Source organism: Gymnodraco acuticeps, unplaced genomic scaffold, assembly GCF_902827175.1.
Source record: "Gymnodraco acuticeps unplaced genomic scaffold, fGymAcu1.1, whole genome shotgun sequence".
NCBI classification, from domain to species: Eukaryota; Metazoa; Chordata; class Actinopteri; order Perciformes; family Bathydraconidae; genus Gymnodraco; species Gymnodraco acuticeps.
The window spans coordinates 10,411-154,589 of NW_022990110.1; the positions used below are offsets into that span (position 1 = coordinate 10,411).

A 144,179-nucleotide genomic window follows, 5' to 3' on the forward strand; every position below is an offset into this window, starting at 1 on the left:
TAACTAACAGTAACTGGACTTAGTGAATAACTAACAGTAACTGGACTTAGTGAATAACAAACAGTAACTGGACTTAGTGAATAACAAACAGTAACTGGACTTAGTGAATAACAAACAGTAACTGGACTTAGTAAATAACAAACAGTAACTGGACTTAGTAAATAACTAACAGTAACTGGACTTAGTGAATAACTAACAGTAACTGGACTTAGTGAATAACTAACAGTAACTGGACTTAGTGAATAACTAACAGTAACTGGACTTAGTGAATAACTAACAGTAACTGGACTTAGTGAATAACAAACAGTAACTGGACTTAGTAAATAACAAACAGTAACTGGACTTAGTGAATAACAAACAGTAACTGGACTTAGTGAATAACAAACAGTAACTGGATTTAGTAAATAACTAACAGTAACTGGACTTAGTGAATAACTAACAGTAACTGGACTTAGTGAATAACTAACAGTAACTGGACTTAGTGAATAACTAACAGTAACTGGACTTAGTGAATAACTAACAGTAACTGGACTAAGTGAATAACTAACAGTAACTGGACTTAGTGAATAACAAACAGTAACTGGACTTAGTGAATAACAAACAGTAACTGGACTTAGTGAATAACTAACAGTAACTGGACTTAGTGAATAACTAACAGTAACTGGACTTAGTGAATAACAAACAGTAACTGGACTTAGTGAATAACTAACAGTAACTGGACTTAGTGAATAACTAACAGTAACTGGACTTAGTGAATAACTAACAGTAACTGGACTTAGTGAATAACTAACAGTAACTGGACTTAGTGAATAACTAACAGTAACTGGACTAAGTGAATAACTAACAGTAACTGGACTTAGTGAATAACAAACAGTAACTGGACTTAGTGAATAACAAACAGTAACTGGACTTAGTGAATAACTAACAGTAACTGGACTTAGTGAATAACAAACAGTAACTGGACTTAGTGAATAACTAACAGTAACTGGACTTAGTGAATAACAAACAGTAACTGGACTTAGTGAATAACTAACAGTAACTGGACTTAGTGAATAACAAACAGTAACTGGACTTAGTAAATAACAAACAGTAACTGGACTTAGTGAATAACAAACAGTAACTGGACTTAGTGAATAACTAACAGTAACTGGACTTAGTGAATAACTAACAGTAACTGGACTTAGTGAATAACTAACAGTAACTGGACTTAGTGAATAACTAACAGTAACTGGACTTAGTGAATAACTAACAGTAACTGGACTTAGTGAATAACTAACAGTAACTGGACTTAGTGAATAACAAACAGTAACTGGACTTAGTGAATAACTAACAGTAACTGGACTTAGTAAATAACAAACAGTAACTGGACTTAGTAAATAACAACAGTACTGGACTTAGTGAATAACAAACAGTTAACTGGACTTAGTGAATAACTAACAGTAACTGGACTTAGTGAATAACTAACAGTAACTGGACTTAGTGAATAACTAACAGTAACTGGACTTAGTGAATAACTAACAGTAACTGGACTTAGTGAATAACTAACAGTAACTGGACTTAGTGAATAACTAACAGTAACTGGACTTAGTGAATAACTAACAGTAACTGGACTTAGTGAATAACAGTAACTGGACTTAGTGAATAACTAACAGTAACTGGACTTAGTGAATAACTAACAGTAACTGGACTTAGTGAATAACTAACAGTAACTGGACTTAGTGAATAACTAACAGTAACTGGACTTAGTGAATAACTAACAGTAACTGGACTTAGTGAATAACTAACAGTAACTGGACTTAGTAAATAACAAACAGTAACTGGACTCACAAAAATAGACAGCAAAAAACTCTGTTTACTGAAATGCCACGTAAATCCAGTGCGCAACAGCGCATTGCGCAACACTTTACTTGCTGTCCTCCACGATAACGTCCACCTTTCCAGATTTTTGGTTTGCGTTGAACGCATCGACATGTGAGGGAAGGAGGCTTGACCGCTTTCGGGTGACAGTGTTGCCTGCCAGGGAAAAAACCCTCTCACTCGGGGTGCCTGTGGCTGGAATAGCCAGGTAGCTCCTCGAAAGCTTGGCTAAACGGGGGACGCGGTGCACGTTTTCTGCCCACCACTCCAATAGGGCTGTGCATCTTCACTGGTCTCACGATTCGATTCGATTACGATTATCCTGTCTTCGATTCAATTCAATATCCTGATGCATCACGATTCATACCAATGCGTTGCATCCTCAATTTTCTATATTACTGCACATGGCTTATTTTTCATCAATGCATACATGCAGTAAATACATATGAACTCTCTTTTTATTATTTAGAAAGTGCTTCAGAAATCAATAACATAAATGTCTTGACATTAATTTATGAACCAAAATAAATGAATTGTAGGTCTAGCCTCCCTATATCTGTGTGTGAAGTTGTTCCATCCTCAAAAACAAAAAAATAATGCTTCTGCAGTCGAGCTGCAGCTTCTAGCAACGGCCTTCTGTTAAAGAAAGGACACTGAATGTCCTGAATGTGGCATCACACACAGGACATGAGTCTGAACACAGCAGACAACAGGAGTATTTACAACAGCATATAAACTAAAATACTGCATGTGGGTGCACACTCACATTCTCTGTCTTACTGTTACATAAATCCCATGAATGTATGAGATTAAGTTAGCTTCATTATATCTCAGTGATTAAGTGAATAATAAAGGTTCTATCGGGTCACTATCAGCCTGTCACTCATTATTTTCAGGGAGGGGGCGGGGCTTAGAAGAACAGAGGAGACGGTGATCGCGGAAGCTTTTTTCCTCCTGCCTTCACAAACTTTACACACGTATATATCGTCTGGAAATTGCTAGAGGACATTCATACTCTGCAATCCAAGACTTCATTAAATCCACCAAAAACCTGACATGATTGTAACGCGATTATCTTTGAAAAACATAAATCCCTGTGTCTCTGAACCGCAGCGACACGGAGTGATTCAGAGCGGGTCCTTCTGCTGTTGGTTCTGGACTGGTGTTCTTGTGTTGGTGGAGAAAGCAGACTGCTCCGTGTTTGGTGTTGCTGTGCCGCTGTCACGTCTGTTCCCTGATCTCTGCGTCACCGACCGATTTGATATTAAAGTGACAGAAAACATTTTTTTATAGTAAAGCTGCGGCCGGAAAATCAGGAAGCAACGTTAGGCCTACTACGCTATAATCGATTATCTTCCGTCACTGCATCGAGACCGAATCGTCCACGTCCGCATCGCAATGCATCGTAGAAACTAGAGATGCACGATAATTATCGGTCCGATATTAGGAATTATGACATCATCCCGATAAACCCGATACCAGTATTAATAGCCCCGATAATATACAATATATTTTTTGGGTAAAAAAAAAAGAAAAAGATACTGCGGTGTGGGTGGATTGGGATGAGGGGCGCTTGTTTTTCACTCGGCTCCTCCCGTTTTGCCAGTACTGTGGTATTAGTGGTTTAGGAAGAGGGGAGTTCTTCACAAATCCTGCGCTCCCTATCCGCCTCCACATTTGGCCCGGCCCCCTGAACAATATATATATATTTTTTTTTTTCAGTCTGGCCACGCGAATCCTAGACTAGCCCCTGTCAAAATGTTGTGACCTGCTCTATCTAAATCAGTCGCATTGACCCGAAGACACCTTTTGAGTTGTATACACTGTTGGAAAGAGGATATTCCTAGCTTTCTAATGATATCAGGATTGTTTTTGTACTTCAAATATTAAGCGAAATATGTCACATTATATAATGACTGTCACCGAGTCATCATTTTGAGAAAAAGGCCTTCAAAGTTGTCTCTTCTCTGGAATCCATCGATCTGATTGATTATTAGCAAATGATCAAAATACTACCGAGGGAAGATATTTTTGTTTGGAGGGGAAGCTCGCGAGTGTGTGTGTATACCATAAGTGTATACGTGTGTGTGTGAGTGTGTGTGCTTGTGTAATTTTGCGTTTGTGTGTATTGTGTTTGTTTCCCGGGGAAAACACTCACGAGAAACACCGGCTGTTGTTATGCCTGCTGTGACGTCAAGTTACTCCGTTCTCCGTTGGAATTATGCCGAAGCTTCAAAGTTGTATTTATCATCTGAATTTGCCGAAACAAGTTTAATATTCTGAAAGCCAAGACTTTGTTTAATTGAAATCAGATGAAAACAAACTGTAACGGACCCTGCCGTGTTATCTATGATTACTATACTCTTACATTCATAATTTCAGCGGAGTGAGGGGGGCGGCGCTGCGGAAGAGCAGATTGCGAGTGAGAAATAAATAAATTGGAAATAAAAGTTTCATATTCTGAAAGCCAAGACTTTGTTTGTTTAAAATCAAACAAAACACCCGAACCCCGAAAAAATAGTTTTTTTTACGTAAATCCACGTTTATTTTGAGAGATTCTGCTCTGACTACTAAGCTAAACTTTTACCTGTTAAGATTGTGCACGGCACAACAGAAAGTTACAGTAATTTTCAATGGACTTTTTTTCTGTGAAGAACCCAGAGAGGGTTATTTGGTTATTATTTATTTCATAAATAGTGTTATTTATTTCATTAATAGTGTTATTATTTATTTCCTGACTTTTTTTCTGTGAAGATCCCGGAAAGGGTTATTAATATTTGGTTATGTGTGGCTTTCTAGAAAACAATAAATGTTTACGTTTAGACACCCATGCGATCGTCACACTTTTTCTGTTACAAACTGACCCGGCCCCATCAGAGAAGGGAAAAGTTATGTGGCCCTCACAGGAAAAAGTTTGGGGACCCCTGATGTAAAGTCTCTCGCTCGCTCGGGCCACACATACACACACCCTCCCGGTCCTCCAGATGGCCAGTCGGTGCCTGCCGGTGAGCGTGGAAGTGTGGTCTGCAGCAAGCGGGCGGCAGGAGCGGGGCTGTCAGCATCAGCTTGTGGATGGTATTTTAAACTCGATGCGCTCTGAAACTACGGGGCGGCCGAGGAAAAAACATACACATGCGTTAATCGCGTTAAAATAATTAGTGGCGTAATTTTTTTTTTATTATCGGTCTTGAGAAGCAGGAAGTTATCGGTATCGGATTCAAAAAACCAATATCGTGCATCCCTAGTAGAAACGATTATTTTCAACACCCCTACACTCCAGTGGGTTATCCATTGTGGGGATATGCAGTGTCCGCTGGCAGTAAACCCTAGCTGTAGACCCATTTTTTCTTGCTGCTCGTCTGCCTCTGTCCTGTGCTGACGCGGTCCGTTGCTCACTGGTGCTAGCATTACTGCTAGTGCTAGCTGTCGGCAGCGGGAGTCTCATCTTCAGATGGTTGCGCATAGCAGATGTATTTTTGTTGTACTTCGGTACAGCTGTACACAACTGACACTTCACTGTGGAGTTGGTTACATCTTTGTTGAAGTACTGCCATACATAAGAACGTTGGACGTGTTTTGAAGCATTTTGCAGCACCTCGTTTACCTCCATTTTTTTCACGACTAGTTGACTAGGGCCTACAGCGCCGACTAGTGGTAAAGGTAGTCGACTAGTCGGTGAAACCCCTAGTACCCACACATTTTTTTTAATTACCGGCTGTACCGTTTATTTTCTTTTTTCTGCTTTTGTATATATCGACATTTTTGCCTGCCCCACAATAAAATGCAACAGTTCCCACTTCCCTGCATTCTGTTTCTTGTAGCCAGCACCAAAAATAAAAGCAGTCTCTGTAAAAACCTCCCCACAGTTTTGAAAAGAGGCTTCAGTCTGTGAGTCCAGGTAGCAGTGTGTGATTGTCTCTGTCGGTGCAGAACGGACATTCGGAGGATGACCAGGATTGGTTAGGGTTTGTTGGTTGACCAGCACCCTGCCTCTGTAGGACATGAGGGGAAGCAACCAGCGCCACTTGTTAAGCTTCCCCTCCACCTTTTCTAAAACTCCTTCCCAGTTTTTCCCCAGTGTGACCTCATCTCCAAGATGGACTCCCAAATATTTTAGACCACCCCTCTTCCATGTCAACCCACCTGGGAGCTGAGGGAGGCCACCAGGCCACTCCCCCACTGCTAGGGCCTCACTTTTGGCCCAGTTGACCTTTGCAGAGGAGATATTTTTGAAAGTATCCACTACCTGCCCCAGCTTTAAAACATCCTGTTGATTTTTTATATCGTTTCTTGTAGCATTGCTACATTTGCTTTTTTTTATTTTTAAAAGCTCATAAATACAAGCCCTCTTCCTCACATCCCTAGCTCCATGACATTTAAAGTGCACACTTTAAAATCACTCATTCAAAAGGATGTGAGGAGAGACACACCGCTTACGGATATAAGAAGTAGATGTTTCTACAACCAGAGTGGAGGAGAGCTCTGCTGTCAGACTGAGAGAGAAACAGCTCAGGTGAGGTTAGGGACTCTGAGGGTTTAGATAGAAGTCATCTCAGTGGCTCTCAAACAAATATGTGTTTACAAATGATGTAAACACATATTTCCAAGGCACTCCTTTATAATTATTAGGATAAATAAAAACAGGTTTGAAATCATTCCAATGTCTACTATAGTACAGTAAACCAAAAATATCGTTTAAAGTTGGAGAGATACACAAATATTCATAAATAAATGTTAAGGTAAAATAAGATATGAATGAACAACAACAATAAAATAAGTTGCATGTATTTGTTATTGGCTATGGAAGGTTATTGGTTGTGTTCACATACTTATTTAATTATTAAAATGTAAACTGATCTTTTTCATATGGGTGTTTAGAGTTCCCCTAGATCAGGTCTCTAGTCCTTGTGTGCTCAAAGTGCACCAGATTGAAGCATTTTACTTTCAAATGTTCACAAAAATCAATAAGTTTCTGTTTTTGCCATTTATTCTTTATATATAAAATCTCGCCTAGAGCAGCAACTTGTCTGGAACCGGCCTGGTACTGGGCCTCGAGAGCCTTTCTTGTGCTCCGCGCTCACATTGTGCTGGGCCAACGTGCCTTAGCACCGCTGCTGTGACTCCATCCGGGGAAACACTGGCATGTACGAATAATGTTATTTGATGAAAAACATATTAAGAGTACATACTTTCATAGGGGGAAAGTAGAAGGTCAATGACAGAAATATAGAATATAAAAAATCAAGAAGATACTCTAAGTGATCTCTACAATAAAACAGTTTAGTGCAGGATGTACAAAGATATTAATATGAGGAGGTGCAAAACAGACAAACTAATTAACCTTTATTTAAACATTAAACAATACTTTAGGTTAAGGTCTTCTTTTAAATAAGAAAAAAACTTTGGGGGTATCTATCTACAGATAAATATTAAGCCTGACAAAGTACTTAACGTTTAATATATTGCTTTCCTGCAATGTTAACTATGTTGAAGCACTTATTTTAACTGATATTATACACATTAATTATACTCTTATGTAGATAGAATAAGAAATGTGCAGAATATGACAGTTTAATGGTGGAGGTACACACATATTGATAGATGTCTTGTAATGCACTGTTGAGGAACCTGTGACCCAAGTTTTTCATTCATTGCATAACTACACCGTAGTTGTGTATATATGTCAATAAACCTTAGAACATCTTGAAAGGGATGTGCAAAATAGCCATTACAGATGTAGTACCTCATTTCAGACTCCAGCTTACGACCTGCCTCAGACCAGCATCTGGGAATGTTAAGCCCTCCCACTATTTTCCAAGAGGGCGTTGCCAGATTTTCAATTTCAGGTTTTAACCAGGAGATGGCGCTTCATTCACAAATACAGAAAGACAACTTTCATGGACTTTCAGTTGTGTTTTGAAGAGCATTTAAACACATCAATATTTTAGATCAACTAAAGTATATCTAATCTTGTAATTCAATAATATATAGTCTTTATATAATAAATAATCATAATAATGTAAATGTTTACATTACACTACTTTATTTGTTATGCTCATACTTTTACCTTTACAATCGTTTGCAGTATATTGTTGTGTTTGCTTCCTCCTGCTCCCTTTCGGACACATACTGTATGATGTATTATTATTATTAATATGAAGATATTATTAAGATGTTACTTTATTGATTGAACATTTTAGTTTAGAACGTGCTGTCCCGGTAACTCAGAAGGCTCACAGGTCACATTCCGACCATCATTTAAAACAATAGGTGCTTTCACACCGTCTACAGTGTGATTTGTATAGAGGGAGCTCTGTGGCTGAATGGCCAGCGATTAGGTGTGGCGCATTTATCATAGGTGATCAGAGCTAACTGCCTGCCGTCAGGTTTCATTTATAAACAGATCTGATTTTAAGACTTTCTGCGCTCATAAAGAATGATAAGAATAAGAATAATGCGTATTGAAATGGTTTCATTCATTAGTGAGTTTATTTAACACTAGAACCGCCAATCGGGTCAATTTGTGTGATGTGTGTGTGCAATGTCACTTTTTTCAATAAAATATTAAAGTCTCTTACAGTTACTTTCGTAAACCTGAAGTGAATACATTTTGGATTACTTATTGGAATTATTGGTGGAAAGATTTCCTCACAACATTTAATATTCATTACTAAAGGAACAGCCGAATCATCACAGCGCACAAAACCTATTACCGCGCAGATGGACCAAAAAAGGGAGCGTTTGAAAAAAATGTGCGGGTCCGCTCAGTGGAACGATAACAACGAAACATGGAGGAACAAAAGTCTGCGTTTAAACCTACAGTTAATTTAGCTGCTGGAGAAGAAAGATCAGGGGGGAGAGAGCTGTGGTTGATGGGCCATTAGTTGTGTAAATACACAGCTGAGAGCTGCCGTTTCATTCAGACTGTTTAAAACACGGTAACAACGGACTATTTTTCTTAGCGGATGCATGTCAATTTAAATCAATACAACTATTTTCTAAATCCATAAAAGCATTTCAATTAATATTGGGAGTCATGTCGTTACTTTGTTGAGAATGTGCCCATGTAATAAGCGGGATAATTGGCAGCGACTTGATCCTTATGGGGAAAATAACACCCTTCAGCTGATCAAGATCCCTCCGCTACGCGTTGGGATCCTGATCTGCCGACGAGGCTCCATTCAAATATACATATGTTTAGTGAATTACTGAGTTTAGGCACGATAATAACGTTTTAATGAAGTTGAATACAGTATATTCATATGTGTCAGTGATTTCATGTCAATTCGGCGAACATAAACATAAATGATCGTTGTGAAGATGATGATTCAATTAGGATTAAAAATCGAGAGCCGAGCTGCATTTCCTCCCGTTCGTTTTTTTCGACTAAGCAACATTATTTTGTTAAATAACAACATGGTGATGTTTCGTGCAAATGATGATACAAGCATCAAATTTGGCACACTTGTTCTCCAAGTGGTACTAATCAAATCTGCCTGATAAACCAATTGAAAATCCAAGATGGCGGCCATTTTCCAAGATGGCCGCCAGATTAGCCGCCCGAAAACCGTAATAAATCGGCACATAAAGGGTTAATCAAATTTTAAAGGTCATAAATGGATGCGATAATTTAAGACCTTTAATTTGATACCTATTTTATGGGTCTACGACCACAGGAAATACTTTAACCCATTGGGAACCATTGTCGACTTTTGTCACCATGAGTATTAGTCTCTAGGGGATTGCAGAAAAATATATAACTAACAGTTCCACAGTTACTTGAATGTCACTGTAGTTACTTAAGTATATTATAGTATATTGAAACGCCCTGGTGGCGAAATTCGGTACTGCGCCTTTAAGGCACCATTTTGCGCGACATGTGTGTTTTGAGTAGACACAAAATGCAGAGAGCACATGGTGGCAGCCAGTTCTATCAGCCACACATCGTTTTGGTTTAATCCGGAGTAGATATCTGTGACTGTGAGTACTTACAAACTGACTTGTGTGTGCCAAGTGATGTGTTTCAAAATTGTGGTTAATTGTGTGTTATTTCAATGTGTAAGCTAAGCTAAGCTAACTATGCTATCGGAAATTAGCTAATTCATTCAATTACTTTTTACACTATCATACAGGAAAGTGTCTATTATACACGTACAGGGTGGTAAAAGGATAAACCCTCAACCCTGAACGTCATACTGACCATGGACACAAGTGCTACTGTAAAATCGTGGAACACTGACTGGACCAAGTGTTGCCTATGTCAGGAGGTTAAGAAAGAAGATCTAAAGTCCCCCCAGGGCAATCCTGCCAGAAGAGGCGATGATGGATATATGAACTTGGCAACGAATATTCCTCTGTTTCACTCACTCAATGCACTACCAATCAAGCTAGACCCTGCAAGACTTGACGAAGGTGGTGGGATAAATGAAACCTTAAGACAAAAGAAGGCAAAATATCATGAGAGTTGTAGGCTTCTATTTAACAACACAAAGTTACACAGAGCTGAAAAAAGATCAACCCCTACAGGTACTAGTGATGAGGGCGGTAGAAGTAAGATCCCACGAAAGGTCCAAGAAGCTAAAACACAAGAATGTTTCTTTTGCGAAAAAGGAGGGGAGCTTAGAGAAGCAATGACAATGCAAGTGAATAACAGAATAAACGAATGTGCAAAAACACTCAGTGATAGAAAACTCCTTGCCAAACTAAGTGTAGGAGATGTCATAGCACAAGAACTGAAATATCACCCTGCTTGTTTGGTGGCATTGTATAACTGAGAACGAGCCTACCTAAAGGTGCAGGAGCAAGAGAAAGCACAGGAGCACTGGAAGGAAGCATATCCAATTGCTTTCTCCGAATTAGTCACCTACATTAGTGAGATGAAAAATGCCAGTGATAGTAGTGATCCACTCATATTGAAGCTTGCTAATTTGACCATGCTTTACAAGCAGAGGCTGGAGCAGCTTGGTGTTGAATCGCCTGATGTTCATCCTACTCGACTCAAGGACCAGCTGCTTTTTCACATTCCCAAGCTGCAAGCTCATCACCAAGGACGAGATGTTATGCTGGCTTTTGAAAATGATGTAAGCTCAATCCTCTCACAAGCATCCAAGTACGGTGAAGCGATCCACCAAGCAAAAGCTGCTGGGATAATAAGACGAGATATGCTACATCAAAAGTCAAATTTCAGCAGCACCTTTAACGACACAGACCTAGAACAGGCTGTACCACCATCACTGCTGCAATTTGTATGTATGATCGAACATGGTGCTGACATCAAGTCCCAACTCGTGCATGGAGCATCGAAATCTGACCTTTCTATATCGCAACTCCTACAGTACAACTGCTTTGCGAAATATAAGGAAGGAACGGATGTCCACAGGCATTCCAATGACCGTGAGCCACCTTTTGCAGTCTACATGGGCCTGTATGTGTTTGCCAAGACGAGGAAGAGACAAATCATTGAAATGCTCCATGAGAATGGGCTCAGCATATCATACGACAGAGTCCTAGAAATCTCAGCACAGTTAGGAGAAGCAGTTGTTGCACAGTATGTGCAAGATGGAGTAATCTGTCCCCCAGTCTTGAGAAAGCAGTTGTTCACAACTGCAGCAGTGGACAACATAGATCATAATCCGACTGCGACCACAGCTCAAACATCATTCCATGGTACAAGTGTGTCCATTTTCCAACATCCAAGCACTGAAAATGCTGGCGATGAACGTGAGCCGCTCAAACTAGAGTCAGAAATGAAGGTTAAGAAAGTACCAGAGCTTCCAGAAGCATACACCAATATTCGACCAGCATACATCACGAAAAAACCCAATCCTCCTCCAGTAGCAAACCAATCTTTACCAGCACCCGAGTCGATCTGGTTACACTTGAAGGAAGAATATTCTTGGTTGGAGGAAGTCTTCCTCACTGAGGATGTGGCTGATGCAGTAAGCATCACATGGTCAGCCCACCATGCAACGCAGAAAAGGAGCCATCCATTTGAAGTGAGTATTTCAGCGATGATGCCTCTGTGGCGAGATCAGGCTCACTCTGTTGCAACGATCAAGCATGCCATGGCGAAGGTCCGTGATACAGTGGCTTTTCTGAACCCAGGGCAGACACCTGTCATTGCTGCTGATCAACCGTTATATGCTCTGGCAAAACAAATACAATGGAAGTGGCCCGAATATGGAGAGGACAAGTTTGTGATCATGTTCGGTGGACTTCATATAGAAATGGCTGCACTGAGATCGATAGGAACATTACTACGGGAGAGTGGCTGGACCAGTGCCATTGTGGAAGCAGAGGTGGCCTCATCTGGTACAGCAGAGTCTTACCTGTCTGCATCCAGTGTCACCAGGACAAGACAAGCACACCAGATCACTGCATGCAGCTTGTACAAACTGATGAAGAAGGCATACCATGATTACCGCTCTGAAGAGTCTTGCATATCAGATATAACCATTGAGGATTGGTGTGAACAACGGAGGAAAGAGAGTCCGCAGTTCCAGTTCTGGAGTCTGGTGCTGAACATGGAGCTCACCATATTCACCCTGATCCGCTCATTCAGAGAAGGAGACTTCAACTTGTACCGTGAAGCACTTTCAGAACTGGTGCCTTACTTCTTTGCAAATAACAATGTCAACTATGCGCGGTGGATCCCAATTCACCTCCGAGATATGATGTCACTTGAGCAACAACATCCAGATGTGGCCAGAGAGTTTCACAAAGGGAACTTTGCCATCCACAAGTCAAGAAGAGAATACTCTGGCCTGGCGATCGACCAAGCACACGAGCAAAATAATGCAGTGATCAAAGGTGACGGAGGAGCAATTGGGTTGACAGAAGACGCGTCAGCACTTCGTAGGTGGATGGTCGCTGGACCCGAAGTTAGTCGTCTAGTAGCTGGATACGAGGCCATGTCTGGTATGAAAGATGCCACATATAGCAGCAGACACCACGAACAGACAAGGAGTGCCCAGAAATCTTTCTTTGCAAAGGTGAAATCACTCTCTGCAGTGATGCAGGAGATGGGCAACCCATTCCAAGAAGAATCAGCCGACCTGCTGGTGCTAGACACGAAGAACATTGCAGACCCAACTCTAGCTGAAATGGTAGCAACACATCACCGACGGGGCAAAGAGCAGTTCCAATCATTCATGGAGGGGCTAGAGGATGAAGGTGAAAGTGCTTTTTATAATCCGATAAAGAAAAACCTTGCTTCTTTCTTCAAACAAGAGCAGGCTAAGGACATTTCTAAGGAGAAAGTCCTGAAAGACGACTGTCAGTTATTCTCGCGACTGTTCATCTCGTGCCAGAACAGGCAGTGTAACTTGCAAGAATTCTTCAAGCACGAAAATCAGTCGCACCCTGCATCTCTCAGTGATAGCGGCAAGCTTCATACGTGTCAGAAGTCACAGCTGGTTGAAATTCTTGAAGCGCAAGTGAACATCCCAGACACAGAACCAAATGGAGATGCAATCATCATTGATGGCTCAGCACTTATCAATGCCTTACCTCCACGTACTTCAAAGACATTTGATGACTATGCTAAAGAAGACATAATCCCAAAGGTTGAATCCTATGGTGCCAGGTACAAGCGGGTGGACGTAGTCTTTGATGTGTACAAGAAGTCAAGTCTGAAATCCGAGACAAGGTCGAAAAGAGGGCAAGGAATCAGAAGAAGAGTGACAGGGCGCCAGCAACAAGACTGAGCTGTTTCACTTCCTTGCGGAAAAGATGTGTGAAGCAGAGACGACAAGCACAGTAATTGTCACAAAAGGAGAAGAAGCCATTAGCAACACAGGGAAGTTGCTGGATGCTGTGTCCCCATGTTCTCATGAAGAAGCTGACAGTCGAATATTTGTGCACGCCAGGGATGCAACGACTGATGGGAGCAAGTCTATTATCATTAAGGCTAATGACACGGCCGTGCTAGTCATAGCAATATCTGTACTGCCATCCTTACAGGAACTAGGTCTTGAGAAAATGTGGATTGCCTTTGGCCAAGGAGCCAAGATGCGATGGATTCCAGTCCATGAGGTAGTTTCTGCAATAGGGCTTGAGAAAGCTAGAGGGATCCCATACTTTCATGCGTTCACTGGATGTGATGTCGTGTCTGCCTTCCGTGGGAAAGGGAAGAAATCTGCATGGCAGACTTGGAACGTATTCGATGATGTTTCTGAAACATTCACTAATCTCAGCCAGCATCCAACATTGATTTGTGATCTTGACCTGCAGAAGCTGGAGAGATTCGTTGTCCTCATGTACGACAGATCAAGCGCAACCACTGGTGTGGATGAAGCAAGACTAGATCTCTTTGCCCGCAAGCAGAGGCCGTACAACTCAATTCCACCAACACAGGCAGCGCTCAGAGAACATGCAAAGCGTGTGGCTTATCAGGCTGGGATCATCTGGGGCCAGGCAACCATCTCCAATCCAGACACGAGCAGTCCCGCTGAATGGGGATGGACACAGAAAGGAGAGACATGGCAGATATGTTGGACAACACTACCCCCTATTGCAGCGAGCTGTCGGGAACTGACGAAGTGTTCCTGTAAGAAAGGTTGCACAGGAAGATGCAAATGCTTTCAGTCAGAGCTCCCCTGCACATCACTCTGCAGATGTGAACAGTAGCAGCTGGAGGACCAGTGGCATGGTATAAATAACTTTGAACATTTGCTAGCCGGGGTAAAGCTTACGTAATAAAAAACGGGCAATCTGGTGGCCATCTTGAAAAATGTGTCAGTGTGCTTTATTAAAACCCTTTGAGACCCAAAGTGCACTCATGATGACAAAAGTCGACAATGGTTCCCAATGGGTTAAAGTATTTCCTGTGGTCGTAGACCCATAAATTAGGTATCAAATTAAAGGTCTTAAATTATCGCATCCATTTATGACCTTTAAAATTTGATTAACCCTTTCTGTGCCGAATTATTACGGTTTTAGGGCGGCTAATCTGGCGGCCATCTTGGAAAATGGCCGCCATCTTGGATTTTCAATTGGCCAATCAGGCAGATTTGATTAGTACCACTTGGAGAACAAGTGTGCCAAATGTGATGCTTGTATCATAATTTGCACGATTTTTCTGCAATCCCCTAGACTACGTTGTCAGCCGGTAACCAGCTGCCCAGACATTTCGAGGGGAAAAAGGATGGAAACGGGGCGTTCGGGTGCCGTGGGAAGAACCTCCGTTTATTCACGTTCTTCAAGCTATATTGACACTGTATTCCATACAGACTAGATACTATTCATTTTCTGACCACTTTCGTCTCTCTCTCCATAACTCCGCACTTCGCCTTAGCCATCACATTTCACACACACACAGACTCCAAAACCCACAACCCCTTGCGGCTGCTACTCTTAAAGTGACAGGCCAAGCCTGTAACACTACCCCCACTCTGGATGATGATAAAACAACCTTTAACATCACTTCAGCATATAAACATTATAAAAGGAAAGCATGAAACATTAATGGCAACACATTTCCCACAGTCCTTGAAGGCGTCTTCCTTGCTGTGGAAACAGCTTGAATCATGAGGCAATGTCCTTAACAATATCCACGAAGCATACTGCATAGATCCTTTTTTTTAACGTTTCAAAGGTGTATAAACACACATACTGATGTACATAACATACCGTGATGTAGTTAATCAACCCGGGTTAAATTAAACACTGTGTGACTTCACTCTATATGATGTGGCTCTTTGGCATTACAATTATCAAACAACAACAAGCAATCTTACCATCTGTTTGGTTTCTCTAACCAATTACATCAAGTGTCAAAGCAGTAAAACAGTATCCACATTACTCATTACCACAGGCAACTAAATGAAATAGAACCACAAACTGTGGATGTATAACAATATAATTAAATAACTTTAGCTTAAGAGCATAGAATTACTCTGGAACTCTTTTTTTTTTCTTTTTCTTTTACTGAGTTAGGAACTAACCTGCTGACACCCTGACTCAGGTTAAACTTTACCAAACCCTAGTGACTGACCCAGTCACCTAACATGTCAGGAGCTCTGCAGAGTCGTTGGGGTCTCTGTAGAGGGGTGGAAATCCGTAGGGGACCACTGGCCGGGGTCCTGGAAGGGCGCTGAGTCAGAGGAAGTCTGTCATGAAGCCAGCTGCTGCTCGGCGTAACTGGCGGTGAAGAACCTGGGTCCTGGAGGGTCTCCACAGCTGGATCCTCTGCGTCTGATGGGGGGTCCCACAGGTGGAGAGGCCCGATGACTGTGTCAGATGAGTTGAGGTCTGGCTGAGGGAGCGGCACCTCGACAGGCGCCCAGGCTTCTGTGTCTTTGAACACCCAGCTGTTGTCTAATGGGGTCCTGGAATAATAAGGCTTGAGCTTGTCATGGTGGACAACTTTGACTTTGGCTCTGGAGCTCTTTTTGAGTCTATAGATCAGGTCATCCAACATGCCTACAATGAAGTAAGGGTCCTTGTAGGATGGCAGAAACATTCGTACCTTGTTTTTAACCCTTTTGGTGCCTTTAATCAGGTGCCAGACTGCATCTCCCACTTTGTGTTGGGTTAGACAAATGTTTTTGTCATACTGTCTTTTAGCTCGCTCAACATATTTCCCAAGAGCTTCTCGTGCCAGCTGGTGAGACAGCTCCAGACGTTCTCTCAGTTTCATGACATATTGAGGGGGGGTGTTAGTGTCGATATTGTCATTGTCAGGTGGCAAACCAGCGACCAGGTCGACTGGCTCAGTGACTTCTTTTCCAAAAAGCATCATATTTGGTGTCAATCCGGTGGAGCTGTGTCGAGTTGCTCTATAAGCCATGAGTGCATAAGGCATCATGAGATCCCAGTGACATCTGTCTGCAGTGGTAGCCAGGATTTTCTGCAGAGTGGCATTAAAGCGCTCTACCTGTCCATCAGACTGTGGGTGAAATGGGGTAGTTCGAGTCTTGTCAATCCCCAGCAACTCGCACATCCCCTGGAAAACAGCTGACTCGAAATGTGTGCCCTGGTCACTGTGCAAGCACTGGGGAGCTCCGTACCTACACACCCACTCAGAGGCGATCTTTTCTGCCACTGTGGATGCTTGCTGGTCTGGGATTGGATAGGCTTCTACCCACTTACTGAAGTAGTCTTGCACTACTAGTATGTAGCTATTGTGTCTCTCTGTTTGATTTAAAGGGCCCATCACATCAACTGCAATCCTCTCCATGGGGGCACCGACTCGCACCGTGCCCATAGCCGCTCGAGGAGTTTTCTTCGGGCGAGCTTTAGCAGCACAGCTGGGGCAGGTGCGGCACCAGAGTGTGACATAGTCTTTAATGTTATACCAGAAATATCTGGTTTGCAGGCGTGTGAGAGTTCTTTCTACTCCAAAATGGCCTCCCACAGGACCATCATGCATCTGCTCTATCACTGAACTGCGGTACATATGAGGCAGCACAATCTGGGGGTAAAACGTTGTTCCTTCAGTGCTATAATATTTCCTCATTAGCACTCCATCTTTCTGGTAAAGTCTATTCCACTGTGCCCAGTATGATTTGGTAGCGGGGCTGAAGTGTGCTATGTCTGCATATGGCAGCCGGCCTCTCCCTTCATCCATCAACTTTTTTACTGGTGCAATGTCAGGGTCAGATTCCTGAGCCATTCTCAGCTGTTCTTGAGTCCAACCAGAGAATAAGCTGGTGTTGGTAATATCACTCACCCAGTTGATGCTTGGATTTAGCAGGTCATAGTTGTTATTGTTGTCACTGCAGGCATCCTCTACCCCCACTGGAGGAAACTCTGGCTCAGCTACCCCCACTAGAGGTTGCTCTGTGTGAGTATATATGGCAACGTCAGCTGTACTGTCTGTCAGGTCACACTGGACCCCCTTATGCTGGTGTCGCTCGCTGTCATGCTCTGGCACTGTGCAGGGGCACGACTCCCTGCAGGGCCTCCTGGAAAGTGCGTCTGCATTTTGGTGGTGTCTCCCCGGTCGATGAACCACCTGAAAATCATACTCTGCCAGCTTCTCTAGCCAGCGGGCCAGCTGTCCCTCTGGTTCTTTTAACCTGGTTAACCAGCGCAGGCTGCTGTGATCAGTCCGGAGAGTGAATGGTCTGCCAAGCAGGTATTGTCTGAAGTGACAGGCAAACTCCACGCCTGCCAGAAGTTTGCGTCTGGTGGTGCAATAGTTTTGTTCTGTGGTTGACAACCTCCTGTTTCCATAGGCTAGCACCCTCTCCTCACCCCCCTGGATTTGGGAGAGGACTGCTCCGATTCCCCAGTCACTAGCATCAGTGTCGAGAAGCATCTCGCCGCTGTCAAGGGGGTAGCCTAGGACAGGAGCTGTTGACAGTCGTCCTTTCAGCTCTGTGAATGCCTCCTGGCATTCCTCTGTCCAATTAAATAGTGCATACTTTTTGGTCAGCCCGTGAAGAGGTTTAGCTATTGTAGCAAAGTTTTCCACAAAGCGTCTGTAATATGATGCCAGGCCCACAAACTGACGTACCTCAGAGATGTTACGAGGCGTAGGCCACTCTGCCACTTTCTTCACCTTCTCTGGATCAGTAGACACACCCTGGGCTGAGACAATGTGGCCAAGGTAACCCACCTTCTCCCGGAAAAGGCAGCACTTTGACGGTTTCAGCTTCAGGTTAGCTCCTCATAGCCTGGCGAACACTTCATTGAGCCGGCTTAGCATTTCGGAACCATCCCGCCCCAGGACAATGATGTCATCGAGATACACCAAGCAGGTCTCCCACTGCAATCCCGCTAATACTCTGTCCATTAGCCTCTGAAACGTGGCCGGTGCATTGCACAGTCCAAAGGGCATGACGTTCCATTCAAATAGCCCCTTGCGAGTGCAGAAAGCTGCGGCTTTGCGGGCTCTTGGTGTCAATTCCACCTGCCAGTAGCCTGAAGTCAAGTCTAGTGTACTGAAGTACCTGGCAGTGGACAGTGTGTCCAGAGTCCTGAATACGTGGCAGGGGATAGGCATCTTTAATAGTCCCTTCGTGAAGGGGTCTGTAATCCACACATAATCGCGGGCTTTGGTCTTTCTTCCTCACCATGACGATAGGTGCAGCCCAGCTGCTGTTGCTGGGACGAGCTACACCAGACTCCAGGCTCTGCTGTACCTGCAGATCTGCAGCAATCTGTTTGTCTCTGGCCATTCTGCGTGGCGGCTGCTTCACAGGCTGCCCAGGAGTAGTCTGTATGTCGTGCTGCACTAAGCTGGTGCGGCCAAGGTCAGTGGGCCCGGTGGAGAAGACATCACCGAACCTCCGTAGCACGTGAGCTAGCCCGGCTCTGTCCTCCTCAGACAGGTGAGCACAGCTCTCTGCATACATGTCCTGTAGATGACTGGGCACAGATATAACAGGAAAGTCATTGGGGTCTGATGTTACTGGGGACTTGGTCAGATGGAGATCCACTTCTCCCAACACCTCAGCTGGCTGAAGAACTCCGACCACCACCCCTCTCTTCAGAGTAACAGATGCAGGACCAGGATTGTAAATCCGCATGGGAATGTTGGAGGAATGCCGGGTGTGTACAACAACGCGGGCTGCCAGGACGTGTTGTCTCTCAATGAAGCCTTTAGTGGGGGTCAGCATCATATCTTTATTAACAGCAGAGCGAAGGCGGGCAGTACCAGGCACCACATACTCACACCCCGACTCCAATACTGTTGTGCGGGATACCCTGACGAGGTGCACTTCAGCCTGTCTGCTGGGTTTTGAGCGAGGCACTCTCTCACCGAAGAGGGTGATTTCCCTGCGACCATAGTCCAAGTGAGCATGTGACTGCAGAAGAAAAGGGTGCCCCAGGATAACCTCTGTATTTTCAGCTGTGTCTGCCATAATAAAGTTCACATTGGTTACCTTGCTTCCGGCTTGAACTGGCAGGTTGACTTCCCCTCGGACAGCGATGCCCTCAGGACCGATGCCGTGTAACACTTGTACGATGGATGGCTGGATTTGAGGCCTCGATTCAACAGGAATGGCGTTGAAGTGGCGGAGGGGGAGTATATTCCTCCGGGCGCCAGAGTCGAGCAGAGCACACAGTTCATGTCCCTGTATCAGTATCCGGATACTAGGGGTGTAACGGTACACGTACCCGTACCGAAATTATTCGGTACGGGCCCTTCGGTTCGGTACAGGTGTGTACCGAAGTGTACCGAACGAATATAACGTTAAACGTAAAAAATTGAGAACGTGATTAACTTTTTGGAAGAAATCTCAGGTGCTGCGTCGCAGCATTCAGAGTAATTTGCTCACATGGGGTTCAACGCGTCATAGAGCGAGCAAGTCATTTAATTGGATGAGAGGCATACTATGAGAGCTGGTCAGAGGGATGCGTTCAAATGTAGTCAGTAATTTGAGGAACTGTCAAAAATTAATGGCGAACGCAGATAAAGTTGAGCTCGAAAATCCTCCAGCATCATTGAAGTCTCCGGTTTGGGAACATTTTGGTTTCGCAGTTACGTACAAGGATGACGGACAAAGACAGGTGGACCGAACCAAAGCTGTTTGTCGGCATTGTTCAACTAACATTGGTTACGCGGCTGGCAATACATCAAACTTGCACACTCTTGAAAAGGCATCACCCGAACGTGAATATCACCGGTACCAAAAGAAAAAAGACTGAAGTGCAAAGTAAACCCAACTCCCACTAGCATGTTAGCCTCCACCACTCGCAGAGAGTTCAGACCGAGCCAAAGCTATTACAAACACCAAATATCCTTATGTTGCCATGTTAGCAAAGCGCTACCTGGCTGTATCTGCTACCTCTGTCCCTAGCGAGAGGGTTTTCTCCACATCAGGAGACATTGTTAGTGCCAGCAGATCTGCCCTTTCGGCAAGCAATGTGGACAAGTTCATTTTTCTTTAAAAAAACATGAAAATACAATGACAAGCAAGTCCTAATGTCAAGCTGGCTGCTTAGGTGCTAGTACAGTACACTGTAAAAAAAAAAACTCGTAAAAAAACGGTCAAAGTACTGGCAGCAGCGGCTGCCAAACAAAAACCCTTAAATTAAAGTAAAATACTTTAACTGAAATAAAGTGAATAAGCCATTAATTTACGGGAATTGTCCTTAAAGATTTTACAGGAAAACACTGTAATTTTACAGATTTATACTCTCTTTTTACAGTCAATAACCTTAAATAAAAGTACATCACTCATACTTCTACAGGCAAATACTCTAATTTTACAGATGTATCCTCTCTTTTTACAGTCAATAACATTTAATAAAAGTACAGCACTAATATTTTAACGTGCAAACACTGTAATTTTACAGATTTATCCTCTCTTATTACAGTCAATAACATTTAATAAAAGTACAGCACTAAAACTTCTACGGGCAAAAAACCCGTAAAAAAACGGTCAAATGACTGGCAGCAGCGGCTGCCAAACAAAAAACATTAAATTAAAGTAAAAATACATTAACTGAAATAAAGTGCAAAAGCAATTAGTATACAGAAATTGTCCTTAAAGATTTTAGAGGAAACTTTCCTCTCTTTTCAAAATCCATTGTCTTAAAATATTACATTAAAATACCTTAAATAAAGTTCTGATGAGAAAAACAGTTTACATTTTTTTTATTAGATTTGTATGATCAAACACTAAAATAAATACAGAACCTAAAGTTCTACAGCTAGAATACTGTTATCTTACAGCTTTTTTCTAACATTTTCCAATCAAACAGGTTCAACAAAATGACATCACAAAATGTTCTGTAGGAAACAATTACTCTGAAAACTTAAAATGAGTGCTGTCAAAATTATCGCGTTAACGGCGGTAATCAATTTTTTGAATTAATTGCGTTAAAATATTTAACATATTTAACGCATGTGCAGAATGGCATGTGCAGAATGGCCCGCCCCATACGTGCCACCAGTGGCAGCGCCAGGGTATGGCTGGGGTAGGCTACACCCATACCAAGAAATGGCTTAGCCCCACCATGAAAAATGATGTTAAAGTAAGCAAAATAAAGTCTGCCAACTCGCGGAGTAAATTGCACAGACAGCAGTTAGTCAGATTGATTTCAGTAGCCACGGTTTTGAAAACTTTTGTCACGTAGTGATCGTCTTCTCAATAGAACATCTTTGATAACGGCGTGGTGTTGTTGCAGGAAGTCCCGACGGAGAATACTTTTGCTGAAGTACAGGGGTGCACATAACTGGTACGCAGGTTATGTGCGTAATCTGAAATGCGCACCGTCACTTGTGTCACAAAGCGCATTTGCGTACCGACGTACTTGTGAAACTTTTCCAGAAGGCGGTTAGATCACCGGACGACAGAGTCGAGTCGGTCTCCGTGTGCACAGACAGGGCTGCTGTTAACGTCGGTCTGTAGGGGGGGGGGGTGCCTTGTTGAGGTGGCGAGAGGTTTTGGTCCTGATGGAGAGAGGTGTTGGTCCTGATGGAGAGAGGTGTTGGTCCTGATGGAGAGAGGTGTTGGTCCTGATGGAGAGAGGTTTTGGTCCTGATGGAGAGAGGTTTTGGTCCTGATGGAGATGTTTTGGTCCTGATGGAGAGAGGTTCTGGTCCTGATGGAGAGAGGTTCTGGTCCTGATGGAGAGAGGTTCTGGTCCTGATGGAGAGAGGTTCTGGTCCTGATGGAGAGAGGTGTTGGTCCTGATGGAGAGAGGTTTTGGTCCTGATGGAGAGAGGTTTTGGTCCTGATGGAGATGTTTTGGTCCTGATGGAGAGAGGTTCTGGTCCTGATGGAGAGAGGTTTGGTCCTGATGGAGAGAGGTGTTGGTCCTGATGGAGAGAGGTGTTGGTCCTGATGGAGAGAGGTGTTGGTCCTGATGGAGAGAGGTGTTGTCCTGATGGAGAGAGGTTTTGGTCCTGATGGAGAGAGGTTTTGGTCCTGATGAAGATGTTTTGGTCCTGATGGAGAGAGGTTCTGGTCCTGATGGAGAGAGGTTCTGGTCCTGATGGAGAGAGGTGTTGGTCCTGATGGAGAGAGGTGTTGGTCCTGATGGAGCGCAGCCTCCAGCCAGAGTGTTGTGTTGAAGGCAGAGCTGAAGTCCACAAACAGGATCCTGGCATAGGTTCCTGCTGTGTCCAGATGCTGGAGGAGGAAGTGAAGTGATAACTATTAGTAAACCATAATGATGGATGTTATTATCAGCAGCTGCCAATAGATCCCCTACATCTTGTATGATGGACCTTTGAAGCACAAGCGCACGCACGCACTATTGTGGGAACAATCAAACGCACCCTCCCAGGCACTGCGTGTTAGCGAAGTACAACTGGGATTTCGAAGAGGAAGATATGCTTGGTCAATTCTTAATAAAAAAGAAAAACCAACAAATTGAGCACTTGAGTTTTCATTAGCAGCGCCTAGCTACAGCTGCGGAGCTTTGGTCAATACCACTAACAGTCTATTTCCTTAAAATGGTACATATCGCTGAATCTATATTTTTATCTTCAGGTGATGAAATCTGCATAATGTCCCTGTACAATAAGATTCGAGCATTTTGTAATCCAGTGAGGAAATTCAAGACCAGTAAATATTGATTGATTAAACAACACTAAATAAAATGTTAGTGTTTTCTTCAAACTCAGACTCTCTGCTGCGGCTGTACCTCAAAGACAAAACAATTGTCTGATGATCTTTGTTGAACAAGGTCTGATTGTCCTGTACATGTACAATGTGGGGTATTTTTTAAATACTTTACTAAACCACATTCAATATTATGTTAGACACAAGTTAGTTATTACTCACATATCAAAGTATTTCCATCTGCATGATGGAAGAATAGCTGGGTGCTGCCTGGAGAGACTGATGAGGGACACAGGCTGCCATCAGCAGCTTTCCACACAAAGCAATCACATCATCTCTTCCATAGTCCTCACTGTCCACTGGTGCTCTGTCAAAAGAGTGAACATCACAGCCGTCATGTTAACCCTTTGTTACACAACATACAACCAACATGTGTCAAAAGTGACCCAAATTAGTTTTAATTGTAAATATCTTTGCAATAAATTACTTCAACCATTCAGGATCCCAGGTATTCCTCAATTAGCCTGTTTTGGATCAACACCAATTCTAATTTTTATTTTTCCCTTACTTACTTTTTGAATAAAAATCATGTTTGTATCACTACACTTCTAAGGCACAACATGGGTCAAACATTACCCGTATTCTTTTGCTATGTTATTTCATGCATGGCTGAGTGTTTCTTTACTATACATTTTCAAAAATAATTAATTTTAGCAGTGATTTGGACCAAGCATGTATGATGTAGTAATACAACACGTATTTTAGTTCACACAGTGTGACATTAGCTAGTCATGTTAGCGTGTAATATATAGAGCAGAGCTAACTAGCAAGTTAGCGGTTAGCTGTTTATGCTATGCTAGCTGTTGTACTGAACATTAACAAACTAGATTCCGCTGTAAGAAAGCTGTGAAACTTTACATTAAACTTGGCGACAACACTGTGACACCCCGCTGCATGTTTAGGTGTAATTCTCCCGTGTTGCAGACGAGAGGGTGGGGGGGGCAGCACTGCAATAAACTGTAAGCTAACGTTAGCAGCCGCATGTTAAGCCGGGTTTCCCGGGCGCAACATCTTGCAAGAAACAGCATCTCAGGGCTTCTTAACATTTAACAACCTATTAATTATGCATACCAACTTAACCGGAAGAAACTCAGCTAACTAGAAGAAGAAACGTAACCTTAAATAACAAATAAAACATTCACAAACTAAGTAAGGATTATCTAAATACATGTTTAACTCCATTACAGTTGCAGGACTCACCAGATCTCAAGTCTTCTGTTATTTGTTGACGTCCCGATGCTCATATTTAACGTGTAGATGTAAAACGATCCCGATATGAATCCATAAACTCCTGTAGCAGACACACAGACAGCTGTAGCTCGCAGGAGGAGACCCGCTGAAACTGACTTGGATGTTTCAAATGTGAACGACAGGCACGGACAGTTCTCATTGGCAGGTTTCTTCGATGATGTTTATATTAACCAATCAGGAGTGTTGTGGACTCATTCCAAACATGCCTGACTTGTCTGCCGTGTTTTGGCTGAATTCTATTTCAAGTGCCGTAGCTCTGGCTCGGAAAACCATACATTATACTGTAAAACTAAGGTTTATTACTGTAAATTGACCAATGGAAAAAAAACACAGCAACATAAATAAAACAAGGATAACTGTGACTTATTGTTGAGTAAATAACAGTGTGTGTTTTAAACCTTGGTCCTCCCTGCAGAGATTTCTCCACTTTCTATGATTTTTTTTTTTAATGATATTGTCAACTGTAGATGTTTACAATATAGTAAGTTAGGAATTTCATGAAAACATATTTATTTACTTTTGTTTCAACATTGGATATTTTGTGTTTTTGTTGGATTCAATCGAATATTGAGAAAATGATTATGTAAAAATGTTTTACTTACATTTTACGTTTTTTTTATTTTACGCTTTTCTTACAGTTTTATGTTTACCTTAAAATTACAAAGAACATCTTAAAGTCTTATAATAGTAATACACTTTTATATTACGAGTTACATATTTAATTACAGATAAAAACATTTTATTTTACGTACATCTGCATGTATTTTCTGAAAGTGCAAAAATACTGTAAATATTATATAGTACATTTACAGTAAAAAAAAAAGGAAATAAACGTTATTTGTTGTTATTGTCAAAATACTTCAAATAATGTTTTGGGTTGTTAATTTATAGTTAATATCTGTCATTTTACAGGATTTTGCAAGTTATTTAAAAAAACATGATAATTACTATACAAATTTACAGTTATTTCCTGTAAAATTACGATCTTTTTTTACAGTGTACCGTTCAAATACAGATTATTTCAGTTCATCGAAATGCTGCACCTTAATGTTTATTTTATTATATTTTGTATTTATTTGAGTGAATACATTATTCACAGTTTAATAATAATAATAAAAAAATATATATATATGGTTTGTTTTGTGAAAAAAAATTCTGCTGTACCGAAAACGTACCGAACCGAACCGTGACCAAAAAACCGAGGTACGTACCGAACCGAAATGTTTGTGAACCGTTACACCCCTACCGGATACTCATGTCATCATCAGAGCCTTTATTGCATGAGACCACCGTACCTGAGTCAGGAGCTGGAGTGTTATTAGGTGCGTGCTGTTTGCGTTTTCGGGAAGAAGGACAGTTCCTTTGTACCAGAGCAGTTGTGGCAGATGACTTCTCTAGAGTTCATTTGTACAGGTTTAGCTCTGTTAGGCGACCACTGCTGGTTAAACCTCTGTGCTTTACTCTGGGTGCTAGCGGGCTCCGCAGCCCACTCTTCAGCCACCCCGAAAGCCTCCATACAGGCGGAAACATTAGCATTTTCGTGCACCATAGCTGCCCTGGGTCTCCGCTCTGCAGCATTGCGATAACCAGACTGCATTAGCTGTGTGACGGCTCTGGCAGCCCGTCTGGTGGCTTCATACCTGTGGGCTATCTCGTAGGCTCTAGCCAAGGTGCGCGGCTTATCCTCCAGTAGTCTTTGGATCACTTCTGCATCGGCAAGGGCGTTGGTGAAAATCTCCACACTGATGACGTCCTGCTCCGACTCATTATGGTCAGTATACACAATTGAAACTTTTTCATAGATGTCATCTCTTAACAGGTGCAGGGCCTCCCCCGGTCCTCTGACTCTCTGTCTCAGTTCAATGCCTATGGCAGCAGCATGCTCTGAACACGGTCCGTAGGCCGCCTCAATCTCACTCACCATCCGCTGATAACTCCAGCGAGCAGATCTGGGGTTCTTGTGGATGATGGCAGCCGCGGGTCCAGTCAAGCTGAATCTGAGATGCACAGCCATAGTCCTCTCTGACCAGTGGTTAGCCTCAGCACATCCTTCAAAATGGAAGAGGAAGCCTCTCCATGAGCCAGCCCCATCAAACTGGCTTGGGCGTAATGTTGGTATTCTCTCTCTGTGTCCACGGTGTTCATCTTCATCACTTGTGTCCATATAGTCCTCTCTGTGTGCTGCACGAGCTGCAGAGCTGCGTGGTTCAGACCAAGCTCTCCTCATGTTAGGCTGATCACACTCACACTGGCCAGGTGCGGTCCCACAGTGCACAGCTGAGCATGTGTGAGCTTGTACTTTACAAGGCAGTGTGGCAGGCTGCTGCATACAGGGTGTTAATGGTGACACTGGCGGCTGAAGGCACTGTGAATGAGCTTAGTAACTTGGGATGGTTGGCATAGAGTGGCTATAGTCCATGGAGGTGAAAGGATGAGCTGGTTTAGCTGAAGTTGATGCCATGCTCATTAAACGGTCACATTTTGGTGGAAAGGGGGTTAGAAACTCACTATTTGGCTGTACTTGCTCCTTTGTCGGCATGATGAAAGGGTTCCCTTACGAAAAAACACTATAGTATTACTATTGAGAATTACTATAGAAATACCACAAAAAACTGCTATAGTATTTCTATGTTGTTTTGGGACACACTATAGAGAATTACTTTAGTAATACTATAGAGTTGGCTATGGTGATTGTTAGGGAAATAATTGTCCTAGACTCCTAGATATGACGTACAGGACCAACCCTGACGTCTGTTTACCTCCTTTAAGGACACAGGCTGTTTCAGCCAATAATGTTATTGTTCCCATTCTGTGACCGGTCAATACTGGGTCACAGATGGTCTGTATTGTGGGTACACTGGGACACTTCCTTCTCTGTTGTCTGAGGACTCCAGGGCATGACATATGCAAGGCCATAAGTGGCGGAAGCTGGTAACTTAGTGTGCCCAAACTATCTAAAGCTATCTTATCAAAACATGTTGATGACTCTCTGTGGAACCAGTTAAATGGGCTGGCAAGAGAGAGGCTCTCCAGAATTGACGTGGCAACTCTACCGTGAAGTCAGAACCTCTGGCTCTTGGACTTGTGATGTGAATCCTCTGGCCGTAACTCCAAATAAACCATCAGTGTTTGACATCAAAGCTATACTGCTCCTACCGTGTCTCCTTCCTGAGTCGGTGACTCCCACTGCATAGCTACACAGAAGTTTCCTCTACAGTGATCTTATAGTGAAGTTAGTTATACTATAGTGTTTCCTGTAGTATTTCTATGGTTTTTTGGCCACTATAGGAAATTACTATAGCTACTATTGAGTTTTATGTAGTATCACTATAGTGCTTTATATATTATTTCTATGGTTTTTTGGAACACACTACAGAAAATTACTATAGTCAGGGGTGCACATCACTTTTTTGCCCTGGTTCTCAAAGGAGCACCTGGAGATGTTGCTTGGTGCTCATCCTTAAAATGAAATAAACCGTAACTTTTGAGGGGGTCTTTATTTGCCAGACACACGGCACTGAACACACATGCAGAGGTGAACACAGAACACACATGCAGAGGTGAACACAAGACAACATTAGCACGACCAGTAATCCTACAAGCTGTCATCACTACCCTCCTGACTGTTCTCCTCACTGTCTTCCTCTCTGTCAGACATGGTAGCTGATGATGTAGGCCTACTTCTTTCTCTCTGGTTGAGTCTGTGATTAGCTGCTTGCATCCACAAGTCAACAGCTGGGTTTGGGTCGAAAGTCTCTGTTGTCATCTTAGACAAGTGGATGTAATCAAATAAGTATGTGAACATAACCAATAACCTACCATAGCCAATAACAAATGAATGTAACTTATTTTATTTGTGTTGTTCATTCATATCTTATTTTACCTTAAAAAAAAAAAATGTATCTCTCCAGTTTTAAAGGATATTTTTGGTTACTGTCTTATAGTACACATTAGAATGATTTCAAACCTGTTTATCCCAATAATTATAAAGGAGTGCCTTGGAAATATGTGTTTACATAAATTGTGACCAAATCGTTTGAACTTAGACTAAAGTTAACTATCTAAACACTCAAGATTACTTTACCTCACTGAGCTGTATTATCAGCCTCTCAGTCTGACTGGGAGGACTCTCTCTCCACATTATTCTAGAAACATCTTCTTCTTATATCTGTTAAAGCAGCTAGCACCAGATTGAGCTGCGGTTGCCAGATAAGCCAACATCCCCCATTTTCATCACTTACAGCGCCCATCGTACAGGGCAAATGAAACGTGTAACCGGGGTGAAAAGGGTGTACATTTACTTAATTGTGAATATCGTTACATCAAGGCCGAAAATTAGGATCAGCCCCAACGGTCAAAAAAATGTTTTTCCCTCCCAAAACTGCCAGCGCAGCGCCTCCACAGATCTGGCGCCCTAGGTATTACGCCAGTGCCCCGGGCCGGCCCTGAGTTCATATGCAACTCGCAAATATCTTTCTCTCTTCTCTCTCCTCTCTCTCTCCTCTCTCCTCTCTTCTCTCCTCTCTTCTCTCTCTCCTCCCTTCTCTCTCCCCCTCTTCTCCCTCTCCTCTCTCTCTCTCAATGTTGGTGCGCAAATGCGCCTTTTTTCAAATGACCCGGTGCTCTTTTTTTAGCGGAGGTGCGCACCTGCGCACCAGTTATGTGCAGCCCTGACTATAGTAATACTATAGAGTTGGCTATGGTGATCTTATAGTGAATCTATAGTTAATTAGCTTTAATAATGATGTATTCATCCCTATAGTAAGTATCAACAAATACAAGTTAGCAAGCAGAGCAGTTTCAATTTGAAAGATAGGGACTTTATTAACAAAATAAAATACATTGTTCACAGAATATGAATACGAATAACTTAAATGTAAAACATGTACAAGAACAATTTCAGGCCCGAAACAGAAATGGTTGGGCAATGAAATTAAGGGAAAAAGTGTCCCAACCCCTATATATAAACACATTTCACATTCATATACTTACAACCCATGCCTCTCCACCAAGTCAGAGATGCAAACTTTGACAAGTTTGAGGCTGGTCTTCTCGGTAAGAATGGCATTAGTTTGCAGTTCATCAAATACTTCTGGAATTTTCTTCTTAAGTAGATCAGTTAGGCCGTTCAGAAGAACTGGTTCTTGGCTGAACAAAACAATAAGAGCAAGCACAGCACAAAGTAAAGTTCTGGCCTGTGTGATTTTTTGAAACACAATTTAACAAGCATGGTACATGTATACCTGAGTTTGACAGACTTCTCTTAGGACAGGCTGAAGATCCGGTGCTTCAGAAAAGTGCACTTGGAATCTGTCAAAGTTACTGATGTTCTCACTTCTATCAACATCTATAAACTCTTTGAAGTCTGTGTTGTATTTTAAAATCCTATCCAGGACAAATCCAAATTCACCTATTACTTCCAGGAGATGGTTTGTGCTTTGGACACTGTAGATTCTTCTTTTAATTTCCTTTTTGCTAGGACTTTAACAGATTCCTGCTGCTCATTCCCGCTTCCTGTAATTATAAGAAAAAGACAAATTCATCCTGATGTTGACTAATCATATTATGCCAGATTAAATTAAATGCCATCATCTATCATCTTCTAGTTAAACCCATTAATACACACCTTATATAAATTATAAGCAGTATGGTAATTTTAAGTTAATTAACTTCACCCATAAAGACAACTTCTAGAGAAGCACAGGGGATATTCTGCTCAGCCTCCAGTGGCGTTTTCTCCTGGAGGCTGGGTATTTCTTCATATTTTTTATTTGTATTAAAAAACATCTCTCCGCTGTTGTCAGTGAGTATTTTACAAAGACTGAAACAGCGCCCCTCTAAATTAATGTGTGGTGAAACACAGTATAGCTTGGTTTCACGTGACGTCACACCGTTGCGTTCCTTTGGCGCGAAATTCCATTGGAGGTCAGGAAGTAATTTTCTACAGAGGATCTAGCTGCTGTTACCATTGTGAAAATGCCGGTGTGTTGTGTAGTTTACGGTTGTTCCAATCGATCCGGCCGAGAGAAAAACAAGAGGTTTTACCGAGTGCCGAAGGTTGTCATCCATAAAGCTGAGCAATTTAAGAGGCTAACCGAAGAACGCCGGAAAAAATGGCTTTCAAACCTACATCTGCGGTCGGGAGGAGCAGAGTCGTCTAATGCACGGGTCTGCAGCGACCACTTCATCAGAGGTATTAGCTAACTTGGTTTTTGTGGCTTTGTTTAGGTATTATTGGTTTGTGGTTAAATGCGTATTTACTTAGTAATACTGATCATGTTTAAGTTACCTGTAGTCTAATATGGACTTTGTTGGGACTTTTTAGGGTGCCCTAGCGCTTTGGGTGACGTTGAGTCGGTAGACTGGGCTCCCACTGTTAGCCTCGGTTACCACACAACAAGTAAGCCCAGATCAGAGGCATCTCTTCGACGAGAGCAGAGGATGGAGCTCAAGGAAGACCAACAAAGACAATCAGAATGTGCAGAGGCTTTGTTGGATCTCCTGCAGACAACCGAGAGCCCAGAACCGACGCAGCCCCCGTCTGACAGCCCACAGCCAGAGGACACCAGTGGGATATTAAATGACCAACAAGGTAAATTAACCACCAGCATTATTATTAAATATTACAAATGTGATTGTCCGAAAATCAATGCAAACTTTGAATTAGGTTTAGAAAATAGAGTACTAACTTGAGAATCTGCAATAATTGGAACAGAGAACTTGCATGTCTGTAAAAAGGTTGTCAAAAAGATAACTTCACAAAAATTCACATTCATATTTGACTATTTTAAATAACTAATTATGCTTGCTACTGCTATATTGTATGCAGATGCAGGATGCCAGACTGATTTAACGATGTAGGACATCGAGAGGATGGAAGATGTTCTGAGACAGAACACAACAGAGCTGGGAGATCTTCGGACAAAGGCACTGGACACAAAGTTCAACCAGGAGTCCTTTGAGAACAACGAAGAGAAAACAAAGTTTTACACCGGGCTCCCCAACTTCTTAGTTTTACTTCAGGTTTTTCAACTGTGCGAGCCCTACATCACCTGTGGCCCTATGTCTGTGCTCTCCACATTTGAACAGTTCATTTTAGTTTGGCTGAGGCTGAGACTAAATCTCCCTCTGAAAGATTTGGCTTTCAGGTTCAACATCTCTCTCTCCACTGCTTCTAGAATTTGGCATAAGTTAATTGACATACTTCACGAGAGTACAGAATTTATAATTGAGTGGCCAGAGCGACATGTACTTCAAGCTACAATGCCAATGGGATTCAGACAGGCATTTGGATGTAGAGTTGCTGTGATTGTTGACTGTTTTGAAGTTTTTATTGAGAGGCCCTCTAATTTACTAGCTAGAGCACAAACATGGTCAAACTACAAGCATCACCATACTGTTAAATTTCTGATTGGTGTTGCTCCCCAAGGCTATGTCACTTACATATCTTGTGCCTGGGGAGGAAGAGTTAGTGATAAACAGATCACAATACAGAGTGGGCTCCTAAAAAACCTGTTACCTGGAGATATTGTCCTAGCAGACCGTGGGTTCGATATTGCCGATAGTGTGGGATTTTACTGTGCTTCACTAAAGATGCCTGCATTCACCAGGGGGAAAAGTCAGCTGTCAGCATACGAGGTGGAAGAGACAAGAAAAATAGCTAATGTGCGTATTCATGTTGAAAGAGTCATAGGATTAGTCAGAAGAAAATATCAGATTCTGCAAAGCAGGGCTGTGCCCATAGAGCACATGCTAACAAAACCAGGTGAGGCACTAGCATTAATTGACAAGATTGGGGTTATTTGCTGTGCCTTGTCTAATCTGTCAGTGTCTGTCGTCCCATTGGAGTAAAGTCATGGAGCTGTAGTCTTGTAAATAAGAAACCATGTATTATTCAGTCTTAGTATCATTTAATCTTTTCAGTAAACATCTTTTTTACAATAGCAATATATCACACAGCCCTACTTCCTCTAGTGAGTGTGGTCAGTGAATATGAAGGTGCTGTAATGCAGGTTAAAGAGCTGCCACTGTGCAAATGTTACGTTCCCTTGTAAATATAGGGGTACAAAGGGAAGTAGCGACACACAACATAACCGGCCGAGAGAAAAAGGAGAGGAAACTGATCTCTGACGCCATAAAGTGGTCTTTTAATTAACACAACGAAAAAGGGCTCACCAGCCAACTTGTCAAACAAAGCTTAAGATAAGGGGAGAGCGACTGCAACCTTCCTCATGTCCTATATGGAGGCGCTGATTGGAGATTGGGAGCACCTGGGGAGATCAGAGGGAGAGAGAAAAAGACACCCACACACACCCAAACACCAGCACCCACTACGGCACGTAATAATAATGCAACAAGGAGAGAACCACAACTTCCGGGACCAGGACAGACCACAGGTGCTGGTAATCACGCCTTCTCTCCCTCCTGATCATCTTGCAACTGAAACTGAAAAATGGAACAGCAGACAGGGAGAGGAGGCTTTTAGTCACCTGATAGTTATGCACTATCATGTTCTTGTGGAAAAAAATGAGCACATCAACTCTTTATGACTTTTACCTTTCCCCTTGTAAGTTGCTGTCCCAACACTTCAGGGAGAACACATAGTCTGAAGAAACACTCAACTCTGGGAATGATGTTGTCCCACAGGTCCACATCACGCACAATTCTCTCTACAAAGAGGTCATTTTTAGTCCAGACAACAAAGTCGCAGTAATCAACATCAACGAGGTGGAGCTGAGCCTGTATTTGATGGTAGTAGGCATGTCTCCTGTCCAGCTTCACAGTACCCCCATCGTTGACGAGACAGAAGCCCTGTTCTCCAGCACACAGGCGAAGATTGGCCTCCTCTTGTTTGCTGTGTGGGCACTAAAAGTTCAATGAAAAGAAAAGTAATATATTGTACTGAAAATAAGTGTCTGCAGCTCAAAATGTATTGGGAGAGGATCCCCAGACTCAGGATCACGTCACAATCCTATACTTACCCGCTTTACTGTAGCACAATACTGAACAAACCTTACCTTTATCTCACAGATACCAGTTCCATGGCAGGTGCACGTGACACCTCCATCTGGCGACGCTCCCATGTATGGCCATTGAGGGTTCAGCCAAAGACACACAAAGACACACACACACACACACACACACACACACACACACACACACACACACACACACACACACACACACACACACACACACACACACACACACACACACACACACACACACACACACACACACACACACACACACACATTCTGTATTTTTATGCATTGAATATTTTGTGAATCATGTTTTGTAATGATAATGAATTTAGTTATAAGTTACTTGTACTGTAACTTACTGATATACGTGATATAATCAGCGTATACCACGGGTAGAATTGTACGTTACTTTTCACAACAAGTCGGTATCCCTCCGCGTCTGCGAAAAACTGTATACAGTTTGCTTTTCTGATTGGCTCCCTAATCCCTAATAAATACCTTGTTGCAGCTGTAGAGAACTTGTGTGCCTCTGGGTAGCATATGGACTTGATCAAGGACTTTGATGGCTGTGCAAGACTAGTCTGTAGAACCTGCTTCAGTCTTGAGGCTGTGATCCTTCCTGCTCTTTGGCTAAACCATATTGCTGATAAGCTCTGGTTTCTGGTCTCCTCCTCTACTGCCTGGACCTGTGGCTGTGTCAGCTCTTCCTGTCTGAAGTCCTGGCATGCATTCTGCAACTCTGTTGGGGATAGCTGTAGCATCTCTGGTGTCCTATACTGAGGTAGTGGTTTAGGTAGCTTGCTCACAGATTTAGGGACACATTCTCTGTAATATGGTTCCCTGGACATCAGTGCAGCACTTCTTGGGGAATTTCTGCTCAAAGTCTTGAAAAACTGCATATACCTCTCTGATCCTCGCTCCAATTTTGAACCCTGGACTGTGGGACGCTGAAATGTGTGCTTCTCACCTGTCCTTCCAGCAATGGCATCATCCAGTTTTTGCTTTTTGGATTTTGCGGATGAAAAGTCTATCATCGCAACTGGAGCAGCAGGAATCTGCACATGTGAGAGACAGACCAACATGTATGTGAACATACATGTAGGTGCAGTGTAACAATGAGACAGGCAAGGACGGCATGAACAGCTGACTGACCACTGGGGTCTGAATACCTTTTTGACATGTGATGGCATTAGCCACTTGCACTTCTCAGTGGTGCAGGATGCAGTCTCTCTCATCTTCACACCTGCTTCGATTGCAAACAGAACTGCTCCAACATGTGAGCAGGATTCTGACAAACTGTATAGACAGAGACATACTAGAATAACTAGATTGATCGTAAAAGCTAGTAATGGTAGAACATGAATATTATAGCAGGCATTATTTTGTCTGAGCTTAAGTGTTGTGTCAAATATGCTTTGGGTTGGGATATTTATGTTATGACTTACCCAGCCATACAATTACAGTGTGCTGTAACAACCTCTCCATCTTCTTTAGCTACAATCCACGTTTTTAATGGTGTTTCTCCAGACCTCTGGGAATGGTTGACCTACACAATTGAAGCTCCAGTTCACAACTTGCGAATTGGTAACATACATTTAACAACATCACAAGCAACACATAACCAGATGGTCTTGGTAAAGAGGTTGTTTTTAATATTAACCTCAACATAGAGTGATATAAACAACGTGCAGGCTGTTCAAAGGCTCTGAGCTGTCTATACACACAACACAATATATCCTAAGCTAAACACATACACATAACAAACATATACATATATACACACACAACACACTCACAGGCCAGTTAATGCTGAAGGCAAGGCGACAGCCGTAACACTGCCTTACATGAGTCCATGTAGCTAAAGTTAGCTAGCTAGATGTCTCCTAATAATGCTACTTAGAGGTAAGAAGGTATAGGTAGTTAACACTCACCCGGGCAAAAACAAGGCGACATTTGTTTAATGCCTCTTTGGTGCCGAGGTCATTCACCCATCCACACACGAAGTAGTTGAAAGCTTCCAGGCTTTTATACGCTTTCATCTGGCTAGCCGTGTAGTAGGAGGTATGAAGGACGAGGTAGCTGGTGATATCCATCGCCTGGACAGCGGGAAAATCGGATAAATCACGAGAAAAGTCGTTTTTTTTTCAGCTGATACGGATCGTATCCGATGTGTGCTGTGATTTTTTCACGATATCTGCGGCGTGCAGGTTCATTTCATTGTTTGACATAGTCGGTGTCCTCCATGATTCCTGCGTTGATGAATGATTGCGTTTTCACTTCCTGACCTCCACTTGAATTTCGCGCGTCATAGAAGTCACGTGACTGAAACCAAGCTATTGCACGCTACACTCACTCTATACTACACCCGCAGTCCGCTGTGTCAGGGACATGTCAAGGAAAGCCCGCCGGCCTTCCCTCCCAACGATTTGATTGGTCGGAAGGAAAGCCCGCCGGCCCTTCCCTTCCGACCAATCAAATAATCGGAAGGGAAGGCCTAACGTGCCGTGCGTGACGCTGCATCTCACATACACAAGTTGCCTTAGCGACAAGAGGCAGATATGAAATATCCCTTCTACACAATATAATATTTGCAAGTATAGAGTAGTGGCTGATGTTTTAGTGAGAAACAGGTAAACTGTAGTGTACACGTACTACTAATAACTTTAGTGCGAGTAAGTTACGTATTTGCACTGTAAGAGACTGTATATCAACGCAGCCTCTGTCGGTCTTCTCACTCGCACTTTCTCGCCACATCTGGCCGAACAATGAAACCTAGCCAAAGTAGCTAGATAGCATTAAACATATAGCTGCTAATGCTATCAATATAATGCCGATTGAAGAATGATGGTCACAGAAAAGAGTGTAAGCTACATTAAGTTAAGATACAATAAATATAATAAAAAAGAAGAACGGCTTAAAGGAAAATAATTGTCATCCAGGCAGCTAAACTCAAACAATAGTTAGCTCTTCAACATTGGCAAAACATATTTATTTAAGTTTAAAAATATGTATTTAGACCCCTAGCTTGCTCACATTATGACAATATATCTGCTCACTTTGTTAAAAACGTTTTGTTTCTGTAACTTACCTAGAGTTAGACTCTCCTCCGCTGACATCCATCCTCCACAGCAGCCAGAGGTGAAATGGCAGTTGGGACATTTGAAATAACTCAACCGTGATTGGGCAGGACAGTGCCCAATGACAGTGCCCAATGTTAGCCCAGTGTTAGTCAAAACCATATATACAGTCTATGGTCAAAACTAATGTGTTGACTATGTGCATTTTTATTTTTTCTACGTACACACATGTGTGTAAAATAGTTCAGAAATGACACTGAATGTGTTGAATTGCCTTTGACACAGCAGTGTGTTAAAAAAAAATGACATTAATTCTAGGAGTGTAATACTTTTACAAACACTATGGTAATAATATGCATTCATTATGACAATATCATATTACTATAGGAGTGGTCTATAGTGTGTTAAAAAAACAACTACAGAAACACTATATATTATACTATAGTTATAATATTTAAAATACTATAGGAATACTACAAAGATCTAGATACATAGTATTACTATTGAAATATTATAGGGCTACTATAGCTAGTAAAATGGCACTACAGAAAAGACTATAGTAATACGATAGCTGGTAAAAAATACTATAGAACTCTACAAACTTACTATAGGATACTATACAACTCTTATAGTAAACTATAGTAATACTATAGTTCATTTTCGTAAGGGTTAGTTGGCGCCAGTGATGGTTCCGGCGGCGTGGCGTAGCTTGCGGCTCCGGCTAGCGTTAGCCCCATGCTAGTCAGAAAGGGGTTGGTGCAGTCCCCATATCCAGTATAATCCATAATTGTCTGGTCAAACATGTCCACCTTACTTTGACCAGCCTCATCAATATTCACCAAGAATGGATTAGAGCTTTTCCGTGGGCTTTTTCCGTTAGCTCCATCAACTTGTCTCAGTCTGTGATTAGCATTAGCGTTAGCTCCGAACGCTGCCATTAAATCCATTCCACTCTTCTCCCCCATAGAAAAAAAAATCTCGGACGTGCCCCCAATGTTACCTTTTTACTATTAACGGTATCTCGGCACCGAAACCGTAGTTTCGAATACACACCGGTGGTTTCTGACTTGGCTCGTTGTCAGCCGGTAACCAGCTGCCCAGACATTTCGAGGGGAAAAAGGATGGAAACGGGGCGTTCGGGTGCCGTGGGAAGAACCTCCGTTTATTCACGTTCTTCAAGCTATATTGACACTGTATTCCATACAGACTAGATACTATTCATTTTCTGACCACTTTCTCTATACTTTTGTCTCTCTCTCCATAACTCCGCACTTCGCCTTAGCCATCACATTTCACACACACACAGACTCCAAAACCCACAACCCCTTGCGGCTGCTACTCTTAAAGTGACAGGCCAAGCCTGTAACACATGTCTCTTATTTAGCACAGAGTATGGTATCCGTGACATATGGATCTGAACAAAGTTCCGCTGTACATTCAACGTACTGTATCTGACTTTATTTCACATGAGCTCCAGTGTGGAACCCCACTGCACCCCCTGGTGGATCAATGATCCATTGCAGCTGGCTTCATTATAATTACATTTATTTATCACGGGGGAGGACTCAAGTGAAACTGGAGGTTTTCCCTTGAGCGAGGGCAGATCACGTACCAATCACGGCCCTCGCGTTTCAAACTGTCCGAAATTAGGTGCTACATCTGTATATACAGTCTTTAATTAACTATTAGTAGAGAATAACGACTCGAGTAATGAATATACTTTATTACTCGTTTCCATTCATGTCAATTGCAGATACATGTTTAGTCTTCTCAAGCACTAACTATCAAATATCTCTTCTGATTGTTGGCACTTGACAATCACCTTCCCTGAATTTTACTCAGGTGTAACTAAAGTCTGATTTAAGGGTAGTTTATATTTCACATCATTAATCAGAATCTGCAAAGTAACTCAAATAAATGTAGTGGAGTAAAAATACCGGGTTAACCTCTGAATTGTAGTGGAGTAGAATTACAAAGTAACAATGAGCTGTCATGTGGTATTAATGCTGCGCATTATGGACACAAGCGATTTTCACCCATTTATTAATTATATGTTTTACATTTGATAGCATTTAATACTGGCAACTTCTAATTGTGGGAAAAACGAAAACGTTCAGTAGAGACGTCCCATAGAACATTTTGCGAAACACAATAGCCAGCATGTGTAGTTCTGGGGGGGGCGTTGGATTCCAGTTTTGGAGTCTGCCGTGGTTTCGTTCCATTTCAAACAGCTGTTTGACACTCGTAACCTTGGTGCACTGCCACTCCAACATCCAATCCCAGAGCTTGAAGATTAATCACGGGGACTGTAGTCCTAAACGATAGCTGGGGATTATGGGTAGTGTAGTGTCTTCGGCCATCCTAAACTCCTAGAGGCCTACGTCTGTTTCCGGTTATTTTTATTTTGAAATTCAGTTCCTGACGGACGCCAAAAAAGCCAGAGATTATGGAATTAAACCAATAAATAAAAGCAAGGATAATTGTGTGTTATTGGTGAGTAAATAACAGTGTGTTATTTTGAAAAGAATAACAAATTAGAAGGAAAAAAAGATTTTAAAAATACAGATTTCAGTATTCTGAGGCTCTGAGCCGTTTATTTTCCTCACAGACGGCAACAAAAGTCCGACATTATACGATTTAAAATATAAGCAATAATTGTGGCTTGATATTGAGTAAGAACATGTTTTTATGAACCCCACAGCTTCAGGTCTTCCTCGACCCAGAAAAAGACGTGCTGCAGGCACGAAACACATTACCAGTAGAAATACATTGCTTTTAAAATCGTGTTGGTGAACACGAAATGCCATGAGACTGGGTTGGATATACACCTGAACATCAGCAGGAGAGGACTCTTTAAAGTAGAGACACTATATACTGATATACACCTGAACATCAGCAGGAGAGGACTCTTTAAAGTAGAGACACTACATACTGATATACACCTGAACATCAGCAGGAGAGGACTCTTTAAAGTAGAGACACTATACTGATATACACTCGAACATCAGCAGGAGAGGACTCTTTAAAGTAGAGACACTACATACTGATATACACCTGAACATCAGCAGGAGAGGACTCTTTAAAGTAGAGACACTACATACTGATATACACATGAACATCAGCAGGAGAGGACTCTTTAAAGTAGAGACACTACATACTGATATACACCTGAACATCAGCAGGAGAGAACTCTTTAAAGTAGAGACACTACATACTGATATACACCTGAACATCAGCAGGAGAGGACTCTTTAAAGTAGAGACACTACATACTGATATACACCTGAACATCAGCAGGAGAGGACTCTTTAAAGTAGAGACACTACATACTGATATACACCTGAACATCAGCAGGAGAGGACTCTTTAAAGTAGAGACTCTACATACTGATATACACCTGAACTGAACATCAGCAGGAGAGGACTCTTTAAAGTAGAGACACTACATACTGATATACACCTGAACATCAGCAGGAGAGCACTCTTTAAAGTAGAGACACTACATACTGATATACACCTGAACATCAGCAGGAGAGGACTCTTTAAAGTAGAGACACTACATACTGATATACACCTGAACATCAGCAGGAGAACACTCTTTAAAGTAGAGACACTACATACTGATATACACCTGAACATCAGCAGGAGAGGACTCTTTAAAGTAGAGACACTACATACTGATATACACCTGAACATCAGCAGGAGAGGACTCTTTAAAGTAGAGACACTACATACTGATATACACCTGAACATCAGCAGGAGATGACTCTTTAAAGTAGAGACTCTACATACTGATATACACCTGAACATCAGCAGGAGAGGACTCTTTAAAGTTAGAAGTAATGTGACACCGGTTTCCTCTCAGCTAAACACACACAGACCCGCCCATCTAGACTGTGATTGGTTGCAGGTTTGGCGGCAACATTCTGCCACCATTGCAGCAGAACAACCGCAGGAAGATCTCGGAGCAACACACTCTTATTGGTCGGTTAAAACTATGGTTGTATTCGTAAAAACTCAAAAGTGTAGTCGTTGAATCTTTAAAAAACGTGTTCTCCCTCCGCCTCGGATTATTTCTCCAGTTATTTTTATTTTTCTTGCTGCACAAACCGAAAATAACAGCTCCACAATCACCCAGAAAACCCGGACGGGAAGGACTGACTACCGTGAGTAAGAGGATAGATTAGATAAAGATAAACTTTATTGATCCCTATTTGGGACATGTTATCGTCTCAGCAGCATAGATAAGACATTACACATGAATTATAGGTAAATAAAATACAATTTAAGATTGAAGATATCAATATATGGCCCCACGCAAAGTTATGTGATGAGCGTCGACAGGGGGGGATTCCAATTCATACTATAGGACAGTAAAACAAGAATACCATTTAATGGGGGAGTGATTAGTAAAATATGCATAAAGAAAAAATGATATCTGTTGACATTTCTGTCTCACATGGGTGTTGTTGAGAGATGTATCCATAGATCTGTATCCATAGTCCTTAATTTTGCCCTCAAAGTGCACCAGATTAATGCATTTAACTTCCAAATGAAAAAATCACTCTAGCTTTCAACCAGCTCTGATTTGGGGATTCAAGGCGCTCCCATATGGGCTCAGAACAGTCTCATAATACACACATGCACCGCCTCGGACTATCTTTCCAGTTATTTTTCTTTTTCTTGCTGCACAAACAGAAAGTAACAGCTCCACAATCACCCAGAAAACCCGGACTGGATCAACAGAAAACCCGGACTGGAAGGACTGACTACCGTGAGTAAGAGGATAGATTAGATAAAGATAAACTTTATTGATCCCTATTTTGGACATGTTATCGTCTCAGCGGCATAGATAAGACATTTCTACATGAATTATAGGTAAATAAAATACAATTTAAGATTCAGAATCAGTGCATTACCAGGTGGCATCCTTACCGGCTTTACTATCCTTACCATCCTTACCTTCCTTACCATCCTCACTATCCTTACCACCCTTACCAGGTGGCATCCTTACCAGGTGGCATCCTTACTATCCTTACCATCCTTACCAAGTGGCATCCTTACCAGGTGCATCCTTACTAGGTGGCATCCTTACTAAGTTGCATCCTTACTAAGTGGCATCCTTACTAAGTGGCATCCTTACCAGGTGGCATCCTTACCATCCTTACCTTCCTTACCATCCTTACCATCCTCACTATCCTTACCATCCTTACCAGGTGGCATCCTTACCAGGTGGCATCCTTACCTTCCTTACCATCCTCACTATCCTTACCATCCTTACCAGTTGGCATCCTTACCAGGTGCATCCTTACCAGGTGGCATCCTTACCATTCTTACCAGGTGGCATCCTTACCAGGTGGCATCCTCACCAGGTGGCATCCTCACCAGGTGGCATCCTTACCGGCTTTATCCTTACCAGGTGGCATCCTTACCATCCTTACCTTCCTTACCATCCTTACCATCCGGACTATCCTTACCATCCTTACCAGGTGGCATCCTTACCATCCTTACCAGATGGCATCCTTACCAGATGCATCCTTACCAGGTGGCATCCTTACCAGGTGGCATCCTTACCATCCTTACCAGATGGCATCCTTACCAGATGCATCCTTACCAGGTGGCATCCTTACCAGATGCATCCTTACCAGGTGGCATCCTTACCAGGTGGCATCCTTACCAGGTGGCATCCTTACCAGGTGGCATCCTTACCAGGTGGCATCCTTACCAGGTGGCATCCTTACCAGGTGGCATCCTTACCAGGTGGCATCCTTACCAGGTGGCATCCTTACTAGGTGGCATCCTTACCAGGTGCATCCTTACACAGTACACAGTACTTGAGTAAATGTACTTAGTTACTTTACACCTCTTTTTTTTGGACTGTTTGTTAATTCAATATTCTGAAAGAAAGCCGAAGCGGTCTTTGAGATGGATTTTGAGGGAGATTCCAAAATTTACCTTTTTGATTTTCTTTTATACAGATATTGGTTGTGTGGTTATCTTCTTATCTTTGCATTGAAAGTGGTTCAATGTGTTGGGACTTACTTTACCTTTGACTTAACATATACACAACAATATCCAAATCGCAGGACATTTGTTGAAGGCAGAATATCCGTTAACATCTCGGAGTGGAGCTGCAGAAAACCAGCACAAACCGTTTCCTTTCTCTGGTGTTTCAGATGTCGAAAATCTCAGAGGAAGATTGGAAGAGAGATCTGACCATCATCCTGGAGGATCTGTCTTCAGCACAGTTCATAAAAATGAAGGAATGTTTGAGGGGTTTCCCTCAGGTTCTGAAGGACAGCCGGTCCAGAGAAGAGATGCCTGGGAAGATCATTGAGTTCTACGGGAAAGAAAAGTCGATCCTCGAGATGGAGAGAGTGATGGAAGAGATACCGAAGAGAAATGATTTGGTTCAGAATCTGCTGAAACCCTACGTTCAGAAAGTGAGGAGCAAACCGGAGAAACAGCAGCATGGTGAGGAAATCCACTAACAGAATTCATCCCACGCCTATGTTCAGTTAAGCATGCTCAATAACACTTTACTCAAGTGTGGGATTATACTTCAAAGATGTGTTTCAAAGCCAAGTTCTTAAAAAAGCTACTACCATGATGTTGTGACTTTGGATTGGATATAGAGAGCACAAGATGAACATGATTAACTCTACTGTCAACCAATCCAAATGATCCAGAGTCCAACACATCTTCCAAATGGAGCAAACCTGTATCAGAATCAGTCCAGAGATATGGCCGCTTTCTACAATCTGACGTATTTGTAATCTGCCATTTTTTAGATATTGTCTGCATATGCTAGTAAATGCAACTTGTGCTAATTGTGTAACTTCTGCAGGTTAGCATCCGGCAGTTTGTATGTGGACCCTACTCTACATTTCTAACATAAGACTTTGGGGTCTCAACATGTCCGGGTTCACAACAGGACTCTATGAGCTGCTGCATAATAAACATAGGTGTAGAACAATCATGTTCTGCTGAGTAAATCATGTTTTAAATGTTCCAGAGAAGAAGAGGAGACGTGAGGAGGAGCCGGAGGAAGGAACCAGTCCTGCAGCAGGTAGGTGAAGTGTTGGTAGATTGGGGCCAATCACATCAAGTGCATCGTCCGTTGTTTAAAACATTAGGTTCAGTTCTGTTAGGTGGGCTGGTTGTCTTAACGAGACGTATTTTAAGCTGAAAGTCTGATTGATCACGAGACCCTGAGTGATGTTTGTTTCTCCTGTTAAAGATCAGCTGGAGGGAAGCCAACCTGTCAAGGTAAGAGTTGGAGAGGAAGAGGCTTGAGACGTTGTGGCACCTGTCGGCCACCGCAGTTACCCAACTCACAACATTCATCATTAAAGAGTCACGGCCGTAAACCTTTGTGTGATATAAAGTAAACATATTTCTTCCTGCCCTGTTAGAAACCGAAGACTCGTGACTCCCAGGATGGAAAAGCTCCATGGGTAAATCTTATTTCTTATTTATCACTTGCAGCTTTGAGACATTTACTTTCTCCAAGCTGAGTTCATGGAGAGGCTTTTCTTTGTGTGCAGAGGAAATCCATCTTTGATCTAAAATCCAGTGGGATTCTTGAGACGGAAGAGATTGTTGGGAAAGTTGTTAAAAAATCCGAGCTGCTCACATCCACGATAAAGACCTTTTATTTTTTTCTGGGCGTCGCCGACGAGACGGCCAGCGTCAAACTGATGGTGTGCGGAAAAGATCACCATCGACAAATCAAAGAGGGGAGCTCCTACATCTTCAGGAATCTAACACAAGATGGAATATATGTGAAGGTCAACGCATCGAGCAAAGTGTCAGAAACAAAACCTGTCATCGTCCCGGAGGAGTTCGAGAGAGAAGCTGAGAGACTGGTTTATCCTGAGAGTCCGCTTACCTCCATTAAAGACATCAAATCATCTCGTCCCCAGACACACGTGAGCGTCAAAGGAACCGTCACCGAGGTGAGTTCAAACTGCAGACCTACTTTACTCTCAAAGAGCCTGGTTACGATGATAATGCTTCAAAATGATCCGCTTCGCCTCGGGCCGAACCACGCCCCTTAGCTGTGATATAATGAGCATATACCACGGCCTGTCGTGAGCTATTGCTTAAATATATATATACAGTGGGGCAAAAAAGTATTTAGTCAGCCACTAATTGTGCAAGTTCTCCCACTTAAAAAGATGAGAGGCCTGTAATGTTCATCCTAGCTACACCTCAACTATGAGAGACAGGATGGGGGGAAGAATCCAGGAAATCACATTGTCTGATTTTATATATATATATATAAATATTTATATATATTTATAAGGCAGTTTGTTTTGAAATGTTGTGAAATAGAAATCATTGTTGTTTCTCTGCTGCTTTTTCCAGATCTATCCCGTCAACAAAGTGAAGGTGAAACACAAGGAGAAGAAGACGAATCAGCGAAGCTTCAAACTGAGTCAGGAAGATGAGGAAATCAGCGTCACCATGTGGGACGAGGCCACCAAGCTGATTAAATACCTTTCAGTCGGACACGTCTTTCTTCTTGAATACATGAAGCCCAATGAGTACCGTGAGAAAGTGTCTCTCAACTCATCTAAGTTCACCAAAATCACCAAGGTACCTGCAGCCTCCAGTCGGACATGTTGTCTCTGTGATGACAGCTTTCCTCAACATTTCTAATTCTGACTTTTTCCTCAAAATTCTGATTTTTTCAGACTAATAATGATTCAAACTCAAACTAAAAGGTGATGTTGCTGAAACAAGGCCAACCTGAAAAGTAGTTTAAACTGATGTTTCCTGGCGGCTTGTTCCACAGAAGACATCATATGGAAGCTAAATAGCCCCCAAAGCAAAATGCTCCTCACCTTAATCTGAAGACTTTATCTGATGTTTTCTCACGTCCTGAACATTGACCGTTAACGTGTCTTCATGCAGGTTCAAAGTGTCGGCATCCGGAAAGTGACTCGAGATTAGAGGGATCAAGGAAGCCACGCTGAAGGAGACTCACCTGGAGGTGGAATTAGACGCAAAGCTGCTCACGCTCATCGTGGCGTCTCGACTTCTGGCGAAAACGCTCGACTTCCAGCTGAAGACAGGCTTTGGTGATGATCTCCTTGAAAGAATACCGCTCTCAGTGGAGGCTGAAATACAAGGAAACAGAATCATCAACATGGCAGACCCTGAGAACATCTGAAGGGGAGTTCTGCAAATTAATGAAAAGCTCGAAATGTTGAACTTTTTCAAAAAATTCTGACTTTTTTCTCAAAATCTCAAAATTCTGACTTTTAAAAAAACTCAATCTTAATTTAATAATTGATCTCCCTGTTTTTTATAGCTTGTGTTTGAAGTTATTAGTTTAATAAACTTCACATTAATAAAGAACCTGGTGTTATTGTTGTGTTTATGAATCGGTCAACGTTCAGCGATCCAGAATCAGAAAAACAACGTAAACTAACAATAATTATCATGTATTTGAAATGTATTTTTACATGTATTTTTCATTTAACTATTTTTTCAAATGTATTATAACTAGGGCCGGGACTCGATTAAAAAAATTAATCTAATTAATTAGAGGCTTTGTAATTAATTAATCGAAATTAATCGCATTTTTAATCACATATAAATATTTGACCTGAGAACAGTGAGAAGCAATTTTTTTCACATGGATTTTAGTATACCATTAGGCGCATTCACACCGCAGTACTTTTCCCACAAAGGTTCATGAGAATTTAGTTCATGAGAACTCTTTGAACCTGGGGGTGGATTAGGCAAATGAAGCCGCTGACGTCACTTCTTCTTCTTCTGCTTTGGGTTTACTGGCAGGCCGCAAACCACTTCACGGCGTATACTGCCGCCCAAAGTCCCCTGAGTTGGGGACTGGCTTCAGTAGAAGCTGCTGGGAGTCCCAGCAGCCTTCCGAGTAAATCGCCAGAACGCCGACACCTTCTCATCTCCACCGCTCCCATGTTTTATTTTGTGTTGCCATAAGTTAGTCTCTCTGTGTTTCTGCGCTGGGCTAATGCTAATAATGCTAATGCGAGGATAATAAAATGGCGGCTTCACAAAACTTTTTGGGAGTTTTACGGGGCGTGGTTTGCAATCCGCCCAGCCAATCAGAAATATAGCTCTTTTCTCACAAGAGAGCCGTACGAAAGTCCCTGCTCTCTAGCAGCTCTCTGCTCTCTAGCAGGGACTTTCGTGGGGGTAAAAAGGTTCTCATGAACTAATTTTAGTACCGGCTCTTTTTGGTGTGAACGCGATAAAAGAGGCTAACGTCCACGCTAGCTTCCACGCTAGCTGCTATATGTTTTGCATTGAGGTGATACTTGAGGCTTGATGTGCTGCGGTGATATGTGAATTCCTTTTTGCATAATTTGCACACAACCGTGCTCTTATCGACGCTTCCATCCGTCCGTTTTTTAAAACAACATTTCCCACTGTTGTTCACTGTGGTTTGTTGTTGTCTGAAGTCATGAACGTTAGTTGGTGCTCCAGTATAATCGGTACGCCTGAAACTCATCCAGTGAGAAACGTTCCGCGGTGCAAAAATAAGTGCGATTAAAATGCGTTAATTTTTTTAACGCGTTAATTTTTGTGTGATTAATTAATCTTAATTAACGCGTTAAAGTCCCGGCCCTAATTATAACGTAATAACTAATTAAAACGTTCCCCTATTCAATGTTCCCCCAGTCATTCATTTTTTTTACTTTAGTATTTATGGTTGATTTATTATTCATAAACAAAAACACCAAGCCTGAAGCTGATAATACAAAATAAAATGCCATTCAATTTAACAAAAATCATAAGAAAATAAATATTCCATCATAATCTTTAATCATTTCCCTTTATTTAACTCTTATTTAACATGTATTTATTTTTATATAAGACACACTTTTGTAATATGTTAATGAGATCCTGTTCTCAATAAATGAAACTTAAGGAAGGTTTATTTTGGGCCAAACCATTCTTCACTGGAGGGTGAAGTCCAAACAACTTCAGACTTCCCGCTCCTCTGACTTCCTGTTTAGAAATCTGAAAAAAAATCTATCTAATGGCGTTTCCATTGCAGGCCTCGCTCGGCCTCGCTCGGTTTGGTTAGGCCTTATTAGGCCCGGCTCACTTTAATGCTGCGCTTCCATTACAGTTTAGGAACTGGGGCAGTTACTATAGTAACGCAGTGTAGGCGGAGCTGTGACGTCATCTTCAATGAGAGCCCCAGAAAAACAACACAGCCGTTAGCTCTTAGCACTCAGAGCTCACAGCTCTTCATATCTGTTCAGAAACTAGCCAGAAGTTAAACAAGTACAAACCACAGACTGCCTGTGTCATGGCGAATACAGTCGCTGGTTTATTTATGTCTGTAGGCCGTTGTTGTGAGTGTGGACGGTCGGAGCATATATAACGTTAGCTTAGCCAAGCTCCATTTAGAAAACACACATTTTAAAAGGTGTTTCTCTGCCGTCTGTCTGCAGACTCGTCAAAGCATTAATTCATGGTTTTTACTAACCGGTATCAGTATGTTGTTACTTCGGCATCATTTTGAAACGTGTATTACAATTAAATCACGGTCAAATATGTTCATCTTGTTGTAGTTGTAGCCCCCTTGCCAGCGATTCTCTCTCTAGTTTAGCATACTCAGCCCGACTCAGCCTGGTTGTTCCTGGCCCTAGAACCACCATTTAGTCGGGCCAGAAAAAAGGTGAAAAAGTAGCCCCGGGCCAAAACTAGGCCAAGTGGAAACGCAACCAAAAACGGGCCCCGCACGGCTCGGCACGCTTAAAGCGAGCTACCCGCTGCAGTGGAAACTCGCCATAAGTGTGAAAACCCGGGCTGAGGTTCAAGGAAGAGACGCAGTAAGTTTACACTCAGCTTGTTCAGAAAATCTATCTGTGAGATACATGTCATTCTACATTTACTTAAGGTTTACTTTAAGGGTTACTTAAGGCTTACTTTAAGGGTTACTTTAAGGGTTACTATAGCCCGCAGCGAGGGCAAAAGTCTGATCATTGGGAAAGAAGCAAAGAGAACTGCAAACAAAAAGATATGTTATAAAAGACGAATAGTTTACATGATTACACAAATTATTTGTTTGCAAGTTATAGCTTTACGTTTGAGATGAGGTTTCTGTAGCTTGACTGAGTTTTCTTTTCTCTTAAACTCTTAGTTTTGCTTGATCTTAACGGCACGACCTGATCCCATACGTCGGAGCTCCTTACAAAATATATATTATATGTCACGTTGCTCTATTCTAATATTCTCAATGTACAGCGTTTGGTAATGACAGCGTGCTCCTTCTGCAAGCGAGTGCTTGCAGGATCTGGAAATCCCACGTTCAGAGAGTCTTGCCGACTTCTGATCACTTCCCTGAGAGAAATGTCTCCCGACTTCAAAACTTTGGCTGCGCAGCGCGGGCTCAGCCTTCAGAACAATGTCAAAACGGCCATGAGAAGTCGTCCGAGGCAAAGACGCAAAACTTAACTGTCTATCGCCTCTGCAACGATCTCTATCGATGCGTTTGATTACGCATCGAGAGAGCACACAGTTTATGTCCATGCGGACCAGGAGGAAGGCTTGAGTTCAGGCTGGGCTACATCAGGTCAATTCAGTTCATTTATTGTAAATGGTTTGTTCATATTTTGACAGAGGCGGTTGGTGGATTGTTTTCTAGGTCGGGCTGTGCCACGTGCAATCAATTTCAGCCAGGGGCGGCGGGTGCTGTAGGCTCGGGAAGGCTAAGCCATATAGAGAGAAGAGTTACGACAGCGGAGGACCAACATGCTTGATCGTCACGTGGTTCAGGGAGACTCAATAGTTCCCCGGAAGTTCGTGGTGGGACATTTGAATGCATGATTACTGAAGATAGAACTACGATTTTTGGTAATAAGTAGTGAATAAAGGTTTTGATTTGAAATATTTATACAACATATCGATGTGTATGTAGTTACATCAATATTTGAAAAAGTTAACTTTGCTAATATTTGAGGAAAGATAAAATAAGAAGTAGGCTACTTTATTGATACCAATTTGGGAAATGTTTACTTTGCAGCAGCAAAAGAAAAGGCATTGCACATAAGACAGTTAAAAGACTAATTAAACAATCGAAAATGTAAACATCTCAAATAGAAATAAAAAAGTAGAAAATATACATAGTGTAAACAGCTATCTTACCTGTTAACATACATGTTAGGCTAACGTTGCCTTGGTTAAAGAGCCTGTTGTTTATTGCTTTGAATTGTTTAAAACAAATATTATCTTCTTAAACCTGAATGGTAGTCAGGAGCATCACTTCCTAATGTTTGATATATTTAGAGGGAGGGGAGGAAGGTTTACAAATTCAGATTAGATACATTTCTACCATTTCTTTCATTCATGGTGGTTTCAGTAATCCCCTGGTAATTGAGGACACAAGTAATCTAAATGAGTAATGTCTTCTTTATGACTTTCAGAAAGGACAGGAGACCCACAGGTGCCATCAATGATTGTCAACTGACAGTAAATAAATGAAATTCAATAAACATTGAATAGCATGCATGCAGTTTGTCTGTGCCCTTTCCTCCGTGTTGTCCGGCATATAGTCTCCCCCATGGTTTGCTGTGCTGCCGGGGGATGCTCCAAGCGCTCAGAGAAAGGAGTACACATGTAAAGCTTCCCCACTGACACAGAGGAGGAAAGAATGTCTTGCTCAAGTCAGCAGGAGCAATTTAACTATCACAAAAGACAACAACAGCAACAACATATGTGAGGTAATCATATTTTTCACAAAACGAAGACCACACCATTGGGAAGCTTAATGTCTGTTTAATCAAAATAAGGAACAGGGAGAGGCTTGCAAAGCTATGGGAGTTGAGACTCAGGTGCAGGGTGAGGGTCTCAGTGCAGGTCTTCAGGCTCCATTGAATCCCCCTGGGGTTCTTGTGCTGAGAGAGGGAGACAGGAGAAAGGGTTAGATACATCTAGCAACCTATAGGATGGGACATTGCTGACCTATTTTAAACTTACCTTGTGTTTTCACTCTCACTTAAGTCCCTCTCTCTTTGCCATCAATCCAAAATCAGCTGAGCTGCAACATAATACAGACAGGTAATAATCAACAGAATCACAAAGACATAATATGACTGCTAAAAACACTCACCCATAAGATACGTTTTTGTTTACTGTTTAGAAGTCTCAAATATCCACTCTAAATCCATATCAATAGCGATGTATCACAAACATAGCTCTCTTCCTTATTATTGTGTAACGTTCGTTAACTATATTATACTAGCTTGAACTCCAAAATGGATATCCTCCTTTCACCACCTCCACCCACTACAATCACACGCCCCAATGTTATATTTAACTAATATGTAACTCCCTCCACCCCGGATAAAAGCACGTTAAGAAGCCCCTTTTCTCTAATTCCACAACGTTGGGTTGAAATAACATTAGGAGAACGGATTAATAGGCTGTTCGTGGTTAACGTGTGTTGCTAACTTTATCCGGCATTCTAGCCTAATCTGTAAACGTTAAATATACTGATTGAAGGGATAATCCACTAACATCCTTTAATACACATGTGTAGTTAATTTGATTCAGATGTGCTGATAATATCCGCAATATAAATCTTTAAACGTCTTCTTAGCTTCAAAAGTCCAACACGAACGGTCTATTATGCTGCAACTCTACTGCGCTGCTAGCCGCAGATCCTCTCAATAGTTTCCCGGAAGTCAGCGGCAAGCTAACTTCCGGGGAACTATTGAGAGGCTCCACGATCCGCCATTGCTGTAAAAAACTGGTCCATTGGAGTGAACGGAGATGTCGTAACTCTTCTATTATATGGCTCTAGGGAAGGCTAAGCCCTCCCAAATATTTGTGTCACTGCATCCTGGTAAAATAAAAATATAATGTTTGTGTCTTTGACATTAGCGCTGCTATGCAGCCACCTGTGCCCTGTACCACGAAGCCAGTTCAACAGACCCTGGATATGTTTGAGTTATCTTAACTAACCCTAACAAACGAGATCTCGCTAAGCAGTCCTACGACGCTGGTTATCAACTCGGTAAATCAAGCCAGGGTTTCTCTCTCCAGCTGAGAGCGCGTTCACGTGAAAGGGGCGGGGTTAGCTACATTTGACCAATCACAAACAGGGACAAGTGTACTGACAGCGCAGCGTCATACTTCATTAATGAAAAGTAATTTAATATTAGACAAATATGAGCTTTAAACATCCACGACTTAAACATATAATCCAGGATACAAGCCACATAGTTGCTGAAAGGAGAATACAGAACAACTGGTTAAAAAATAACTACCGAGTGTTTGAAAGCGTACAGGTTTATGATATCACTGCCCGTCTAAAACACGAGTGGATCTGACTTTAATTACATTTGAGTTGAGTGTTGCTTAAAATAATACTTCTGCATACAGTCTGTGACGCTGAGTGTTGCACGGCCAGATACGGCTCGAGAAGCTGACTCAGATAATGAGATATATGATATATTATGATATTATATGATTGATGATCTGATTGATGATGTGATATGAATGATAAGTGCGACACGTCGGCGTCTTCTCTGCATACGGCAGTTTAAACTGTATTTCCTTTATCCTGTAATATGACTTGAGAGATTTAAACTCCGCACACTGAGCTCTGATTGGTCAGCAGGCGGTGCTTTCACTGAGTTGATCTCTTTACTATAGACGCCGGAGGCGTGCAGCGTCAGGTAAAAAAAGTTATTTAGCCTTCCCAAACCTGAGCCTCACGCGCCGCCTATAATTTCAGCAAACATCCCAGAATGACTTCATGCAAAAAAAACAGGAGTTTTCAGAGTTAATTTCTTTCATTTTAATGCCTTCATAAACAATTCATGCATTTGAGACTGAGGACTACAAACACTTTAAAACAAAGGCATTAGCAATACTTGCATACATATATGTATGTATATATAATGTATATCATTTATATATATGTATGGAAATATATATATATATATATATATATATATATATATATGTATGGAAATATATATATAATGAATGAATGAAAACTTTATTACAGACTCAGGGTCCAGATAAAAGACAAGACATTACATATAATAAATTACATACACAGCATCAAAATAATTCATAGTTTAAGAATAATTTAAATCAGTGTCCTACAAAGAGACAACTATACCAATGTCTCCACAGCTGCGACTGGTAGCGTGTACTAAGCCTTATGTTCGATAAGGCCAAGAGGATTTCATTATCAGAGTCATTAAGCCGGCAAATACATTTATACATAATATTTCTTAAAACAGCTTGTAGAGTATTGACTCCTGCAGCCACAAACATTTCACTTGCACTGACCATCGAGGTCTCTTCAGCAATATTCTCATGGCATCATTATGAGCTACTTGAAGTTTCCGTAAACTTGCTTTTCTGTAGTTTGACCACTTTAGAGCGATGTGCAATATGCTCTGAACAGAGACATCTTCACTCCATCTGTACATGCACCAAACTCACGTAGGAGAATGTTTGCTTGTGCATACATCATGCGGCATAGCCTATAAATATCTTCATCATCTGTCATTTGTTCTGTAATAAAGTGTCCAAGATATTTTAACTTATTACAGACACTAAGATTAATATCAGACAATTTAAAATCAGGACATTTTAGACATTTATCCTGTTTGGTTCTAAAGATCATGACAGCACTCTTACTGGCGTTGTATTTGATGTCATGTTCCACACCATACACAGAGCAAACAGCAAGAAGCTGCTGAAGACCAGCGCTAGATGGACTCAGCACAACAAGATCATCTGCATACATAATACGGTTCACTAGATCAGTGGTTCCCAAACTGTTTGTGCCCAAGGCACACCAAAGGACAAGTAAAAATCTCAAGGCACACCTATTGTGCAAAATAGCCCTTATAACACGTGTTATCACTCATGTCATGTAAAATATCTGTAAATGTGCATTTTATTTGGCATTTACTAATGCCAAATAAAATGTGACAAAAACAACTATATTACTCATGACATATTTATTAACGAAATATTTCAGAAATTAATTTTAAACTTTATCAAATTAGGCTTCATCAAAGCAGCAACACACTCATTTAAACCAGACAGGTCACAACATTAAAAATCAGGCAAAGGAAACTCAGCAGAAATTCAGCACAGAGAACTGTCAATGCAAGGAAGCTGCATTGTGGTCCTGAACTACAAATTATAAATGTAACATTTCAGCAATCAGAATTGAAACATGTGCTATTGTAAATATTTTGCCGATATATTACACTACTTCGTTACTATCTACATAAAGTAACTCGTTACTTTACTCGCCGAGCACGTACGAACTGCGCATGCGTGAGTGGCAATAACTTTCCTTACCAGCAGGCGGCGGTAGTGTGTATTTGTCATTCAAAACAGGCAACAACCGGAAGACAGAGAAGAAGAACAGACTGCGTGATATAAACAAACAACACATAGCTGTGCGGTAGCTTCACCTTAGCATGTGTTCTTTGCAGGTGCTTGTTGAGGTTTGACCACGTGGTGTTTCCAGCAGTGGATAACAGCTTCTGGCCTGGACACAGTTTGCACCTCACCGTCACATTCCTGTCTATTCTTCGGACCAACTCAAAGTAATGGGCATACCTCCACCCCTCGAGAGTTATCGCTGACTCAGCCATGTTTATGCAGCACTGCACGTGGAGATGTGGACGCGCAAGTCGCGCATATTACGTACATATAAACCTACAAAGTACTGATATAGTAAATTAAATAATTATTTTTGTGTAGTTGTATATTGCAATAATAACAACGTATGGTTGTCACAAAATCCCACGGCACACCCGGACTTGCCTCACGGCACACCAGTGTGCCGCGGCACACCGTTTGGGAACCACTGCTCTAGAGTACTACCAATCATGCATCCAGTATTACAGGCTTTCAGTCGCTTGGACAGATCATCAATATAAAGGTTACAAAGAACTGGGGACATAATTCCACCTTGTCTGACACCATTGCTAACCCCAAATGGGGCCGAGACCCTATTGCCCCATTTGACTTGCATAGTCTGGTGGCCATACCAGTAGACCAGAACTCTCACAATGTATTTGGCACCCCTCTTTGACTCAGTTTAACAAATAACTTCCTATGATTAACACGATCAAAGGCTTTAGAAGCATCAATGAAACACAGACCCGGCGTCATGGGCGGGCCCCATGGGGCCGGGCCCGCCCATCCAGGATTTGGGGCCGCGGTTTTAATCAGGGCTGAATACAACATTTAAATTGTTTTATTATTATGTTCAGTGGCGGCGCCAGGGATACTGGGGTAGGCTACAGCCATACCAATAAATGGCTTAGCCGCACCTTGACAAATGATTTTAAAGTAAGCAAAATAAAGTCCGCCAACTCGCGCGGAGTAAACTGCACAGACATCAGTTAGTTAGTTAGATTGATTTCAGTGGCCACTTGTCTGGAAATACCGAAGACTAGAAACGGTTTTGAAAACTTTTGTCACGTAGTGATCGTCTTCTCAATAGAACATCTTTGATAATGTCTTCTGGCCAATCAGAATCAAGATAACGGCATGGTGTTGATGCAGGAAGTCCCGACGGAGAATACTTTTACTGTAGTAAATCTCTATATACATCGATACTGTGATGTCTTTCAATGTTCAGTTCAATGAAGGAGACTGGATCGTCGTTAGCCAAAGCACTGAGTTTATTCTAAATACAAACAATTAAACAAACAAACGAACAAACGGCCGGAGGATTGATAAAGTTCTCCTCCTGTCGGGGGAAAACCCATATCAACTCTGCCGGTCAAAGGACCATACAGCGCCAACCCATTATTTCGGATGGGCGGGACCTCAGGAGCCCGCGTTCATTTCTAATGACTGCCAGATGTAAAAACAAGAGCTCTTTGTCTCCAAACTGCAGAGCAATGGGAGCCCTCCCCCATCGGAAAGAAGAGACAGATTCACAGACACAAAGTGACATAAGGAATCTCACTATCTAAAGTATTAAGCACAATTAGCTTGGATTAAAATATTCTCTCACAGATACAACATTACGTGTTGATAGAAATCAACACATAATGAAATAAGACCCCACGGTTTGATGATTGATAGGTGTGTGGGCTGTCTTTCATTTTGACACACAGAACAATGCGGGCTATCCACCCTTATCCGCAATGTAAAGTAATTCACAGTCTCTTCCCTCTGTGAGGTGCAGCCAACCCAGTCTCACAAAAAAACGTGTAATAACTACGTTGGTCCACAACGTAGGACGGAGTATTTCTACAAAAACGCCTCTGAAATTGTAAAATGCCTACGTTTTTTGTCACCATTCATTCCAATGGCTGGCGTCTACAGTATGTCACGTGATCTTCAAATTTCTCCCTGCAGAAAAAAGAAACATGGCCGAACTTCGTTTTATTCTCGGTGTAAAATGCCTATTTTAAAGTTAGTTTGGCCATTAAAATGCTTTTTGATGTCATTTGATGCGAGAAATATGAGTTGTTATTTCAGATGATGTGTGCAGTGGATGTACATGATCTTTAGTTTGCTAGTTATTACGAAGATTACTTGTGTCTATACAACGTTTTCATTGTCACCAAGGTGGTTGCTAGGGATGCTGCTATCGATATTATTTCTGTTATACGTTATTTTCCCCTGTGCAATTCTCCATTTACTCAACAATAACACATAATTATCCTTGTGTTTATTTATTTAACTGTCCTGAGAGTGGAGGTCTGCAGGCACAGGCAGGCTCCCATGGTCAGGACCGAGGGTTGGAGCAGCTCATTTGCTTTACAGAATATTACACCCGGAAGTAAGTATTCTCTCCGCTTCGCTTGACAAACCCCGTGATAGTCCTCAAGCTCTGTGATTGGAGAGTGTGCCGAGCGTCGAACAGCACTTGAAATGGGATGGAACCACGGCAGACTGTCCAAAACTGGATTTGAACGGGTCCACCCCGTCCCCCCCTCCCCCACCCCGTCCCCAGAACTACACATGCTGGCTATTGTGTTTCGCAACCTTCGCAACATGCTCTATGGCACTCCTCTACTGGGAGTTGTAGTTTTAAAATACGTTTTCGTATTTCCCATAATAAGAAGTGGCCAGTATTAAACTGTGTCCATCCCTGGAGGTTTAGGGGATAGGAAACACTCAAATGTAAAACATATAATTAATAAATGGGTGAAAATTGCTTGTGTCCATAATGGGCAGCATTACCCACATGCCAGCTAAGGTCAGAAGAGCTTTATTTAACAGCTGGTCTTATGTCTGTGACCCCTCCTGTTGTTCATTGATGAGCCTGAAACATGCACTTGTCAAGGTTCAGAGGCACATTTTGCAAATATGGCAGTAGCCATCGATCATCTTAAGATAAGATATACTTTATTGATCCCAAGTTGGAAACATTTGCGTTACATCAGCATGTGTAACAGTTGTAAATATGCAGTGGTGTTTATTTGTAAATCATTTAGTATAATCACACATATCTGTGTTTTATATTTAATAATTCTGTGTTCTTTATTTATTGATTGTTCAATACCTGACAAGGCCAGAGATGAAAAACTTTGGTCGCATGTTCCTCAACAGTGCATTACAAGACATCTGATCAATATGTGTGTATACCTCCACCATTAAACTGTCGTATTCTGCACATTTCTTATACTATCTACATACATCTTATATAAGAGTATAATACATATGTATAATATCAGTTAAAATAAGTGCTTCAACATAGTTAACATTGCTGGAGGTATACACAAAGTTTTTCATTCATTGCATAAGTACACCGTTTGTGTATAATATGTCAATAAACCTTAGAAAATCTTGAAATCTTGAAAGGGATGTGCAAAATAGTCATTATATACAGTCTTTAATGAACTATTAGTAGAGAATAACGAGTAATGAATATACTTTATAGGGATCCTATTAATATCTAATAATAAAAATAATGAAATTCAATAACATGCTTTAACCACTAGGTGTCCCTTTATATCAGCTGTGCACCTTTATGGTGTAAATACAGCCTATCTACCAATTGGATCAAATATAAAAGTCAGCCGAATTAGTGTTGATACTGCAAGGAGACGTATTGTGTGAAAAGAAATGTAAGATGTTGTTTAATGGCTGATATATTTATGATCCACGTCACGTTTCCAGTGTGGGCGGCAGTTCCTCATGTTTGTCTAGAAGTCTTCTCATCAGGGCTCTATAAATACAGAACTACGGCAGATATGTAATATGTAATGCAGCCGAACCGTGTATTACAATGCCGTTATGTGATGACCTCCAAAGACAAAAGCAAGCACACTCGGAATAAAGTGTTTTCGGTCTGTTTCCGGTATTTGTTTATAACGATGTGATGTGAGATGTGAGACTGGAATTGCACAGGGGAAAACAATGTATCTATGCCACAATTTTCGATGCGGATTTTGTTAAACTAATACGTTTGCGCTGTGGACCAACACTATACATTGACGGGGAAGGGGGTAGCAATAAAGATTACACCATTAAACTGTTACCCAACATAACAGAAATAATATCGATAGCAGCGTCCTTAGCAACCACCTTGGTGACAATGAAAACGTTGTATAGACACAATTTCCTGAAGTAATCTTCGTAATAACTAGCAAACTAAAGATCATGTACACCCACTGCACACATAATCTGAAATAACAACTCATATTTCTCGCATCAAATGACATCAAAACACATTTTAATGGCCAAACTAACTTTAAAATAAAACGAAGTTCGGCCATGTTTTTTTTTTCTGCAGGGAGAAAGTTGAAGATCACGTGACATAGACGCAAACCATTGGAATGAATGGTGAAAAAAACCGTAGGGATCTTACAATTTCAGAGGCGTTTTTGTAGAAATACTACGTCCTACGTTGTGGACCACCGTAGGTATTACACGTTTTTTTGTGAGACTGGGTTGGTGCAGCAGGTTCAGCTTTCAGAACAAAGTAACAAAAAACTAAAATGGCATTCATTTTTTTAAATATGTCATGTAGTGATAGATTTATTTATTTCTCTTCTCAAGAGAGTACCAGAATGTGTAACCCTGCAGGGGTTGGGTTTTCAGCAGGTCAACTCTTTCACCTGTGGAGAAATTGCAGGATTGGCTCCAGGTCGCCCTTTTTATTTACTACAAGACAAATGTGCCTTTTTATTTCATACAGTTCAATTTGGATTGAGACAGGGAAATAATCTAAACCTCACGCGTGGCGTTTCACTGTCAAGGGGAGCGGGTATGTAATTACATTGCAAATACTGACTTGAGCGGCGCCCCACCACTGTATGGGTTAGCCCTACCATAGATTACCCAACACAAATACTCTGGAGCCGCCACTGATTATGTTTATTGTTGTTATTTGTAGGGCGTTGTCCTAATATTTATTTTTGTTTTAAACTATGTTGAAAGATTAGTTTAATAGCATTTTTATTTTGCTATGAAATCCTGAATGAAATTCTGAATGAAAGGCTGCGCGCGAGACTGGTTTTTCGCTGAGTTGAGTCGTGTGGGTTTTTGAGTGAGATGCGGCACAGCAGCCTGTCAGTTTACTCTTGCTAGGTTAGTTTGGCTATTATCATTTATATTTATCTGCAACAATGGATATCAGGAAGTGTTTCACGAAAGGAATATGCAACTCAGCGCCAGATGCAGGCACATTAGAAGAAATCAGTTACGTTACCAACGAGCTAGCAAGCCAGCCAGGGACAAGGGAGGCTGGCAATCAATTATATTTTGAAGAGAAATTGACTCTCAAGCCGGCTCTCTCACAAACTCCTGCTCTGTGCGCAAGCAGACCGCTGCACATGCTCTCTGCCTCGCTCAATCTCTCTCTCTCTCCATCGCTCAACCTCACTCCACCTCCACCCTGTGTGCGCTCCTCAAGTTTGCCTGCTTGCTTGCCCAAGTTAGCACATCGTTACAAATGTGCCACAAAACCAACCAATGGATGTAGCCTATACTAAGACCGTCAACAGCCTTATGGCTTACCTAACCCCCCCCCCCCCCCCCCCCCCCCTTGACAAATCTCGAGATTTCCCGGGAAATGTAAGTTTCGGGGTGGGCCCGCCCTGGTAAATCAAATGCCCGCCCAGAGACGTATGTCTGCCGCCGGATCTGATGAAACCCATAAGAACTGATGAGGTATTACCTCTATATTTGTTGACCAGTTCCTTTAAGGCGTATATACACAAGTCAGTGCCATGTTTAGCCTTAAAGCCAAACTGGTTATCTGTTGAGTTAATAAAGTCATCTAATCTGTCCAGCAGAATTCTTTCTAGGACTCTTGACAGTGTGCTGGCTAACGCTATGGGCCTATAGTTATCTAGGCTTCCCACTTTACCGGCTTTGTCCTTAATAACTGGCTCCAACAGAACAGACAACATTGAGTCTGGTCACAAGCCATGACTCATAAAGGCAGTAAAGCAGAAAGAAAGAAGAGGAGCTATCTTCACACTGGCATATTTAAGATGCTCAGCAGAAATATGATCTACACCACTGGCTTTGTTGTCCGACAGCTTGTTTATAGCTTGGCACACCTCATGTGGTATCACCATTGACTCATTGCTATCGTCTACCCTATACAGTTCACTTAGGACACAGTTGAATAAGGTACTATAATGCTGTCGCCATAACTCCACAATGGTGTCTGTTCCGGATGTTCCGTCAACAGTGCATGGTAGAGATATTTTGCATTTATTAATAGCCCTCACTTCTTTCCAAAAATCCATAACATTGTTACTTAGCAGCTTCTTAGCCATGGAATCGGCCCTCATGGTTTGCTCATTTCTACAGATGAAGCGAATAGCATACTTGTATCTTGCATTAGTAAGCTTCTTGTACTCAAGTACAGACCCTTGTCTGGGTCTGCCTGCCATAGCCCATGATTTAGTGGCTTCACAGGCTTCAGCAGGACACTCAGCTACATACCTATTCCAGCCAGGCCTGATGTTATGAGTCTTATTGTTACTTTTGTAGTAAGGCTTACTGCCTTCATACAGAGCACTTACTATATCACTGTACATGGAGCAGATATCACTCCTATGCTTTGCATCCTTACAGTTAACATCACTACACATAATTGCATCTCTAGGTAGATGAATATTAGTTAAGGATGTATCTGTCTGAGCATAATAGGATGTAATGTCTTCCTTTGTGAGAGTTGACCAGTCTAGTTTTTCTGTTTGAGCACTATTTACATGTCTGGTTAGCCCAGGTAGATGTTCGACATGTATTGACATAGCAACAGGTATATGATCAGTCGTTGCTGTCCCATACAGAATGCTCATACACTCAAGTGAAGCATGCGCATCAGCTGTACTAATACAATGATCAAGCCATGACGTAGTATGCCAGGCCTCGCTAATGTAGGTATAACTATCTGCAGGCAAAAGCACCTTGCTTGACAATATACAATTGTTATCTTGACAGAACTGAGCCATATGCTTGGCAAATAATGAGTTCCTGTCTGATATATCTGCATTCATATCCCCAATGACATACACACAAGAAGAAGTATTGCTTTGAATGAAGGAATTAATGAAAGCAAGCCTATTTAGATATTCATCCTGATGACATCCGGCCTCTCTGAAGAACCAGCACCTTACCGTGGTAGAGAGGTTTGTGTGCCCTGATGAACCTGGGGGCTGTGTTGTCTGGAACCTTGTGTTCCTGGTAGGGTCTCCCATGGCAAATTGGTCTCAGGCAAGGGGCCAGACTAAGATTGGTTCAAAAGACCTCATGAAAGAAAAACTAAGAAGTGAGGATACCCGGCCCGGAGGAAGCCCGGGGTCCCCTTCTGGAGCCAGGCCCAGAAGGAGGACTCGTCGGCGAGCGTCTGGTGGCCGGGCTTGCCACGGAGCCCGGCCGGGCCCAGCCCGAAAAGGCAACGTGGGCAACACCTCCGCTTCTCCGTCCCGCGGGCCCACCACCTACGGGAAACATCGATGGGGTCGGGTGCGCTGCCAGAAGGGTGGCAGTGAAAGCGGAGGGTCTCGACGGACCAGACCCGGGCGACAGAAGCTGGCTTTGGGGACGTGGAACGTCACCTCTCTGGGGGGGAAGGAGCCGGAGCTTGTGCGGGAGGTGGAGCGTTACCAGTTGGATCTGGTTGGGCTCACCTCTACGCACAGCGTCGGCTCTGGAACCTTACTTCTGGATAGGGGTTGGACTCTATTCTTCTCCGGAGTTGCTCAAGGTGTGAGGCGCCGGGCGGGTGTGGGGATACTCACAAGTCCCCGGTTAGGTGCTTCGTTGTTGGAGTTTACCCCAGTGGACGAGAGGGTCGCCTCCCTACGCCTGCGGGTTATGGGGGGGAAAACTCTGACTGTTGTGTGTGCTTATGCACCCAACAGCAGTTCAGAGTATACGGCCTTCTTGGAGACCCTGGAAAGAGTCCTGTATGGGGCTCCTGAAGGGGACTCTTTAATCTTGCTGGGAGACTTCAACGCACATGTGGGCAATGATGGAGACACTTGGAGGGGCGTGATTGGGAGGAACGGCCCCCCTGATCTGAACCGGAGTGGTGGTTTGTTACTGGACTTCTGTGCTAGTCATGGATTGGCCATAACAAACACCATGTTCGAACATAAGGATGCTCATAAGTGTACGTGGTACCAGAGCACCCTAGGCAGAAGGTCCATGATCGATTTCGTTATCGTATCATCGGACCTGAGGCCGTTTGTTTTGGACACTCGGGTAAAGAGAGGGGCGGAGTTGTCAACTGATCACCATCTGGTGGTGAGTTGGGTCGAGTGGCGGGGGAAGCCTCTGGATAGACCTGGTAAGCCCAAACGTGTAGTTCGGGTGAATTGGGAACGTCTGGAGGAGGCCCAAGTTCAGGAGGCCTTCAACTCACACCTCCGGCGGAGCTTTTCGGGCATTCCTGTGGAGGTTGGGGACATTGAACCAGAGTGGTCGGTGTTCAAAGCCTCTATTGCCGAAGCCGCGGCGGGGAGCTGTGGTCTCAAGGTCCTAGGTGCCTCAAGGGGCGGTAACCCTCGAACCTCCTGGTGGACACCGGTGGTCAGGGAAGCCGTCCGACTGAAGAAGGAGGCCTTCAGGGATTTGTTATCCCGGGGGACTCCCGAGGCAGTTGCAAGGTACCGACAGGCCCGAAGGGCAGCAGCCTCATCCGTGGCCGAGGCAAAGCAGCGGGTGTGGGAGAAGTTCGGAGAAGACATGGAGAAGGACTTTCGGGCGGCACCAAAGTTGTTCTGGAAAACTGTCCGACACCTCAGGAGGGGGAAGCAGGGAACCATCCAAGCTGTGTACAGTAAGGATGGGACGTTGTTGACCTCAACTGATGGAGTGTTAGGGCGTTGGAAGGAACACTTTGAGGAACTCCTGAACCCGACAACTCCGCCCTCTATGTTAGAGGCAGAGCTGGAGTATGACGGGGGATCAACACCAATCTCCCGGGGGGAGGTCACTGAGGTCGTCAAACAACTCCACAGTGGCAAAGCCCCGGGGGTGGATGAGATCCGCCCGGAAATGCTGAAGGCTCTGGGTGTTGAGGGACTGTCATGGTTGACACGTCTCATCAACGTTGCGTGGAAGTCGGAAACAGTACCGAAGGAGTGGCAGACCGGGGTGGTGGTTCCCCTATTTAAAAAGGGGGATCAGAGGGTGTGTGCCAATTACAGAGGCATCACACTACTCAGCCTCCCCGGGAAAGTTTACTCTAAGGTACTCGAAAGGAGGGTCAGGCCGATTGTCGAACCTCAGATTGAGGAGGAACAATGCGGATTCCGTCCTGGTCGTGGAACGACGGATCAGCTTTTTACTCTCGCAAGGATCCTGGAGGGGGCCTGGGAGTACGCTTATCCGGTCTACATGTGTTTTGTAGACTTGGAGAAGGCGTATGACCGAGTTCCCAGGGAGTTACTGTGGGAGGTGCTGCGGGAGTATGGGGTGAGGGGGTCTCTACTCAGGGCCATCCAATCTCTGTACTCCCAAAGCGAGAGCTGTGTCCGGGTCCTCGGCAGTAAGTCGGACCCATTTCCGGTGAGGGTTGGCCTCCGCCAGGGCTGCGCTTTGTCACCAATCCTGTTTGTAATATACATGGATCGGATTTCGAGGCGTAGTCATGGGGGAGGGGGTCTGCAGTTCGGTGGACTAAGGATTGCACCACTGCTTTTTGCAGATGATGTGGTTCTAATGGCTTCATCGGTCTGCGACCTTCAGCACTCACTGGATCGGTTCGCAACCGAGTGTGAAGCGGCTGGGATGAGGATCAGCACCTCCAAATCTGAGGCCATGGTTCTCAGCAGGAAACCGATGGACTGTCCACTTCAAGTAGGGAATGAGTCCTTACCCCAAGTGAAGGAGTTCAAGTATCTCGGGGTCTTGTTCTCGAGTGAGGGAACAATGGAGCGTGAGATGGGCCGGAGAATCGGAGCAGCGGGAGCGGTACTGCAGTCGCTGTACCGCACCGTTGTGACGAAAAGGGAGCTGAGCCAGAAGGCAAAGCTCTCTGTCTACCGGGCCATTTTCGTTCCTACCCTCACCTATGGTCATGAAGGATGGGTCATGACCGAAAGAACGAGATCGCGGATACAAGCGGCCGAGATGGGTTTTCTCCGCAGGGTGGCTGGTGTCTCCCTTAGGGATAAGGTGAGAAGTTCGGTCATCAGGGAGGGACTCGGAGTTGAGCCGCTCCTCCTTCGCGTTGAAAGGAGCCAGTTGAGGTGGTTCGGGCACCTAGTTAGGATGCCACCTGGGCGCCTCCCTAGGGAGGTGTTCCAGGCACGTCCAGCTGGGAAGAGACCAAGGGGTAGACCTAGGACCAGGTGGAGGGATTATATCTCTTCGCTGGCCTGGGAGCGCCTTGGGATCCCCCAGTCAGAGCTGGTTGATGTCGCCAGGGAAAAGAAAGTTTGGGGCTCTCTGCTGGAACTGCTACCCCCGCGACCCGACCACGGATAAGCGGAAGAAGATGGATGGATGGATGGATCCTGATGACATTCATAGGGTGTATACACATTTAGAATAATAATAAGGCTATATCATATATGATATAGCCTATATAATATATATCATTTATATATGTATGGAATTATATATATATGATGTATATAATATATATATATATATATATGGAAATATATATTAATGCTGTCAAAATTATCGCGTTAACGGCGGTAATTAATTTTTTTTAATTAATTGCGTTAAAATATTTAACGCATTTAACGCATGTGCAGAATGGCCCGCCCCATACGTCCCACCAGTGGCAGCGCTATGGCTGGGGTAAGCTACACCCATATCAAGAAATCAGCGACATGCAGTCAGGGGAGGCAGGGGAGGCAGAGCCTCACCTGTCATACTCCAATGTAACGGAAAAACAACTAAAGAAAAACTAAATAGTAATAATAATAAAATGTCTCCACTGATCTGTGTTGTAAGTGTGATTTCTGTTTGATTCCAATCGCTTTTTATAGTCAAAATCAGCAAATTTGCCGAGCTCCGCTACAACTACGGGTAGCGATGAGAAGTCAGGCAGGGACGAGCTCTGCCTCTCGTAAGCCCACAGTAACTGGCTGGAGCGCGGGCACTAACGTAACGCGGGCACTAACGTAACGCGGGCACTTATTTTGTGAGCGCGCTCAAGCCAGTTACTCTGGGGTGAGGTGAGGCACAGATGAGCTCTGCCTCACCTCAGAAGCACCTGTGTCTCTCAGTATCTTAACAAGGACTTTTTTTCCACTTCCTTGCAAAGACACATAACCCTCTCGTATGAAAGGGGCATACCCTGGATCAATTTCATCTGCCAACTGGGAGGGGCGAGGCTTCACCTCTTGCAGGGCTGGTCAGTAGTTAGAAACCGCAGCAGCTACTGGTTGCGGGGTAGTATAGAGTTTAACCGCAGCTATAGCCTCATCCCTAGCAACCTTGTGGGCAGAAGCTGCAAGGGCAATAGGCCTGGGAAACTGAACATTTTGGAGTCCCTTGGTTTTTGCAAGTACTGGGCATTCCTTTTTCTGGTGTCCTTTACCCAAACAAAAGTAGCAAGTACTTGGATCTACTTTACATCTGGGGTCACCAGACCAGTTGTCTCTGCTCCCCCAGTCAAATCTCTCCCCTGAATGAATCTTGTGTGTTAACGTGTATTCATCAGCTAACACCCGGCGTCTGTTACATTTTTAACCTTATGCTCATTCAGGTACGTAGCAACGCGTTCTGGAAGGATATCTTTTAATTGTTCAAGAAGGAACAGCTCCCTCAAATCATTAAGATTTACTACTTCGGAAGCCGTGACCCCACCGATTACATTTCATCGTCAGCTCCCGAACAAGTTCCACATAGGTCTCTCCTTCTGACTTCCTTAGCTTCCTGAACTGCTGACGATAGGCCTCAGGCACCAGCTCATACGTTTTTAGCACTGCAGTCTTTACCCTTAAGTAATCTTCACTGTCAGCCATACTTAATGCAGAAAATGCTTATTGAGCCCTACCTGTTAACAGCAATGTTTTCTCTGAATCAGACCACTGTCGTCTTTGGCTAAGTCGCTCAAAAAGTCCAAAAAAAGAATCTACAGTCTTCTCCTCGAACTTCGGTAACAACCTCAAGTTATAAGCTACATCAAAAGTAGCTGGGGACACCCCAGAAGAAAGCTTATCCTCTTGGATGAGGTCCAACTTGTAACGCTCTTGTTGCAATTCAGCTTCCCGCACCACTGTAGTTAACCTTAAACGCTCCATCTCAGTTTCCTGTTCACAAGCTCTAGCCCGGTCCTCACGAGCACTGTCTTGTTGGTACTGCAGCAGCATTATTTCCTTTCTCTGTTCAAATGTAATTTCACCAAAGTCAAACAAAGAAAAACCTGCACTTCTCTGCCGCTCTGGATTTATAGCTGCCTTCTCATCCAACTCCTCCTCGGAACCATCATTGCCAGCCACTGCTGGCAGAACTTCTTGCAGTACCAACTGGGCCTGTAACATAGTCACTATGGTGTCTTTACGACCCTGCTTTGGAACGTCTACCTCAAAATGCTCTGCAATTTTTAACAGTTGGTCTTTAGTCAATTTTTCCAGCAGTTCCACATTGGGACACAACAAAATCTGTCAAAGTAGCCATGATTCTGCAAACTCCCTTGAACCCGATGCACAGACACCTAAAAATATATATATATTTTTTTCACTCTGGAATACCTCTCCCCTAGCTAACTGCCTACCCAATACTAGCTATCTTGTCTCACCCTAGTCTTCATGCATGCCACGACAGGTGTTTTAAACACTTACCCAATGACCCGGTAAAGCCCCAGCGAAGCTGTTACTCACCAAGACAGCCACGGACGTGTACCCATGACAAAAAAATGTTGAATCATGTTTATGCACACAAATAACAAACAAAAATAACAAACCAACAAGCTCCCCTGAAGGAGATGTTGCTTATGCCTATCAGGAAAGGTAATTCCAAAGCTACTCCTTAATGCCCCACACCAGGAACAACCTGTCTACACAATCAAGGCAAACAAATCAAGTAAACAACTATCACCTGGTTCTTGGATCGGACGAGCCCCCATATGTTACAAGCTGGCTCTGCTGGTAACATAAGGACAACAGTTCCACACCGGAGTTGCCCCAAAACAATCATTTATTTTATCCAACACAGTGGTTACAACTAGTGATGGCAGTTTGACACTGAAGCTTCGAACGGAGCTTCAACCCTGGACTTCCTATTCCATAGAAGCAGTGCTTCGAAGCTTGCTTCAAATCACGTGACATATGACGTCAGAAGCAGCAACTGCTTCAAATCACGTGACATGTGACGTCCGAAGCAGCAACGGCTTCATTTCCTGAATGAATCACTTGACTGGTTCACGGTCCATTCACGCGATTCAATGCACTGCCTCGTCTCGATTCTGACAGGTGACAGATTGAAACAGTTTCAAACTTGAGTGCTTCAACACTTTATGACCACTCTAAACAATGCACAATGTGTGGGTTGTTGTCGTAGTTTGCGTTGTTGCTGTTGAGTTGTTGTTGTTATTGCATTTGATATCATTATAGAGCAAGCCAGGAAGAAAGATAGGTCGTTCTGGCTCGGGAAACACTTCGAAATGTGGAGAAGTTGTGAACAAAAAGACAATTATCAGTAATATGAAAACAGTTAAATATTTCAAGGAATAGATAGCCCAGTGGGTACAGCCGGCGGCCCGAATGCGGCGATGTCCTCCGCGGAGCGATGTCCTCCGCGCAGCTGGTTCAAATCCCGGAATGGACGTATTTTAATCATTGCTTTTCAACTTTAATAACTGATAAAAGGCCCTCTCCTCTCAAAAACATGTCTAGCACTCTCTAGTCTCTTCTCAATAACCCAATACACACAATTATCAATCTTTAATTGCAAATAGAACATGATATTCAGTCTTTGTGTGTGTGTGCATCGAATATTTTTCAAGGCAAAGATAGGCCTACGTTAAACCCACTGCAGCCTTGCACTTCGCCAGGAGAGGTCGCTGTAACTGAAGCTTCGAGAAATGAACCTATTTCCGACACAATTGTCCAAGTGGTTCGACGCTTCATTCAAAGCTTCATTTTGCCATCACTAGTTACAACCAACAATAAAACAGAACAGAGGAGCGGTGTCCTGCTGCACCGAGCTGGGCAGCTGAGAGAGAATGAGAGCCTGTTCTGCAGCCCTCTTATCTACTGGAATCAAGTGCCACAGGTGGGTCCCATCACTGCTGATTACAAGAAACACAGGTTACAGCAGCACCACCTGGTGGACAACCACAGGGTTGTCACAACTCTTTTGAAAAAGATGGCGGCAGTGTTCAAGATGGAAATGTCATTTTTTTTGCCATTAAATCACTTTCACAAATCATACATTTGATAACAACGTAAAAAAACAGAAAATACAGACGTCAGGAATGACTCAGAAGTTGTCTAAGCCAGTGGTTCCCAACCTTTTTCAGTCAGGCGTCTGTCAACGTAGTGCATTATTCTATGTTTTGGTTCATATTTGTTTCTGTTGTGTAATTGGAAATATTTTCGAGCCCCCCCTAATCCAGTTCCCATGAGATTGATATTGATTGTATATAGTTGTACAAACATTACATTTTCTCTGCTAATAATAACAAGACAAAAAGATCTATAATTGTATATATTATTATGGACTGAACAACAAAAGTGCTTGTATTGGCAGATGATCCTGTATAATAAAATATGAATATATATTTCTTACTGCACCAGAGAGAACTTTATTTTTCCATGTGTCCCTATAGTCTTTAGACTGGCTTCCTGTGTGTCAAATAATTGATTTCTAAATACTGCTGCTGGTTTATAAAGCTTTGAATGGTTTAGGCCCAAAATACATTTCTGACCTCCTGCTAAATGATGAACCATCCAGATCTCTCAGGTCTTCAGGTCTGCTTTCTGTCCCCAGAACCAGATCTCTCAGGTCTTCAGGTATGTTCTCTGTCCCCAGAACCAGATCTCTCAGGTCTTCAGGTCTGCTTTCTGTCCCCAGAACCAGAACTCTCAGGTCTTCAGGTCTGCTTTCTGTCCCCAGAACCAGATCTCTCAGGTCTTCAGGTCTGCTTTCTGTCCCCAGAACCAGAACTCTCAGGTCTTCAGGTCTGCTTTCTGTCCCCAGAACCAGAACTCTCAGGTCTTCAGGTCTGCTCTCTGTCCCCAGAACCAGATCTCTCAGGTCTTCAGGTCTGCTTTCTGTCCCCTCTGTCAGAACTAAACCTGGAGGAGTTCAGTTATGATGCTCCAAACATCTGGAACAAACCTGCAGGTCCGCTGCAACTCTGACTACTTTTAAATCCAGCAAGAAGACTTTTCTTTTTGCCGCTGCTTTTAATTGAACTATTCACATCTTAAACTGCACTGTAACTTTTATTCATGTATTTTGTCTTTTAATGTTTATTTTATTAGCTTTTCTTTTTAATGACTGATTTTAAATGCCTTTTTCTTAATGTCTTTCATTTTGGGAAAGCACTTTGAATTGCCTTGTGTTGAAAGGTGCTGTATAAATGAACTTGCCTTGCCTATAGGGCTGCATTCTCTCATATCACCAGCAGGGGGCGACTATAATTCACTGATAGTAGAATGAGTTGTTAAGTGATGTGTACATTTGGCTCCACCTGCTGCTCACACTAGCCCCTCCTCCTCCTCCTCCTCCTCCTCCTCCTCCTCCTCCTCCTCCTCCTCCTCCTCCTCCTCCTCCTCCTCCTCCTCCTCCTCCTCCTCCTCCTCCTCCTCCTCCTCCTCCTCCTCCTCTGTGAGGAGCAGTGGAGGAGTGTCGGACCTGAGAGGAGAAGCAGCTCACAGTGAATTTTCATTTACAAACTTTACAAACTTTAAAATCAATGCAAACTTTAAAATAAAAGCTTAACTTCAAAATCCTGACAGTGGTGTAGTTCTGATCAGTGTTAGAGAGTAACTAAGTACTCAGATACTGCAGTAGTGTAATACCTTTACCATTTCCTGCTACTTCATACTTTTACTCTACATTCACAGGAACATGCTTTAATCTAAAACATGTTGTGACTCACAGGGGGATAAATAAATAAAGTTCCATCTTATCTTATCTTTTATCAGTGGTTCCCAACCTTTTTAGAGCCCCCCCTAATCCGGTTCCAGGGCCGGCTCTAGACATTTTGGTTCCCTAGGAGAGATTATGATTTGGTACCCCCCCCCCCCCCCCCCTCCAAGCAATACACAATAGAATATATAAAGAATAAGATATAAGATAAGAATCTACAAAAGATCAATACACTACAAAACCTGAAACCTATTGACATGTTGGTAATATACATAAAGAAGGTTTCAAATGTATTCAGTATTGTATGAACATGTTTTAATTGGGGGTTGGACGTCACATCCTCTAGGGGGGTCCGGAGGGGAAAGATTTTTTTAACATTTTAGAGTAAAATGCTTCAATCTGGTGCACTTTGAGCAGAATGACTAGAGACTAGATCTAGGGGGTACAACTCTAAACACCCATATGACAAAGATCGGTTTACATTTTAATAACCAAATAAGTATGTGAACATAACCAATAACCTACCATAGCCAATAACAAATACAAGTAACGTATTTTATTTTTGTTGTTCATTCTTATATCTATATTATATCTTATTTTACAATCTGTCCCCGGAAATGTCCCCGTTTTTAAATATGCTTTAAAAACACAAAGCAAGGAAAAATAAAATTGGAACAAAGTTGATGTTTCAATGGCGTGGTGCTCGTTCGCAGCAATACAATTATTGTAGCCTTAGCTTTAGCATTTAGCGTTAGCAGCTTAATTCTTCTTCTACTACTTATTTTACTACTTCTTCTTCTCCTTCTTCTTATATGTAATTGCCCGCGAAATGTTGAATGAAGAACTCGTTTCAGTGTGAACTCATTCCACAGTATGACCACAAAAGTGTTTTAAACCAGGTACTGTATTGGTGCCGGTGCGTTAAGACCACCTCTAGTGTCGGATTGTGGAAAATGGATTTTGAGTTTACTCACGGGAGGGACTTTACTTCCTCTTGACACCGACGGTTATTTACAAAAAAACACCTACATATACTTGTTATTGTGCTTCTGTCTTTCTGTGTCTTTTCATCTGCTCCGTAAACTCCCATTAACCTGTTAAACCCTGAGCCTGTGGTTCAGGTCTCAGGCTCCAAATGACTTTCCCAGAACAAATGACCATATCTTCTAAAAGGGTTAAATTAATAATTTGTTTTCTCAAAGTAATGATAAAGCTGTGAGTTGGATGTAGAAAAGTCAGAATCAATAGATGTTTTTTATTTTAAAGAAAATTCAGATTGAACATAGTAAAAAAATGTAAATGATTGTGTCTGTCCAAAAAAAAAACATTACTTATAGTGAAAACCACCCTTGCATGATGGGGTAGTAGACTAAAAGCTTTAGGAATCCAAACTATAACATATAATAAGTACCCTGTATCAAGATTGATGCAAAACAAGTGACATTTGACCTTTTTAGAGAGGTTTAGCACAAAGAAACACTACTGGGGTCATTTTGGGTGCATTTTCCATATCTCTGGAACCCATTGGTCGATTTTGGTGATTGACATCTCTTTTGAACCGTTAGACCCAATAGAATCAAGGGGAAGTTCCTAAATCCATCTAAACATTACCTATTGGTGAATGAGAGTGATGCGCAGCCAGCATGCCCAAAACCAGAAGCTCTCATACACTCTATATGAAAAATACGATTATTGCCATTAATATGGATATGGATTAGAAGAGGGCCACACTGGCTGATGGATGATGTATGGAGGTGGCTCCTCTTCTCCCTCCTCCTCCTCGTCCTCCTCGTCCTCGTCCTCCTCCTACTCATCTTCCTCCTCCTCGTGTAGCGGAACACGCTCACCCCCTGGAGGACAGAATTAGACTGGCGTTAGAAATAGGAATGGTAATTTGAAAGCAAATTTAGATTCGAATATTCGACCCCCAAAAAAAGGTTAACCGAATTTACATATAATATAAAAGTTTTTGTGTTTTTGTTTTAATGTTTAAAAGAATACAAAAAATACAAAAGTTTTAATAACAAATACATTTTCAAATAAATATAGAAACCAAAACAAGTTTTCTTTGATATTTTTCTTAAAGGGGACCTATCATGCTATATTGAAACATGTATTGTAGGGCCATACCTATACAAAACATGTCTGTGAAGTGTTTTGCTTAAAATACCAAAGAGATCACCCATTGTAGCAATAGATATATATATAAACACTAGATGACTCACCCGCGCTGCTGGCCAATGGAGACCGACGTTGCCACATGGCGGCCATCTTGCCACAGGCAGCTCGCTCATTCATAACATTATGGCTATGGTGCTCTATTGAAATAACCGTATATTGCTCAATTTTCAACCCATTTTCAAACGGTTTGGTTCGTTATAAACATCAAATATGTAGTTCTGATACTGCATACTTATAATTATAGTCATGAACTTGTTTTTTTCAACATGTCTTGTTGTCTCCTGTATCATAGCCATGCTAATAACGTTTATAATAAACCAAACCGTTTGTAAATCAGTCAAGATTTCAGCGAGTTAAGAGCATTTCTGTGCAGATCCCTCACCTCACAACAGCTGTAGCAGTAGTTGACTGTGGCAAGATGGCCGCCAGTGAGTTACGCTGGCGACTCCCCCTTGAGCCATCTAGTGTTTATATATATATCTATGATTGTAGCCACGCCTCATTCTGCTCAAACCCCTCTTTTGAAGCCCTGTTAGAGAAACGCGGATTTTGGGTCCTTAGCTTGAAAATAAATAAATAAGAGGAGGCGGAGCTAATGCCTGATCAGAATTCTACTGGAGATAAAGTAAAATTCTGCTGTGATAAAACGCCATCCTGTTTAAACCACATCAAGGATTATTTCTGAGACAGTACGGAGCTCAAATGCTTTTCCTCTTGCGGGTTTATCACAAGGTGAGTTCCTTTTTATTTCCTGCTTTTTAAACACGTGCTCTCCAGTACAGGTTAGCTCGGAGTGTTAGCGAGGCTCGCTAATGTGAACAAAGAGGAGATTACGTCCAAAACACGTCAGGCATTGTGTCTGACAGCAACACTCTGTGGGTCCGCCGCCGATTTGACGTCATATCGGCAGCAAATCTGTATCCGCTCGTTGTACCTCTGTTTTTAAAAGATTTGAGTACGGAGGAAAAGAGAGAGGGTTTTATTTTCTGACGCTGCGTGAGTTCCCCGACTCACCGGGGACACATGTTGATGTATAAAAGCAACACATCCTCACTCCCAGATCGGCCTATGTTGACGTTATGTCAAGTCCCCTGTCGGCTTTTTCCAACGCAAGGGGGGGGGCCTTAGCGTCCATTTTCAACGCAAGGGGGGGGCCCTTAGCGTCCATTTTCAGCTTTCCGGGATGTCCATATGCTTCTATGGACGCTCATGGAAGCACGGCATTAGTTTGTGTCGGCTGCCCTTAAAGGCAATGTGAGCGTCCATTCTCATTGGATAACGGAGAATTGTACACCCGGAAGTAAGTATTCCCCTTACTGTCGATTGATTTTACGGTGATATCTGCACTACTCATCGACTAAAAAACACCAGATGATCCTTGTTAATTACACAACATTGATTGGTTTAAATTGTGTGCAATGCTTTTGTATTTTTCCCCTTCGATTCGGAGAAACAAATGTTTTTTCGGAGTAAAGGATGGCAGAAGACACTACACTACCCAGAATCCCCAGCTATCGTTTGGACTACACCATGTGCTCTGTTTGACAAACCCCGTGATAGTCCTCAAGCTCTGTGATTGGAGAATGTGCTCCGAGGGTTACGCCGATTCTCGACCAGCACTTGAAATGGGATGGAATCACGGCAGACTGTCCAAAACTGGATTTGAACGGGTCCACCGCGTCCCCCCCCTCCCCCACCCTGTCCCCAGAACTACAAATGCTGGCTATTCTGTTTCGCAACATGTTCTGTATCTATGGCACGTCTCTACTGGGAGTTGTAGTTTTAAAAGACGTTTTCGTATTTCCCATAATAAGAAGTTGCCAATATTAAACTGTGTACATCCCTGGAGGTTTAGGGGATAGGAAACACTCACATTTAAAACATATAATTAATAAATGGGTGAAAATTGCTTGTGCCCATAATGGGCAGCATTAATATATATACACACATGCCAGCTAAGGTCAGAAGAGCTTTATTTAACAGCTGGTCTTATGTTTGTGACCCCTGTTGTTAATTGATAACATTACATTACATTAATTGATAAGCCTGAAACATGCACTTGTCAAGGTTCAGAGGCACATTTTGCAAATATGGCAGTAGCCATCGATCAGCTTAAGATAAGATATACTTTATTGATCTCAAGTTGGAACATTTGCGTTACATCAGCATGTGTAACAGTTAAAATGCAGTGGTGTTTATTTGTAAATCATTTAGTATAATCACACAAATTCTGTGTTTTATATTCAACAATTCTGTGTTCTTTATTTATTGATTGTTCAATACCTGACAAGGTCGGAGATGAAATATCTGCATACATCTTATAAGAGTATAATACATTATGTATAATATCAGTTAAAATAATTGCTTCAACATAGTTAACATTGCTGGAGGTACGCACAAATATTGATAGATGTCTTGTAATGCACTATTGAGGAACCTGCGACCCAAGTTTTTCATTCAATGCAGAACTACACCATAGTTGTGTAGGCCTATATGATATGTCAATAAACCTTAGAAAATCTTGAAATCTTGAAAGGGATGTGCAAAATAGTCATTATATACAGTCTTTAATTAACTATTAGTAGAGAATAACGAGTAATTAATATACTTTATAGGGATCCTATTCATATCTAATAATAAAAATAATGAAATTCAATAACATGCTTTAACCACTAGGTGTCCCTTTATATCAGCTGTGCACCTTTATGGTGTAAATACAGCCTATCTACCAATTGGATCAAATATAAAAGTCAGCCGAATTAGTGTTGATACTGCAAGGAGACGTATTGTGTGAAAAGAAATGTAAGATGTTGTTTAATGGCTGATATATTTATGATCCACGTCACGTTTTCAGTTCCTCATGTTTGTCTAGAAGTCTTCTCATCAGGGCTCTATAAATACAGAACTACGGCAGATATGTAGTATTTAATGCAGCCGAACCGTGTATTACAATGCCGTTATGTGATGACTTCCAAAGAGAAAAGCAAGCACACTCGGAATAAAGTATTATTGTATTTTTTTTAAATGTTTTCGGTCTGTTTCCGTTATTTGTTCATGACGATGTGCTGTGAGATGTGAGACTGGAATTGCACAGGGGAAAATAACGTAGGCTATCTTTAGATGCGGATTTTGTTAAACTAATATGTTTGCGCTGTGGACCAACACTATACATTGACGGGGAAGGGGGTAGCATTAAAGATCCATCCATCCATCTTCTCCCGCTTATCCGTGATCGGGTCGCGGGGGTAGCAGTTCCAGCAGAGAGCCCCAAACTTTCTTTTCCCTGGCGACATCAACCAGCTCTGACTGGGGGATCCCAAGGCGCTCCCAGGCCAGCGAAGAGATATAATCCCTCCACCTGGTCCTAGGTCTACCCCTTGGTCTCTTCCCAGCTGGACGTGCCTGGAACACCTCCCTAGGGAGGCGCCCAGGTGGCATCCTAACTAGGTGCCCGAACCACCTCAACTGGCTCCTTTCGACGCGAAGGAGGAGCGGCTCAACTCCGAGTCCCTCCCTGATGACCGAACTTCTCACCTTATCCCTAAGGGAGACACCAGCCACCCTGCGGAGAAAACCCATCTCGGCCGCTTGTATCCGCGATCTCGTTCTTTCGGTCATGACCCATCCTTCATGACCATAGGTGAGGGTAGGAACAAAAATGGCCCGGAAGACCGAGAGCTTTGCCTTCTGGCTCAGCTCCCTTTTCGTCACAACGGTGCGGTAAAGCGACTGCAGTACCGCTCCCGCTGCTCCGATTCTCCGGCCCATCTCACGCTCCATTGTTCCCTCACTCGAGAACAAGACCCCGAGATACTTGAACTCCTTCACTTGGGGTAAGGACTCATTCCCTACCTGGAGTGGACAGTCCATCGGTTTCCTGCTGAGAACCATGGCCTCAGATTTGGAGGTGCTGATCCTCATCCCAGCCGCTTCACACTCGGTTGCGAACCGATCCAGTGAGTGCTGAAGGTCGCAGACCGATGAAGCCATTAGAACCACATCATCTGCAAAAAGCAGTGGTGCAATCCTTAGTCCACCGAACTGCAGACCCCCTCCCCCATGACTACGCCTCGAAATCCGATCCATGTATATTACAAACAGGATTGGTGACAAAGCGCAGCCCTGGCGGAGGCCAACCCTCACCGGAAATGGGTCCGACTTACTGCCGAGGACCCGGACACAGCTCTCGCTTTGGGAGTACAGAGATTGGATGGCCCTGAGTAGAGACCCCCTCACCCCATACTCCCGCAGCACCTCCCACAGTAACTCCCTGGGAACTCGGTCATACGCCTTCTCCAAGTCTACAAAACACATGTAGACCGGATAAGCGTACTCCCAGGCCCCCTCCAGGATCCTTGCGAGAGTAAAAAGCTGATCCGTCGTTCCACGACCAGGACGGAATCCGCATTGTTCCTCCTCAATCTGAGGTTCGACAATCGGCCTGACCCTCCTTTCGAGTACCTTAGAGTAAACTTTCCCGGGGAGGCTGAGTAGTGTGATGCCTCTGTAATTGGCACACACCCTCTGATCCCCCTTTTTAAATAGGGGAACCACCACCCCGGTCTGCCACTCCTTCGGTACTGTTTCCGACTTCCACGCAACGTTGATGAGACGTGTCAACCATGACAGTCCCTCAACACCCAGAGCCTTCAGCATTTCCGGGCGGATCTCATCCACCCCCGGGGCTTTGCCACTGTGGAGTTGTTTGACGACCTCAGTGACCTCCCCCCGGGAGATTGGTGTTGATCCCCCGTCATACTCCAGCTCTGCCTCTAACATAGAGGGCGGAGTTGTCGGGTTCAGGAGTTCCTCAAAGTGTTCCTTCCAACGCCCTAACACTCCATCAGTTGAGGTCAACAACGTCCCATCCTTACTGTACACAGCTTGGATGGTTCCCTGCTTCCCCCTCCTGAGGTGTCGGACAGTTTTCCAGAACAACTTTGGTGCCGCCCGAAAGTCCTTCTCCATGTCTTCTCCGAACTTCTCCCACACCCGCTGCTTTGCCTCGGCCACGGATGAGGCTGCTGCCCTTCGGGCCTGTCGGTACCTTGCAACTGCCTCGGGAGTCCCCCAGGATAACAAATCCCTGAAGGCCTCCTTCTTCAGTCGGACGGCTTCCCTGACCACCGGTGTCCACCAGGAGGTTCGAGGGTTACCGCCCCTTGAGGCACCTAGGACCTTGAGACCACAGCTCCCCGCCGCGGCTTCGGCAATAGAGGCTTTGAACACCGACCACTCTGGTTCAATGTCCCCAACCTCCACAGGAATGCCCGAAAAGCTCCGCCGGAGGTGTGAGTTGAAGGCCTCCTGAACTTGGGCCTCCTCCAGACGTTCCCAGTTCACCCGAACTACACGTTTGGGCTTACCAGGTCTATCCAGAGGCTTCCCTCGCCACTCGACCCAACTCACCACCAGATGGTGATCAGTTGACAACTCCGCCCCTCTCTTTACCCGAGTGTCCAAAACATACGGCCTCAGGTCCGATGATACGATAACGAAATCGATCATGGACCTTCTGCCTAGGGTGCTCTGGTACCACGTACACTTATGAGCATCCTTATGTTCGAACATGGTGTTTGTTATGGCGCAATAAAGATAACACCATTAAACAGTTACACAACATAACAGAAATAATATCGATAGCAGCGTCCCTAGCAACCACCTTGGTAACAATGAAAACGATGGACGCAATTTCCTGAAGTAATTTTCGTAATAACTAGCAAACTAAAGATCATGTACATCCACTGCACACATAATCTGAAATAACAACTCATATTTCTCGCATCAAATGACATCAAAACGCATTTTAATGGCCAAACTAACTTTAAAATAGGCATTTTCCATCGAGAATAAAACGAAGTTCGGCCATGTTTTTTTTTTCTGCAGGGAGACATTTGAAGATCACGTGACGTCAAACAGAGCACATGGTGTAGTCCAAACGATAGCTGGGGTTTCTGGGTAGTGTAGTGTCTTCTGCCATCCTTTACTCCGAAAACACATTCGTTTCTCCGAATCGAAGGGGAAAAATACAAAAGCATTGCACACAATTTAAACCAATCAATGTTGTGTAATTAACAAGGATAATCTGGTGTTTTTTAGTCGATGAGTAGTGCAGATATCACTGTAAAATCAATCGACAGTAAGGGGAATACTTACTTCCGGGTGTACAATTCTCCGTTATCCAATGAGAATGGACGCTCACATTGCCTTTAAGGGCAGCCGACACAAACGAATGCCGTGCTTGCATGAGCGTCCATAGAAGCATATGGACATCCCGGAAAGCTGAAAATGGACGCTAAGGGCCCCCCCCTTGCGTTGAAAATGGACGCTAAGGCCCCCCCCCTTGCGTTGGAAAAAGCCGACAGGGGACTTGACATAACGTCAACATAGGCCGACCAGGGAGTGAGGATGTGTTGATAAAAGACATCACAAAGTGTATTTTCTATGATAGGTCCCCTTTAAGATATTTAAAATGTCTTATACATTTAGTTAATCCTTTTGATAATATGTAATCAATTTAGGCACCCCTCCCATCAAAATAAAATAAATATTCATAACTCATATTCGAATGGCTGAATCTTTTCGAATAATCTTTCCCATCCCTCGTTAGAAACACCTCCCTCTTCATTGAGCTGTTTGTATCCATGAAGATACAAACTTCAAACAGCAAGAAACAGCAGGTTTTAATAGGCCAAACCATTTTAAGTGCTACTGCATTGGCTCGATATTAGATTAGATTAGATAGAGCTTTATTGTCTCCCTTAGGAGAAATGTGTCTTGGGCATCGAGATAATAAACATAAAACATTCAGGTCAATCAGTCATAGATACAGAACAGAGATCACATATCACATGGCAAAGAAACATACAGGTACAGCACTTTCCCTATTGCACCTATGCATAGTGTCCGTCAGATTGCACATATCCCTATTGTGTCCATACCTATTTACACATAATGCACTTCCCCTATTTAACCTTCTCGATTACACAAACTACTCTGTAAACATTGCACCTCTCAACAACTCCTAACAGCATAATCACAATTGTTCCTGACTGTTCAGCAGCTTGATTGACAGCAGAACAAAGGAAAACTTATACCTGTTCAATCTATAGTTTGGTAATCTATACCTTCTGCAACTCAAACTCTCTATACAGGATGTGTTTGGGGGCGCATGTGATTTTACGGCCTTGCTTTCTCACCAGTTTGAGTGGGCCCGAGGGCAGAAGGTACAGATTACCACACCAGGTTGTGCGCCTCACACCACTTCACGACCTCTTCAATCTCAAGTTTATACATAGAAATGTCTGAGTCTCTAGTCAGTAGACTAAGTATGGCTGTGTCATCAGAACACTTTATGATGTGGTTGTGTGTGTGCTGACTCCTACACTCATTTGTGTAGCGTGTGAAGAGAAGAGGAGAGCTAACGCAGCCTTGTGGCGCCCCTGTGCTTAAGACCTGTGTGTCAGAGAGGGTCGAGTTCACTTTCACCTGCTGCTGTCTTTCAGTTAGGAAGGAGTGATACCATCTGATTAAGTAAGGGTTCACATCCATCTGTTTGAGCTTCTTTAACATCATTTGGGGAAGAATAGTATTAAAAGCTGAGCTAAAGTCCATGCACATTAATCTAGCATAAGCTAAAGGATCTTCCAGGTGTTTTAGAATAAAGTGAGTTGTAGAGGTCAGAGCATCATCTGTACCTCTACCATCGCTGTACGCAAACTGGTAGGGGTCCAAGAGGTGTTGCACCTCAGTTCGCAAGTTCCCTACAATAATCCGTTCTAGTGACTTCATAACTATTGAGGTCAAAGCCACTGGTCTGAAGTCGTTGTTGTCAAGTGGGCATGCTTTTTTTGCAACTGGTATGATGACAGCTTTCTTCCATATTTGAGGGATGCTTCCCGAGTCAGCATGCAGAGAGCTGGAAAAATGGACCTCGCTGCAGGCTATAGTAACCATTAAAGTAACCATTAAAGTAACCCTTACATTACCATTAAAGTAACCCTTAAAGTAACCCTTAAGTAACCCTTAAGTAACCCTTAAGTAAATGTATAATTACATGTTACTCATAGATAGATTTCCTGAACAAACTGAGTGTGAATTTTTCTTCAACCTCAGCCCGGGTTTTCACACTTATATTTTTTATTAGATTTATAAGAGGAAGTCTGAACCTGTTTGGATCGTACCAAATGAAATCTTGATTTGCTGCCCTGTTGATTTGGAATAGTACAAATATATACGGGAGAGGGGTGGGGGGGTTATATTCTCCAAACTTTCATTGTTAATCCCTCATCACATCCAGTCAGTCCCGTCCCCCCCTCCAGTGAAGAATGGTTTGGCCCAAAATAAACCTTCCTTATTAACATATTATAAAAGTGTGTCTTATATAAAATAAATACATTTAAATAAGAGTTAAATAAAGGGAAATTATTAATTAAATAAATGGGAGTAAAGATTATGATCTTTGTTAAATTGAATGGTATTTTATTTTGTATCATTTGTCAGCTTCAGGCTTGGTGTTTTTGAAAATGTCCGAATTTTGAGGAAAAAGTCAGAATTTGACATTTTGAGGAAAGCTGTCATCACAGATTAAAAATATCTGACTGCAGGAACCTTGGTGATTTTGGTGAACTGAGTTGAGTTGAGAGACACTTTCCTAAAGTACTCATGTTGTTAAGAAGAAGGACGTCTCCGACTGAAAGGTCTGCTTGGAGACCAGGGGACACTAAAGAGTGACGCACACAGCAGGGAGACCAGGGGTGTTTCTCAATGTCGAGGACGCTTCCTTGGTGGGACATGTCTTCTGAGTCAGATCCATCAGAGGCTAGGCAAGAATCCTTCCTGGCATTCAGAGAACGAAGAATGGAACAGGCTAGCAAGTGTGCAAGTGTGCGTCATATGAGAGGCCCCGCCTTACATTTTCCGCCAAAGATTTTGGAGATTGTTCCATTCGCAAAGCATTGTGGGGATTTTAAAACCGCGGAGGATACACTGGTGCATCATCGAAATGTCCCGCAATAAAGGACGCCGGCCTCGGTAGAATTCCAAAGATCCTGGACATTGGCACAGTCCTTCGGCGCGACTCGATGATGTAGCATATTTTTTCCTGGTGTAGTGTTGGTGTGTACATTACATTACATTTAGCTGACGCTTTTATCTAAAGCGACTTACAATTACCGATTAGGTAGGAGTAACTAAGGGCTAAGTGCCTTACTCAAGGGCACACTAGTGGTGGTGTTCCTGGTGGGATTTGAACTCACAACCTTGCGATCTTCAGCCCACCTCACTATCCATTAGAAACTCTTAGTTTTGCTTGATTCTGAGAAAGTGATTCTTTATCTTTATGAAACAAAACTAATCCCGTAGATTGTTTGCTCGTCGCGGCTAAACAAATACATTTTAAAAAGTCCAACGCACCGAACATTTTCAATATGATAAATAATGTATTTACTGTGTGCGTGTTTCCCAGCTGCAGGTTTCTTCTTCTTGGTCACTGCTCCTGAGTCAGTTTGTTTGCTCGTCGCGGCTAAACACATGCATTAAAAAAAGTTTAACGCACTGAAAATGATAATAATAATAATAATAATAATAATAATAATAATATATGTGACCCGCTCTATCGAAATCAGTCGGAAGTCGCAATGGCTAATTTCAAAATAAATGTGGATTTTCGTAAAAAAATAGTTTTTCGGGGTTCGGGTGTTTTGTTTGATTTTAAACAAACAAAGTCTTGGCTTTCAGAATATGAAACTTTTATTTCCAAAATCACACGATAAATACATGTTTGAAGCTTGTGAAGGGAAGATGACAGCTCTCCCTCGCCACTCTGCTCCTTCCGGCTGACATTATGAATGCAACCCCTAGATTCCACCGGGTCCGTCTGCGGCGGGTTACGGCTGCGCCGCGGTGCTCACGGCGATCGCGGCGATCGCGGCCACTCTAGTCAATGGGTGCTATTCCACCACACGCGGCGCGTTAAGGCTCAGAAGCGTCCCAGAAGCGACTCGGCGCAGGGCTGCACTACAATTAGGATGAATCCTATTTTTGTCGCGCCTCAGCCGTAACTTAGGCAGGAAGTGGAATGTTCAGAGCATATATAGAATATATATACACACACACAAACTAATTTTGCAGACCCTATCCTCCGTAGTCTTTCCAGTAGGAGGAGAAATGCCAGCGTTCTCCTCCGGTTTACAGGCACTGTGTAAATTATATATATATAATAATTATGATGATTTTACCACTAAAATACAGCAACACATCTTTGATTCATGTCGTTTATAACTGGGATATTACAATTATTATTAACTTTGTCTGCACAAAGTAGCCTGTCCAGGAAATATGCCCAAACCAACTAAATCTGCGAGCTGGCAAGACGCTCCGCTTCTGAAATGCTTCTGAAACGAGCCCGGTAGGGTATGACGCCGGAGGAGACCAGACCAAAACCGCGGCGCAGCCGTTACGCGACGCAGACGGACCCGGTGGAATCGAGGGGTTAGGCGTAAAGTAATCAGATAACACGGCAGAGTTCGTTACAGTTTGTTTTCATCTGATTTCAATTAAACAAAGTCTTGGCTTTCAGAATATTAAACTTGTTTCAGCAAATTCAGATGATAAATACAACGTTGAAGCTTCGGCATAATTACAAGCGGAGAACGGAGTAACTTAACGTCACAGCAGGCGAAACAACAGTCGTTGTTTCTCGTGAGGGGTTTCCCCGGGAAACAAACACAATACACACAAACGCAAACATACACAAAGACACACACACATACACATACACATACACACACACACACACACACACACACACACACTCGCGAGTTTTCCCCAGACCAGTAATGATCATTTGCTAATAACCAATCAGATCGATGGATTCCAGAGAAGAGGAAACTTTGAAGGCCTTTTTCTCAACATGATGACTCGGTGACAGTCATTGTATAATATTTGGAGTACAAAAACAATCCTGATATCATTAGAAAGCTAGGAATCTCCTCTTTCCAACAGCGTATACAACTCAAAATGTGTCTTCGGGTCAATGCGACTGATTTCGATAGAGCAGGTAAAATGTTATAGAGCCATATCTATACAAAACATGTCTCTGAAGTGTTTTGCTCAAATACCAAACAGATCATTCCAGCCTCATTCCCCTCTATTGATGATTCTGGCCCTTTAAATGTAACCGAGCTGCTGCTGGCCACGCCCCTTTGGAGCTGCCGATGGCCACGCCCCCTTGGAGCTACTGATGGCCACGCCCCTTTGGAGCGTCCGCATTCAAGCAGTGATCTCTGTGAAGAGAAGGCTGTCTCCCAGCAGAAACTCAGCTAAACGCTGCCGTGATGAAACTCCATATCACGTTCCAAACCACATCAAGGACTATTTCTGAAACAGGATGGAGCTCAAAGTCTTTCTCTGTCGTGGGTTTACGTATACGGAAACCTATACGAAAATGTGTACTGAAACATGTTTAGAAAACGTGTACGGAATCCGGTACGGAAACTGGTACAGAAGCGTAACGTGTACGGAAAACGCGTCCGGAAACTTGTCCGGAAAAGTGTATGGAAACGTGTACTGATATGTGAACGGAAGAGTTATGTGTTTCATATAAATCAAATACAAAATGCAATGTTTGTTTAACAGTGTGTTCCAGGGTCTGCTCTGGTTCTGTTTTCTGTCTTATAAGTTATTTAAATAAAGAATAATTTAAAACGTTTCTAGAAGGACACGCCCCCCGCTGAGCTGACCAGGATTTATTTCTACATGTATTTATTTTTATTTTTATTTCTGACCTTGGTTTTGCTCCTTGAATTTCTCCAGCTCGTCCTTCATGTCTCTGAGCGGCTGCTGCACGGCGGCGTCCTGCCTGGGCAGCTTGTCCATCAGGTCGTCGATGAGTTCGATGGATTCCTCGGTGCCGTAGTACTGGATGATGAGGCTGGTTATCTCTTCCCGCGGCCGCCCCTCCCTCTTCCCCTGAGGGATCTCCTCCAGGTTGGACACAAGTTTTCGAAATTGTTCCACCGTCAGCTCGTCCAGGATGGAGCTCAGCACCGTCCTCCACTCTGTCTCCAATTCTCTCAGGTCCATCTGAGCACAAACAGGAGGAGGTGGGAGGTAACTAAGTACATGTATTCAAGTACTTTACATAAGAACAACTTTGAGGTACTTGTACTCCACTACATATATTTAATACACTGTAAAAAAAGATCCTAATTTTACAGGAAATAACTGTAAATTTTTATAGTAATTATCATGTTTTTTTAAATAACTTGCAAAATTATGTAAAATGACAGATATTAACTATAAATTAACAACCCAAAACATTATTTTAAGTATTTTGACAATAACTACAAATAACATTTGTTTCATTTTTTTTAAGTAAATGTACTATATAATATTTACAGTATTTTTGCACTTTCAGAAAATACATGCATGTTGTGCCAAAAGTGTTAGTCAGTCATGTTTCATGTTGTTATTCTTGTATTGTCTTTCACTTCCTGTTTTGTCTTGTCACTCATTTGTCACGTCTCATTTCAGGTTCCTTGAATGCCTTTCCTAATGTATTCTCCCGCTCTCATCAGCCCCGCCCCTGATTGTTTTCACCTGTGCCCAGTTATCTCCTGTTTATATTCCCCTGTTTCCCTCTGTTTGTTGTCAGTTTGTCTTCCGCCCTCATGCCAGAACTCTGCTCATCCACGATTGCTAATCTTGTCACTTGCTTAAATGATGCTCCTGAAACTCTGTCGTAAGTTTCTGTCCTCACGTTGTGAGTGATTTACGTTAAGCCTTTTTTGTCGCCTCTATTAAGAGTGTTGTTTTCTTTTTGTACTTCCTTTTTTGGCAAATAAAGTATATTAATTATACTTTAGCTCTGGCTCCCGGGTCGTGCATTTGAGTCCTTATCCTTGTGTAACCAAGTTCTTAACAGAACGAACTGACCACAATGGACTCAGCCGACCCAAAAACTCTTCACGCCGCCCTGTCAGCCCAAGGCGTAAGAATCTTTCATCACGAGGAACAGCTGGGATTAATCAGCCAAGGAGTGCAGGCACTGGTAGGAAACCAGGCCGAGCTCCAAGTTTCCATCTCTGCACAGATACGACAGCTGACGGATCAGATGCAGCAGTTCATCACTCACCTTCAGACTGCTCCGCCGATGACGTCAGTCACAGCTGACCGCTTTCATGTCGCGGATCCTGTTGACGCTGTCAATCCGAGCCAGGCTGTTTCCTCCTCACTACGGCTGGCTCTCCCAGAGAGTTTCTCCGGAGATTCCATAAATTGCAGAGCTTTCGTGGTTCAGTGCGATCTGCATTTCCGACACTGAGCTATGTTACTCATTAACCGACTTTATAGACACTATGAGTCTATATTTTTTTACCACTCATCACCTGCTACAGAAGCTAGCCGAAGGCTACTTCAGATGCACCAGCATAATCGCCAGGTAGTGGATTATGCTATCGTGTTTCGTACGGCAGCAGCGGGCAGCTGGCGGAATGTTCCGGCTCTTCGCGACGCTTTTCTGACGGGGCTGTCAGATCCAATCAAGGACCAGCTGGCTCCTCTGGAGGTACCATGGGACCTGGAGTCTCTCATCGCCGTTTCCATCTGGATCGACAACCGACTTCGAGAAAGAGAGAGAGAACGTCAACGCAACCGTGACAGACATTCCAGTTTCCAGGGCTTTTCTCAGCAAGCCGTTCCACCAGAGGAGGTTTTCCAGCCAGCAGATTCGGCCCGTTGGAGGACAGCACCTCCGTCTGTTGCAGATGAACCCATGCAGTTGGGAAGGACCAAGCTTTCCGTGGAGGAACGACAACGCCGGCTACGAGAAATGTGTTGCTTCTACTGTGGCCAGCCGGGTCACCAACGTGCTTCATGTCCAGGAAAAGAGCAAGCTTACCAGCCAAGAGGAGGGCGCTGGTGAGCAAGCTTCCCACAGACTTTCCTCCTCGACCAGTTACGAAGGTAAACATTTTTATTAATGATCAGGTCATTGACCAAGGGGTGCTAATAGACTCGGGAGCGGATGAAAGTCTTATGGATTGGGGCATAGTCAAACAGCTTGGTATAAAAACTGTTCCTCTATCCCGCCCCATTAACGCCAGTGCTTTAGACGTTACAGTAACCCACTGCACAGAACCTATCCAGATTACTGTGGATAATAATCATACTGAAACTATGCAGTTTCACATTTTTGAATCTGCTCAGCCTCAGATTATTCTGGGTTTTCCGTGGCTAAAGATCCACACCCCACACATTGACTGGCGCTCAGGAAAAATTAAGGAGTGGGGAGAGGATTGCATTAACAGGTGTAAACATTCACGCTCTGTTAAAGCACCAACAGGATCATCATAGATCACCCAGACTATCCTGACCTACAGAAAGTACCATCATGTTATCACGATCTAAAGGAAGCCTTTAACAAGTCTACAACTACATCTACAAAACCATCGGTTTGTTTTGTCATCAGCCCGGCTCAAACAAACGATTTTTAATCATCATCCTCACGATCATTTAACCTGTTAGACCCCAAGCCTGTTTTTCAGGTCTCAGGCTCCAAAATGACATTCCCTTGACTCGCGCGTCCACCCTTGTGTACAAGTCCTAGATCGTGCCTGAAGACCGTCCAAAAGCGATAACTAGCCTATCCTCTTGCGACACCACTACTCTATTCTAGTGGCGCTATGATCCCCCGACCAGGAGAACATAGACTTTTTTCCGCTACCCTTTCTCTCCAACAACAGCACAGTTAACTGTAGTCCTACTCGACCAGCCTATACACCCGCCATCGTGTTCATCACAACGATGAAACACAGCTTTGTTCTACACTTGCTTGCCACTGCCCACCCGTGATCAATTAGCCTATAATTGTTTGTATGCACCCCGGACCGCCACCAGTTCCTCCAGCAACGTAGGGAACGCTCCTCCACTTTACTGATATATTTCTTTAACCAGTTTAGCCCTGAGCCTGTGTTTCAGGTCTCAGGCTCGAAAATGACATTCCCAGAACAAATGACCATGATCTTCTAAAAGGGTTAAATGAATAATCTTTTTTCTCAAAGTAATGATAAACCTGTGAGTTGGATGTAGAAAAGTCAGAATCAATATAGATGTTTTTTATTTTAAAGAAAATTCAGATTCCTTCCTTCGATTCTATTGGCTCTACGGTCAGAAAGAGATGTCAATCACCAACATCGACCAATGGGTTCCAGAGAAACGGTAAAAACCCCCATTTCCACCCAAATCACCTCAGAGGTGGAGTTGTTTTGCTAAATCTCTCTAAAAAGGTAAAACGTCACTTGTTTTGCATCAATCTCGATACAGGGCACTTATTATATGTTGTACTTTGGATTCCTAAAGCTTTTAGTCTACCTTACCATCATCCAAGGGTGGTTTTCACTATAAGTACAAAATAATATTTGGACGGACACAATCATTGACAGTTTTTTACTGTGTTCAATCTGAATTTACTTTAAAATAAAAACATCTATATTGATTCTGACTTTTCTGCATCCAACTCACAGGTCTATCATTACTTTGAGAAAAAGATTATTAATGTAACCCTTTTAGAAGGGAAGTTGTGGTCATTTGTTCTGGGGATGTCATTTTCGAGCCTGAGACCTGAAACACAGGCTCAGGGCTTAACAGGTTAAGGTATTTGATTGTAACATTTTAAGACAATGGATTTTGAAAAGAGAGGAACCATCTGTAACATTACAGTGTTTTCCTGTAAAATCTTAAAGGACAATTCCTGTATATCAATTGCTTTTGCACTTTATTTCACTTAAAGTATTTGACTTTAATTCTATGGTTTTTGTTTTGCAGCCGCTGCTGCCAGTCATTTGACCGTTTTTTAACGTTTTTTTTTGCCCGTAGGAGTATTAGTGCTGTACTTTTATTAGAGGTTATTGACCTTAAAAAGAGCAGATCAATCTGTAAAATGACAGTTTTTCCCGTAAATGAATTGCTTTTCCCTTTATTTCAGTTACTTTAATGGTTTTTGTTTGGCAGCCGCTGCTGCCAGTACTTTGACCGTTTTTTTATGATTTTTTTTTTTACAGTGTAAAAACGGTATACTTCACAGATGTGGATGAATGATGTGAAATCTAACCAAGTGTTGAATCAGACTTTAGTTCCACCTGGAGTAAATCCACCAGCTACCCTGCAGTATACAAAGTACTTCAAACTAGCTGCACCTTCACCAGCTTTGAGAACACTTTCATGATCAATCATTATAAAACATATCATATATATTATTCTGAAATGGACCAATCTGCACAACGAATACTTTTACTGTCTTTCACTATATTTAGATGAGAATACTTTTCTACTTTCACTTGAGGAACATTTTGAATGCAGGACTTTTACTGTACTCAGATCTTGTTCTTGAGTAAAAGTAGAAGTACCAGAGTGTAGGTATACTCTGTTACTTCTACTTTGACTCAAGTACACAATCTCAGTACTTCTACTTTTACTCAATCTGAGTACTTCTACTTTACTCAAGTACAAGATCTGAGTACTTCTACTTTTTACTGTAACAGAGTATTCCTACAGAAAATCAGAATCAGAAACGGGTTTATTGCCAGGTAGGTTCACACGTACGAGGAATTTGACTTGATGTCATGGTGCATACATAAAATATAAAACAAAAAATCTCTGGTACTTCTACTTTTACTCAAGTACAAGATCTGCATTGTATTTATAGAGCGTTAGTAGTAGTGTACTAACCCTAACCTCTCAGGATATATTTTTTCTTTTCTTTTCCCATTTTTTCAATACTGATAGGATTCATGGTTTCCACCGAACAGGAGGAGATTTACCTCTGAAGTGAAGTACAGTTTAAAGTAGCAGGGAATACTAAAACACCTTAAAGTAACCCTTAAAGTAACCCTTAAGTAAAAATCATAATTACATGTTACTCACAGATAGATTTTCGGAACAAACTGAGAGTGAACTTACTGCGTCTCTTCCTTCAACCTCAGCCCGGGTTTTCACACTTGGTAGATTTTTTAATCAGATTTATAGAGAGGAAGTCAGAGGAGAAGGAAGTCAGAACCTGTTTGGATCGTACCAACTGAAATCTTGATTTTCTGTCAAGTTGGAACAGTACAAATATGTAAGGGAGTCCCCCCCTCCAGTGAAGAACGGTTTGGTTTATAGTTTCCATCCAAAAAAACATTACTTATACTGAAACCCACCGTTGAATGATGGGATAGTAGACAAAAAGCTTTAGGAATCCAAACTATAACATATAATAAGTACCCTGTATCAAGATTGATGCCAATCAAGAGACATTTTACCTATTTAGAGAGATTTACTGACAGTCAGGTACCTTGGTGATTTTGGTGAACTGAGTTGAGTTGAGAGACACTTTCCTAAAGTACTCATTGGGCTTCATGTTGTTAACGTCTCCGACTGAAAGCTCTTTGCTCTGCTTGGAGACCAGGGGAAAGTAAAAAGTGACGCACACAGCTGGGAGACCAGGGGACACTAAAGAGTGACGCACACAGCTGGGAGACCAGGGGACACTAAAGGATGACGCACACAGCTTGGAGACCAGGGGACACTAAAGAGTGACGCACACAGCTTGGAGACCAGGGGACACTAAAGAGTGACACACACAGCTTGGAGACCAGGGGACACTAAAGAGTGACGCACACAGCTGGAGACCAGGGGACACTAAAGAGTGACACACACAGCTTGGAGACCAGGGGACACTAAAGAGTGACGCACACAGCTTGGAGACCAGGGGACACTAAAGAGTGACACACACAGCTTGGAGACCAGGGGACACTAAAGAGTGACGCACACAGCTGGAGACCAGGGGACACTAAAGAGTGACGCACACAGCTGGGAGACCAGGGGACACTAAAGAGTGACACACACAGCTGGGAGACCAGGGGACACTAAATAGTGACGCACACAGCTGGGAGACCAGGGGACACTAAAGAGTGACGCACACAGCTGGAGACCAGGGGACACTAAAGAGTGACGCACACAGCTGGGAGACCAGGGGACACTAAAGAGTGACGCACACAGCTGGGAGACCAGGGGACACTAAAGAGTGACGCACACAGCTGGGAGACCAGGGGACACTAAAGAGTGACGCACACAACTGGAGACCAGGGGACACTAAAGAGTGACACACACAGCTGGGAGACAAGGGGACACTAAAGAGTGACGCACACAGCTGGGACTGGAGCGCTTGGTGACGTTCAGGATTATAAAGCTGAATTGGTTATTTAGCTGAACTTTCTGCTAATAGCGCAAAGTCGCCATCAAAATAAAAGCATGTTCATATACAACAGGAAGTTACATTAAGATATGAATACAATCGCAATGAAAGCAACAAAAACAACTCCTTTTCAGATTCAAATTGAACACAGTAAAAAATGTAAATGATTGTGCCTGTCCAAAAAAAAAACATTACTTATAGTGAAAACCACCCTTGGATGATGGGGTAGTAGACTAAAAGCTTTAGGAATCCAAACTATAACATATAATAAGTACCCTGTATCAAGATTGATGCAAAACAAGAGACATTTGACCTTTTTAGAGAGGTTTAGCACAAAGAAACACTACTGGGGTCATTTTGGGTGCATTTTCCATATCTCTGGAACCCATCGGTCGATTTTGATGATTGACATCTCTTTTGAACCGTTAGACCCAATAGAATCGAGGGGAAGTTCCTAAATCCATCTAAACATTACCCATTGGTGAATGAGAGTGATGCGCAGCCAGCATGCCCAAAACCAGAAGCTCTCATACACTCTATATGAAAAATACGATTATTGCCATTAATATGGATATGGATTAGAAGAGGGCCACACTGGCTGATGGATGATGTATGGAGGTGGCTCCTCTTCTATACCTCCTCCTCCTCGTCGTCCTCCTCTTCTCCCTCCTCCTTGTGTAGCGGAACACGCTCACCCCCTGGAGGACAGAATTAGACTGGCGTTAGAAATAGGAATGGTAATTTGAAAGCAAATTTAGATTCGAATATTCGACCCCCAAAAAAAGGTTAACCGAATTTACATATAATATAAAAGTTTTTGTGTTTTTGTTTTAATGTTTAAAAGAATACAAAAAATACAAAAGCTTTAATAACAAATACATTTTCAAATAAATATAGAAACCAAAACAAGTTTTCTTTGATATTTTTCTTAAAGGGGACCTATCATGCTATATTGAAACATGTATTGTAGGGCCATACCTATACAAAACATGTCTGTGAAGTGTTTTGCTTAAAATACCAAAGAGATCACCCATTGTAGCAATAGATATATATATAAACACTAGATGACTCGCCCGCGCTGCTGGCCAATGGATACCGACGTTGCCACATGGCGGCCATCTTGCCACAGGCAGCTCGCTCATTCATAACATTATGGCTATGGTGCTCTATTGAAATAACCGTATATTGCTCAATTTTCAACCCATTTTCAAACGGTTTGGTTCGTTATAAACATCAAATATGTAGTTCTGATACTGCATACTTATAATTATAGTCATGAACTTGTTTTTTTCAACATGTCTTGTTGTCTCCTGTATCATAGCCATGCTAATAACGTTTATAATAAACCAAACCGTTTGTAAATCAGTCAAGATTTCAGCGAGTTAAGAGCATTTCTGTGCAGATCCCTCACCTCACAACAGCTGTAGCAGTAGTTGACTGTGGCAAGATGGCCGCCAGTGAGTTACGCTGGCGACTCCCCCTTGAGCCATCTAGTGTTTATATATATATCTATGATTGTAGCCACGCCTCATACTGCTCAAACCCCTCTTTTGAAGCCCTGTTAGAGAAACGCGGATTTTGGGTCCTTAGCTTGAAAATAAATAAATAAGAGGAGGCGGAGCTAATGCCTGATCAGAATTCTACCGGAGATAAAGTAAAATTCTGCTGTGATAAAACGCCAACCTGTTTAAACCACATCAAGGATTATTTCTGAGACAGTACGGAGCTCAAATGCTTTTCCTCTTGCGGGTTTATCACAAGGTGAGTTCCTTTTTATTTCCTGCTTTTTAAACACGTGCTCTCCAGTACAGGTTAGCTCGGAGTGTTAGCGAGGCTCGCTAATGTGAACAAAGAGGAGATTACGTCCAAAACACGTCAGGCATTGTGTCTGACAGCAACACTCTGTCGGTCCGCCGCCGATTTGACGTCATATCGGCAACAAATCTGTATCCGCTCGTTGTACCTCCGTTTTTAAAAGATTTGAGTACGGAGGAAGAGAGAGAGGGTTTTATTTTCTGACGCTGCGTGAGTTCCCCGACTCACCGGGGACACATGTTGATGTATACAAGACATCACAAAGTGTATTTTGCATGATAGGTCCCCTTTAAGATATTTTAAATGTCTTATACATTTAGTTAATCCTTTTGATAATATGTAATCAATTTAGGCACCCCTCCCATCAAAATAAAATAAATATTCATAACTCATATTCGAATGGCTGAATCTTTTCGAATAATCTTTCCCATCCCTCGTTAGAAACACCTCCCTCTTCATTGAGCTGTTTGTATCCATGAAGATACAAACTTCAAACAGCAAGAAACAGCAGGTTTTAATAGGCCAAACCATTTTAAGTGCTACTGCATTGGCTCGATATTAGATTAGATTAGATAGAGCTTTATTGTCTCCCTTAGGAGAAATGTGTCTTGGGCATCGAGATAATAAACATAAAACATTCAGGTCAATCAGTCATAGATACAGAACAGAGATCACATATCACATGGCAAAGAAACATACAGGTACAGCACTTTCCCTATTGCACCTATGCATAGTGTCCATCAGATTGCACATATCCCTATTGTGTCCATACCTATTTACACATAATGCACTTCCCCTATTTAACCTTCTCGATTACACAAACTACTCTGTAAACATTGCACCTCTCAACAACTCCTAACAGCATAATCACAATTGTTCCTGACTGTTCAGCAGCTTGATTGACAGCAGAACAAAGGAAAATGTATACCTGTTCAATCTATAGTTTGGTAATCTATACCTTCTGCAACTCAAACTCTCTATACAGGATGTGTTTGGGGGCGCATGTGATTTTACGGCCTTGCTTTCTCACCAGTTTGAGTGGGCCCGAGGGCAGAAGGTACAGATTACCACACCAGGTTGTGCGCCTCACACCACTTCACGACCTCTTCAATCTCAAGTTTATACATAGAAATGTCTGAGTCTCTAGTCAGTAGACTAAGTATGGCTGTGTCATCAGAACACTTTATGATGTGGTTGTGTGTGTGCTGACTCCTACACTCATTTGTGTAGAGTGTGAAGAGAAGAGGAGAGCTAACGCAGCCTTGTGGCGCCCCTGTGCTTAAGACCTGTGTGTCAGAGAGGGTCGAGTTCACTTTCACCTGCTGCTGTCTTTCAGTTAGGAAGGAGTGATACCATCTGATTAAGTAAGGGTTCACATCCATCTGTTTGAGCTTCTTTAACATCATTTGGGGAAGAATAGTATTAAAAGCTGAGCTAAAGTCCATGAACATTAATCTAGCATAAGCTAAAGGATCTTCCAGGTGTTTTAGAATAAAGTGAGTTGTAGAGGTCAGAGCATCATCTGTACCTCTACCATCGCTGTACGCAAATTGGTAGGGGTCCAAGAGGTGTTGCACCTCAGTTCGCAAGTTCCCTACAATAATCCGTTCTAGTGACTTCATAACTATTGAGGTCAAAGCCACTGGTCTGAAGTCGTTGTTGTCAAGTGGGCATGCTTTTTTTGCAACTGGTATGATGACAGCTTTCTTCCATATTTGAGGGATGCTTCCCGAGTCAGCATGCAGAGAGCTGGAAAAATGGACCTCGCTGCAGGCTATAGTAACCATTAAAGTAACTATTAAAGTAACCCTTACATTACCATTAAAGTAACCCTTAAAGTAACCCTTAAGTAACCCTTAAGTAACCCTTAAGTAAATGTATAATTACATGTTACTCATAGATAGATTTCCTGAACAAACTGAGTGTGAATTTACTGCGTCTCTTCCTTCAACCTCAGCCCGGGTTTTCACACTTATATTTTTTATTAGATTTATAAGAGGAAGTCTGAACCTGTTTGGATCGTACCAAATGAAATCTTGATTTGCTGCCCTGTTGATTTGGAATAGTACAAATATATACGGGAGAGGGGTGGGGGGGTTATATTCTCCAAACTTTCATTGTTAATCCCTCATCACATCCAGTCAGTCCCGTCCCCCCCTCCAGTGAAGAATGGTTTGGCCCAAAATAAACCTTCCTTATTAACATATTATAAAAGTGTGTCTTATATAAAATAAATACATTTAAATAAGAGTTAAATAAAGGGAAATTATTAATTAAATAAATGGGAGTAAAGATTATGATCTTTGTTAAATTGAATGGTATTTTATTTTGTATCATTTGTCAGCTTCAGGCTTGGTGTTTTTGAAAAAGTCCGAATTTTGAGGAAAAAGTCAGAATTTGACATTTTGAGGAAAGCTGTCATCACAGATTAAAAATATCTGACTGCAGGAACCTTGGTGATTTTGGTGAACTGAGTTGAGTTTTGGTTCAAAAGACCTCATGAAAGACGATACAAGAAGTGAGGATACCCGGCCCGGAGGAAGCCCGGGGTCCCCTTCTGGAGCCAGGCCCAGAAGGAGGACTCGTCGGCGAGCGTCTGGTGGCCGGGCTTGCCACGGAGCCCGGCCGGGCCCAGCCCGAAAAGGCAACGTGGGCAACACCTCCGCTTCTCCGTCCCGCGGGCCCACCACCTACGGGAAACATCAATGGGGTCGGGTGCGCTGCCAGAAGGGTGGCAGTGAAAGCGGAGGGTCTCGACGGACCAGACCCGGGCGACAGAAGCTGGCTTTGGGGACGTGGAACGTCACCTCTCTGGGGGGGAAGGAGCCGGAGCTTGTGCGGGAGGTGGAGCGTTACCAGTTGGATCTGGTTGGGCTCACCTCTACGCACAGCGTCGGCTCTGGAACCTTACTTCTGGATAGGGGTTGGACTCTATTCTTCTCCGGAGTTGCTCAAGGTGTGAGGCGCCGGGCGGGTGTGGGGATACTCACAAGTCCCCGGTTAGGTGCTTCGTTGTTGGAGTTTACCCCAGTGGACGAGAGGGTCGCCTCCCTACGCCTGCGGGTTATGGGGGGGAAAACTCTGACTGTTGTGTGTGCTTATGCACCCAACAGCAGTTCAGAGTATACGGCCTTCTTGGAGACCCTGGAAAGAGTCCTGTATGGGGCTCCTGAAGGGGACTCTTTAATCTTGCTGGGAGACTTCAACGCACATGTGGGCAATGATGGAGACACTTGGAGGGGCGTGATTGGGAGGAACGGCCCCCCTGATCTGAACCGGAGTGGTGGTTTGTTACTGGACTTCTGTGCTAGTCATGGATTGGCCATAACAAACACCATGTTCGAACATAAGGATGCTCATAAGTGTACGTGGTACCAGAGCACCCTAGGCAGAAGGTCCATGATCGATTTCGTTATCGTATCATCGGACCTGAGGCCGTATGTTTTGGACACTCGGGTAAAGAGAGGGGCGGAGTTGTCAACTGATCACCATCTGGTGGTGAGTTGGGTCGAGTGGCGAGGGAAGCCTCTGGATAGACCTGGTAAGCCCAAACGTGTAGTTCGGGTGAACTGGGAACGTCTGGAGGAGGCCCAAGTTCAGGAGGCCTTCAACTCACACCTCCGGCGGAGCTTTTCGGGCATTCCTGTGGAGGTTGGGGACATTGAACCAGAGTGGTCGGTGTTCAAAGCCTCTATTGCCGAAGCCGCGGCGGGGAGCTGTGGTCTCAAGGTCCTAGGTGCCTCAAGGGGCGGTAACCCTCGAACCTCCTGGTGGACACCGGTGGTCAGGGAAGCCGTCCGACTGAAGAAGGAGGCCTTCAGGGATTTGTTATCCCGGGGGACTCCCGAGGCAGTTGCAAGGTACCGACAGGCCCGAAGGGCAGCAGCCTCATCCGTGGCCGAGGCAAAGCAGCGGGTGTGGGAGAAGTTCGGAGAAGACATGGAGAAGGACTTTCGGGCGGCACCAAAGTTGTTCTGGAAAACTGTCCGACACCTCAGGAGGGGGAAGCAGGGAACCATCCAAGCTGTGTACAGTAAGGATGGGACGTTGTTGACCTCAACTGATGGAGTGTTAGGGCGTTGGAAGGAACACTTTGAGGAACTCCTGAACCCGACAACTCCGCCCTCTATGTTAGAGGCAGAGCTGGAGTATGACGGGGGATCAACACCAATCTCCCGGGGGGAGGTCACTGAGGTCGTCAAACAACTCCACAGTGGCAAAGCCCCGGGGGTGGATGAGATCCGCCCGGAAATGCTGAAGGCTCTGGGTGTTGAGGGACTGTCATGGTTGACACGTCTCATCAACGTTGCGTGGAAGTCGGAAACAGTACCGAAGGAGTGGCAGACCGGGGTGGTGGTTCCCCTATTTAAAAAGGGGGATCAGAGGGTGTGTGCCAATTACAGAGGCATCACACTACTCAGCCTCCCCGGGAAAGTTTACTCTAAGGTACTCGAAAGGAGGGTCAGGCCGATTGTCGAACCTCAGATTGAGGAGGAACAATGCGGATTCCGTCCTGGTCGTGGAACGACGGATCAGCTTTTTACTCTCGCAAGGATCCTGGAGGGGGCCTGGGAGTACGCTTATCCGGTCTACATGTGTTTTGTAGACTTGGAGAAGGCGTATGACCGAGTTCCCAGGGAGTTACTGTGGGAGGTGCTGCGGGAGTATGGGGTGAGGGGGTCTCTACTCAGGGCCATCCAATCTCTGTACTCCCAAAGCGAGAGCTGTGTCCGGGTCCTCGGCAGTAAGTCGGACCCATTTCCGGTGAGGGTTGGCCTCCGCCAGGGCTGCGCTTTGTCACCAATCCTGTTTGTAATATACATGGATCGGATTTCGAGGCGTAGTCGTGGGGGAGGGGGTCTGCAGTTCGGTGGACTAAGGATTGCACCACTGCTTTTTGCAGATGATGTGGTTCTAATGGCTTCATCGGTCTGCGACCTTCAGCACTCACTGGATCGGTTCGCAACCGAGTGTGAAGCGGCTGGGATGAGGATCAGCACCTCCAAATCTGAGGCCATGGTTCACAGCAGGAAACCGATGGACTGTCCACTCCAGGTAGGGAATGAGTCCTTACCCCAAGTGAAGGAGTTCAAGTATCTCGGGGTCTTGTTCTCGAGTGAGGGAACAATGGAGCGTGAGATGGGCCGGAGAATCGGAGCAGCGGGAGCGGTACTGCAGTCGCTTTACCGCACCGTTGTGACGAAAAGGGAGCTGAGCCAGAAGGCAAGCTCTCGGTCTTCCGGGCCATTTTCGTTCCTACCCTCACCTATGGTCATGAAGTCATGACCGAAAGAACGAGATCGCGGATACAAGCGGCCGAGATGGGTTTTCTCCGCAGGGTGGCTGGTGTCTCCCTTAGGGATAAGGTGAGAAGTTCGGTCATCAGGGAGGGACTCGGAGTTGAGCCGCTCCTCCTTCGCGTCGAAAGGAGCCAGTTGAGGTGGTTCGGGCACCTAGTTAGGATGCCACCTGGGCGCCTCCCTAGGGAGGTGTTCCAGGCACGTCCAGCTGGGAAGAGACCAAGGGGTAGACCTAGGACCAGGTGGAGGGATTATATCTCTTCGCTGGCCTGGGAGCGCCTTGGGATCCCCCAGTCAGAGCTGGTTGATGTCGCCAGGGAAAAGAAAGTTTGGGGCTCTCTGCTGGAACTGCTACCCCCGCGACCCGATCACGGATAAGCGGGAGAAGATGGATGGATGGATGGAGTTGAGTTGAGAGACACTTTCCTAAAGTACTCATGTTGTTAAGAAGAAGGACGTCTCCGACTGAAAGGTCTGCTTGGAGACCAGGGGACACTAAAGAGTGACGCACACAGCAGGGAGACAGGGGTGTTTCTCAATGTCGAGGACGCTTCCTTGGTGGGACATGACTTCTGAGTCAGATCCATCAGAGGCTAGGCAAGAATCCTTCCTGGCATTCAGAGAACGAAGAATGGAACAGGCTAGCAAGTGTGCAAGTGTGCGTCATATGAGAGGCCCCGCCTTACATTTTCCGCCAAAGATTTTGGAGATTGTTCCATTCGCAAAGCATTGTGGGGATTTTAAAACCGCGGAGGATACACTGGTGCATCATCGAAATGTCCCGCAATAAAGGACGCCGGCCTCGGTAGAATTCCAAAGATCCTGGACATTGGCACAGTCCTTCGGCGCGACTCGATGATGTAGCATATTTTTTCCTGGTGTAGTGTTGGTGTGTACATTACATTACATTTAGCTGACGCTTTTATCTAAAGCGACTTACTATTACCGATTAGGTAGGAGTAACTAAGGGCTAAGTGCCTTACTCAAGGGCACACTAGTGGTGGTGTTCCTGGTGGGATTTGAACTCACAACCTTGCGATCTTCAGCCCACCTCACTATCCATTAGAAACTCTTAGTTTTGCTTGATTCTGAGAAAGTGATTCTTTATCTTTATGAAACAAAACTAATCCCGTAGATTGTTTGCTCGTCGCGGCTAAACAAATACATTTTAAAAAGTCCAACGCACCGAACATTTTCAATATGATAAATAATGTATTTACTGTGTGCGTGTTTCCCAGCTGCAGGTTTCTTCTTCTTGGTCACTGCTCCTGAGTCAGTTTGTTTGCTCGTCGCGGCTAAACACATGCATTAAAAAAAGTTTAACGCACTGAAAATGATAATAATAATAATAATAATAATAATAATAATAATAATATATGTGACCCGCTCTATCGAAATCAGTCGGAAGTCGCAATGGCTCATTTCAAAATAAATGTGGATTTTCGTAAAAAAATAGTTTTTCGGGGTTCGGGTGTTTTGTTTGATTTTAAACAAACAAAGTCTTGGCTTTCAGAATATGAAACTTTTATTTCCAAAATCACACGATAAATACATGTTTGAAGCTTGTGAAGGGAAGATGACAGCTCTCCCTCGCCACTCTGCTCCTTCCGGCTGACATTATGAATGCAACCCCTAGATTCCACCGGGTCCGTCTGCGGCGGGTTACGGCTGCGCCGCGGTGCTCACGGCGATCGCGGCCACTCTAGTCAATGGGTGCTATTCCACCACACGCGGCGCGTTACGGCTCAGAAGCGTCCCAGAAGCGACTCGGCGCAGGGCTGCACTACAATTAGGATGAATCCTATTTTTGTCGCGCCGCAGCCGTAACTTAGGCAGGAAGTGGAATGTTCAGAGCATATATAGAATATATATACACACACACAAACTAATTTTGCAGACCCTATCCTCCGTAGTCTTTCCAGTAGGAGGAGAAATGCCAGCGTTCTCCTCCGGTTTACAGGCACTGTGTAAATTATATATATATAATAATTATGATGATTTTACCACTAAAATACAGCAACACATCTTTGATTCATGTCGTTTATAACTGGGATATTACAATTATTATTAACTTTGTCTGCACAAAGTAGCCTGTCCAGGAAATATGCCCAAACAAACAAAAACTGCGAGCTGGCAAGACGCTCCGCTTGTGAAATGCTTCTGAAACGAGCCCGGTAGGGTATGACGCCGGAGGAGACTGGACCAAAACCGCGGCGCAGCCGTTACGCGACGCAGACGGACCCGGTGGAATCGAGGGGTTAGGCGTAAAGTAATCAGATAACACGGCAGAGTTCGTTACAGTTTGTTTTCATCTGATTTCAATTAAACAAAGTCTTGGCTTTCAGAATATTAAACTTGTTTCAGCAAATTCAGATGATAAATACAACGTTGAAGCTTCAGCATAATTACAAGCGGAGAACGGAGTAACTTAACGTCACAGCAGGCGTAACAACAGCCGGTGTTTCTCGTGAGGGGTTTCCCCGGGAAACAAACACAATACACACAAACGCAAAAATACACAAAGACACACACACACACACATACACATACACACACACACACTCGCGAGTTTTCCCCAGACCAGTAATGATCATTTGCTAATAACCAATCAGATCGATGGATTCCAGAGAAGAGGAAACTTTGAAGGCCTTTTTCTCAACATGATGACTCGGTGACAGTCATTGTATAATATTTGGAGTACAAATACAATCCTGATATCATTAGAAAGCTAGGAATCTCCTCTTTCCAACAGCGTATACAACTCAAAATGTGTCATCGGGTCAATGCGACTGATTTCGATAGAGCAGGTAAAATGTTATAGAGCCATATCTATACAAAACATGTCTCTGAAGTGTTTTGCTCAAATACCAAACAGATCATTCCAGCCTCATTCCCCTCTATTGATGATTCTGGCCCTTTAAATGTAACCGAGCTGCTGCTGGCCACGCCCCTTTGGAGCTGCCGATGGCCACGCCCCCTTGGAGCTACTGATGGCCACGCCCCTTTGGAGCGTCCGCATTCAAGCAGTGATCTCTGTGAAGAGAAGGCTGTCTCCCAGCAGAAACTCAGCTAAACGCTGCCGTGATTAAACTCCATATCACGTTCCAAACCACATCAAGGACTATTTCTGAAACAGGATGGAGCTCAAAGTCTTTCTCTGTCGTGGGTTTACGTATACGGAAACCTATACGAAAATGTGTACTGAAACATGTTTAGAAAACGTGTACGGAATCCGGTACGGAAACTGGTACAGAAGCGTAACTTGTACGGAAAACGCGTCCGGAAACATGTCCGGAAAAGTGTATGGAAACGTGTACTGATATGTGAACGGAAGAGTTATGTGTTTCATATAAATCAAATACAAAATGCAATGTTTGTTTAACAATGTGTTCCAGGGTCTGCTCTGGTTCTGTTTTCTGTCTTATAAGTTATTTAAATAAAGAATAATTTAAAACGTTTCTAGAAGGACACGCCCCCCGCTGAGCTGACCAGGATTTATTTCTACATGTATTTATTTTTATTTTTATTTCTGACCTTGGTTTTGCTCCTTGAATTTCTCCAGCTCGTCCTTCATGTCTCTGAGCGGCTGCTGCACGGCGGCGTCCTGCCTGGGCAGCTTGTCCATCAGGTCGTCGATGAGTTCGATGGATTCCTCGGTGCCGTAGTACTGGATGATGAGGCTGGTTATCTCTTCCCGCGGCCGCCCCTCCCTCTTCCCCTGAGGGATCTCCTCCAGGTTGGACACAAGTTTCCGAAATTGTTCCTCCGTCAGCTCTTCCAGGATGGAGCTCAGCACCGTCCTCCACTCTGTCTCGAATTCTCTCAGGTCCATCTGAGCACAAACAGGAGGAGGTGGGAGGTAACTAAGTACATGTATTCAAGTACTTTACATAAGAACAACTTTGAGGTACTTGTACTCCACTACATATATTTAATACACTGTAAAAAAAGATCCTAATTTTACAGGAAATAACTGTACATTTTTATAGTAATTATCATGTTTTTTTAAATAACTTGCAAAATTATGTAAAATGACAGATATTAACTATAAATTAACAACCCAAAACATTATTTTAAGTATTTTGACAATAACTACAAATAACATTTGTTTCATTTTTTTTAAGTAAATGTACTATATAATATTTACAGTATTTTTGCACTTTCAGAAAATACATGCATGTTGTGCCAAAAGTGTTAGTCAGTCATGTTTCATGTTGTTATTCTTGTATTGTCTTTCACTTCCTGTTTTGTCTTGTCACTCATTTGTCACGTCTCATTTCAGGTTCCTTGAATGCCTTTCCTAATGTATTCTCCCGCTCTCATCAGCCCCGCCCCTGATTGTTTTCACCTGTGCCCAGTTATCTCCTGTTTATATTCCCCTGTTTCCCTCTGTTTGTTGTCAGTTTGTCTTCCGCCCTCATGCCAGAACTCTGCTCATCCACGATTGCTAATCTTGTCACTTGCTTAAATGATGCTCCTGAAACTCTGTCGTAAGTTTCTGTCCTCACGTTGTGAGTGATTTACGTTAAGCCTTTTTTGTCGCCTCTATTAAGAGTGTTGTTTTCTTTTTGTACTTCCTTTTTTGGCAAATAAAGTATATTAATTATACTTTAGCTCTGGCTCCCGGGTCGTGCATTTGAGTCCTTATCCTTGTGTAACCAAGTTCTTAACAGAACGAACTGACCACAATGGACTCAGCCGACCCAAAAACTCTTCACGCCGCCCTGTCAGCCCAAGGCTTCAGCTCCAGCTCCAAGTTTCCATCTCTGCACAGATACGACAGCTGACGGATCAGATGCAGCAGTTCATCACTCACCTTCAGACTGCTCCGCCGATGACGTCAGTCACAGCTGACCGCTTTCATGTCGCGGATCCTGTTGACGCTGTCAATCCGAGCCAGGCTGTTTCCTCCTCACTACGGCTGGCTCTCCCAGAGAGTTTCTCCGGAGATTCCATAAATTGCAGAGCTTTCGTGGTTCAGTGCGATCTGCATTTCCGACACTGAGCTATGTTACTCATTAACCGACTTTATAGACACTATGAGTCTATATTTTTTTACCACTCATCACCTGCTACAGAAGCTAGCCGAAGGCTACTTCAGATGCGCCAGCATAATCGCCAGGTAGTGGATTATGCTATCGTGTTTCGTACGGCAGCAGCGGGCAGCTGGCGGAATGTTCCGGCTCTTCGCGACGCTTTTCTGACGGGGCTGTCAGATCCAATCAAGGACCAGCTGGCTCCTCTGGAGGTACCATGGGACCTGGAGTCTCTCATCGCCGTTTCCATCCGGATCGACAACCGACTTCGAGAAAGAGAGAGAGAACGTCAACGCAACCGTGACAGACATCCCAGTTTCCAGGGCTTTTCTCAGCGAGCCGTTCCACCAGAGGAGGTTTTCCAGCCAGCGGATTCGGCCCGTTGGAGGACAGCACCTCCGTCTGTTGCAGATGAACCCATGCAGTTGGGAAGGACCAAGCTTTCCGTGGAGGAACGACAACGCCGGCTACGAGAAAGGTGTTGCTTCTACTGTGGCCAGCCGGGTCACCAACGTGCTTCATGTCCAGGAAAAGAGCAAGCTTACCAGCCAAGAGGAGGGCGCTGGTGAGCAAGCTTCCCACAGACTTTCCTCCTCGACCAGTTATGAAGGTAAACATTTTTATTAATGATCAGGTCATTGACCAAGGGGTGCTAATAGACTCGGGAGCGGATGAAAGTCTTATGGATTGGGGCATAGTCAAACAGCTTGGTATAAAAACTGTTCCTCTATCCCGCCCCATTAACGCCAGTGCTTTAGACGTTACAGTAACCCACTGCACAGAACCTATCCAGATTACTGTAGATAATAATCATACTGAAACTATGCAGTTTCACATTTTTGAATCTGCTCATCCTCAGATTATTCTGGGTTTTCCGTGGCTAAAGATCCACACCCCACACATTGACTGGCGCTCAGGAAAAATTAAGGAGTGGGGAGAGGATTGCATTAACAGGTGTAAACATTCACGCTCTGTTAAAGCACCAACAGGATCATCATAGATCACCCAGACTATCCTGACCTACAGAAAGTACCATCATGTTATCACGATCTAAAGGAAGCCTTTAACAAGTCTACAACTACATCTACAAAACCATCGGTTTGTTTTGTCATCAGCCCGGCTCAAACAAACGATTTTTAATCATCATCCTCACGATTATTTAACCTGTTAGACCCCAAGCCTGTTTTTCAGGTCTCAGGCTCCAAAATGACATTCCCTTGACTCGCGCGTCCACCCTTGTGTACAAGTCCTAGATCGTGCCTGAAGACCGTCCAAAAGCGATAACTAGCCTATCCTCTTGCGACACCACTACTCTATTCTAGTGGCGCTATGAACCCCCGACCAGGAGAACATAGACTTTTTTCCGCTACCCTTTCTCTCCAACAACAGCACAGTTAACTGTAGTCCTACTCGACCAGCCTATACACCCGCCATCGTGTTCATCACAACGATGAAACACAGCTTTGTTCTACACTTGCTTGCCACTGCCCACCCGTGATCAATTAGCCTATAATTGTTTGTATGCACCCCGGACCGCCACCAGTTCCTCCAGCAACGTAGGGAACGCTCCTCCACTTTACTGATATATTTCTTTAACCAGTTTAGCCCTGAGCCTGTGTTTCAGGTCTCAGGCTCGAAAATGACATTCCCAGAACAAATGACCATGATCTTCGAAAAGGGTTAAATGAATAATCTTTTTTCTCAAAGTAATGATAAACCTGTGAGTTGGATGTAGAAAAGTCAGAATCAATATAGATGTTTTTTATTTTAAAGAAAATTCAGATTCCTTCCTTCGATTCTATTGGCTCTACGGTCAGAAAGAGATGTCAATCACCAACATCGACCAATGGGTTCCAGAGAAACGGTAAAAACCCCCATTTCCACCCAAATCACCTCAGAGGTGGAGTTGTTTTGCTAAACCTCTCTAAAAAGTTCAAATGTCACTTGTTTTTGCATCAATCTCGATACAGGGCACTTATTATATGTTGTACTTTGGATTCCTAAAGCTTTTAGTCTACCTTACCATCATCCAAGGGTGGTTTTCACTATAAGTACAAAATAATATTTGGACGGACACAATAATTTACAGCTTTTTACTGTGTTCAATCTGAATTTACTTTAAAATAAAAACATCTATATTGATTCTGACTTTTCTGCATCCAACTCACAGGTCTATCATTACTTTGAGAAAAAGATTATTAATGTAACCCTTTTAGAAGGGAAGTTGTGGTCATTTGTTCTGGGGATGTCATTTTCGAGCCTGAGACCTGAAACACAGGCTCAGGGCTAAACAGGTTAAGGTATTTGATTGTAACATTTTAAGACAATGGATTTTAGTAGTAGTGTACTAACCCTAATCTCTCAGGATATATTTTTTCTTTTCTTTTCCCATTTTTTCAATACTGATAGGATTCATGGTTTCCACCGAACAGGAGGAGATTTACCTCTGAAGTGAAGTACAGTTTAAAGTAGCAGGGAATACTAAAACACCTTAAAGCAACCCTTAAAGTAACCTTTAAAGTAACCCTTAAGTAAAATCATAATTACATGTTACTCACAGATAGATTTTCTGAACAAACTGAGAGTGAACTTACTGCGTCTCTTCCTTCAACCTCAGCCCGGGTTTTCACACTTGGTAGATTTTTTAATCAGATTTATAGAGAGGAAGTCAGAGGAGAAGGAAGTCAGAACCTGTTTGGATCGTACCAACTGAAATCTTGATTTTCTGTCAAGTTGGAACAGTACAAATATGTAAGGGAGTCCCCCCCTCCAGTGAAGAACGGTTTGGTTTATAGTTTCCATCCAAAAAAACATTACTTATACAGAAACCCACCGTTGGATGATGGGATAGTAGACAAAAAGCTTTAGGAATCCAAACTATAACATATAATAAGTACCCTGTATCAAGATTGATGTAAAACAAGTGACATTTTACCTTTTTAGAGAGATTTACTGACAGTCAGGTACCTTGGTGATTTTGGTGAACTGAGTTGAGAGACACTTTCCTAAAGTACTCATTGGGCTTCATGTTGTTAACGTCTCCGACTGAAAGCTCTTTGCTCTGCTTGGAGACCAGGGGAAAGTAAAAAGTGACGCACACAGCTGGGAGACCAGGGGACACTAAAGAGTGACGCACACAGCTGGAGACCAGGGACACTAAAGAGTGACGCACACAGCTGGGAGACCAGGGGACACTAAAGAGTGACGCACACAGCTGGGAGACCAGGGGACACTAAAGAGTGACGCACACAGCTGGGAGACCAGGGGACACTAAAGAGTGACGCACACAGCTGGGAGACCAGGGGACACTAAAGGATGACGCACACAGCTGGGAGACCAGGGGACACTAAAGGATGACGCACACAGCTTGGAGACCAGGGGACACTAAAGAGTGACGCACACAGCTTGGAGACCAGGGGACACTAAAGAGTGACGCACACAGCTTGGAAACCAGGGGACACTAAAAAGTGACGCACACAGCTGGGAGACCAGGGGACACTAAAGAGTGATACACACAGCTGGGAGATCAGGGGAAACTAAAGAGTGATGCACACAGCTTGGAGACCAGGGGAAAGTAAAAAGTGACGCACACAGCTGGGAGACCAGGGGACAATAAAGAGTGACGCACACAGCTGGGAGACCAGGGGACACTAAAGAGTGACGCACACAGCTGGGAGACCAGGGGACACTAAAGAGTGACGCACACAGCTGGGAGACCAGGGGACACTAAAGAGTGACGCACACAGCTGGGAGACCAGGGGACACTAAAGGATGACGCACACAGCTTGGAGACCAGGGGACACTAAAGAGTGACGCACACAGCTTGGAGACCAGGGGACACTAAAGAGTGACGCACACAGCTGGGAGACCAGGGGACACTAAAGAGTGACGCACACAGCTGGGAGACCAGGGGACACTAAAGAGTGACGCACACAGCTTGGAAACCAGGGGACACTAAAGAGTGACGCACACAGCTGGGAGACCAGGGGACACTAAAGAGTGACACACACAGCTGGGAGATCAGGGGAAACTAAAGAGTGACGCACACAGCTGGGAGACCAGGGGACACTAAAGAGTGACGCACACAGCTGGGAGACCAGGGGACACTAAAGAGTGACGCACACAGCTGGGAGACCAGGGGACACTAAAGAGTGACACACACAGCTGGGAGACCAGGGGACACTAAAGAGTGACGCACACAGCTGGAGACCAGGGGACACTAAAGAGTGACGCACACAGCTGGGACTGGAGCGCTTGGTGACGGTCAGGATTATAAAGCTGAATTGGTTATTTAGCTGAACTTTCTGCTAATAGCACAAAGTCGCCTTCAAAATAACAGCATGTTTATATAAAACAGGAAGTTACGTTAAGACATGAATACAATTGCAATGAAAGCAACAAAAACAACTCCTTTTGAGGTTCAAAGAACACACATTGGGTTATTTACATAAACTATTCATATTGCAAATACACGTTTTAACCAGGAAGGGAATACGGACATGGACATGACGCATGTGATCTGCAGTATCACAATATATCGCAATACTTAGCATATCGTAGAATCGCAATACTATCGTATCGTGGCTTAAGTATCGCGATAGTATGGTATCGTGGGGAGTCTGGTGATTCCCAGCCCTACTAAGTAGAGTGCTTGAGTCCATGAGTAAACCACCATTGGGGTCTCCTGTTGTACCTCTTGAATGCAGCACGTTGGCAAACATAGTGGATCTGCCCATTGATTGTTAAATCAACTTTGAATGGCTTCCTTGTTTGACTCTTCAGCCAGGATTCTTGATAATCAGGCTGGGTGTTTTTCCGTTGTCGTGCAACAAAGACAAAGCAGTCCGAGCACATTTTCTACCTGAGGGAGTTTCCAGGTGGAGTCAAAAAAAAAAACGTTAGAAATCTTCCTGGTCCATCTCGCTGAAAATGATGATAATAATAATAATATATGATAAATAATATTTCTTGTGTGTGTGTGTGTGTGTGTGTGTGTGTGTGTGTGTGTGTGTGTGTGTGTGTTGTGTGTGTGTGTGTGTGTGTGTGTGTGGTGTGTGTGTGTGTGTGTGTGTGTGTGTGTGTGTGTGTGTGTGTGTGTGTGTGTGTGTGTGTGTGTTGCAGGTTTCTTCTTCTCAGTCACTGCTCCTGAGTCAGCTGCAGGTTTGGTCCCTGTGAAAGAAGAGGCTCTAAATATTCACATCATCAGGGCCCGGGAGTTCAACACTTTTAATCCAAATCTGATCAGATCAGATTTGGATTTTGGGGAGTTCAAAACCAAAAAACAGGATTAGGATCACTTTGATATCCGATCAGATCAGGAAATCCAATCCAAACTTTAATCTGGATCAAATCTTCAAAACGGGTAGTTTTGAAGATTAAAAATATCTTCAACAAAAAAAAAGTCCATCATCTGTCATCACCTTTCAAAAGTAATTGCGGACAATAGATGTCTCTGCAATGTGGTCTCTTGTCTTCCTTGTATTATTTTTCATGTCCACTAGATGGCACTCGGTGGGATTAAAGCACTGATATTCAGGATCTAGTCATCTTGAAAAATCGTAATCTGGATCAGGCTGATCCTATCCTGAATTGCTTTGAACTCCAGGGACAACATTTGGCTGGCACGCCTGAAGCTGGCACGCCTGAAGCTGGCACGCTTGAAGCTGGCACGCCTGAAGCTGGCACGCCTGAAGCTGGCACGCCTGAAGCTGGCACGCCTGAAGCTGGTACACAACGCACGTATGAGCACATCACACCTATTCTGGCTTCCCTCCAGAGTTCATTTTAAGATGTTATTGTTTGTTTTTAAATCTCTTAATGGGCTGGCCCCTCAGTACATCTCAGACGTGCTCTATTGTCTGTCCAGAGCCTTTATGTGCCTTCTATCTATTCTTGTGATATTAAATATTGTTATGATGTTATGTTCGTTGTGAAGCACTTTGGCAAACCCTCTGTTCTTAAAATGTGCTATAGAAATAAAGTGGATTGGATAGGAGAGGACTCTTTAAAGTAGAGACACTACATACTGATATACACCTGAACATCAGCAGGAGAGGACTCTTTAAAGTAGAGACACTACATACTGATATACACCTGAACATCAGCAGGAGAGGACTCTTTAAAGTAGAGACACTACATACTGATATACACCTGAACATCAGCAGGAGAGGACTCTTTAAAGTAGAGACACTACATACTGATATACAGCTGAACATCAGCAGGAGAGGACTCTTTAAAGTAGAGACACTACATACTGATATACACCTGAACATCAGCAGGAGAGGACTCTTTAAAGTAGAGACACTACATACTGATATACACCTGAACATCAGCAGGAGAGGACTCTTTAAAGTAGAGACACTACATAGTGATATACATCTGAACATCAGCAGGAGAGGACTCTTTAAAGTAGAGACACTACAGACTGATATACACCTGAACATCAGCAGGAGAGGACTCTTTAAAGTAGAGACACTACATACTGATATACACCTGAACATCAGCAGGAGAGGACTCTTTAAAGTAGAGACACTACATACTGATATACACCTGAACATCAGCAGGAGAGGACTCTTTAAAGTAGAGACACTACATAGTGATATACATCTGAACATCAGCAGGAGAGGACTCTTTAAAGTAGAGACACTACAGACTGATATACACCTGAACATCAGCAGGAGAGGACTCTTTAAAGTAGAGACACTACATACTGATATACACCTGAACATCAGCAGGAGAGGACTCTTTAAAGTAGAGACACTACATACTGATATACACCTGAACATCAGCAGGAGAGGACTCTTTAAAGTAGAGACACTACATACTGATATACACCTGAACATCAGCAGGAGAGGACTCTTTAAAGTAGAGACACTACAGACTGATATACACCTGAACATCAGCAGGAGAGGACTCTTTAAAGTAGAGACACTACATACTGATATACACCTGAACATCAGCAGGAGAGGACTCTTTAAAGTAGAGACACTACATACTGATATACACCTGAACATCAGCAGGAGAGGACTCTTTAAAGTAGAGACACTACATACTGATATACACCTGAACATCAGCAGGAGAGGACTCTTTAAAGTAGAGACACTACATAGTGATATACATCTGAACATCAGCAGGAGAGGACTCTTTAAAGTAGAGACACTACATACTGATATACACCTGAACATCAGCAGGAGAGGACTCTTTAAAGTAGAGACACTACAGACTGATATACACCTGAACATCAGCAGGAGAGGACTCTTTAAAGTAGAGACACTACATACTGATATACACCTGAACATCAGCAGGAGAGGACTCTTTAAAGTAGAGACACTACATACTGATATACACCTGAACATCAGCAGGAGAGGACTCTTTAAAGTAGAGACACTACAGACTGATATACACCTGAACATCAGCAGGAGAGGACTCTTTAAAGTAGAGACACTACATAGTGATATACATCTGAACATCAGCAGGAGAGGACTCTTTAAAGTAGAGACACTACATACTGATATACACCTGAACATCAGCAGGAGAGGGACTCTTTAAAGTAGAGACACTACATACTGATATACACCTGAACATCAGCAGGAGAGGACTCTTTAAAGTAGAGACACTACATACTGATATACACCTGAACATCAGCAGGAGAGGACTCTTTAAAGTAGAGACACTGCATACTGATATACACCTGAACATCAGCAGGAGAGGACTCTTTAAAGTAGAGACACTGCATACTGATATACACCTGAACATCAGCAGGAGAGAACTCTTTAAAAGTAGAGACACTACATACTGATATACACCTGAACATCAGCAGGAGAGGACTCTTTAAAGTAGAGACACTACATACTGATATACACCTGAACATCAGCAGGAGAGGACTCTTTAAAGTAGAGACACTACATACTGATATACACCTGAACATCAGCAGGAGAGGACTCTTTAAAGTAGAGACACTACATACTGATATACACCTGAACATCAGCAGGAGAGGACTCTTTAAAGTAGAGACACTACATACTGATATACACCTGAACATCAGCAGGAGAGGACTCTTTAAAGTAGAGACACTACATACTGATATACACCTGAACATCAGCAGGAGAGGACTCTTTAAAGTAGAGACACTACATACTGATATACACCTGAACATCAGCAGGAGAGGACTCTTTAAAGTAGAGACACTACATACTGATATACACCTGAACATCAGCAGGAGAGGACTCTTTAAAGTAGAGACACTACATACTGATATACACCTGAACATCAGCAGGAGAGGACTCTTTAAAGTAGAGACACTACATACTGATATACACCTGAACATCAGCAGGAGAGGACTCTTTAAAGCAGAGACACTACATACTGATATACACCTGAACATCAGCAGGAGAGGACTCTTTAAAGTAGAGACACTACATACTGATATACACCTGAACATCAGCAGGAGAGGACTCTTTAAAGTAGAGACACTACATACTGATACACCTGAACATCAGCAGGAGAGGACTCTTTAAAGTAGAGACTCTACATACTGATATACACCTGAACATCAGCAGGAGAGGACTCTTTAAAGTAGAGACTCTACATACTGATATACACCTGAACATCAGCAGGAGAGGACTCTTTAAAGCAGAGACACTACATACTGATATACCACCACCTGAACATCAGCAGGAGAGGACTCTTTAAAGTAGAGACACTACATCACTGATATACACCTGAACATCAGCAGGAGAGAATCTTTAAAGTAGAGACACTACATACTGATATACACCTGAACATCAGCAGGAGAGGACTCTTTAAGTAGAGACACTACATACTGATATACAACCTGAACATCAGCAGGAGAGGACTCTTTAAAGTAGAGACACTACATACTGATATACACCTGACATCAGCAGGAGAGGACTCTTTAAAGTAGAGACACTACACTACTGATATACACCTGAACATCAGCAGGAGAGAACTCTTTAAAGTAGAGGACACTACATACTGATATACACCTGAACATCAGCAGGAGAGGACTCTTTAAAGTAGAGACACTACATACTGATATACACCTGAACATCAGCAGGAGAGAGGACTCTTTAAAGTAGAGACATACTGATATACACCTGAACATCAGCAGGAGAGGACTCTTTAAAGTAGAGACTCTATATACTGATATACACCTGACATCACAGGAGAGGACTCTTTAAAGTAGAGACTCTACATACTGATATACACCTGAACATCAGCTGGAGAGGACTCTTTAAAGTAGAGACTCTACATACTGATATACACCTGAACATCAGCAGGAGAGGACTCTTTAAAGTAGAGACACTACATACTGATATACACCTGAACATCAGCAGGAGAGGACTCTTTAAAGTAGAGACTCTACATACTGATATACACCTGAACATCAGCAGGAGAGGACTCTTTAAAGTAGAGACTCTACATACTGATATACACCTGAACATCAGCAGGAGAGGACTCTTAAAGTAGAGACACTACATACTGAAATACACCTGACATCAGCAGGAGAGGACTCTTTAAAGTAGAGACTCTACATACTGATATACACCTGAACATCAGCAGGAGAGGACTCTTTAAGTAGAGACACTACATACTGATATACACCTGAACATCAGCAGGAGAGGACTCTTTAAAGTAGAGACTCTACATACTGATATACACCTGAACATCAGCAGGAGAGGACTCTTTAAAGTAGAGACTCTATATACTGATATACACCTGAACATCAGCAGGAGAGGACTCTTTAAAGTAGAGACTCTACATACTGATATACACCTGAACATCAGCTGGAGAGGGACTCTTTAAAGTAGAGACTCTACATACTGATATACACCTGAACATCAGCAGGAGAGGACTCTTTAAAGTAGAGACACTACATACTGATATACACCTGAACATCAGCAGGAGAGGACTCTTTAAAGTAGAGACTCTACATACTGATATACACCTGAACATCAGCAGGAGAGGACTCTTTAAAGTAGAGACTCTACATACTGATATACACCTGAACATCAGCAAGAGAGGACTCTTTAAAGTAGAGACACTACATACTGATATACACCTGAACATCAGCAGGAGAGGACTCTTTAAAGTAGAGACTCTACATACTGATATACACCTGAACATCAGCAGGAGAGGACTCTTTAAAGTAGAGACTCTACATACTGATATACACCTGAACATCAGCAGGAGAGGACTCTTTAAAGTAGAGACTCTACATACTGATATACACCTGAACATCAGCAGGAGAGGACTCTTTAAAGTAGAGACACTACATACTGATATACACCTGAACATCAGCAGGAGAGGACTCTTTAAAGTAGAGACACTAAATACTGATATACACCTGAACATCAGCAGGAGAGGACTCTTTAAAGCAGAGACACTACATACTGATATACACCTGAACATCAGCAGGAGAGGACTCTTTAAAGTAGAGACACTACATACTGATATACACCTGAACATCAGCAGGAGAGGACTCTTTAAAGTAGAGACACTACATACTGATATACACCTGAACATCAGCAGGAGAGGACTCTTTAAAGTAGAGACTCTACATACTGATATACACCTGAACATCAGCAGGAGAGGACTCTTTAAAGTAGAGACTCTACATACTGATATACACCTGAACATCAGCAGGAGAGGACTCTTTAAAGCAGAGACACTACATACTGATATACACCTGAACATCAGCAGGAGAGGACTCTTTAAAGTAGAGACACTACACACTGATATACACCTGAACATCAGCAGGAGAGAACTCTTTAAAGTAGAGACACTACATACTGATATACACCTGAACATCAGCAGGAGAGGACTCTTTAAAGTAGAGACACTACATACTGATATACACCTGAACATCAGCAGGAGAGGACTCTTTAAAGTAGAGACACTACATACTGATATACACCTGAACATCAGCAGGAGAGGACTCTTTAAAGTAGAGACACTACATACTGATATACACCTGAACATCAGCAGGAGAGAAACTCTTTAAAGTAGAGACACTACATACTGATATACACCTGAACATCAGCAGGAGAGGACTCTTTAAAGTAGAGACACTACATACTGATATACACCTGAACATCAGCAGGAGAGGACTCTTTAAAGTAGAGACTCTACATACTGATATACACCTGAACATCAGCAGGAGAGGACTCTTTAAAGTAGAGACTCTAATACTGATATACACCTGAACATCAGCAGGAGAGGACTCTTTAAAGTAGAGACTCTACATACTGATATACACCTGAACATCAGCTGGAGAGGACTCTTTAAAGTAGAGACTCTACATACTGATATACACCTGAACATCAGCAGGAGAGGACTCTTTTAAAGTAGAGACACTACATACTGATATACACCTGAACATCAGCAGGAGAGGACTCTTTAAAGTAGAGACATCTACATACTGATATACACCTGAACATCAGCAGGAGAGGACTCTTTAAAGTAGAGACATCTACATACTGATATACAGCCTGAACATCAGCAGGAGAGGACTCTTTAAAGTAGAGACACTACATACTGAATACACCTGAACATCAGCAGGATAGGACTCTTTAAAGTAGAGAACTCTACATACTGATATACACCTGGACATCAGCAGGAGAGGACTCTTTAAAGTAGAGACACCTACATACTGATATACACCTGAACATCAGCAGGAGAGGACTCTTTAAAGTAGAGACCTCTACATACTGATATACACCTGAACATCAGCAGGAGAGGACTCTTTAAAGTAGAGACTCTATATACTGATATACACCTGAACATCAGCAGGAGAGGACTCTTTAAAGTAGAGACTCTACATACTGATATACACCTGAACATCAGCTGGAGAGGACTCTTTAAAGAGACTCTACATACTGATATACACCTGACATCAGCAGGAGAGGACTCTTTAAAGTAGAGACACTACATACTGATATACACCTGAACATCAGCAGGAGAGGACTCTTTAAAGTAGAACTCTACATACTGATATACACCTGAACATCAGCAGGAGAGGACTCTTTAAAGTAGAGACTCTACATACTGATATACACCTGAACATCAGCAAGAGAGGACTCTTTAAAGTAGAGACACTACATACTGATTACACCTGAACATCAGCAGGGAGGACTCTTTAAAGTAGAGACTCTACATACTGATATACACCTGAACATCAGCAGGAGAGGACTCTTTAAAGTAGAGACTCTACATACTGATATACACCTGAACATCAGCAGGAGGACTCTTTAAAGTAGAGACTCTACATACTGATATACACCTGAACATCAGCAGGAGAGGACTCTTTAAAGTAGAGACTCTACATACTGATATACACATGAACATCAGCAGGAGAGGACTCTTTAAAGTAGAGACACTACATACTGATATACACCTGGACATCAGCAGGAGAGGACTCTTTAAAGTAGAGACACTACATACTGATATACACCTGAACATCAGCAGGAGAGGACTCTTTAAAGTAGAGACTCTACATACTGATATACACCTGGACATCAGCAGGAGAGGACTCTTTAAAGTAGAGACACTACATACTGATATACACCTGGACATCAGCAGGAGAGGACTCTTTAAAGTAGAGACTCTACATACTGATATACACCTGAACATCAGCAGGAGAGGACTCTTTAAAGTAGAGACACGACATACTGATATACACCTGGACCCAGGAGTTCAAAACTTTTAATCTCAATCAGATCCGATCAGATTTTGAAATCCCATTTTTTGTGATCCAGGATCAGACAAGTCGGCCAAGTGTTGTCCCTGGAGTTCAAAGCAATTCAGGATAGGATCAGCCTGATCCAGATTACGATTTTTCAAGATGATTAGATCCTGAATATCAGTGCTTTAATCCCACCGAGCGCCATCTAGTGGACATGAAAAATAATACAAGGAAGACAAGAGCCCACATTGCAGAGACTTCTATTGTCCGCAATTACTTCTGAAAGGTGATGACAGATGATGGACTTTTTTTTTGTTGAAGATATTTTTTATTTAATCTAAATTACATTTGTGATTAACAATCTTTGTTGTGATACTTTCATGAGCATAAACATTTATGTCATCAACATTTGGTTGAAAACAAAACAGGCACAAACGTGAGCAAAAAATGAAAAATAATGGTGTATTATTTCAGGTAACAAACTTTCCCATCTAATTTAAATTGAAACATATTTTAAAATAAATGGTACAGTACATTTTGCTATGGTAATCCACTAGAGATCCACCCCTCTGGTGGGATCAGGATAATCCTGTGTTGTCGGTTTGAACCCGTTTTGAAGATTTGATCCAGATTAAAGTTTGGATTGGATTTCCTGATCTGATCGGATATCAAAGTGATCCTAATCCTGTTTTTTGGTTTTGAACTCCCCAAAATCCAAATCTGATCTGATCAGATAAGGATTAAAAGTGTTGAACTCCTGGGCCCAGAACATGATCCCTCTTTAGGAGATCCTCAGAGATGTTCAACAGCATTGATCCAATTGGTCTAAAATAAGGCCTTAATTACGGTTAAATGAGTTAAAGCTCACCTATTATGCTATATTTGAACAATATATTACAGGGCCATATCTATTAGGGCTGTGCATCTTCCCTGGTCTCACGATTCGATTCGATTACGATTATCCTGTCAACGATTCGATTAAATTCGATATCCCGATGCATCACAATGCATCACGATTCATACCAATGCGTTGCATCCTCAATTTTCTATATTACTGCACATGGCTTATTTTTCATCAATGCATACATGCAGTAAATACATATGAACTCTCTTTTTATTATTTAGAAAGTGCTTCAGAAATCAATAACATAAATGTCTTGACATTAATTTATAAACCAAAATAAATGAATTGTATAGGTCTAGCCTCCCTATATCTGTGTGTGAAGTTGTTCCATCCTCAAAAACTAAAAAAGAATGCTTCTGCAGTCTAGCTGCAGCTTCTAGCAACGGCCTTCTGTTAAAGAAAGGACACTGAATGTCCTGTGGCATCACACACAGGACTTGAGTCTGAACACAGCAGCCAACAGGAGTATTTACAACAGCATATAACAACTAAAATACTGCATGTGGGTGCACACTCACATTCTCTGTCTTACTGTTACATAAATCCCATGAATGTATGAGATTAAGTTAGCTTCATTATATCTCAGTGATTAAGTGAATAATAAAGTTTCTATCGGGTCACTATCAGCCTGTCACTCATTATTTTCAGGGGGGGGGGCGGGGTTTGGAGGAACAGAGGAGACGGTGATCGCGGAAGCTTTTTTCCTCCTGCCTTCACAAACTTTACACACGTATATATCGTCTGGAAATTGCTAGAGGACATTCATACTCTGCAATCCAAGACTTCATTAAATCCACCAAAAACCTGACATGATTGTAACGCGATTATCTTTGAAAAACCTAAATCCCTGTGTCTCTGAGCCGCAGCGACACGGAGTGATTCAGAGCGGGTCCTTCTACTGTTGGTTCTGGACTGGTGTTCTTGTGTTGGTGGATAAAGCAGACTGCTCCGTGTTTGGTGTTGCTGTGCCGCTGTCACGTCTGTTCCCTGATCTCTGCGTCACCGACCGATTTGATATTAAAGTGACAGAAAAAAAAACGTTATAGTAAAGCCGCGGCCGGAAAATCAGGAAGCAACGTTACTACGCTATAATTGATTATCTTCCGTCACTGCATCGAGACCGAATCGTCCACGTCCGCATCGCAATGCATCGTAGAAACGATTATTTTCAACACCCCTAATATCTATACAAAACATGTCTCTGAGATCACCCATTCCAGCCTCATCCCCCTCTATTTCAGCCTGTTACTAAAGTGCTGATTCTGGCCCTTTAAATGTAACCGAGCTTTTGCTGGCCACGCCCCTTTAGATCTGCCGCTGGTCACGCCCCTTTGGAGCTGCTGCTGGCCACGCCCCTTTGGAGCGTCTGCACGCAAGCATTATATTACATTTCTTTTAGCTGAGGCTTTTATCCAAAGCAACTTACAATAAGTGCATTCGACCAAGAAGATACAAACTAGAAGAAAACAGAATCGTATAAGTATAAGATCAGGTTTCATAGAGCCAACACATTTCAAGTGCTACTCAACTAGCTTTAGATGAGCCAGCCCTTAGTTAGTATATAAGTGCAGTTTTGTTTTTTTGCAAGCAGTGAGCTCTGTGAAGAGAAGGCTGTATCCCAGCAGAAACTCAGCTAAATGCTGCCGTGATGAAACTCCACATCCTGTTCCAAATCACATCAAGGATTCTCTCTGAAACAGGATGGAGCTCAAACTCTTTCTCTCTCTCAGGTTTACCACAAGGTGACTTCCTTTTGATTTCCTGCTTCTTCACACACACTCTCTCCAGTACAGGTTAGCTCTGAGTGTTAGCATGCTAATGTAAACACAGACCATATTACTTCCAGAACACGTCTCATTGGTTCTGACAGCAACGTTTCTGATTGGCCTGTGGGGGTAAAGTCCGCCCACATTTTAGCAATGTCGTCATGACGCACCAAATCTGGATCAGCTCCGTTGTTTCCCGTTTTTAGAGACGTGGGTACGGAGGAGAAGAGAGAGGGGTTTATTTCCTGACACTTTGAGAGTCTCGTGACACACCGGGGACACACGGGGACACACGGGGACACACCGTATGTATGTATAAGAGACATCGAAAAGTGCATTTTGCATGATTATCTTTAAATGGATCCAGTGTGTGTGTGTGTGTGTGTGTGTGTGTGTGTGTGTGAGTGTGTGAGTGTGTGTGTGTGTGAGTGTGTGTTTGTGTGTGTGTGTGTGTGTGTGTGTGTGTGTGTGTGTGTGTGTGTGTGTGTGTGTGTGTGTGTGTGTGTGTGTGTGTACCAGCTGCAGGTTTCTTCTTCGTGGTCGCTGCTCCTGGGTCACTTTGTTTGCTTGTTGTCGCTAAACAAATACATTTTAAAACCTTTAACGCACCGAAAATGATACATATAATAATAACACATGATAAATAGTGTGTGTGTGTGTGTGTGTGTGTGTGTGTGTGTGTGTGTGTGTGAGTGTGTGTATGTGTGTGTGTGTGTTTACCAGCTGCACGTTTGTTCTCGTTTGTGGTGGCTGCTCCTGAGTCAGTTGCAGGTTTTTTTTTTATCATGAAGGACAAATACATTAAAAGAATCACAAATTTGAAACATATTTGCACAAAATAATATGTCACACAATGTGGTCGTAAAGGACTCAGAATGGGATCATTATGGTAATGTGTGTTAAGAGCCTATTGTGTGTGACCTAGGTCATAAGCAAGGCCTCACAAAGTGTGGAATTAAGAGTCAAGTTAAAACGAAAAGGCCTCCTTCAGTAGGTTCAGGTCAATGATTCTTCACCTTCTTTGAAATGAATGGGGTATGAAGAAAAAGAAGAAGAAGATTCAACTTATTGTCATTACGTAGTACAGGTACAATGTAACAAAACGGTTTCTCTGCATTCGACCCATCCCAGGGTTAGGAGCAGTGGGCTGCCATTATGTACGGGGAACCTCGGTAGCACTTGCTCTTTCCGGGACTTTAACTGGTGACCTTCCAGTTGCCAAGCAAATTCTGGACTTTGCCACCACCGCCCTGAAGTTACGATTAGGGATGTCCCGATCTCATTTTTTAGCTTCCGATCCGATTCCGATATTTTCATATAGGTTCCGATCCGATCCCGATATTTCCCGATACCTGTTTTCCGATACCGATTTCACTTTTTGTGTTGGCAAACAGCATTTAATTTCGTATACATTAAGAAATAGACAGGCACCCAAATGATTTATTAGACGACAAAAACTGGAGTTTTCCACAAGTGAAATTGGCTGGTCGTCCCCTGCTATGCACTCCACAATCAGCTCAGTAATCTTGCGAAATCTCTCGGAGTCTCGAGGAAGTAAAGCCTTTCGTTTCAAGCTGTCCCGCAGTGTTTGTTGATGGAGTCCATCAGTCGCAGACGCTGTCGCTTTACAGTAGGCGGCGTGTTCGTCGGGGTGGTGCTTTTTAAGATGTTTTATTAGGTTTGTGGTGTTGTAGGAGACCCTGTTAGCACCACCTCGTGAGACTTCCACACCACAGACTTTGCATGTCGCAATCGGCGACTCACTTGTAGTTATTTTAAAATGATGCCAAACTGCAGACATTTTAACTAGCTAACGATATGTGTCCGTTCCACTTTTCCAACTCGATAATGGCGGCTGATGCAATAGAACAACAACGACAAACAATGTAACAACGTAACAATGGAATCATGGGAAATATTAACTATGGATCGGCCATGACATTTAATTGGATCTGCCGATCCCGATCCACCTTAAAACCCAGTATCGGGGGCCGATCCGATCCGGGGATCGGGATCGGGACATCTCTAGTTACGATAGTAAAATAGTAAAAATCCCCCTCTCACGTGCTAGGGAACTAGCAAGGTTAAGTGTTAGTCAATGTAATGCAGGGAACGTGGCGATGAAAACGTGTACGGAAACGTGTGCAGAAATGTTTAAAGTGGACATATCATGCTATATTTTAACAATATATTGTAGGGCCATACCTAGTGCTGCGTACCGGTACGCCGAACCGGTACTGGACTTGTAAAAAGTTTCGGTTCAAGTCCGGTTAAAACCGGAACGTCGGGAACCGGTAGGCCTACTTGGACTCGCAAAAAAACTAGCACTTACGTATATCTGGTGTCTGTGGTTATTTAAACATTCCCTGATAAACGTTATTCAGCGTTAATAAATGAGTGCTAATCCCAGTGTGCTCAGTGTACAACATCACATGTCATTTCACCTTCGATTCACGGTTTGAAAACGTAGCATTTCACCACATGCTAATGCTAACCGGAAGTGAAGAATTTTCAGAATAAAAGTATTAAGTTAATAGTGTGAACTTCCGGTTTTTTCAGAATAAAACTGATTTAAATTAAATAGTGTATTTAATTCAAAATTACGCCATATCAACATTGATTTTAATTTCTAACAGTATGTACTGTATAATGTACACATGTAGAGTTGTAGAAAATACATGGTGTACAGACAGTACACACTGACTGTACAGTCAGTCACTACAGTGTAGCCTATACTGCAGGGGTAGGCAAGTAAGTTTGGCCGTGGGCCAATTTTTTGCTGAGCCGCAAGATGGCGGGCCAGAACATAATCAAAGCCTAATTCAAGGAATTTATTTTGGTAAGAGGGCAAGCGCCCCTGTTCCCAGGTTCAGAAAAAACTCTGATATCGCTGATAAGCCTCCCCATCAACACTCTGATGCGCAGTCAGATCCGCTGATTGGTTCACTGATGATATAGGTGCCCAGTCCAGAGCCTCTGGCTAGACCCGCCCAAAGGGAGGCTCGTCCTCTCCAGCCCCATTTCAGTCCCAAAGCCAGGGCTATTATCTGTATTTTAACAGACTTATCTTTTAAATTGAGGGGTATTTATTGTTCTCTTCAAAGTTTATTTTTCTCTGAAACTGTAGGGAGGATGGTCCTCCCTTTCCTCAATGGACGAGCCTCCACTGAGTAAAGTAACTAGCAGTGTTATTTAACATACTTTTATTCTGATAAGTATTGTCAAGTTCTCTGGGTTTTTGGCATTTATTTGAGTGTTTGCCCATTTGAGAGGCTTGAGGGACAACTGGAATCCTTTTTCCTTTTCTTTATTTCAACTTTTCAAGGACACACACTCAATGTATTTAATAGTTAAATAAGTACTTTAATTGACCTGGTTCCCCCCAACCACACATTTGCCATATGTGACCCGCTCTATCGAAATCAGTCGGAAGTCGCAACGGCTCATTTCAAAATAAACGTGGATTTGCGTAAAAAAATAGTTTTTCGGGGTTCGGGTGTTTTGTTTGATTTTAAATAAACAAAGTCTTGGCTTTCAGAATATGGAACTTTTATTTCCAAAATCACACAATAAATACATGTTTGAAGCTTGTAAAGGGAAGATGACAGCTCTCCCACTCTGCTCTTCCACAGCGCCGCTTCGGGACAGAATTTATTTTACCGGACAAATTTGAAACTTACCGGTCATGTTTCAATAATAATAATAAGAATTGTGTAGCAGAGTTCCCGTTAGCAGGTAATCACCGGACTAGGACCGGATATGCTGATGTTTAAAACTCAGTTAATTGGAGTCATTTTTATATTGCTTCAGTTTATAATCGTTACAGATCAAAAAGTTCAGATTCATTTTTCAATAAATGATTCCACAAACAACATAATTATTACATTCAAACAAACTACTCGTAGTAGATGAAGTACATTATTCAAAAGTTTACAATAACTTTGAATAATAACACGGGAGAAACGGATGCTCTCTTTTCCTCTCTCCCTCTCTCTCTCTCCTGACAGCCCGTCAGTTTCTCATGCAGCTGCGTGTCTCCGTCAGACTCAGCAGCTGATCTGATCTCTCTCTCTTGCGTCCGGTTACACTTCACTCGCGTTTATGTCCATATCGATCAGATCCAGCTCTCCTGGTCGGGCTTTATAGAGAGCACCGATCAAACTATTAAGAGTGAATATCGACCGATAATGACCGGTGGCCGATCGATCGGTGGCTAACGGAAACCCTGATGTGTGACTGTCGGTCCTATGTTGTAAAAAAAAATTAAAATAAAATAAAATAAAAATAATATTTTATTTTTGATTCTCAAAATTACGGGCCAAATATTATTTCTGGCGGGCCAACAATGGCCCGCGGGCCGCCTGTTGCCGACCCATGCTATACTGTATAGTAGGTGTGTAACAGTGTAATGCGTATAGTCTACTCTACACTCTACCTTTCAGCAACGTTTTAGGGATTTAGGCTCAGTCAGCTCAGGGACTGTTTGGTTACTTTAGTTTGGTAAATGAAATAAATGTTTGAACTTTGTAGTAGTTCACTGTAGTTGCTGTCATAAGTCATTTGTAGACTAACTACATTTGTACTTTGTAGAGAAATATAGACACAAGTTGGAAGGGAGCACAATAAACCTGACGAGTTTGAATTTGAGTTGATTATGAGTTTATTTTCAATTGATAATTAGCTCACAATAAGTTCACTTTAGTTACTCACACAACTTGACACAAGCCATGGGTTCAGGTCCGGACTTATAAGTCCGGACCGGACTTATAAGTCCGGACCTGAACCTGAACCTCTGGACTTGAGTCCGGACCTGAACCTGAATGTGAGTCCAGGTACGCAGCACTAGCCATACCTATATAAAGTATCAGATCCTGCATTTTATCTATGCCTCATTTCGCTCTATTTGCTCTTTCCAGCCCTGTTTTTGCAGGGGCTGATTCTGTGATGTAGCTTTAATGCAAATGAGCTGCAGCTGACCACGCCCCCCTGCAGGAGAGGGGAGCGTGCTCTGATCAGCTGCTGGGCTCTCAGAAGAGGGGGAGAAAAAGAGATCTCCGTCCTCCGTGTTTTATTATATTATTATATAGAGTCATTATTCATTTGTTTTAAAGCTCAATAAATAACAAAGGCACTTTTCTAATTTTGTCCGGAAGATTTAAACTTTAACGGACATGTTGACCGGCGGAAAAACAATCTAACTGAAACTCTGCCGTACGGTCCCCTCGTTCCTTGGAAGAGGCAGGAGGTGGGTGTTTGTCATCTGCTGGTGGACTAACCGGAGAGAAATACAGCGCTTGCCTCAACGGGGAGGGATTGCATTGAATTACAGCAGCAGGAGCAAACGCTTGCCTCGGGGAGGGAGAAAAAGAGCCACGGCGGAGAATAAACAGAAGGGAAACCATGGCAACCATGCACGGGAAGCCTTCTTCGCTGCTTTTGTGGCAGACTACAGCGTGTTAGAAATTAAAATCAATGTTTTATGGCATCATTTTGTTTAAACATACTTAAAAGCTGTTTTATTCTGAAAAAAAACGGAAGTTCTCGCGCAATCTTAATGCCAAACTTTTATTCTGAAAATCCTTCATCTCCGGTTAGCATTTAGCATGTGGCTAATATTACGTATTCTAGAAATGTGAATGTAAAGTGAAAATGACACGGAGTGTTGCACACCAAAACCTACTGACTTTAACATTACATCTATAGACGTCGAGATATTACTATTGCTGAATATTAAATGAAAGTACAGTTTATTTTTAATACGTTTTGTTTACAGACGTGGGTAGCTATTAGGGCTGTGCAATTAATCGTATTTTAATCGCGATTACGATTATGGCTTGCGACGATTATGAAAACAGCATAATTGACAAAATACGATTATTTTTGCTGGGTGCGCTTTCGCCCCTCCCTAAAAGCCCACTCGGCCACGTGGGAGTGACAGGTGTTGTGAGTGATCAGCGCAAGCGAAGATGTCAGAAAAAGAGCAGCAACTCATTAAAAAGAAGGGTCGCGGGGAGATTCCCAGTCGATTGCGAGATGTGTCTAAAAATAGAACAACAATATTCTGTGTTATCGTTAATGTCCTATAACATAATCTTCCTGTGCCAGAATAATGCACTTGAACGCATCAAAGCTTTGTGATTGGCGTGACCCCATGTGTCGGGGCGTGGCTGGTGGGCAGTGGGCAGTGGGCAGTGCACTATTTCGCTGACGTTGTCCGTGTCAACAGGAGTGACAGTCCGCACACACACAAGACCGCAATTATGGCAGAAGCAAAAAAGCCCCAAATATATAATGTTCACTCCGAGTGGGAGGATGATTATTTTTGTATCTATTCCAATTAAAGGCCATCTGTCTCATCTGCAATGCGAGCGTGGCTTTATCGAAGAAGGGTAATTTAGGAGCGGCATTTCAAAACAGTGTACAAACGCTACGAGACGGAATTCCCTCCTGATTCTGCCCTACGCTCCAAAAGGGGAGGGGCCTGAGAGGACAGCTAAATACACAGCAGTCCCTTTTCACCAGGCCCAACAACAAGAGCAAGGCTGCTACCAGAGCATCTTATCGAGTCAGTCACGTTCTTGCGAAACACATGAAGTCTTTCAAAGACGGCGAAGTTGTGAAATAAGCATTCCTGGAGGCTGCGACGCGCTTTTGTGGGACAGTAAAAATAACAGCAGCATTTCAACAGGTTTTTGATATAATAAAAACTCAAGTTAGATACCGTTATTAATCAGCTGTAAGTTTTAATTTGTTTGAACTTATTCATTATAATTATTATACAAAATGGTATAAGAATACAAACATTAAGATCTGTTCTGTTTAAATTGATTATAGTCTATTATCAATTCAGGTTAAGAAGCTAGTGTTGCTTGCATCCTATTTTAAAAGGCATTTCTTTTTAAACTCTACTAAAATGCAACAAAAAAAGGGTTTGATTCTATTAATGTTGTCTTTTTTATTGCACTTTGGCAGCAGATTCCTGAGTAGCTTCAGATCTGAGTTGTCTTATTAGTAAGCCTCATTTATACTTTTGTAGCAACACTATTTTTATATAATGGCAAAGAAAGGCTTTTTGTCCTGTGTCATATGTGGCAGCACTGCCACAAGTTCCTCTTCAGAGAGGGTCTTCAGTACAGGTTATCGTCCCCTGCCTGCGCTCATCTCTGAAACCAGACCATGTCAACAGGCTGGTGTTTCATGAGCAGCCCTACCAGCATTTGCCATGGTGGCCTAAACATTTTTATTTGGTCTTAAATTGTAGTTCAACATTTATTTCCTGTTACTTCTGGACCATGACGGTGGGCCAGCCTTCAACGTTTAACTGAGTGGAATATGTTGAATATGTTTTACCAAAATGTTGGCTATATGTTAAGGAGTGTTCAGTAGGTTGTGACAGTGCACTGCATCATATTTGATTTCATTTATTTTGGTCTAATTTATTTTTATTTATCATATTAATATATGTTTAGTATGGTTTTGGAAGTGCGCTCCAACATATTTGTTGGTCTTGTTTATTGGTAAAATATTATTTGTTTTAAAGTTCAATAGATGGTCAATGAATAATCGTCAAAATAATCGTGATATCAATTATTGACCCAAATAATCGTGATTATGATTTTTGCCATAATCGCACAGCCCTAGTAGCTATGACAACGTCCGGGGCTACCGTAAATGATAACTGCCGTAAAGTACTTCCAGTATTACTAAAGTAACTATTACAGCCGTTATAATGCATTCAATAAAAAGTCATGAAAGAGATAAGGGGGAGAAAAGGCACGTGGAAGTAAGCAATGAATGTCAAATGTCGAAATCCTCTGTTTAACGCGATGTCGGACATTGAAGACCGAGGCGGGCGGACCCCCTACGTCACCACAGCCGCCACTGAAGAGGAGGAGCCAAATTATGAGATATATAGTTAGGTGACGGAGCGTTGTGGTCAGGCTTGGATTTTCGTCATTTTAGGGGCAAGGCCATTTGGCCTTTGGTGTCACACATTTTTTCAGCGCGCAAAGGCCACATGCCAGGGCACAAAGGCCATTGAGGAAAAAATTAGGATTTGGAGCTTACAAATAAATAACTTCACTTTCTAATGACAAAAAACAAATCACTTTTTTAATATCAATACTCGTATCATCATATAGGCCTATGCCTCCTTAGTATTACCGTATATCAAATGAAATACTTTACTTTGAATAATTAGTGTTTGGTATGTTTTCCATCTACGACTACTCCCATTCACAAATCCAAAATCAAATCAAAACATCTAAAATTCTATTAATATGTAACAAATATATTCCATTTCAGAAGAAACAGCCCTCAAGGGTCAAACTCTGCACATCCATAATTCAGCAGTGCACATAGGCCGCAAGGTGAACCTCGAAAAGTCCTTTAGAAAAGAAATCCCGCTCCACAGAAGTGAAACTACACAATCTTTAGTTCATAAAAAAGAACGATTCATGCTTATCCACCAAAAAAAATTTCGTCGCTAAAATTCCTGCCAATTCTTCTAGGCACGTAATTATTGGCTGAACTATTCCCTTCGAAGCGTAATAATATCTTGGTCCAAAGTCGTGCCACGGTTCATCACGTGATCGTGCTACACCAATTGGGTAGCTGCATATTGTCAACAGAAGTGAAAGATGGCGGCCGCCATGGTTTCATCGAGTAGCGGAGACGAGGAAAACGCACCAGAAAGTCTCAAAAAGTCAAAATTGTCAACACACGAACATTGTTACATGCATATTACGTCTGTGAAGCACGAAAAGGTTGATTGTTTTACCAATACAAGATGGAATACGTACAGGACAAGCTTACAACGGTCGCTCGGCTTGAAGGGAGACTCTCGGAACGTGGTGGCTGAAAACCACAAGCACTGTCTTGATTTCGAGTTCGAAGATATTCCTGAGGACGCTGGCTTCCACCACACATGCTACATAAGGTTTACCGACACAAAGGCCATGACGAAGGTGGAAAGACGGCTCGCACGTGAGGGAGATCAAGACGTTAGGGAGGACCTTGAGGTCGAGCCCATCCCATCGACGTCTCGCAGCACGTACCGAAGCCAAACAGAGAAGCTACGATCAAGGTCAGGCCTGCCAATCGCAGGCTCTGGCCCCGTCCTTCCTGCCCTGTGCATTATATGCAAGATGAAGGAGAAAATGATCATCAAAGCAGGCAAGCGACAAAGGGATCAACTGTGTAAGGCTGAAACATTAAAAGCAGGTAAGCAAACCCCCTCCCCCACCCACACACCACACACACACTACACACACACCACACACACACACACACACATTCTCTGTGGTTGAATAACTGAAAGGTACAATTATGTGTGAGAGATACGTCAACAAACTCATTGAGTTGTCCTTTTTTTCCGTTTAGGCAAATTGCAGAAAGCTGCTGAGAAGAAAGATGACCAAAGTGTTCTTTTACATATAAAAGACAAAGACTGTGTGGCTCTGGAGGTGCGGTACCACAAAAGCTGTTACAGTCAGTACACCATGTTTTTGCTGAGACCTGACAAACCAGAGACAGAACAGTAAGTTATTTCTCCTTGGATTGCTTTACCTATTTGCACTACCACCAGACTGAAGTCCAGGTGTGTGTCGGCGATGGCTATATATATATATACACATACACATACTTAACATTATAAGTAAACATCCAATTTCCTTCTGTTATATGTGCACACAATCACAACACTTATTCATTTATCCATTTATTTACTTCTCATTCATGTGTTGTAGGGATGAGGCAATGTTTGATGCCAGTTACAAGCTGTTCTGTGAGAGGATCATCCGCCAGAGGCTGCTTGTCAACAATGAGGTGCTTAGAATGGGCCAGCTGAGGCAGGCCTTCATTGACATGGTGAAAGCAAACGAAGGTGTTGATGCTTCAAACTACAGGTAACTGCAATGTAATACAAGTCTTATTATTTATCATGTGCAAGGCCAGCTTTAAACAAAATGTGTATGACAGGCCTGTTTGGAGAAACCCCCATGATGTGTAGTGTGTAGTGTTGTTTGTGATGATGGGGCCTTTATTTGGCTTCTTTGGTGTTAAATGTGCTGTATGGCAGATAGGTTCTAGTCTGTAATGTCTTGTATCACCTCCACCACTCTGCTTTTGATGGTACTCCTGTGACTCGTAATTGTCACTGTTTTGTTGTGTTACAGACAGGATCTGTTGAAGAAGAGGCTGGCTCAAGATTTCCCTCAGCTAGCGTTTCACATGCCCACCAAGCGCAACGTCTGCGACCTGGTTTTTGCTGAGACTGTCAAAGGATGCACTCGTGGACATGCTACCAGATCCATCCGGTACGGAAACAACACAGTCCAGTGAATTGAGCCAGACAGACAGCGACAATGAAACAGGGAGAACAAAGTGCCAAACAACACATGAGGACACAAGGACACTGTATACAGCAGCGTTGTTTTTGAAAAGACTGCTTAGTGACACTCCTGGCATGTCATGCCCATGGCCTCCCACTTCTGAAAATCTAAATGTCACTGAATCTCAAACTGTTGTCCCCATTGGACTATACAATCTGCTCAGCTGGATTATAGGTTCCACTGAGGAGCCAACACTGGATCATTATGTCAACATTGATGATGACGTACATTTGAAAGTGTTGTCTGTTTGTCAAGACATTGTGTACCTTGCTTCCAAGGGCCGCAAGCAGACACCCAAGTCCTTGGCTTTAGGTTTAACTGTTCGACATTTAACTGGATCATCACGCATTGTATCACTGCTTAACAGACTGGGACATTGTGCATCATGGGACACAGTTTTGAGTCTAGACACTAGCCTTGCCCAACTGACACTAGTAGAAGGCAGAGACAAAATACCGAAGGGATTCTCAAAGCGGACACCCACAACACTTGTGTGGGATAACATTGACTTTGTAATAAATCTCGTTTTTATGGTTCATCAGTGTTGTTTTCATTTGTGGAGGGATGAATGAGTAAATAAATGAATCAATGGACATTGGTATAAGTAAGGCAAGGCAAGTTTATTTATATAGCACTTTTCAACACAAGGCAATTCAAAGTGTTTTACAAAAAATTAAAGACATTAAGAAAATGGCATTTAAAATCAGTCATTCAAAAGAAAAGCTAATAAAAGAAACATTAAAAGAAAAAATACATGGATAAAAGTTACAGTGCAGTCTAAGATATGAATAGTTCAATTAAAAGCAGCAACAAAAAGAAAAGTCTTCAGCTTGGAAGTACTGCATTTTATTGATCTAAATTACTTAACGTAACAAGTTAACCTTCTTCTTGGACGCAGAAATCAAGTCATGTTTATTTTAAGAGTGCATTTAACGTGTACAGGGTAACAACAGACAGACAAAAAGTCCTCAGTCTAATGGAATAATCCCAATGAACCTAGCGATGTGAACATGGCAGTCCAGGAATGATAGTTTGATAAATATGAGTTTGATATACTTTATTAATCCCCGTGGGGAAATTGTTTGTAGCTGGAGTTGGCTGATAAACGCTGCTAGTCAATGTTGATTCGATGGTCAACTCTGTTCCCAGATAGTAAAACCTCTCACAAATACCGCGTATATAACGCAAATACCTCGGACTTAGTGATGTATTAAGACATATGACAAAACATGACATAAAACAAGCATACAGCACTGTTTAGAATCCATTTGGTCTGGTTTAGCGTAACCATGGCGGCCGCCATCTTTCACTTCTGTTGACAATATGCAGCTACCCAATTGGTGTAGCACGATCACGTGACGAACCGTGGCACGACTTTGGACCAAGATATTATTACGCTTCGAAGGGACTAGTTCAGCCAATAATTACGTGCCTAGAAGAATTGGCAGGAATTTTAGCGACGATATTTTTTTTGGTGGATAAGCATGACTCGTTCTTTTTTATGAACTAAAGATTGTGTAGTTTCACTTCTGTGGAGCGGGTTGAAACGATAACAGGGTTCACCTTATGGCCTAACAGTGAAGCTCCAACATTCAACTGTATGAACAAGCAATACTTTGAAATGCAAAAGTGTGTGTGTGGGTGTGTGTGTGTGTGTGTGTGTGTGTGTGTGTGTGTGTGTGTGTGTGTGTGTGTGTGTGTTAGGGCTGAACGATTAATCGATTTTAAATCGAAATCGCGATTTGAAATGATGCGATTATCAAATCGCAAAGCCTGCGATTTTTTTAACATTTAAAAAAAAAAAACTTTTTTCTTCTTGTGTGTCAGTCATCAACACCAATCAGAAGTGCTGTGCTCCACATGTACCAGCCATTGTTAATCAATCAGAAGTGGCCCATGATAGAAGGTGATAGACAGATTGATCCAATCACCTGCCAAGTGCTTTTGAAAGTGCCTGCCCTTTCCAAATGGCTTCCAATGGAGCTCTAGATGCTTTGGTGAAACCAACCATCTGAGTCAGGTTAGTGATGCTCCATCACGTGTTTCTATTACAGGGTGAGTCTGAAACTGAAGCTTGACTTTAAAGCAACCCAACGGAAGTTTCATGTAAGTTTAGTTATTTCACTCGTAGCTCAGGCTGCGGGGGTGCTAGAGACGGGAGCACGTTGATGCGACCTTCCTAGCCGGAGTTATGGCCGCAGTTTACAATAAACTTCCGTTGGGTCGCTTAAAAACAAATATCGCAATTCGAATCGCAATATCTGTCAGAAAACTGTGTGTGTGTGTGTGTGTGTGTGTGTGTGTGTGTGTGTGTGTGTGTGTGTGTACGTGCGTGCGTGTGTGTGTATCTCTTTAATCAACTCCTCACAGCTCCTCATATCTGTTCAGAAACTAGACAAAAGTTAAAGATGTACAAACCACAGACTGTCTGTGTCATGACGAATACAGTCGCTGCTTTAATTCTGTCTTTAGGACGTTGTTGTGAGTTTTGTGAGCAGCTACAACGTTAGTTTAGCCTGATCGATCCAATCCCCATTAACAAAACGCGCATTTTAAAAGGTTTTGCATGCCGTCTTGTCTGGACACTTGTCAAAGCATTAAAGCATGGTTTTTACTAACCGTTATCAGTATGTACTTCGGCATCATTTTGAAACGTGTATTACAATGAAATCACGGTAACATAGGTTAATTTTGTCGTAGTTGGTTTCCACCACAGTATTTACATGGATATAAGCCCCGCCCCCTCTCCAGCGCGTCCTGTTTGAATGACAGGAGTAAACACAGCTGACAGCCGTGGTGAAAGTCCAGCGGTTACAGCAATGCGAATATTCGCATCGCGTCCGTTGTGGACGCAGCATAATGCAGTTCAGAGACCTGTTCTGACGCTTTGAAAGCAATTTTTAACAGTGTGAGGGGCCCAGAGGCCATGGTGGCCGTAGGACGAACAACCATTTGTGGGGCATAACGGCCAGACCGAGGGGCTACGACCGCCATGGCCGTCATGGCCGTCATGGCCGCCGTGAAAATCCCACCCTGGTTGTGGTCTCTTAACCACGGCCCGGACGGGGAGAGGGAGCTGCAGCTTCTCTCTCCCCAACTACCTTCTGTTTGTTTTATTACCGCGCCACTTAATTAAAGTACCCATTTGAACCTTATCCTAATAAGCGCCACTTAATTAAAGTACCCATTTGAACCTTATCAGCGTCTCCAGCGCTTTCGAGCGGCAATGGCCGGCCGTGGCCCAACCTCTCATTCCCCCATGGATGTATAACAAGAACTGGATACAGCGTGGGAGGCGGGGCCTCATTCATTCCTATGAGAGTTGCTCATTAGCGCATGATGATAAAATGGCTCAACTTTTGAGAGAGTGAAACGTCACAGATTACCCAGCATGCCTGAGAAGTACCCGTATGTGCGCTCATAGAGCATGAGCAACTTTAACCAAAATGCTCGTTCACATCAAGCACGTCAATTTGCGTACACGTAACAGCACCGCACGTTCATGACAGCATGGTAATGGGTTGTTGTTATCATGGATTTGATATTAACGAGGCGGCAGTTAGCAGCTAGCGGATAGTTAGTCATTATGCTAATGTGCACATCAATCGTTATGTACTTATATTACGCTGTAACAGGATCTAGTGATATCCAACAGAGCTTCATTTAGCATGAAATAATTATTGCACTGTATATATATATATATATAGTGCAATATGCTTCTTAGTGCAATAATAAACTACAGGGACGTTAATCTAACGTCGGTAATATTAACTTTATTTAATACAACATTTACGGTACAAGATTTAATCATACAGCCCATGTAGTACAATATTTTACAAATGATGAATTACAGCAAACATGTGCAATATATCCATTATTACAGCTCCGTGGGATGGCAGTGAGGCGATATGGGTCCTTTCTTATTGTGCATCCATGGGTAAAGATAAACGCAACTCACATTGGTTTCTCAAACAGCATCTCTGTAAACTACGTGTATTCACTGAATTTCACTCTCTGCCTTTAACGGTTCGTTGTAGCTCCAATAGCTCCAATAGCTCTAGCCCTCACCCTCTGAACACGTAACATGAACGTGCCGGGTGGCGCGGTCCCGTGGGTTGGATGCGCGTTCATAATGCAGAGGGAAATAACTCTCAGAATAACGTTATTAGCACATTTTTACAACTTGAGGAACGAACGTTTTTAATAAGGGCTATACAAGCGTTCATACTGGGTAGTTTATTTAGATTTAAAAAAATTACCCAACGAGTTACAGACCACTCTTTCCCCCTGTAAGTCAATGGGAAAAAGTGTTTCCGGGCCCAGCAACCTAAAGGAAGTGTAGTACCGCCGTTTGGCCAGCACGAATAATCTCATCAGACTCCGGCGCACTTCCTGGGGGCTTGCATTCCCCTGATTGGTGGAGAGTTGCCCATATAGGCGGAGCTCCTCGTTTCTGACGTCAGAGATATTTCAAATCTGTATCAGATCCGTTGCAGCCCCGTTTTTAGAGATTTGGGTATGGAGGAAAAGAGAGAGGGTTGTGTTTTCTGACACTTGGTGAGTTCCCTGACACACCGGGGACACATATTCATGTATAAAAGACGTACTAAAGTGCATTTTGCATGATAGGTCCCCTTTAAGGAAAAGTGTCCGGAAACTTTATGGAAACGGAAAAGTGCACTGAAACATGTTTGGATAACGTGCACGGAATCCGGTACGGAAACGTGTACTGAAACATTTCCGGGAACAAGTAAAAAAATCGGGTACAAAAACGTGTACGGAAACGTTATGTGTACGAAGGATCAGAGAGGAGGTTCATCGGCCTTCACCACACATTTAGAAATATACAAAATGCAACGTTTGTTTAACAGAGTTTCCAGGGGTCTGCTCGGGTTCTGTTTTCTGTCTTATAAGTTATTTTCGAACTTTGTCTGCTTGCAGCGACTTCTTCTGATCCTGTTTCATTTCGTACTGCTACGAAACAAGTTAAAGAGTTATATAAAACGTTTTGAGAAGGAGGTCTGGCTCTCGCCCAACACGACCCCCGCTGAGCTGACCTTTGCTTTTCTCCCGGAGTTTCTTCAGCTCGTCCTTGATGCCTCTGAGCGGCTGCTGCACGGCGGCGTCCAGCCTGGGCAGGTCCTTCATCAGGCGGTCGATGAGTGTGATGGATATCTCGGTGCTGTAGTACTGGATGATGACGCTGGGCATGTCGCCCCGCACCCGCCCCTCCTTCAACCCCTGAGGGATCTTCTCCAGGTTAAACAGAAGTTTCCGGAACTCGTTCTCCGTGAGCTCGTCCAGGATGGAGCTCAGCGCCATCCTCCACTTCGTCTCCAACGCCTTCAGGTCCATCTGAGCACAAACAGGAGGAGGTGTAGAGTAACAGTCTGTTAGAGCTGTCTTCTCTCTGCTAAACGCTGACACCAACCAGCGTTAGACTTTTTCGTTGTTCGTCATTTTGACGGACAGGATCCTAACATTTCCGATATAATCCATTATTACCCGTCATCAGGGCTGGACTGGGACAGCAAATTGGCCCTGGCATTTGGACCCAGACCGGCCCAAATCCATAAAACAAACGAATAGTAGCGGTTCCTGACAAGAAGAATAAGTCAGTATAATTTAAAAAAAACACTATTATTATCCTTTTTACGTACCAGGGGCAAACTAAACTAGAACACAAGTATGTGTAACTATCAATCATTATAAATTAGACCTTCAAACCCTGTCACAAAGCGAACAGTGACCGAGCAGGGGGGTCTGATGGTGGTGGAGGCGGGGAGGGAGCGGATCAACAGCTTGAGCAGCTGTCAACTCAACATTGTAAATAACCAACCAAAAACGATCACCGGTTCATCTTGTTTTTGGCGTGAGAATAGTTTGGGCAGCGTGAGAGCGTGAGATTGAGAGTGAAAGCGTGTGTCACACGCTAGATGCGTGAGAGTTGGCAACCCTGGTTTACCTGCTGCAGGTGGAGCCGACCAGTTATACAAGAGGGAGATAATAGCTGTACTTATTTTTTAATGAGCCACATGCCATGATGCACCAACTTCAGACTTCCTTACAGAGCCACTCCTCCAACACACACGAACGCGCACATGACCAATGAGGGCACAAGATAAGTTTGAGCACAGATGGAATGCTGACAGGCAGGTAGGCCAACCCAAGTTCCCATCAGCAAAAACACGTGGGTTTGCTATCCTGGCTCCAAGATGGTGGAATGAGCTCCCATTGAAATCAGGACAGCAGATAGCTTGCACATCTTCCAGACTGAAAACTCATCTCTTTCGACTCCACTTCGAGCGATAGAATTACTAACAAAGCACTTATATACTAACAAAGGGCTGGCTTATCTAAAGCCAGTTGAGTAGCACTTGAAATGTTTGGCTCTATGAAACCTGATGTACTTTATGATTCTGTTTTCTTCAAGGTTGTGTCTTCCTGGTCGAATGTACTTATTGTAAGTCGCTTTGGATAAAAGCCTCAGCTAAATGCAATGTAATGTAATGTCTGGGGGGGGTAAGTTTTAAAAATAACCCCTTAAATGATGACTTCTAGTGAATTTAGGGGGGGGGGGGGCCCTATAGTGCCGTGCCTCCCCTTTCTATGACAACACAATAGAGATAGGACCAGATGAGTCTACAGGATGAGTCGACGGCATCTTTTCTTGGGCTTGTTTCTCCCACAGATTGACCCTCTGATATGACTCCCTGATAAACACTGCTATGTCATTGATTAGGTTGAAAAGTGTTCCACATTCGATGACAGTTTGGGTAGTTTCAGCCAGGACAAGATTAAGAACATGAGCATAGCACCACACATGGACATGAGTGGGTGACTGGGAGGTCATCAGTGCAGAAAATCCTTTGTACCGGCCTTGCATATTGGATGCTCCATCTGTTGCATTACCTATACACATGCCCTTGTCCAGTTTCAGATGCTCTAAGACCTCTGAGAGCAAGTTCACAAAGTATTGTCCGGTGGATGCATGGCACTTCACTAAAGCCACAAGCCTCTCTTGCACAGTCTCATTGACATATCTTAAGATTACTGAACACTGATCCTGAGAAGTTATGTCTTGTGTTGTGCAGACCCGGCCCCATGGGGCCGGGCCCGCCCATCCAGGATTTGGGCTCGCTGTTTTAATCAGGGCTGAATACAACATTTTAACTGTTTCATTATTATGTTCAGTGGCGGCGCTACAGCCATACCAAGAAATGGCTTAGCCCCACCATGAAAAATGATTTTAAAGTAAGCTAAATAAAGTCCGTCAACTCGCGCGGAGTAAATTGCACAGACAGCAGTAAATACCGAAGACTATAAACGGTTTGAAATGTTTTGTCACGTAGTGATCATCTTCTCAATAGAACATCTTTGATAATGTCTTCTGGCCAATCAGAATCACCATAACGACGTTGTGTTGTTGCAGGAAGTCCCGACGGAGAATACTTTAGCTGTAGTACATCTCTATATACATCGATACAACATTATGTGTTGATAGAAATCAACACGTAATTAAATGAGACCCCACGGTTTGATGATAGGTGTGTGGGCTGTCTTTCATTTTGACACACAGAACAATGGGGGCTATCCACCCTTATCCACAATGTAAAGTCATTCACAGCCTCTTCCCTCTTCTCTCTGTGAGGAGCAGCAGGTTCAGCTTTCAGAACAAAGTAACACAAAACTAAAATGGCATTCATTTTTTTAAATATGTTGTGTAGTAATAGATGTATTTTTTTTTCTTCTCAAGAGAGTACCAGAATGTGTATTTTATGTTAGTATTTCAAAAAATCTCCTGGGGGAGAATCCCCCCAGACCCCCCTACAGAGGTTGGGTTTTCAGCATGTGAACTCTTTCACCTGTGGGGAAGTTGCAGGATTGGCTCCAGGTCGCCCTTTTATTTACTACAAGACAAATGTGCCTTTTTATTTCATACAGTTCAATTTGGATTGAGACAGGGAAATAATCTAAACCTCACGCGTGGCGTTTCACTGTCAAGGGGAGCGTGTATGTAATTACATTGCAAATACTGACTTGAGCCCCAGCACCACTGTATGGGTTAGCCCTACCATAGATTACCCAACAAAAACACTCTGGAGCCGCCACTGATTATTTTTATTGTTATATTTGTAGGGCTTTGTCCTAATATTTATTTTTGTTTTAAACTATGTTGAAAGATTAGTTTAATATCATTTTTTTTATTTTGCTATGATATTCTGAATGAAATTCTGAATGAAAGGCTGCGCGCGAGACTGGATTTTCGCTGGGTTGAGTCGTGTGGGTTTTTGAGTGAGATGCGGCACAGCAGCCTGTCACTTTACTCTTGCTAGGTTAGTTTGGCTATTATCATTTATATTTATCTGCAACAATGGATATCAGGAAGTGGTTCATGAAAGGAATATGGCAAACTCAGCGCCAGATGCAGGCACATTAGAAGACATCAGTTACGTTACCAACGAGTTAGCAAGCCAGCCAGGGACAGGGAGGCTGGCAATCAATTATATTTTGAAGAGAAATTGACTCTCAAGCCGGCTCTCTCACAAACTCCTGCTCTGTGCGCAAGCAGACCGCTGCACATGCTCTCTGCCTCGCTCAATATCTCTCTCTCTCCCTTTCTCTCCATCGCTCAACCTTACTCCACCTCTCCACCCTGTGTGCTTGCCCAAGTTGGCACAGCGTTACAAATGTGCCACAAAAACAACCAATGGATGTAGCCTATAATAAGACTGTCAACAGCCTTATGGCAACCTAACCCCCCCCCCCTTGACAAATCTCGAGATTTCCCGGGAAACGTAAGTTTCAGGGTGGGCCCGCCCTGGTAAATCAAATGCCCGCCCAGAGACGTATGTCTGCCGCCGGGTCTGGTGTTGTGTCCAGCTGAACAGAAAACATTCCGGCCTTCTGGACATCACTGGAGATACTTTCTTTGATTAGACTACCAACAGTTTCTATTATGGAGTTAACAGTAGTTTTGGAGAGTAGGGTGATGAGAGACCCTCTACCTTTTGTTCCACTGGATTGGTGCAATTTCTTGCTCTTCTCTACGCAATCATCCAGATGCTCTTTTAAGCAGACATCATACTTTCCTAATAAAAGGATGAGCTCCAAAAAGTTACCGTGGTCCACGGTGTTGTAAACTAGCATATATGCTCCCTCATTCTCCACCTGCCTGCACTTTCACCACATCCACCACACGCTCCAATACCTGACGTCTCTTACGGACTTGTTCCCTATGAGCAGACATCTGACTGCCAACAAACATGCTTTCGATGTCTGCTTTAGAGCACCGTAACAAAAAGGCTTCAGCACAGGTTGAATGTGTAATGCTCTTTTCGTGCTCCTCTGTACGCTGGTGTGCGTGCCTCCAATCTGACATTCCAGTTATAAATGTGCCAGTGTCAGTCCTCTTCCCAAATGCCAGACATACAAAACAAAACAACATATGACGTCCCTTGCAATATGTAAGTCACTTTCTGCTGGTGCCATCTTTACAGGTGAATACCTTCTGCACAACTGGATTTCTGGTATGTTGTTGTGGGTGCTGTTCTAAAAACAAATAGGCATTGACATAACAATACCACACAGTTAATGGTCAAAACTACATGTGTGCCTCCATTTTTTATCTATTTCTATATTATTCATTCTATATATTGTCAATCAAAACTACCACAAAAAGCTGACTATAAAAAAAATGTTCAGGTCCCAAAAGACCACTGTTGCCCTTATAACCAAATAAGTAAATAAACTAAACAAAACAAGCTGCCAGCTGACAGTAATTGTTCATGAATGTTGGTTAACTTTCAATGAGACAACGTATCAGAGTCCCATTAAGCTATATTTTAACTTGCCAGGGAAAACCTAAAAAAGCCAGCTTACTAGCTTGTCGGCTAACGAATGTTTCTCTTATAATATTTGTCTTATTAGTGCTTCATCAAAGGGATATTAATGGGTTCCAGAACTACAGAGTATCATAACCGTAATAATAATCTTTTCCTAATTTTATTAGCTTCTGCTTACCGCGAGTTCTCCTCGCTCTCCCCACTCGCGCTGATCTCTCTCCCTCTCATCATCTTCCTCACCACCAATATCGGCCACGGGTTAGAAGAAGATGGACCTGCACCTGTACTAAACATGTCGGTTATTTTGACACAAGCGGCAGCATCAGCACGAAGGGCCTGCTTTTTTCTTGCCCGCAATTTTTATGCTCCCTCTTTTCGCTTGGCCTTCGCCTTCGCCATTTCTAACTTGAACTTTTTTTTTTCTCGAAAAAAAAGGCAGTTTGGCTTCAACGGCCGGGTTGCGTTCCGATAATCCAAAAATCAGCTCCTAAATTCTAACCCTATCTCCTATTCCTTGACCTCTGAGTGAAACGTCACGGGGTTAAGGGATAGTGGATAGGAGAATTCAAAAGGACTTAGGAGAAGAGACTGCGGTACTTTAGAGAATCCGACGTGTTTCTGATGCCCCAGCGGACGTCCTGAATGAGCGTCTGCTGCTGTGGGGAAACTATGGAGACTACAGTTCTCTATACAGCGGACTACAACATGGATGTTTAATAAGAACGAGGGACTCCTGTGAACTCATCTAGAGACTCTGTGCTCTGATGCTGTTGCTTTATGCTTTATGAACGTGGACAACAGAGACACAGATTCTTCAGGACCAAAGCTGGAATTGAAATACAAAGGAAAGTGAAGCTTCTGCTCGTCCCCCTCTCCCTCCGGTCCACATGTATACAAATGATCCCAATACGTATGATTGATGGAAAGATCTTAAATCAATACAGATGTATTTATTATAAACGTTAGTCCTTAACATCTATCACTGTGTATATCACCATTCAAACATATTTTACAAGTTGAACAAACCCCACAGCTCAGTGAAGACTGTGAGATGTTGACTTTATTTGATCATTTCAGTAAAAACTAACGTTCATATTTCTCTCTTTGATTATAATACTGATGAACGTTCAGAACAAAGCACTTTGGCAACTTACCACATACGTTTTAAAAAGCTTAATAAGCACCGTCACTTTCATGATATCATTTCTTCCATAATCGGTTGTTTCCGTGAACGGCCGACTGTTGAGTGACGTCAAATGCTGCGGCTGCAATGCATTGTGGGGCAGCATTTTCTCCTCTCCTCTCGGTGAGGGAGGTCCAGTGGTTCCTAAGCTAAAGGAGGTTATAAAGGAAGTTTGAAACCTCCTTTCCTTTCATTTGGAGAATTGAAAGGCACTTATCATGGCTGCCACTGAGGGACTTCCGGGTCATTTCACTCCGTTAGGAAGGTTCCTAAGCTAAATGAGGTTTGTTTGAGACAAGCGAGACCTGCGCAGACCTGCGCAATTTCGATCAACGTCTTGCTCGTGCATTGCATGATGGTTAGTCATTTTGTCCGACTTGCTCTGGAGGCCCGCCCACATGAGACGTTGAAATCTCATGGGACAAAGACGCCCGCAGCCTTGAGAGCGAGGCGCGGCGAGGCGGCGCAGTTCCTCTCCACGGGCTGCGGAAGCGAAATGCTTGATGGGAAACGACTCGCTGGTATCTCGAGCTGAGCGCTCATTGGTGGTTTTTACCACGTGCTGCTGATGAAACTCTCCCATTGGCTCAGCTAAAGTTTGTTGTTGTTTTGTGTCAGTTTTACGTCGCCACATCCATTCCCATTTTTCATCATTGTTCCACAATGTTTATCATCATTCAATTCATTCTATATGTTATTCTGTAGATTGTGTACATTACTTTCACTTTACTGCTTGTTGCACCTGGTTAGAAGCTAAACTGCATTTCGTTGTCTCAGTACCTGTAATATGTGCAGTAACAATAAAGTTGAATCTAATCTTGAGCAGGAACAAATGTATTTACTTAGTACATATCTGACATTAACGATTAAACACATGTGTGCATTCTTTATAAATGCAAACCGAGTCAAGCCGACTTCAAGCTGTTTGCAATCCGCCAAAAAACCGAGAGAAGAAGAAGACGAAGCCGACTTCAGCTTTTTGATCGGCGACTCTCGTCTACTTTCGAGGCGAGCCGCAACGCGTCTCAAACAAGCCTATGGACTATTGGACTTCAGCCCGGCTCACCTCCTGGGGGCGTGATTTAATGATGCACACCGAGCGGCCAAAGGGGGAGGTGATTAAAGATTTGATTGGGCCGGCCCAGAAAAAGAAAAAAATGACGTATCGGCCCAAAAGGCACGTCGGCCCACCGGGAAAATGCCCGGTATGCCAGATGGCCAGTCCAGCCCTGCCCGTCATTTTACTTTTCATGTTTAAATGATGAGACATATTTAATGTTTATGGTTGGGTACTAGCAGACGCTAAAGTTCATTCATTCATTTTTTTAAACAATTCATACACAGAACATTTAAAGGTGGGGTAGGTAAGTTTGAGAAACCGGCTCGAGATACACTCGTTGTTATATTCCATGGAATGCTCTTAACATCCAGATAGCAATGAATATCTGAAGTGCTTTGACAAAACATCCATAAAAAAACGTCATCTGTGGAAGCCGTAATACTGTAAAAAGTACAACCAATCCGTTTAGCCGGGCCGGCTAAACGGATTGGATTGCCGACCTGTCTGTCAGCCTTCCATCTCGTGCACGCACAAATGTATCTCGTGCCCTCCTTGGGCGTGCCCTCATTGGGCGTGCATTGCAGCAGTACTTCAATGACTCGCCAGCAGCAGGCGGCCACTTTCACCAGTCTGCTGACGTCATGTGCGCGTTCATGTGTGTTGGAGGAGGTGCTCTGTAAGGAAGGGGCAGATTCTTTTCGGCTGTGTACTTTCAAATTTTAGTGCACTCGAGCCGGTTTCTGAAATTTACAACCAATTGTTTTGTGTCAGTTATACGTCGCCCCTGAGTCACGTGATCAGCTGGACAAGATGGCAGCATAGGTTAAACTCGCTCAACCCAGTGATGCTAATTCTGTAAATATATACCGTTGAGACCATTTAAAAAATATATATTTTAGCCTCTGAGTGTTTGATCGAAGGCAATGTCTAAATCGAGCAAAAAGTCGCCGCCTGAAAAGGGTCCCGAGACGAGGGGGAAGTCTGACATGGAGGCGTTAGCCGACACGGTGCTTGAGAAGCAACGAGGCTATCTGGATTCGCGCTTCGACCAACTCCAACAGATGGGGAGGGAGACGGAGGGGAAATTGACTTCTATCCAAACGGACTTGATGGTACTGAGTGAAAGCATCGGCACCGTTAAGGCAGAGATGGGCAAGATACGGGTGGATGTGGTGAAAAATTCGGGTATGCTAGCCACCCACGAGGATACGCTGGACATGATGCAACTCAAGCTAGCGGACATGGAGGACCGGAGCAGAAGATGCAACGTCCGTATAACTGGGCTAGCGGAAGGACTTGAAGGGTCTAACGCCATACAATTTCTGACACACTCACTTCCAAAGTGGTTCCCCTCCTTAGGTAATCTGAAGGGCGAGTTAATGCGAGCTCATCGTATCTACAGCGACGACAGGAAGAAGCAGGTAGGCGCTACCCGCACTTTGATTTTCAACGTTCTCCGTTACACCACCCGCCAAGACATACTCCGTGCCGCAAAGAAAGCCCCGCTCACGATTGATGGACGGAGGATTCGCTTCTCCCCTGACTACAGCAGCTACACTGTTAAACGTCGTCAGGCTTTCTCCCGGGCAATGGATACCGCCCGTGCCAAAGGGGTGGAATTTTTCCTCCTTTACCCCGCTACACTGAAGGTCAAGGGAGCTGGTCAAGTTAAGACATTTCATTCCCCGGGACATGCCGAAGACTTCATCGTCTCCCTGCCAGGAGTGCAGGATGCACCAACCGATGGGGACCCGGGACCTGGGCGCTCGTCTGACGGCGAATAGCGGTCTTTTGGAACCTGCTGGACTATATAGCGTCGCTGTATTAGATTAAATGCACACTGCTTTGCGTGGTCTGGGATCTCTTACAGAGTTTTGGATTATTTCTGCAGGCTTCTTTTTATTTGTTTCTGTCTGACGCTGGACTCATTTGGGGACGGATAGTTGTTTATCATTGTTTGGCTGATCAGACTAACTTGCGAGCCTACTGCTTGATTTTTGGATCCCACACCACGTAATAGACTCTGGACTTTAATACAAACACAGCCGGCTTTTTGTTTTGATCTATATCACGGCGGATCCGCTGTGCATGCCGGATGTGAATGGACAATGGCCGGAAAGATGTGCGTTGGTTATCGGAACAGTGTATGCTATGATGTTACCTATTTACGTTTTTTGCTCTCTTTTCTTCTAATAACTAAGCTCATTGTTGCCTTAGGTTATTTCATTTAGTCTGTTAACAACGGTTTAGTAAACTTTAAGTACTGGGTAGAAGGGTAGTTATAATCCTTTTGCAGCCCCATATCCAATCAGATCACGGATCAATTTAGGAATATCCGTTTAATGTACTGTTTAGTTATTTTATGTATCGTCTTTAATCTTTATTTTTCTGTATCATCTTGTTTTTGTTACCGGGGAAATGTATGGGGGACTGTCTTGTTTTTGTCTTTGTCCAGTTATGGGAAACGCTTACATCTTCTCGGATTGAATATGTGGGGAGGGACTCCATTTTATTTTGGTCTCGTTTACAGGTTTAGTAAATATGGTTGTTTATCATCTGACGTACCACTCAGCTTATTGTTGACATCTTCCAGAGCAGTGCAGCCCAATGGGTGATTTATCTATTCTTGTGTGGAACTGTGATGGGTTGAATGCACCTCACAAGCGAGCTAGTGTGTTGACTATGTTACATCGCCGTAAAATTAATCTGGCTTTCCTACAAGAGACGCACCTGCTGAGTAAAGATTCCGGCCGCGTTGCTAATAAATTCTATCACACTATTGCATCCTCTTCAGCTAACTCCAAAACCAAAGGAGTAGCCATTGTATCTAGACGTAATTTGAACGTTAAGGTGCTGGACATGTGGGCAGACACTGCAGGGAGGATAACTATTGCCAGGGTGGAAGTTTATGGGAGAAAGGTGGCTCTTATTTCTGCCTATGCCCCAAATACATTTGATAAGGATTTTTATGATACCTTAACTAAAAAAATGCTAGAATTAACCGAGTATGCTATCATGGTGGGAGCGGACATGAATGCAGTATGGAATTCAAATGAACGGTCAAGTTTAACAGCCTCTAGAGATCAGGAGTCGGCTACTGCTGCGCTCCAGTCTTGGGCTGGGAGTTTGGGACTAGTGGACATGTGGCGAGCTTTTAACCCACAGGTTAAAGATTATTCATTTTTCTCAGCCAGACACAAATCTTTTTCTAGGATAGATTATCTTTTTACCTCTCCACAACTTTTCCAGAAAGTCGATAATGTAATGTTGCTTCCTATTGCCCTCTCAGACCACAAGGGAGTACTGTGCGACTCTGGGCAATTTATCCAAGCGCGCCACTAGATGGCGCCTCAATTCCACTTTACTAGGAAATGGAAAATATAAAGAACAATTCCTGACACAATTGGAAGAATTTCTTGACTTAAATATAGGTTCAGTTGAGGACCCAAGAATATTATGGAATGCAGTCAAAGGCTTTATAAGAAGCAATACCATATTGTTCTCTTCAAATGTATGTAAGGAAAGATCCGCCAGATGACAGGCTTTGGAAGCAGAATTTGCTAGTCTTGACTCCATTTTGCAGAATAATTAC

At 43.0% G+C, this 144,179-nt stretch overlaps 4 protein-coding genes and 1 long non-coding RNA gene across 17 annotated transcripts; 2 read left to right on the forward strand and 3 right to left on the reverse strand.

The window, feature by feature from the left end:
* Positions 1–22,644: 22,644 nt before the first annotated feature.
* Positions 22,645–24,860, reverse strand: LOC117546337. Its single transcript, XR_004568994.1, has 3 exons — positions 24,582–24,860; positions 23,544–23,688; positions 22,645–22,886 (listed from the first exon to the last, which is right to left on the reverse strand). It is a non-coding gene; the product is annotated as an uncharacterized LOC117546337 (long non-coding RNA).
* Positions 24,861–29,312: 4,452 nt separating this feature from the next.
* LOC117546340 lies at positions 29,313–33,293 on the forward strand. Of its 2 annotated transcripts, XM_034216546.1 has the most exons (3): positions 29,313–30,825; positions 30,958–31,224; positions 31,462–33,293. In XM_034216546.1, the coding sequence occupies exon 3, from the start codon at positions 31,506–31,508 to the stop codon at positions 32,481–32,483; it is 978 nt and encodes a 325-aa protein (XP_034072437.1). In that variant the 5' UTR covers positions 29,313–30,825; positions 30,958–31,224; positions 31,462–31,505; the 3' UTR covers positions 32,484–33,293. The 2 variants fall into 2 exon arrangements, with proteins under 2 accessions (XP_034072437.1, XP_034072438.1); XM_034216547.1 differs by lacking the exon at positions 29,313–30,825 and having other exon boundaries at positions 30,867–31,224.
* A 529-nt stretch (positions 33,294–33,822) lies between these two features.
* LOC117546338 lies at positions 33,823–35,810 on the reverse strand. 2 transcript variants are annotated; one of them, XM_034216545.1, is made up of 4 exons: positions 35,548–35,809; positions 35,062–35,162; positions 34,786–34,912; positions 33,889–34,671 (listed from the first exon to the last, which is right to left on the reverse strand). In XM_034216545.1, exons 1-4 carry the CDS (start codon positions 35,707–35,709, stop codon positions 33,949–33,951), a joined length of 1,113 nt encoding a protein of 370 aa, XP_034072436.1. In that variant the 5' UTR covers positions 35,710–35,809; the 3' UTR covers positions 33,889–33,948. The 2 variants fall into 2 exon arrangements, with proteins under 2 accessions (XP_034072435.1, XP_034072436.1); XM_034216544.1 differs by having other exon boundaries at positions 33,823–34,912; positions 35,548–35,810.
* Positions 35,811–40,425: 4,615 nt separating this feature from the next.
* On the forward strand, positions 40,426–46,057 carry LOC117546330. Of its 10 annotated transcripts, XM_034216517.1 has the most exons (10): positions 40,437–40,857; positions 41,390–41,465; positions 42,868–43,165; positions 43,707–43,760; positions 43,932–43,960; positions 44,107–44,148; positions 44,239–44,649; positions 45,062–45,292; positions 45,391–45,420; positions 45,611–46,057. In XM_034216517.1, exons 3-9 carry the CDS (start codon positions 42,868–42,870, stop codon positions 45,415–45,417), a joined length of 1,092 nt encoding a protein of 363 aa, XP_034072408.1. In that variant the 5' UTR covers positions 40,437–40,857; positions 41,390–41,465; the 3' UTR covers positions 45,418–45,420; positions 45,611–46,057. The 10 variants fall into 10 exon arrangements, with proteins under 10 accessions (XP_034072409.1, XP_034072402.1, XP_034072406.1 ...); XM_034216516.1 differs by lacking the exon at positions 45,391–45,420 and having other exon boundaries at positions 40,444–40,857; XM_034216511.1 differs by lacking the exons at positions 45,391–45,420; positions 45,611–46,057 and having other exon boundaries at positions 40,434–40,857; positions 41,390–41,469; positions 45,062–45,375.
* Positions 46,058–71,505: 25,448 nt separating this feature from the next.
* LOC117546334 lies at positions 71,506–105,501 on the reverse strand. Of its 2 annotated transcripts, none has more exons than XM_034216539.1 (5): positions 105,294–105,501; positions 101,234–101,531; positions 91,221–91,282; positions 84,136–84,433; positions 71,506–72,018 (listed from the first exon to the last, which is right to left on the reverse strand). In XM_034216539.1, the coding sequence occupies exons 2-5, from the start codon at positions 101,529–101,531 to the stop codon at positions 71,975–71,977; spliced, it is 702 nt and encodes a 233-aa protein (XP_034072430.1). In that variant the 5' UTR covers positions 105,294–105,501; the 3' UTR covers positions 71,506–71,974. The 2 variants fall into 2 exon arrangements, with proteins under 2 accessions (XP_034072430.1, XP_034072429.1); XM_034216538.1 differs by having other exon boundaries at positions 105,330–105,496.
* Between the last annotated feature and the right edge of the window lie 38,678 nt (positions 105,502–144,179).

Bases quoted from the DNA above. Each gene is read 5' to 3' on its own strand.
- LOC117546340 (XM_034216546.1), top strand. From the start codon at position 31,506: ATGGAAGATGTTCTGAGACAGAACACAACAGAGCTGGGAGATCTTCGG.
- LOC117546338 (XM_034216544.1), bottom strand. From the start codon at position 35,709: ATGGATATCACCAGCTACCTCGTCCTTCATACCTCCTACTACACGGCT. The intron at 35,163-35,547 runs GTGAGTGTTAAC...TCAATTGTGTAG, and splicing joins GTCGCCTTGTTTTTGCCCGG to GTCAACCATTCCCAGAGGTC. The intron at 34,913-35,061 runs GTAAGTCATAAC...CTGTCTATACAG, and splicing joins CACTGTAATTGTATGGCTGG to TTTGTCAGAATCCTGCTCAC.
- LOC117546330 (XM_034216515.1), top strand. From the start codon at position 42,868: ATGTCGAAAATCTCAGAGGAAGATTGGAAGAGAGATCTGACCATCATC. The intron at 43,961-44,106 runs GTAAGAGTTGGA...CTGCCCTGTTAG, and splicing joins AGGGAAGCCAACCTGTCAAG to AAACCGAAGACTCGTGACTC. The intron at 44,650-45,061 runs GTGAGTTCAAAC...TGCTTTTTCCAG, and splicing joins TCAAAGGAACCGTCACCGAG to ATCTATCCCGTCAACAAAGT.
- LOC117546334 (XM_034216539.1), bottom strand. From the start codon at position 101,531: ATGGACCTGAGAGAATTCGAGACAGAGTGGAGGACGGTGCTGAGCTCC. The intron at 91,283-101,233 runs GTCAGAAATAAA...TCTGTCCTCCAG, and splicing joins ATTCAAGGAGCAAAACCAAG to GGGGTGAGCGTGTTCCGCTA. The intron at 84,434-91,220 runs GTATAGAAGAGG...GTTTGTGCTCAG, and splicing joins AGGACGACGAGGAGGAGGAG to ATGGACCTGAGAGAATTGGA.